The 121896-nt window shown below is 52.6% G+C and overlaps 1 protein-coding gene, 1 long non-coding RNA gene and 1 other non-coding gene across 9 annotated transcripts; 1 reads left to right on the forward strand and 2 right to left on the reverse strand.

The window, feature by feature from the left end:
• Positions 1–16394: 16394 nt before the first annotated feature.
• On the reverse strand, positions 16395–16467 carry TRNAA-AGC (transfer RNA alanine (anticodon AGC)). The gene has a single exon. It is a non-coding gene; the product is annotated as a tRNA-Ala (tRNA).
• Positions 16468–46534: 30067 nt separating this feature from the next.
• On the reverse strand, positions 46535–121203 carry SMAD6 (SMAD family member 6). 7 transcript variants are annotated; one of them, XM_074366277.1, is made up of 5 exons: positions 119091–121203; positions 111587–111643; positions 107977–108042; positions 74941–75019; positions 46535–47535 (listed from the first exon to the last, which is right to left on the reverse strand). In XM_074366277.1, the coding sequence occupies exons 1-5, from the start codon at positions 119914–119916 to the stop codon at positions 46845–46847; spliced, it is 1719 nt and encodes a 572-aa protein (XP_074222378.1). In that variant the 5' UTR covers positions 119917–121203; the 3' UTR covers positions 46535–46844. The 7 variants fall into 7 exon arrangements, with proteins under 7 accessions (XP_074222378.1, XP_074222377.1, XP_074222380.1 ...); XM_074366276.1 differs by having other exon boundaries at positions 107965–108042; XM_074366279.1 differs by lacking the exon at positions 74941–75019 and adding an exon at positions 59310–59375 and having other exon boundaries at positions 46928–47535; positions 119091–121201.
• Positions 54449–59985, forward strand: LOC141577987 (uncharacterized). Its single transcript, XR_012507733.1, has 2 exons — positions 54449–54753; positions 59330–59985. It is a non-coding gene; the product is annotated as an uncharacterized LOC141577987 (long non-coding RNA).
• Positions 121204–121896: the final 693 nt, after the last annotated feature.

Raw genomic sequence — 121896 nt, forward strand, 5'->3', positions numbered from 1 at the left:
TAGCCAGCCTCGGGGGTCCTGGGTTGAGACTCAGTGCCAAAGGGCTGGAGACCTGAGACCAGGAGTCTCCAACCTGATGAAGGAGGCACAGGCCCCGCCCTAGGGAAGATACTGTACCCTGGAAAGTCAGAAGAAACCTTTGCCAAGCCCAAGAGTGTTCTGAAGCATTTCTGAAGTCAGCCCTCACAGCGTCCTAGGCATGGTTCAGGTGAGCAGGTATGGGCTGCAGGCACTGCCAGGGAAATTGTCCCCCCGTGGCAGTGGCCCTGCCCCCCGAGAATGCGTGGGGACACTGGGCTCCCAGTTTAACAGCACAGGGAGTAGGTAGGATCTGGGGTTGGGGCTGCCCGTTCTGTGCTGACCAACTTGAATGAGGCCCTTATGCACATTAGACGGTGGGAACTGGAGACCCCGGGCCTCAGGTGAGTCCCAGCTCTGCTTCTCCTCATCGTGTGAACCAGGGCAGGCCTCTGCCTCCTCTGGAGATTGGGCTAGAGGCCCTCTAGGGCCTCCCAGGGAGAAGAGCCCCAAGGGACAGTCCCCATCCAAGGGCCAGTGTGTCCAGTGGGAGAAGGTCAGGGCTGCCTCCCCTCCCCCGGGGAGAGGAATCTCTCTCTGGCTCTGCTTGGAGTGTCGTGGAGGGTGGGGACCTGCATCTGAGGGCCCAGGAGCTGCCTTTCCCCGATGCAGGGACCCCAACCCCCACCCCACAGCTTCACGAGGGTGTCTGACTTATAAAGGAAGGACCTGGGTTCTGGGTGGCGGGGCTTCAAGTGTGGCCTCCTGCCCTCTCCAGCCTGCAGCAGCCCGCATGGCCCGCCCCCTCCTCCACCACACACACACACACACACACACTCACAAACGTAAGCAGATAGCAAGATTCTCCAGAGAAAGCCTTGAAGACCCCAGGTTCACCCAGCAACGGAGTGGCAGAGCCCCACCCCCACCTCACATTGGCCCAGATCCAAAATGCCCCCAGGATCAACTGGCTGGGCACAGCTGTACCTCCTCCCTTGGCACTCCCTCCCCTGGTGTCCACATCCCTGCCAGAGCAATTCTTTCTCATTACATTCATTTATTCTTCCCTCAAACATTTACTGTTGCCCATCTGTGCCTGGCACCGGGGGCCCCAGAGAGGAATGAGATAGTCCCAGCCCGGTTCCCGCCCTGGAGGAACTTACAGTCCTGTGGGGCTAGACTGACAGAGCGCACTGGAGGGGAGTGACAAGGGTGGTGAGAAAACAGAACCGGCTGTGAGAGAGGACGTGGAGGGGACATGAGGTCCGGGAGGGGAGGCCGTTCTGAGGAAGTGGCATTGAAGCTGACACCTGGAGGCAGGTGAGAGGGGAGAGACGGTTCCCGCACTCGTCCTGGGCTGGGTCACATTCACCTGTGGAATCTCCCTCTGGCTTCCCCCACCTCACACCCAGAACAGGGCCAGTGGATTCAAACCAAATTCACGCCGGTTGAAAACAGGACCAGACTGTGATATTTCCACTGGAAGACAGGGAAGGAGTGGCTCAAATGGGGTGGGGGTAGGGGAGAATCCTAGATTGTGACCCCAAGGTAGGAAGGGCTGAGGGGCTGGGGTTCACCCTGCACAGTACCTGAGGACTTCCCCCATTAATATTATAAATGCACTGCCTCTTCAGAGCAGGAGGAACACATCTCCCCAGCCTCTGTGCAGCCGGGGCCCTGCCCCATGGGTGTAAGGGAAAAGTCTGGCTGGCCCCCCCAAGCCTTCAGCCTCTCACTCTCCCGTCCATCCATGACCTTGCCTGGCTCTGCTGCAGACTTCCTGTGGGGCCTCGGGGATGTCACTCCCCTCTCTGGGATTGGGACAGTGACTTAGGGACACGGTGGAAGAGTGGAGGAGGTACAGCTGCCCCCAGCCAGTTGATCCTGGGGGCATTTTGGATGTGGGCCAATGAGAGGTGGGGGTGGGGCTCTGCCACTCCATTGCTGGGTGAACCTGGGGGCTTCAAGGCTTTCTCTGGAGAATCTTGCTATCTGCAGAGTGGGGATGCTCTCAATGCCATTTTACAAGCCCCAGGCCGGAAAGCCGAGTGCTTCCCACTCCAGGGTCTCCACTGCACACCAGGTCTGGGGACCTGAGTCCCAGAAAGTTATCATATTTAATGATAAAGACGATCATCTTCCCCTCATAAAGCAAAGCAAAAGGGAAGAAAAAGACCCAGTCCCTGTCCATCCCTCCATTCCAATAGCACAACGTCATCTGATCCCAGCTGATCTTGCTCCATGGCAGGACGTGGGTGCTGGAGGGCACTCCATGTCCCTCGGAGTGGCACTGGGGAAGCAGGAAATGTGCCCAAGTGCCGATTCTGAGACAGGAACGACCGTGTTCTCCATCTCACTGACTCTTCGCCAGCTCTCTAGGAAGTACCCTTTTTCTTTTGATTTTTATTGAAATATACATAGCACGGCGCACACGCATCTCAGATTGTTCATGGAGCTCAAGGTCCATGCACTTTTACACGTGTATAAACCTGTGTGACAACCAGATCAAGACATAAAATGGTTCCAGCATACCAGAAGTTTCCCTCAAGCCCCCTCCCAGTCAACATCCCCCGTGGATTACCACTATCTCAGCCTCTCTCAGAGTTAGAGATTAGCCTCTATCTAATTCCATAGATTAACTTTACCTGTTCTTGAACGCCTGGTTACTAATCGTGTCCCAGGCTCCTTTAACTTAACAACCTGCCACAATCATCCATCTACCAGCCATTCTCTGTTGACGTTGTTGTGTATTATTCCATTGCACGGCGATACCATAATTCATTTAACTATTCTGCTGATGGACCTCAGACCTGATTTCGTTCGGGGCAATTGTGACCACCCCCAGGATCACCCCGCACCTGCCTTCCGGACATGTGCATTCATCTCTCTCAGTTACATCGCCAAAGAGCGCAGGCGCTGCGACAGAGGGTGGGCGCACGCTTACCTTTCACAGCTATTTCCAGGAGGTATGTTTAGCCCCATTTTACAGACATAGAGGCCAAGGCCCAGAGAGTTTGAATAGCTCACCAAGCTCACACGGTTCCTAGGTAGTGGAGCCTGGTCTGGAATCTAGATTCGTTTTAATCTCACTTTCTAGAACGGGTGAAGTGGGCGTTAAGGTGGAGGGAGCCAAAAGAGAGGGGCAGCTCCGCGATCGGCTTCTGGGATGACCAGGCCACCTTGAGAGAGCATAGCGCCCCTCCCAGGCAGACACAGAAGAAGTGTGGCAACTCAGTGCCGTAAGGAAGACGCACAGTCTGGCCCCTTAATTCTCCGGTCTCATCTCCTCTCTCTCCCCCCAACTCAGTGCAGCCACATTGCCTTCCCTGCTACACCCTGACAATGCCTGCCAGGTTCCCACCTGCCAGCCTTTCTATCTTCATCTCCCACTTTCAGGACTGCTCGGGCCTCAACACCCACGTGCCCCACCTCCTACCCCCCACCCCCCTCATCAGTGAAGCCTCTGCTTAATTTCCCAATGGAAACGAACACCCACCACCACCCGCTGTCCCCGCGCCTTTTTACCTCCGTGTGACCTAATATTTTGTGCACATTTGTTTATTGCCTGTCCCCCACCCTAGAACGTGACCCTCAGCGGGCCAGGCCACATAGTCTTGTGCGGCTTCACCTTCAACACATGAAACAGTGCCTGGTACCTGATAGGACAGGCCCTCCAGAAATACTTGTTGAATGAATGAATGAATGAAAAGCAACCCCTTGGAGCAGCAGGTGGCAGAAGTTGCAGGGCAGGAGGAGCTTTTGGTGCCAGACCTGGCTGCTATGTCCAAGTTCTGAGATAAAGCTCCCGCGGGCCAGGGACGGCATCTGCCATTGGGCGGGGTGAGGTGGTGCCCAGCTGACCATGGTGGCCTCCAGGCACTGCTGCAACTCAGTCATCCCAGCCAGACTTCGATGGAGCCAAATGGACAAGGGCTCCGGTGGGCATCCGGGTACCTGCTGGGCTGGCCCTTCAGGACAGGGGGAATTTTAGGATTCCTGGGTAAGGAGAGGGAGCCAATAGACACAGATCTCCCCAAATGACTCTTGCCTTGAAAGATCTTAGAGATTATCATCCAAACAGATGGGTCTAGGAATGATCTGAGGGGTCCAGGAAGGTTCCCACCTCCCTTCACCCCTGCCTGGAATTCTTCATTCCCCGGTACAACTTGCTGGTCTAGGAAGCTTTTGCTGATCCACCTTATAACCCTGGGCCTCAGTTTCTTCCTTCTGTAAAATGGGTAGAATCTGGCCCCATGAAGTACAATGAAGAAACAGCCTGAGATCAAAGGTTTGCTGGCATGAATTTTCACACTCCAGGACTGCTGTGTGTTCTCTGGCAAAGTCCTGCTCTCTCTGGGCTTCAGATTCCCATGTTTCCAATGAGGGAGACTGGCAGAACTATCTCCAAAGACTGAAATCCTCCCTCAGGTTTTTTCCCAAGGAAGGACAAGTTTATCCAGGGATACAGGGAGAGGGAGCCGAGGCAAGAGGGTGATGACATAAAATGTGAACTTGGCCAGTGTCATAGCTTCGCCCTGCCCTGGGTGTCCCGGAGATGTCCTCTCTGAATCCCACTGAATGCCTGGATGGGCCCTGGACAGTCTGGGCAGGTGGCTGGGAGAGCTGTGTTCTTCTGCTTCTCTCTGTAAACAGGGCTCTGAGTGCCAGAGGGTGACCAGCACAAGACCACAGCTAGGAACTGTCTCCGAGAGCTTGCCCAAGCGGCTCACAACTCTACCACTTGTCTCCCCATCACCACCAAGACAGGGAACAGGTTAGCCCACTTTTCACTCCAAGTCAGAGAGAGACCCAGTTTTTCAGATGAAGAAAACTGAGGTCTTCCCAAGGATCCCACAGATCATCCATCTGAGCACATACGTCTGCCCAAGTCTGGGTCTGTTCCATGTCAGTGTTACCTCACCGACCTCCCACACAAGCCTGTAAGGAACATGCCGTTATTCTCCCTACTTGACAGATGGATGAACTACCACTCAGAGAGGTTAAGTGACTTGTGTGAGGTCACACAGCTAGTGAGTAGCAGGGCCAGGATTTAAAACCAGGTCTGTCTGACTTCCTTGCTGAGGACTGAGGGAGGAAAGGGAGTGATTTTGTGCTTCGGGAGCCCAGGAGCCTGAGAGAGCAAGAGGTGGGCAGGGGGCACCAGGGCCCTTACACCTGCTGTTTGCTTTATCCAAAAAGCCTCCCCCTAGATATTTGTCTCGCTCACTCCCACACTGCACTCAGCCCTCAGCTCAAAGGGCACTTTACCACAAAGACTTTCCTTCTAGGACCACTGAGTCTAAGGAGGACAACTGCTCCCCCTCTCCTTACCCCTTTATTTTTCTCCATAACAGCTCTCACCATCTGACGCACTACCTTATCTGATGTGAATAGTTGTTTGTTTGCTTGTTGTTTGTGGCCCCTGAGAATGTAAGATTTTGTCCGTTTTATTCATGACTGTAATCCCAAAGCCCATCACAGCACCTGGCATAAAGTAGGTGTTCAAACCATATAGGCTGAGAGAAGGCAGGAGAGACAGAGTGCCCTTCGCCTTAATAAGAGAAGGAAAATGGAGTGAGCATCTGTTATCTGCTAGGCACAGAGGAGAGGATGGACCTGTGCACATCTCAGTCATCCCTAGCTGTTAGCCCATTTCACGGTTGGGGGAACTGAGGCTCCCTCCAGCATCAAGGGGCCCATGGGTGGACGGCGCGTGGCAGATGAAGCAGTCCATCAGGGTGGGGACGCGCGACCCCACCGGCCTGGCTCCAAGCCCAGTGCCCCTTGCAAGCGAGGGGCGGGGCCCAGAAAGGGGAAGGGGTGCCAAAGCCCCCCCCCCCCCCCCGGCGCTCGCTGCGCGCTCTGGGCGGTGCTGTGTGGCCGCAGGGCCCTGGCCTCGCGCCGGGGCCGCACCCTGGGCCGAGCCGCCCGAATTCCTCCCCGGCCCGCCCCCGCGCCCGGCGCCTCCCGCCGCCCCCGCCACCCCAGCGCAGCACGCCCACCCCCCACCCACCCCCACCCCCCGCCGGCGCCGCCCACCGCCCCCCGCCCCTTCCCTCCCGCTCCCCCCCCGCCGGGCAGCGGGTGGCGGGGACGATCCAGCCCGGCCGGGGCGCTCGTGCCCCCCAGGCTCCCCCGGGCCCCCAGACTCGGGGCGCCCGCAGGCCCCGCGGGTCAGCGGGAACCGGCAATTTCCCGGCCGCCCGCCCCGCCGCCCGCTCTGTACTTAGGCTGATGACGGGTTCCCGCGGCCCCGGTGGCGGGGCGGGCGGCGGGTTCAGGGCGGGCGAAGCCGGCCCAGCCGGTCCCGTGCTCGGCTCTCAGGCGGCCGCCGGGCCTGTGTCATCCACCAGGAATTTCTGTTTTCCCCTCCGCGGGGCTGGAAGAAAAAACAATAATTAGGTCACTGGGCAGGCGGCAGAGAGGGTGTGGGACAGGCCAGTGGCGCCCTGTTGGGCCGGGAAAGGGTCTGGGAGGACGATGGGGACGAAGAGGCCCCCGCAGTGCTCCTGCCTCCTTCCTGCCCTCCCCAGGATGCTGGCTGATGGAGGCAAAACATCCCTGACCATCGCCACCGTTCCCTCACGGACCCATTCGTTCCATGAGCATTTTCTGGGCACCTCTTTGTGCGCCAAATTCTGTGCTACGCTCTGGGGACAGAGCGTTGGACAAAAGAGAAGGAACTTGGTAGAAAAGACAAAAGAGATGGACTTGGTAGAAAAGACCCATAAGCAGCCACGAAAAAATAAAGTCATCCCTCCCGTGGCGGGGCTGGGGGGGATTGGCTCCAGGACCCCCACCCCATACCCAAATCCAGGGGTGCTCGAGTCCCTTATATAAAATGGGGTAGTATTTACATATGACATATGCACATCCTCCAGTATAATTAAATCATCTCTAGCCAGATGACTTATAATACCTACTACAAAACCATGTAAATGCCAGGTAAACAGTTGTAAATACAATGTAAATCATTACTAAGTGAGCAGCAAATTCAAGTTTTGCTTCTTAGAACTTTCTGGATTTTTTTTCCCCTTCTCCACAAATATTTTCGATCCTGGGTTGGTTGAATCCCAGATGAAGATGCCATGGATAGAGGGAGGGCTGGCTGTATAGTGGGAAGACCACTGCACAGGACAGAAGAAGGGGGTGGTAGTTAGGGAAGGCTTCCTTGGAGAAGTGGCACTAGCTCAGAGGCCTGAATGAGGACTGGCCAGGCCAAGAGAAGAGGGAGGCAGGAAAGGGGGGTGGGGGGTGGGTGGAAGGAACAGCGTGTGCAAACACTTGGAGGTAAGAGGCATTAAAAGTACACTTGAGAAGTGTCAATGAAGTTTTAATTCTGAATACGATACTGATAAAAAAAAAAAAAAAAGACACCCATTTTTGGTCCCGTAAATCCCCTAAATACAAGCCAGCTACTTTCTCTGGTGCTCATCTGAAGATAGAGCCACCTGTTTCTATGCTGGAGGAAAACTGTCTTGGACTTAGCTCACTGAGAGGTACGAGGTCTGGATACTGTATCTGTGGGCATTTCAAGGGATTTTCAAGGGCCATTTGGGCTTAACACATTTCTCATCTCTTACTCCGACCTTAGGTCAAGTCCTTGGGAAAGACAGGAGGCCAGAGCAACTCTCTCTGGCTGTGTAGTTCAAATCATGAGTGATAAGACAAGGGAGGTGGACAGGACTGGAGCAAAAAGGGTCTTAAGTACCAGGGTAGGGATTTTAGATTTTATCTCAAGGGAAATAGCGATGGTTTAAAGCACGGTGGGAGGGGACAGGATCAGATTTCTGAAAACTTACAGCTGGTAACACCCACCTGTTATTTAACTCCTGTTATGTGTACATGGCTAAGTGTTTTACACACGTCATCTCACTAAGCTTGATATGAAACTTACGAGAGTGTTCTTTAGCCCCATTTTGTAGAAGAGGAAACAGGCTAGGGAGGTCATTTGCCCCAGGTCACCTGCTAAGAAGGGACAAAACCAGAACTGAAACATGCTAGGTCCTCTTCTGAGAGCTGTAGGAAGAAAGACGGAGATTCTGGCCCTACTCTCAAGTGTTAGAGCAGGCAGGTAGCTAGATGTGAGCAGAGAAAGGGCGACAGGGGCAAATGGCAGAAAACCATACATTTTGTGAACAAGAGGGGTCCTTGACAGACCAAGAAAAACAGGATCCTCTGGACTGATAAGCCATACCTTCTGGGCTGTAAGTGTCCTGCAGGCAGAAGGGTGGGACAGGACAGGAATCCCCACCATCCGAATGTAACCTTTCAATCATGATGACCTCTGTCCAAATGTAACCTTTTGCTTATGATACCCCCATCCGAATGTAACCTTTTGTTCATCATGACCTCATCCAACTTCCCGATCAAGACTAAATAAGGAGGAAAAATCCCTCCTCCCTACCTGGCAAGGTGGAGCTGGGATGGAGATTAGGAAAGACAACCCCAAGCCCCTCCCTGCCAATGAATATTCTGCCCGTTCACTTTTACACCCATGTAACAAGCTTGCCAAGGACACTCGGACCACCACCCACCAGGGTCTGCCCGCTCTTTCCTTGAGAGCATACTGTCTGTCCCTTACTAAATCCTTGCTTTGCTTTCTTGACCTCCATGTCTTGTCTCTGAACTCTTTCTGCAACAACACAAGAACCTCTCACCCACAACACAAGGAGCCTGTTGTCTGCTGGGGGACACGTGCATGGGATGTATTAGTCAGAGCCATGATGGAATGGAGTTTATTTCTCTCTCCTGTGATAACCCAGGGGTAGATTGTCCAGGGATGGAACGGCACGCCTACTCCATGAGCTTGTCCGGCCCCCCGGGCCCCTTCCACCTTGTTGCTCTGCCATCTTGATATGTCCAAGTTGGCTCCCCTCCACATCCACATTCTGCGCAGAGGGAAGAGGAGGGAGGGGGCACGTTCTGTCTCCTTAGGGAACATCACTGCTACATCTTCATCTGTACCTGTAACTGCAGCTGTATCTGTATTCAAATCCACAGCCACTTAATAAATCTGTATGTGTATGTATAGATACACCAGTTACCCAGTATCCAAAGCATCAGCTTTAAAGATAGAAGCTTTAGTGCCGAAAAGGTAAAATACAATGATGGATAAAGCCAGCCCCTAGTGGCAAAACATAGAAACAGAAAACATTCCAGCAGAGAGAATTATTGTACTTCCTACTGGCCTCCTGTTGGTGGTTTCCTTAACAAAAATATTTCTGCATATAATACTTGATTTACCTGAAGAAAGTAAAATATTTTTGATATGGTTATGAGTAAAAGAAATTAATTTTTTTCAAAAGTGTTACCATATAAAATTGTGGAATATCATACGTATCTGTGGGTTTTCTGGGTCAGCAAATAATTGTAAAGATGAACAAGACAGGGCACTGCCCTCTGTGGTTCTTTCAACCACATCCCACTCCCTCAAAGGAGATGGTACCTAGATAGGCATTCGGGGACTCGGCAAACTGCCCTTAGTCTGTGCTTTGGGGGAACATTGAGAGAGTGATTTCGGAGATAGGTAGTTGAGAGCCCTTGTTCTCAAAATGTGGTCCTCCACCAGCCGCATCAGTACCACCTGGAACCTGTTAGAAAGGCAGGTTCTCAGGCGTACAGAATCAGAACCCCGGCAGGTAGGGCCCAGCTGCTATCTGCTTTCACAAGCCCTCCAGATGACTCTGATGCAAACTGAAGTTTGGGAACCACTGGTCTAGGGCTAAGAGTTGGAAAACCTTGGTTCTGGTCATGGACACAGCAGTCCCAGGCTCTGTGACCTTGTGCATGTCGGTTTCTGTGGGTCAGGAGCTGGGCAGAGCCTAGCTGGCCCTCTGCCCTGTGGTCTCTCACAGGCTGCAGTCATCTGCGCTCAACGGCGGATGGCTCTGTGTCCAGGCTCACTCACGTGTGCTTGCTGTCAGGACTCGGTGCCTCATGGGTGGCTGGACTGCAGACCTCAGTGCCTCGCTGGTCCCACTGGCTGCTGGCTGGGGCCCTACTGCATGGGCAGCTCACAACATGGCAGCTGGCTTCACTCAGAGGGAGCAAAAGCGTGCCCCAGATGAAAGGCATGGGCTTTCTGTAACCTAATATCAGAAGTGACATTCCATTGCTTCGCTGTAGTGTTTGTCAGAAACAGTCGCTGGGTCTAGCCCGCACTGAAGGAGAGGGGCTCACATGGATGCCAGGAGGCAGGGGCCATCTTAGAAGCCCCTCCCACATCTGCAATGTCTTGTTCCAAGCAAATCCTGAGGTGAGGGAACTCCACATGGAGGAGATCCTGCGAGAGGCCAGAGAAATGTGCCTGGTAAAGGGGGGTTCCCGACACAAGGTCCCGAGTGCCTGCCCACCCTGATTCTTATCTTCACTGCAGGGCCTGTGTGATGTTGGGGGATATTTGCAGCCAGCAGGAGCTGCATTCCAGGGCTGGGTACTTAACATTCCAGAGGAGCTGTCAGCTAATTATTGCCTTGCTGGTCCCAGCCCTGGACCACCCGGCTCCCCTGAGCTCCCATGGCGTGGCCAGAGGACTCTGGTGGTTTTGTTCTTGGGTTACATTGAGAGAGGCCCAGAGATGGGCCAGACTTAACCAGGGTCACACAGCAATGAGTCAGCAGCAACAACGGGCCTTTTTTACCCACAGGTTGTAGGCCAGAGGCAGATGCAGCAGGAGTCTTGGGGCTGAGCGTCCTTGGGGGCGGGGTGGACTAAAGCAGACCTCAGGAAAGTGACTGTTTCTCTGAGCCTTCTTTTCCACTAGGCCTTGTCCTTGGGCCTCAGCCTGTTTTAAGAAGAATCCTGCTAAATCATTTCAGTGAGAACCCCTCACCTTCATACCTGATCGGCCTGGTTGGTCTGCCTTCAGCAAGAATCCTGTTAAGTTGGTTTAGTAAGAATCACCCTTACCCGTGATGTCCCCTCATGGCAATTTTGCATCCACCGGCCCCTCGTACTGCTTGTCATCTGTAAATCCCCGGCTGTCTTTGCTGAATCCAGAATTGAGCCTAATTTCTCCCTGCTGTCGATGGCTGGGACGTCTATCGCAATAGTCCCGAGAAAAGCCGTCCTGACTTACTGTTTTACCCGTTTACTACAATATATACAGTCTAGCCCCTTCCCCGTGCAGGGGGTCCCAGGAGGCACGACATTGCTGCTGCTCCTTGGGTAGTGAAAGGGGACTGCGGGCTCGGGGTGGGCCATTTTTTGTCCCAACACAGGAACCAGCAAAGGGCTAGGGCAGCAGAGTCTGAGAAAGGCCAGCGGGGCCAGAATTCTCTAGACGCCCTTCCCGCCTTCTCCTGCTCTCATCCTTGGGCCCTCTCAGCCCGGAGGCCTTCGGAGCAAACACTGAGGGCTGAGGGAGCAAGACGGGGAGCGAGAGGCCTCTGACAGGGGGTCAGGGGAGCACTGGGTGGGGCCCTGACGGCCGAGGAGGACGACTCCGCACGTGAAAATGGAGGCAGGGTCTTTCCAGTGACGTGGGTGGCGTGAGGAGCTGCAGGGCCCAGAGGATGGGACATCACGTTAGTGAGAGATGCCTGTGGCGCTGAGGATTCTGGGAGGCTGCCGCACCCTTCTGCAGCCACGGGCTCAAGGTCAGGGTCCTCCAGCAAGAGCCGCAGGCAGGCAGCCCAGGCTCTTCGTCCTCCCAGGGGCAATGCTCACCTGCTTCTCCCCTCTTTTCTCAGCACCCCACTCCTGGGATTCCCTTAACCTTCCCCCAGAGAGTGGGCACTCTGTTACAAATCTAAATCATGTAACTTGTTAAATAGGTTTATATGTAAAAGGCACAAACTCAAAAACTCACTCCCTCCCTATCTCCCTGACCCCCAGTTCCCGTCTCCTGAAGCAATCTTTGCTAGAACAAATAGATGTGCTTTTTTCTTACACAAAGAGTCAGTAGCCCCCTGCACTCACTTACTGTGTATCTTTGATTATTCCAGAGCAGTCTGAATCATTCTCTTGCATAGTTTTCTATTATATGAATATACCAATGTGTATTTAACTGGTCTCTAAAATGACAGCAGATTCGTACGGGCACCTAAGCTTTGGGCCACAAACACAGGTAGGATGTCTGCTAGGGCTCAGGCACCTGGTACATCCTAGAGATACAGGGGAGGTGGCAACCTGGTCCATGCAAATTGGAGCTTCCAGTCTCGGGCGGCAGACTGAGAGGGCATCACCGAGTAGCGTTAGCAGCCAAGGGCCATTCCAGGAAAGCATGCTTCTTCCTTGGGCTGGGGGAGAGGTAGGTACATTGGATTTTTACTGACAGGGAAAGGGGAGGATGGCTTTCTAGGCTAGGGAGAACCATGTGAGCAAACTGGAGGAGAGGGGACGGCCTATGAGTGTCTGTGTAATGAATGAGGATCCAGGGCATGTGGCATGGAAGTGGAATGAGGCTGTTTGGAGATGCGTCTGAGGAAGCCTTGAATCTCAGGGAGATGGCTGTGGCCTGATTCCTGCTGTTCTTCCAGAACTTTCCCTGCGGTCACCTCCTCTGGGAAAGAGGGCTCCGGGGAGGGGGTGGAAGGAAAAAGCACCTCTCAAGAGGAGAGAGGCCAGAGGCGGCTCTAGGCCAGAGGGAGCAGTGGCTCGCCAGGATGGAGATCTGCCCTGTGCCGGACCTTTTCCTTAATTTAATTCAGTTTTGCCACATTATTTCTGAACCATCCGAGAGTCAGCTGCCGACATCATGGCATTCTCCCCTAAGTATTTCAGCAACTATCTCTACAGAATGAGGACATTTCTCTACACCGTCCCTAAACAGCGATGACACTCAGGAAATCTGATGTTGTCATACTGGTTTCTAATGCACCCTCTGTATGCAGATCTGCCCGGTTGCCTCAGTGGTGCCCTTTGTGGCTCCCCTATCCTTCTCAGGATCCAACAAGGATCATCTTTTGCATCTCCCTTAATCTGCAATAGTTCTCCAGACTTTTTCTTTTTTTATTCCTTCTATGCCATTGGCGTCTTTTGAAAAGTCCAAGCCAGGTGTACTTGGAGCACATCACGCTATTTGATTTTTTTTTTAAGTGGGAGGTAATTAGGTTTTTATTTATTTAGTTTTGATGGAGGCACTGGGGGTTGAACCCAGGACCTCTAGGCAGGCTCTCCACCACTGAGCTGTACCCGCCTCCTCACGCTATTTGATTTATCTGATGTTTCCTCAAGACCAGATCTACCGTCAGGGTTTCCAGCAGGCTGCTTGGTGCTGTGTGCTTTCCCGGGTGGGTCTGCCCCGGGACTAGTGGGATTCCATTTGATCCCCGCGTGGGACCCACCAGGGTTTTCCATTGTAGTAAGTTAGGCTCGTAATGTTCACCTCCTTTTCATTTTGAATCTCAGAGGGGTCAAGTGTCCTGTCTCACACACACACACACACACACACACACACACACACACACACACACAGCTAGGATGAGGGAAGGCTAGGATGTGAACTCCATTCTTACTCTTAAACACTTCACTATGCTGCCTCTCCACAAGTAACACACAATGATGATAGACAAATTAGAAAACACAGAAAAGCTGAAAGAAAAAAGAAGAAATCCTCTGGGATTCCATTGCCTGAATATCACTTCTGTTAACTTTTTTGTTGTATATCTTTCTAAATTTCTCCCCATGTGAAGACACACATCTAAATACATATTTATCTTCACAAAACTAGGATCGTTTTGTTGTCTTATAAATGAAAAGCTGTTCTTTTCATTTAAGATGATACAGCCTGAGTGGGGAAGGCACAGGGCCACATTTAGCATCTGTTCTCCCTGTCACTCCTTCAAGGCTGACCCAGAAGTGTCAGAAGTGGCCTGAAGGACTGAGGGTGGCTCCCAGGCCACGTGGCTACAGGGACCCTAAGAGGACAGCAGGTGGATGGTCAGGAGCACAGGTGCCAGCCCTGGAGTACCCCTCCTTAGCTGGGTCTCTCTCCATTGACCCAAGGTCACAACTCAACCCTCTCTATGCTTCCAGCACCTCCTAGATGTCATGAGAGCAAAACCCAGGCCAAGCTGTCACTGGGTGAGGTGAGCAGGGCCCCACACAGGGTGGGTAGAGACCCGGGCCCTGGTCTCAGCTCTGCCACTGACCACAGAGTGACCTTGGACAAGCCACATTCCTCTGTTTTCTTCCTTCATTCACAAAAATCGTGGCACTGGACCCTGGATCCTTGCCTGCTCTGCACCTAAACAAGGATGCCTTTAAGACATCCACTCCTCTGTTTGCTGCTGGGGTTTGGGAAATACTTCTGGCCATGTTTAGAATTCTTTCTTACTGCTTTATTAGGAAGGGCTGCCAATCAGCATGCAGACTGTCCACTGAGAGGATTACACGGTTTCCCTCCACTATCCATCAGTGCAGTGAGCACTGCTGGTGGAGTCCCAATAGCGACCATCATGGTATCCCCCAGATAAACTCCTAAGGGGCCGTGAAGTCTTACTCTTTGATTTACTGTAGCGCTAACATTTTAGTTAGAATTCTTCTCTTTACATTCACAGTGAAACCAGTCCCAAGTTTCCTTTGAGGTATCCATTCCATAAACTATTAGGCATCTATTAACAAGAATGACATTGATCTCTGTTCATTTGGAAGAATGTCCATTATCTATAGACAGACATAGATATAAAACAGATAACGTGATCCCATTTATTTTGAAAACTATACATTCATAGAATTCAAATGAGCAAATTTTAAAGGTTTTTAAAGAGTGGGGCCAGCTGGTCTCCAGCCGTGGAGAGTCCACCTGTCTGCACACAGCCGTGCCCATCCCTGAGAGCCTTCCCTGAGCCTCCAGGAGCTGCCAGGTCCCCAGCTATTTCCTCCAGGATGCTGTGGCTTCCCACAGCCCAGCCAGTGCTGGGTCTTCTCTCTCTGTCTCTAAGGACAACCACCCACGCAGCCCTGGGGTGGAGGGACAGGGGCCAAGCTTATCCCAGGTGTCAGCTTTGTCCTGCATGACTCTTCAGCAGGAGAACCCAGCCAAGGGCTCCAGAGTCCTGAGATGGGACCAGGACAACATGAGTGTCAGGGAGAACAGAGGAAAGAAGGTCACAGCCACCTGGACCCTGAAAGTCCTCCGAGTGGGTGGCTTAGGTTTGGGGTCTAGGGGAGCACCGTTTTTCTTCCCCAGGCTGGCTGGGCCCGCGAATCACAGGCAGGACTCAGAGCTGTGGCAGGACTTCATGTCAGCATCCTCGGCCAGCCTGTTCCGGGGGCTTGGCCAGGCCCTGGCTGGGCTCCCCAAGGAGGCTACCTCCAGCCCAGTGCTGAAAACTTCAAGCCCAACCAGCTTGGCTCTTTCTCAAGATGTGCAAACCCATTTAATAAAACATAGTCAGATAAGCGCAGAGAATGCACTCTGCACGGGGCACCGCAGCACCCCCAGGCCAGTGCCTTTCAAATGCAACCCCCTCCGGGAGGGAACAAAGACTCCTATTTGGCTTCTAGAATCAACTAGCCTCCACTCCTTCCTGGCAGCTGTGTGACTCTGGGCATGCTGCTTAGCCTCTCTGGGTCTCAGTGTTCTCATCTATCAAGTGGAAATAATGACAATACGTACTTCGCAGAGTCATCATAAGGGTTTAATGAAATGACGCAAGTGAAGCAGCTGGCCCAGTGAGTGGCGGTCATAGAAAAAGAGAGCTCACTGTGCTTTTCTTTTCATCAGGTGGGATTATCTTAGTGGCAGCACAAACTCACCTAAATTAGCTTCAGCAAGAAAAAGAATATATGTCTGGGAGGGGCATGGAAGTTATTGAAAGGAGCCCAGGGTACCTCCTGGAATCCCAGGCTGGGACCCAGTTGGCCTCAGGACAGGGTGCACTCAGGGCTGAGGGCCCTGTGGGTGCCCAGCAGGGCTCCCCTCCTTTTCTCGTGCCGTTCCCTGCCGACCCTTCATCCTGCTCTCACATCCTCCATCCCCACCTCCAGTTAACAGTAGAAAGCAGGGCTGTCAACAGCTCCCTGGCTTCTAGATGTGAAGACAAGCCAGTATTAGCTGAAGTCTTTTGGTTCTGATTCCAAATTCTCCGCAGAAGACATAGATTCAGTGCAGGTCAGGTGCTCACCACCTGGGGAGAATCTGTAAGGCAAATCCCACTGGAAACCTGCAGCCAGTGATAACGGGGAGCAGCTTTTTTTAAAGGAACAACACTAGGCAAAGAAAACAATAGGTATCTCTTGCATGCGCTGGGTCCAGCCCCTCCAACTCAGACCCACGACCCCCATCCCACCTCCATCGCAGAAGCAAAGCAGATGGGCACTGCTTTCTTCTAGGCTGGCTGATTTAAATTTTTTTTTTTAATTTTTATTTTATTTATTTATTTTAGGGTGGGGGGATTAGGTTTGTTTGTTTGTTTGTTTGTTTATAATGGAGGTACTGGGGATTGAACCCAGGACCTCGTGCATGCTAAGCACACGCTCTACCACTGAGCTATACCCTCCCCAAAGCTGGCTGATATTATTGGTTTGCAAAAAAAAGAAAAAAGAAAAAAATTGCCCTCCCTGCCCCTTAATATATACACAGCAAACATCTGTGACTGGGAATGCAGATCACAAGGCCTGCCATCAGCAGCCCTGCCTTTAGGTGTGGGTGCTTAGAGTCTAGTGTATAAAAACACTTTGTTTGAACCGGGTGGGCACACACTCTTCAGTTTGAAACAGGCTGCAGGCCAGCCCCTGAGCCACTTCCACATGGGCCGCCTGCCTCGTCCCTGTGGACCTGTGAGCAGTGAGGCCTGGCTGGGTGAGCATTCACTCTAGCATTTGGCTTTTTGGCCACCCAGCCACCTCTGCCTGAGTCTCCAGGCTCAGGGAATATGGCTTGGGAATAGGGGCTGGGCTGCCAGCCGGAGTCTGCATTCGGAGTTCTGACCCAAGACCTGGGCCTCCTGGAACCAGAGGCTATGAGGGGCTGGGAGGGGAGGGAGGGTGGGGTGCGCAGGTGGTCAAGGGCGGCTCCCCGAGAAGCTAAGGCCCCAGCTGGGCCCTGCAGGCCAGGCAGTCCCACCTCGTTGAAAGCCCAGGCCCGTGGGGGGCCCTTCTTTCAGAAGTGTCCAGAGTACCGGCCATGAGCTCACAGCCCCAGAACTCTTGCAGATGGGAAAACTGAGGCTTCAAGATGCCCAGCATGTCCAAGGCAGGACTGGGGTCCCACGCCAAGACCCCGTGCCGGGTGGATCTCTCACTCTTTGCCTCCAAGCCCAGAGGGGGCTCAGGGCGGGGCCTGTGCTTCCCACTGTCGGTTCCCAGATCCCGGTCCCCATTCTCCTCCAACAGCACTGACTCCTCTGCCCCAGACCTCCACTGCCGGCACATCCATGTGATGTGATCTGCAGGTACTCAGGCTCTCATCCCTCAAGCATCTGGCCTCAGGCCCCATGACTAGCAGGGCAGCGCTCCCCCAGGGCTCCCTAAGTGGCTTAAGAGCCACCTCCTGGCCTTGGTTTATAACATTCCGTGGCCTGGGGGCCCTCTCAGCTGCCCCCTCCAGCTGTCCAGGCCTAGGTCAGAAGCACAAGGAGAGCCCCGGCCCTGCTCCCTGGGGCCCCTCCACTCAGCACCTCCACCTCCTCAGTGACCGCAAGCTCATCAGTGCATCTCGCATCTTGGTTTCCCACATGGATGCGCTGGGTAGGAGGGAGCCTCCAGAGCAACAGGAGAGCGGGGAATAGGATGTGTCTGCCTGGCAAGAAAGCTGGTCTAAAGGCAAGTCCGTGGAGGTAGCCACGTGGAAGTGGTGAATGCCTCAGGAGAGAAAGGGGAAGAGCCTTGAAGACCTCGTAGAGACAACCAGCCGTGTGCTTCACGTACACAGGCCTTTGCACATGCTGTTCCTTCTTTCGGGAACAGCTTTCCTATCATGTCCTCTATGTGGCCAACTTGGCCAGTTATGACCTCTATTATCTGTTCCCCAAATCCTCCTGGGTAATGGGACCCCCAAGTCTTAGCAAGCTGGACACACGACCACCCAGAATAAAGAATATGTTTCTCAGTCTCCCTTGTAGTTACATTGGCCATGGGATGGAGCCTGGACAATGGCTTCTAAGTGCAGTGTAAAACTCCTAAGAGTGTCCTTAAAGAGACATGATTGCTGGAGCTCTCGCAGCCACCTTGCACTGGGACGAGAGTGTGGGCTAGGGGCCAAGCAGGTAGAATGGGAAAACAGGAGGAATCCGGGTGCCTAGCACTGTGGAGCATCCTCTGAACCCTGGGCCTCCACCACCAGATTTCTACTTGAGTCAGAAAGAAGCTACTACCCTGTTTAAGCCACTATTATTTTTGTATTTATGTTTATTTTGTTGTTGTTGTTTTGTGGCGGCAATGATTGCTGCTTTTACTCAGAGCCAAGTGTAAACCTAACTGATAAAGCCAGTAAACTCCTTATCAGTCTTTCAAACCCAGCTCAATTGTCACTTCGCTCAGGAAGACTTCCTAATTCTCAGATGGAATAAACCACTCCCAGACTCGACCATGCTCCTATTTTTATTTTTCTCTCTCTGTATTGCAATTTACGTGTTCAGGCGTCAGCTGTACTTCTCAAGAACCCTGAAATATCAACTCGGAATCCCTGGCACCAGTAATACTAGTGTAAAACAACAGATAATATTTATTGAGTGCTTACAATGAACAGGCACTATTTTAGGAGTTTGTACATATTACCTCATTTAATCCTCATGGGAGTTCTATGAGATAGGCACCAGCATTAACTTCATTTTACAGATGAGAAAACCAAGGCACAGAAAGGTTAAGTAAATTGTCCAAGGTCACACAGCCAGAAATTGGCAGGGCTGGGACTTGAATCCCAGGAATTTGAGCACAAAGTCCAAGTTCTTAGCTTGTCATTCTCGTCATAGGAGCTCCGGTAGCTTGTCATAGGAACGCCTTCAAATGCGATGTAGGGGAACCGCACAACTGCCCTCACTTTCCTCAGAATGAGTGAAACAAGAGGAAGGCTGCTGCCATCGGCCTGGGAACACTGGCAACCAGGGCTCAGGGCTCTGGAGGGGGTGAGAGGTCTCAGGGTCTCACAGAACTCAGACATCCACCAGGCCACCCATTTCAGTTACCTGTGCTGTGTAACAAACCACCCCGTGATTTAGTGGCTTGAAATAACAGTGATTTACTACTTCTCACAGTTCTGTGGGTCAGCCGGGTGGATCCCCTGCTCCACGTGGGTCAGCACGGCGGTGTCCATCTCAGCTGCGCTGAAATGCCCACAAGGTCTCCCTCCCATCCTGTGCCGGTGGGGCGCCTTAGCTCCCCGCCACGTGGCCTTTCTTCCCACACGGTTTCCATCCCGCTCGTGTCTGCCCAAGCTGCTGTGCATGGCAGCTGGCCTCCGAGAGAGAGAAAGCAGGAGCCCCGAGGCCGTTTAAGGCGAGGTCTGGAACTGGCAGAGTCATTTCAGCCATATTCTCTTTGTCCAAGAAAGTCACAGGGCCAGTCAGGACTCAAGGGGGCGGGGGAAGGACGGGTGCTCTTTCTGGAAGGAGCATCCTATGTGTTCAGGTGGGAGAAATTCTTGGCAACCACCTTTGAAGAAGGTGCACCATCCTACCTCACCGGATTTCAGTCTCAGGAGTCCCAGGAGGACGTGGCACCTGGACAGACTGGCGCAGGACAGACAGGATCGCCCTGGGTCATGAATATACAACTGATCTTCCACAATGTCCACCGTCTCCCCTAGCTTGCTGATTTCTCTTCACGAGGCTAAAAATTCTGTCCTGGGTTGGTTGGAGTTTGGTCGGAGGAGAAGGGTCAGGGAACTCAGCCATTCCTATCTGTGACCATGAGAAAAACATTTGATCTCCTCTCAAAGTCTCAGTTTCCTCATTTGTGGGGAAAGGAAGAAGGAAGCCTGCCCTCCTTGGGCACAGAGTTAGGGGAACAGTTGAAGTCTGGGCTCTGCCCAGTTTCCTCATCTGTCAGATGGAGGTAATGATGGCTCCCACCCCACAGGACTGTCCGGGGGAGCCAGCGAGTCCAAGGCGTAGGGCCCTGCCAGGTATGGAGCACGTACTGGCCTTCAGGACGAGTTGGCCTTGTTACGCACTTGTAATATCCTGTCTCTTCCTTCCTGGCTCCTGTTAAGTGTTGTAACTTGGTCCTGATGTATTTGGCTGTTTGTTTCAGGTCTTCCTCCCCCATGTGGAGTGGGGACTCCACGAGGGCAGGCACCACGCTCAGCACTGTACCCCAGCGCAGGAGGCAGAGACCCTGCTTGAGGGGTGCCTGTGGAATGAGTAGCCGCAGGGAATGAAGCGATGGATATAAGGGAGGGCAGGATTTGGCAGGGCTGGAAAACCTTCACTATCGGGCCCGGGGGGGCCTATTCCGTTACCAAGTCCAATCTCTTTCCTTCTACAAATCTTAGGCTTAAGGAGAACCTGCCCCACCCACACCCACAGCCCATGCCAGTGGGTATCCCCTTCTCCTGGGACTTGATCCCCAAGGGCAGCAGCCTGCTCTGCATTCCATTCCTTGATGCCCTGAAGCCCAAGGCCTCTCCCCTGAATGCTGGGAGGATCACATAACCAGACGCACTGACCACTCTCCCCACCCCTCACAGCACCCCTCCACGGCACCCCAACGTGCCTGCTGGTCCCATTTCATAGAGGAGGAAGCTGAGGTTGCTAAGTGACCAAGCAAGTCATCTCCACTGCACAGAAAGGGCCAAGTAGCCAGCCCAGAGCACCCCAGGTGAGTAGGGTGAGCAGAAGCAAAGCCTGGGGACCCAGTGCCCTGCCTGAGCCCTCACCCCTGGAGGGAAAGACCCTCAGGCCGGAAGGACGGGCAGAGATGGTCTCAGCCCTGGGTCCTGCCCTTGGGAGGCCTGATGGCTGAGCACCAGCAGCATTCAAAGAGCCCGCCCCCGACCATCACTTTGGCCAGGAGGTGCTACGCTCACAGCCTGGACCACCCCAACCCCGCGGGGGCAGGCGTCTCAGATATTTTTGCCCATCACAGTGCTGATGGGCAGTTATGATGGTCCCAATAACTTAGAATTGGAAAATGAGGATTTAATTCATGTCATTTAGAAGTAACGGCGCCCCGCCTCTGTGGACCTCTGCTGGTCCCTTTCATGCACATCTTACAGCCCCCCCCACCCCCCACCCAAAGATGAGGCTTAGTGTGTCCACTGGCCAAATGGGAATCTGAGTCTGGAAATATTAAATTATTGGCCCAAAGTTACCCTACTAGGCAGTGGTAGAAGCTGGGGTATCTTAGCTGGCAGTGACTTTGGAACCATTTCCCACTCATTTCTGCAAACTCAGTTGCTCGGTCCATCCCCGAGGAAGTTGGGGGGGGGAGTTCATTCTTTCTCAATGGAATTTTTCTTCTTCAATGATTTGTCTGGCAAACAAAGCTTTCAAAACATGTGCTCACATTGGGGTGGGTGGGAGATATAGGATGGTTCCTTGGTGGATGTCCAGCTCCCATTCTGGGTGCAAGTGTCCCCTCTAAGGGGCCCCGGCCTTTGCTCCATCTTCTGGTATCAGAGAGCCCGCCGCCTCCGGGGTCCTGCCTCCATCCCAGCCCAGCGCGCGGGGCTTGCCCTCCCTGCAGCTCCCAGACACCATCCTAAGTGATCCCCGGAGCCAGCGACCTCCAGCTTGTCTCTCGCTTTCCGAGGCCAGTCGTCTCCCTTCTCCCAGGGAGATCATATGCGCTCGCGTCATGGAGCTGTGGTTTCCACTCCGGGCTCTGAAGCCAAACTCCGTGGAGTTTCAAATATCCCCAAGGCCTCGGAGGAGGAAGGCCGCCGAGCGTGGCCGGGGAGAGGGCTGCATCTGGCCTGCGTTACCCAGTAGCTGCCACTGCCTCAAACCCTGCTGGGGAACCGGACCGGAGCGGGTGGGGACCCTTGGGAGAGGGCTTAGCTCCCTGCCAGCTTCCCTCCAGCCATCCTTTCCCTTCCCTTCAGACCACAGTGCTGAGAAGCCCCTTCCCAATGTGTAGCCCAGATGGCCCATTTCCTGGGGCGGAACCTGAGGTCTGAGGTGGCCGAGGCAGTTTGGGGGCAGGACCATGAGGCATTTGGGGCATCTGAGATGAATCAAGAGTCCTTTCCACTGCCCTACGCCAGATGCTTAAAACCTGGCAAGTCCAGGACAAGGCCTTCTCCCAGGAGAGGGAGACCAGCCCCCAGCCTCCTGGTCTCTCCCTCACGCTGCCTCAAGATGGCACAGGCAGGTGGCTGCTGGAGCCCTGGGGAGGGGAGGAGCAGGACATGGCGTTAAGGATTCACATGACTTGGACACGAGGTGAGGAAAGCACCAGAGCTGCAAGACGGGGTGATTCACAGAGGCATGAGAGTCCCAAGCCTGGTGCAGAATGAGGGGTTCTCAAAACACATGCTTTCTGACCTGCAGAAGCCCCTTTCCTGCCCCAGGCCATCTGCGCAGATCGGGTCCAGCCCATGCTGCCTGAGCTCCTGGCCCAGCCTGGTCCTCTCTTCTGCGGGCCCATGTGTCATCCCACTGGGCTCTCGCAACAGCGCCACTTCAGAGAGGAGGGTGCGGGGCCCCGCCCCCGCCCCCTGAGCACCGACCCTCTGCTGGGTTGAGGGGAGCCTGGCTACCGGCTCCAATTTCTTCTCTCTACTCCTGAGCCCCAGCCAGGGCATGAGGGGCTCTCCCAACTTCAGGGCGTGCTGGCTCTGCTCCCTGGAGTTCCCCAGACCTTTATCCTGCAGCTCCACCCAGGGTCCAGCTGGGCAAGGGGCAGAGAGCAGAGCGGTCGTGACCTGATTTTGTTTGTGTGCTTGTTCTTTGGCCCCTGAGAAGCCTTCAAAACAAAGTTTCATACAAATAAGAAAGAAAGGAGGTGTATTTTTAGAGCTGAGTTTTCTCTTACCTCCCCCTCCACATCCCAACAACCTAATGATCTCATCTTTTCTAAGTACCAAACATTTAAGGCGTGCTAGAAAAATATCAACGATGCTTATGCTTTATCTTCGCTTTCTGGCCAAAAAAAAAAAAAAAGAGAGAGAGAGAGAGAATGAAAGCAAGGAAAGAAGAGAAAGGAAGAGAGGGAAGGAAAAAAAACAAATGAAAACTTTTCCAAACTCATGAGAGCGCAGGTCAGTGAATAGGGGCTCAGAAAATCTTGATCCGCACGGTTCAGATCGCATCTCGGGAGTGCAGAGCGATGGGGTTCCCTGTTCCTCCACAGAATCTTTAAGAAAGTGAAGTCCTCAGGGCACCTAGTCCAGCCCAACATTAATTCCCTAAACCTTTGGCTCTATATTTTGAATGTTTCCCCATTATGCTTCTGAAACAAAATTAGAAATATTGAGAAAACTGGAAAAATCAATTGCCAATATTCCTACCGTCATAGGGCAATGAAACACACGCACACGCTCCCACACACAATCATATATATACAATTCAGTCTATATCTTTTTTTCCCTTTGCTAAAGGGAAACAGACCAACAGACTTGAATTAAAACCCCAGCTCTGGGCACGTGGCTTTAGCCCTCTGAGCCTTGGTTTCCTCCTTGACAAAACGAGGAGACTGGCCATACATTATAATCCCACCTGCCAGGAGCCAGTGGCACCTGCTCCCCGAGGGTGTGACACATCTCCAGGACTAAAAGGGAACCCGAGTTTGAGTCTGCTATGACCAGCAGGGACACAGACTGTTCCTTCTCTCTTACTAGCTCCATGAGCGAGCAGGCATGTTTACTGAGGTCTTAGCCTGGAGCCAGGGAGGGTTTAAATCACTTTCCATGAGATGTTTTATTTCATCCTCAGAGCATCTACCCATGAAGTAGTTCCTGTTACTGCCCTCACTCTGCAGACGAAGAGATGAAATGACTGGTCCAAGGTCACACAGCAGGTGAGCGGTGGGCCTCGCACTGTACCCCAGGTCTGCCAGGCTGCAGGGGCCCAGTTCCCTAAACAACATCTTGGTCTCTTGGGAAACAACCAAAGGCCCATCCAGATGCTGTTCTTTTTGATTCGTTCAGGTGGGTTGTATGTCCCGGTGGGTGGTCTGTCTTGATGAATGCTCCAAGTGAACTTGAGCTGACCATGTACTCTGCTGTTGTTGGATGATGTGCCTATAAATTAGATCAAGTTGGTTGATCAACTACATCCTTCCTGATTTTCTGCCTACTGGATCTGTCCATTCCTGAAAGAGGGGTGTCGAAGTCTCCAAATACGATCATGGGTTTGTCTCTTTCTCCTGGCAGCTCTATCAGTATTTAGGCTCACATACTTTGATGTTCTTTTGTTAGATGTATAGACATGAAGGATTGTTACACTTCGTGGAGAACCCATCCCTTTATTATCAGGTAATGCCCCACTTTATCCACAATCACTTTTCTTGTTTTGAAGTCCGCTGCATCTGACCTTAATGTCGGCACTCCACCTTTCTCTGATTAGAGTTAGCGTGGTAGATCTTTCTCTAGCCCTTTACTTCTAATCTCTCTGTGTCTTTATTTTTAAAGTGGGCTCCTTGTAGACAACAGACAGTTGAGTCCTGTTTTGTTATGCCTCTGCTTGTCTCCGCCTTTTAATTGGTGTATTCACATTGAAGGTAATTACAAATATAGCTGGATTAATATTTACCATGTTTATAATTGTTTTCTATTTGTTGCACTTTTTTCTTTTTTTAAGTTTTCTTTCTCCTGCCTTAATCTGGTTTTACATGATTCTGTTTTATCCCTTCTCTTAGTACATCAGTTAAATTTCCTTTTTTTTAATATAAATTTTTTTCTTTTTTGGTGGTAGGCAGGAGGTAATTAGATTTATTTATTTTTAGAGGCGGTACCAGGAATTGAACCCAGGACCTCGTGCATGCTAAGCATGCACTCTACCACTTGAGCTATACCTCCCCCTCCAACATCAGTTAAATTTCTTTTAAAAAATTTTAAGTGTTTTTTGGGGGGCAGGGGGGTTAATTAGGTTTCTTTCTTTCTTTATTTATTTTAGAGGAGGTACTGGGGATTGAACCCAGGACCCTGTACATGCTAAGTATGTGCTCTACCACTGAGCTATACCCTTCCCCCTTTTTTAGTTTTTGCCCTAGAGTTTTATAATACACATTTACAACTAATCTAAGTCCACTTTCAATAACTCTATATTCATTCATGGTATCTTATAGCAAAGTATTCCCAATTTTCCTTCCCATCCCTTACAACATTGTTGGTATTTGCTTCACTTATCCACATGCTATAATCACCATAGAGACTTCCGGTTTTTTTTTGTTTTTTTTTTTTTTTGCTATCAATTTTACTATTTTTACTTTGAATAGTTATCTACTAGATCAGTCAAGAATAAGAAACAGAAAAGATTTTATGTTCTTTTCATACTCCGTCTCTGAAATTCTGCCTTTCCTTGTGTAGATCCGAGTTCTGACCTGCATAATTTTCCTCTCTTGAAGAACTTCTTTTCACATCCCTTGGAAAGCAGGACCTCTGGTGACAAACTCCCTCAGCTTTTGTTTGTCTGAGAAAGTCATTATTTCTCTTTCACTCCTGAAGTATAATTTTGCTGTATACAGAATTCAGGTTTATGAGGTTTTTATTTTTTCCTTCAATACTTTAAAATTTTCACTCCACTCTCTTCTTCTTTACATGGTTTCTGATGAGAAGCCTGGTGGAATTCTTATCCTTATTCTTCTGCGGGCAAAGCGTATTTTTCCTCTGGCTTCTTTTGGGATTTTATCTTTATCTTTGGTTTTCTGCAATGCTTTGGTATAGATACTTTTGTATTTTGCCTACTCGGTATTCCCTTAGCTCCTTAGATCTGCGGTTTAGTGTCTGTCATTAATTTTGGAAAATTTCCCACCATTATTACTTCAAATATTTCTTCTGCTTTTTCTTCTCTTTCTTCTTCTGGTATTCTCATTACACATATGTTACACCTTTTGTAATTGTCTCACAGTTCTTTTTTTTTTTTTTTTTTTTTTTTTTCCACTTTTTTCTCTTTGCATTTCAGTTCGGGAAGTTTTTAATGGCATATCTCCATGCTCAGTGATTCTTGCCTTGGTCAAGTCTAGTTTACGGATAAGCCCATTAAAGACATTCTTCATTTGATAGAATGTTTTTGATTTCTCGCATTTCCTTTTGATTTTTTTCCTTACAGTTTCTATCTCTCTGTTTACATTACTCATGTGTTCTTGCATGTTATTTACTTTTTCCATTGGAATATTTACCATAGTTATTTTGCATCTTCTATATGTTTAATTCCATACATCTCTGTGATAGCTGAGCCTGGTTCTAACACTTACTTTGGCTTCTCACACCTTTTCTTGTCTTTTAGCATGCCATTTAATTTTTTGTTGAAAGGGAGACATATGTCAGGTTTTAGGAACAGAAGTGATTAGGCTTTTAGTGTGAAACTTTATGTTAATTTGGCTAGGAACTGGTCTGTGTTTAAGGTTTGCCGTAGCTGTAGGCTTCAGTTTTCTAGAATTTCCTTGTTTGTTTCTTCCCTTGTTAACTTCAGGTTTTCCTTTCTAAAAAGAGCCTGTGTCTTGCAGTTTTTTCTGTTGTAACCCCCCATCAGACCTGCTGTAATAGTGATTCAATGCTGGGGAGGGGAAGAATTCTATGTTCTTATCGTTCAATCTCAGATTTGTAGGTGGCCTGAGTCCCTGGGCTGTGACCTTTAGAAGCATAGCTTAGCCCTAATTTTTTTTCTCCCCTTAAATGAGACAGTAAGGCTCCAGGGGGCTGGCGTTGTTTGATTGCCCTGCCCCTAAGTCAGGCAAGGCTCTGGTAGTTTCTCCTGAGGAGTAGCCTTTGTTACGGAAAAGACTCTGGGTGTATTTCAAAGTGCTTATTTCTTCTGCCGCAAACAGAGAGGGTTATTCTCTGATCTTTACCATGTGAACCTGGTAGGGGTCCTGGGGGTGAAACCCATGAATGAATGCTAAGCCTAAGATTGGGCCCCCATTAGGTTCTTTGCCTTTTTTTTTTTTTTTAATATTCTTTTTTTTTCCCATTAGTTTTTAACTTTCAAATCAGTTCACGCTCAGCTTCCAGCAGTTCATAAAAATTACCATTTAATAACAACAACAACAACAATAATAATAATAATAAAAGAGGGAGGGAGGAAAGATTTGGAGGGGTGGATATATTTATAGACTGTGGTGCTGTTTCATGGATGTATACATATGTGCAGACTCATCAAGTTGTAAACATTAAATATACACAACTTTTTGTATGTCAATCCTACCTCAAGACAGCAGTTTTTACCTGACGGTTTAAGTGTCCCTCACAGTCAGTGGCTTTGGTGGCTTCTGCTGTAGGTAAGCTGATCTTGGCTGTGATTCTCTGTATTCACCCATCTCTCCAGATTTCAGAGTGGCAGTTTGCCCTGTGACCTTAATTCTCTGATGGATCTAAAAGTTGTTGGCTTTCCGTTTGGTCAGCTTTCCTTTTTGTGAGGATGGAGAGACAACTTCCAAGCTTTTTATGCAACAGTGCTGAAACCAGAAGTTCCCCCTTCTGGGGTTTTAACACATCTGCCAAAGTCCTGCCTTCCAGTCATGGGACAGAGGGATGGGCAAACTGTGCTGGGGAAGCAACGCCAGGAGCAGCTAACCTCACGATAGGTCCACTTGGAAGACCTTCCCTGCTCCTTGCAAGAGTGAGGCATCACCAAAGGAAACTGAAGTTCCAGGGAAACAGCCATGAACCTCATCCCCGGGACCCATCAGCCTCCCCATTCCTTGGCCAGCTCTGACCTGCTGGATTCCTCTGTCTCCCCGAGGGACCACACTGAGCTGTAGTGGAGGCAGAAGAATGGGGTCATGTGAAGTGAGCGTGGGACTGAGGTCAGGCTGGCCACGCAGACCCACCAAGTACTTCCTCTGTCCTTCACTAACTGTGACCTTGGGTTGGTCACTGCACTTCTGGGGCCTCAGTCCTTTCTATAAGCTCAGAGCATGACAGTACTTTCCTAGTACAATTGTGGCGAGGAAGGAAATGCCTGACACTGAGCCTGGCATATCACAGGCATCATGCAAATCTATTTCCTTCTCCCCACAACAGGAGCCCCTGTCACCTCCGGAATCCAATCCAGTAGTCCAGCCTTGGCACTGATGCCTCACAGGTCAGCACCGCCTTTCCTCCATCCCACCCCAGCCCAAGGGCCAGCCAGAGGAGGTAAAGAACGTGGGCTGAAAGCAAGTAGCTAATGTTAATGGGGGGAGTTACATGCCAGGCACCGTTCTAGTACTTTATGTGTATTCACAGATTTAATCTGCACACAAAAAAAGTATGATCTAGGAACTATTGTTACCCTATTTTACAGAAAAGGAAAATCAAGGCACAGAGAAGTTTACAGTACTCACAGTAAGTGGCACAGCCTGGGTTTTAACCCAGAGCGCACATTCTAGGAAGAGAGGGTAAAGGAGTGAAGATCCTTGACCTTGGGAAGAGAGGACTCGGCAGAAGGGGAGTCTAGGATTCGTTTGGCTGTGGGTTTTAAGGGCTGGAGGCTCCCTCCAGGGCCCTGAGGGGGTGCTTGTGCTAACCTGAGAGCCGGAGCCCCAGTGGAGCTGGGCTGAGGCTGATGCAGATCCTAGATCCTGTTATCCGGTCCCCCTCTGCGGTAGGAAGAGGCCGGGGGATGTACCTGAGTGCACCACCTCATGCTTCTCCAACCTGAATGTGTACACGAACCCTGAGGGATTGTATTAAAATGTAGATTTGGATTCAGCAGGTCTGGGGCAGGGCCCTAGATTCTGAATTTCTAACAGTCTCCTGGGTAATGTTGATGCTGCTAGTCCAGGGACCACACTTGGAGAAACCAGATTCTATAGGACCCTACATCTCAGGCCCGGCTTCTTTCCTCACTCGTTTCTCTCCGTCTGCCTGCCTGATTTCCCGTCTTCCCCTGTTCTGGAGGGAGGTTCTCCCCACTGCCACCTCTTAGGAGGCAGCGCAGCTTCTGAAGGGCATTTAAGAAAAGCTACCCAGGCAAAGGTCAGCCCCCAAAACCAATTAACCAGCACGGGCCACATCTGAATTGGGCCCAGCATCTCCCGTCACCTCCAAGGTCCCAGAACGCTGGCTTCTGGCTGAAAAGCCGCACTTATGTCACCTGTAAAATGGCAAAATGATCACAGAACCTGACCTCACAGGGTGGATGTGGGGATTAAAGGAGTTAGCACGCGGAAAGCGGTTAGCCTGGTAGCTGGCACACGGTAAGTACGACTTACGCACCACCTCTTAATTTTCTAAATAAATAACCCGCAAGTGTGGGTTTGAAGTCGGCTTAATGGCTAAAGAGAAGCGCAGTGGTCATCAAACTTGAGCGTGCATCAGAATCACCTGGCAGGCTTGTTAAAACACAGATCTTTGGACTCCGCCCACCACGGCCCCCTCCACGTTTCTGATTTGCTAGGGCTGGGGCAGATCTCGGGACTCCGCCCACCAGGGCCCCCTCCACGTTTCTGATTTGCTAGGGCTGGGGCAGGGGCTGGGCATTTCTGACCAATCCCAGGTAATGCTGATACTACTGATCCAGAGACCAGTTCTAGAACCTCTGATCCGGGGGATCTCCTGCCCCGCCCCACGAGGAGGAATCTAGAGGCCAGGCTAGAGGTGGCAGCGCCAAGGCAGGTGACACCAGGAGTTAGGAGACTTCCCAGCAGCCTGGGCTCCAAAGACATCAGAGAGGGGCTCGTCTGAGGCTCGAGGCCCCTCCGCAGGCCTCTCCCCTCCAGGCTCAGTCCCTCCTGCCTGGCCCGGCGCCCCGGCCCTCGGAAGGCCCCTCCACCCAGCTTTTGTTTGCATTCCTGGAGATTGCGTCAGCCTGGGCAGCGGGCATGTCTATGCGGGCAGGCCTGGCGCGATCCTGGCCTCCTGGGCAGGAGCTGCAGTGGCCACGCAGGGCCCACTGAGCAGGCCCGGTGACTCACACTTCCTCCCGGATTCCGGGAAATGCTTTCCTCCTGTTGCTGCTGCCGCTGCTTTTTTCTCCTCTTAATGAGAAGTTCTCTGCAGACTTCCATGGCAACCTCAGGATGGGGAGGCAGGGGAAGAAGGTGGACAAATCCATTCCCAAGTGGGGTCTCAAGGATCCCCATCTCGCTCTCACACACACACTCATACTCTTGCCAGCCCCGGCCTGAGCCCCCAACCCACCATGGAGCTTTGGTCCAGGAGGGCCAGTCCCAGAAATGCTTGCTTTTATTAAAAAGGAATGGCCTCACAAAGGCACGACTGTAGGAAAGGTTGTAATTTGCCCAAATAAAACTTAATTTGATCCATGAAATAGCTGTGGTTTATTGTGTAATAGATGTGCTATGTGTTTCGATTTAATAGAAGCCAATATAATAGGGGGCCAGCTGGGGCCTCCAGAGGCCAGCCTCTTTCCCACCACGCACAGTAGGGCCACACAGCCCGCCCGGATGGCGGGACCCTCCACCAGGAGAGGATGGAGAAGGGCTGGCCACAGACTCCTGGCCCAGACCACGGAGGCCCATGGGAGAGACAGCCCAGGGGCAGATGAGTAAGAGTGCTTGAAGGAAAAAAAAAAAAAGGAAAGAAATGAAAACCACCCTTTTTCCAAAGCAAGGCTGCTGTGAGTGTATGAGTCTGAGGAGGGGGTTGTGGGGGCTGAGTCATTTTCCTGTCCCCTGCTGAAGTGGGAGGGCCCCCACTAGGGACTGTGGGAGAAAGATGGATGGGTCTGTCACCTGGAATGTGTAAGGAAGGAACCTCTGGAAATGCCTTTGGGGACGGTCCTCGGGCCTCAGAGCCTTCACGTGCAGGCTCAACATGAAGGCAGTGCAGGCTCGGGGGGACAGAGCCGGGGGTGAGGGGCTCACTCAGGGATGGTGAGGTCATGAGTCCCAGAGATGGTCCACTCAGCACCCCCTGCCCCCAACCTCCCCAGGCAGCCCAGACTGAGACCCAGAGAGGGTAATTGAGCTATATAAGGTCAAACAGCCAGAGAGCAGCTCAGATGGCTCTTGTCCCATAAACCCTCATGACACACTGGAGCTGGGCCAGTGCCAGGGACAGGTCGGGTGGGTTGTCGGGCTGGTCTTACAGATGCCAGGAATGCTGACCAGCTGACAGAGAAGGGTAGAGAAGGGAAAGTGGGGAGGAGTAGAGGGTGTCACATTTGTCAGGCATTCCCTGTGAGCTTGTATTGCTCCAGGCATGTCATGGGCTTTATCTCATTTAATCCTCTCGACAACCCTGTACAGTAGGTATTGGTGGCCCATTTTTCAGATGAGGAAATTGAGGCTGGGGTGGCTTGTCCAAAATCATAGTTACCCCTGGACCCTCTGGTGCCTCCTGTGGGTGGAGACAGTATCCAACGAGGAGCCCTACCCCTTCCCTAGTGCTTTCTGGCTCCTGGGCTCTGACCCTTGGTCCAACTTGCTCCTGATTCCTTCTCCCTAGGGGTGCTTCCCTAAAAAGGCCTTTACTTGTGACCTCGGACGAACCTCTGAGCCTCAGTTTTCTCATTTGTAAGCTGAGAATAATAACACATGCCCCACAAAGGCTGTTCTGGAGATTCAATGAGATACCATATAAAAACCACCTCAGCCAGTGCTTGGCATTCAGGAGGCATGCCTTAAATTCGTCTGTTTCAAACAACTCCCACTGAGAATACCATGAGCCAGGTAAGTGCTGGACATTAGTTTAGGAGGACAACTACCTAGATTTGAATTCCAACTCTGGCATTTGCTTACTGAGTATCTGGGCAGATTATTCCACCTCCCTGAGTCTCAGTTTCAACATCCATTGGACATAACATTGATTATTTCAGAGGGATGATGGGATAATTAAACGAGATGACAGCACATAATAGGTGCTCAGTAAATGATAGTTGTTATTCCATCATCATTATCATCATCACCGTCATCATTATTCTCTTTCTAAACTCTCTTTTGTGGCGTGGCCTCCAGCATGTGGACCCACATGTTTAGTGTGGTAAAGCCCCGTAATCGTGCTTGTGCTGTGTCCCCTCTCCCCCGAAGATTTCTTAGTGTATTTATGACATGGGATTTCTGCACGGAGGCTCCGAGCACCCCAGAAACACATCATATAGGAACCCAGTGACTGAAAGAATTGGAAGCAGTTACCCGGGAAGCATCTGCAGGACATGGTCTTCCGCTCTTCCAAGGAAACATCCCCTCTTTGCCAAACTCACTGTTGGGCAGAGAAGGGTGGGGGGGATGGAACCTCCTTTGTCAGGGTGGGGTCTTCCAGGGACAGCATCTGGGGGGTCTTCTTGAAAGCAAAAAGAGAGGGGAGATGCACCCCGTCACTTCTCGGGGACTGTGGGCATCCTCCTCTCCTCCTCTCCTGCCCTGCAACTCCCCCCTGTGCCTGCCAGACCCCTGAGGGGCCAGGAAGCCCCATTAGAAAGCCACGCTATGGCCTGGTCATCTAAAGCCACAACGTGGGGCTTAAATGAGATCGGAGCCCTGGACACTGTGACTCACCCAAGGTCCCACCATGTGTGTGTCTGTGTGTGTGTGTGTGTGTACACACATTCCCCATTATGTCTTGTTGAGTTCCCTTGCAGGGGTGCTGCTGGGGTCAAGATGGGCAGTTAAGCCTGGACATGCTCTCCACAAATGTGAGGTTCATTTATTATCATTTAATACGGTCAAACTCCAATTAAGCAGAACACTGGCAGATACAAATATTTAACTAAGACTGAACACCAAATCCCTTCTGGTTCAATGTTTATTGTAGAGAGTCATTTTTATAATTATAATTTATAATAAAATTTAATATAATAGAATAATGATAACGAATGCTCACTGTAGAAAATTTGACAACTGTGGGAAAGTATTAAAAAAGAATGCCAAAACCACCTCTAACTCCACAGTCCAGAAATATTCACTGGTTACATTTTGCATACATGTATATGCATTAATATTCCAATACTGGTAAGTATGTGTGTAGTCAGCACTTCGTATGTACCAGGGACTGAGTTCGGTGCTTACTGCATTATCTGTGTGTATATGTAAATGAAGTATTTTACATATAAAATGAAGTATTTTACATATATGCCTTTATTGCATTTGGCCTTATATCATAACTTTTCCAAATAATTGAAAATATTCTAAAACATGACATTTTTCTTTATAAAAATAACACCAGGTAAATAGTTTGGAAAAACAGAAAGTGGAAAGAAAAATCACCCCATGACCTCCCCTTCCTCCCCTTCTCCCAGGCGTAATTGCCATCAATTAAACACACTTTTTGAAGGCTGCATAATATTCTGCCACCTAGCCGTGCCACCATTTCTGCAATTCCTTATTATTGGACATTTAGGCTGTTTTAGAACTTTTGCTGTCATAAAAAGCGACTTTCTCAGGAACGATCCCCAGAGGCAGAACTACCAGAACAGAGGGCATAAACATTGTTAAGGCCTTTGATCCTTACTAAGAAACTGATTTCCTGAAAGCCGCCTGGGTCTGAAGGCCCATCAGCATAGAAGGCAATAACATCTCTCTTTCTATCTTATTTATTTCACGTCCCCTCAGCCCCATTGAGCACTACATTTTTTTTTTTTTAATCCAGTCTGGCCAGAGGTAAGTGCGAAATAATACCTAGCTGCTTTAACTGAGATTTTGTTTTCTAACGAGGTTGAACATACCCTTAGTCACTTCCTCGTAAACATAAACAATCACGTTTTGTCCTTTCGTTAATTTTCTTTTCACGTCCGCTGCCCAGTTTTTCTTTCAGGGTTCTTAGATTTTTTTTTTCTTTTTAATTTGCAAGTGCTCTTTACATATTTGTTATTATTTTAATTCTAGCTATGGGCTGGCTGGATGTACAGAAGTTTCCAATTTTAAGCATACAAACATATACATCTTTTTCTTTATAATTTCTTCCATTACTGCTGTGCTTAGAGAGGCCCTTCCCAACCAGAGATCAAAATCATGAACATTTTATTCTAGTTATTTCATGGTTTCATTGTTTTCACATTTTGCAGCCTCATCCATCTGGAATTTATTCTGCTCTATAGTGTGAGGTGGAGATGTAGCCATTCTCTCTCCTCCCCACTGCCCTCCTCCAGCTCCCGGGTTTCCCCAGCACCTCTCATTAAGCAAACCTTCCATTCCAGGGGACTTTGTGAAGTGCAGCAGCCCCGGGCACTGTGCCGTCACCACCTGATGACACCCCAGGTCCTCCAGCAATACCTTTCACTTACACACACCAGGCACCAGGGCCCTCTGTCCCCGCGCTGGGGACACAGAAACCAACATAGCACCGTTGCCACCCTCAAGCAGCTTCCAAGCTAGAAAGAAAGTAGACCGATCAACAGAGAAGGAAGGGCGTCTGGGTGCTCTGTGGGTCTCAGTGGACAGGGTTTACCTGGGCCAGGTGAAGGGATGGTCGTTAAGGGATGGGGACCCCAAGGAACAGGCAGCTGAGCTGAGGCGTTGAGGAGTGAACATGTTAAAGGACACAAAGGCAGCCAACAAACAGAGGACCCCAGGGACCTGGGTGGATGAAGACAATTCTCACCATGCCATTAGCACCACGCCCATGTATCTCCGAACACATACTTTGAATATTCATAAGGTTACTACTTTAAATGAAAGGAAAGTTTAACAATGAAGCACTGGAGTGAGGGAAGGGCATCGAGGAAGAGGGAACAGCATAAGCGAAGGCTTAGAGTCACAAATCAGTTTGGCCTATTGCGGGAACATTGTTGGTTCAGCCTCGGGAGGGTGAGGGCTGCAGACCAAGGACGGCCTTATATGCCCCATAAGGGGCCTGGACTTTGATGCGCAGCCAGCAGATGACTTTATGCAGGAGCATGACTTGCCAAGGCTGCGTTTTTAGAATGCTCCATCTGGCCGCTGTGTAGCGAGACCACAAGGAACTCCTGGAGGCCTGGGGAGGGACCCATCACAAGGCAGCTGTGAGATGTCCCAGAAAGATCACAATGTGCCCAGAGCCACGGTGGTTTGGGGCTGCCCCTTCCTGCCTGGAAGGCTGTCCTTGAAGAAGCTCAGCCTGTGCACACCTGGCCTCCCGTCACTCAGGATGCTACCCAAGAGGGAGGATCCGGGGCCCCCTCTGCCCAGGCCCCAGCCTCAGCGTGCTTGGCTTCTCTCGAGGTGAAAGTCAAGGGTATAAAAACCAAGGAGCCCAAAGGTCACCAGATTCTGAAGCAAGAACGATCTCAGTCCAGCCCTTACCACCGCTGAGACCTTAAGCAAATTACTGAGCATCTCATTCTGCCGTATCTGTAAAATGGGACAGCCACATCTGTAACATGCGTTCGTGTGAGAGTCCGGCGTGAGTTGTCCATTAGATAATGTATGTATGTTCCCTGCACGTGGCAGGGGCTCAGTGTATGTCCGTTTGATACCACTGCCTGAAAAAGGGTGTGTTTTAAAAGAAGAGTCCAGAAAAGGCCCTGCTTAACCCAAAGGAATGTCCAGGATTTCAGGCACAGGAAGGCAGGCGGCATTGCAGCCGACAAACAACAGCTTATAAAAGGACGCTGGCCCGGGCTCTGTGTCTGACCGGCCCTGTCCCCTCTGCTTTCTTTCCATCCCAGGCCTTCTCTCCAGTCTTTATTCTCTCCAAGGTCACGTCTCAGACGACATCAACGTTCCCATAGGTACCAAAGCACTTTCCTGCTCTTGGGTTCATTTGTTCCTTGCAGTCAACTCTGTTGAAACAGGTCTTAGACCCATTTCACAGATGAAGAAATGGAGACCCTCCCAATATAGGGAAGAGGGGGTAGGGAGCCCACTGGCTGCTCCATGTTCCCCTTCTCGGCCTCCTTAGCATCCCAGCTACAGTGTCCAGAGCCAGGGCACAGGCTGAGAGACATGAGATGCTCTGGCCAGGGTCTGTGAGGCACAAGAAAGAATCCCAGCACCTTGGATGAGGGAAAGCTCGTGAGCACAGGAACGGGAGTCAGAGAGACCTGCTTCCAACCCAGCACCACCACTTGGCTGTGTGACCTTTAGGCAATCACTTGACCTCTCAGAGCTTTTGCTTCTCATCCACAAATCAGGTATCATCCCACAGATGTGAAGCATCGCTCTGAGCATGAAACGAGAGAGCAGGTGTATTATTCTTTCTGAGTAACACACTACCTTGTTTTTAGAGAGACTGCCTCCCCATACTGGGCAGTCCAACCTGCCCTGTTTGTCAACACCACCAGTTAGATGGCGTCAATCAGCCTCGCCAGATGCCTGAGCAACGGGAGTGAGGTGGGGCAGCCATCCAGCGGTGCTGGCAGGTGTTCTGCGTGGGAGGTGGGGGAGGTGGGGCTATCTCACGTGTTTCTCATACCTTTCCGGTGTAGGTGGAAGGTTAAGGGAAATGGCGATCAGATCATGGTCAGAGGTGTCTGGCAAGGGGTGGCTAACCACGCAGTCAGTGAATGTAAGGCACACGTGCCAGTGTGAGAGGGGTGCCTGGGGCACTGTCCACTGTGAGGAAGACGCTCATGTCTCAGGCTTTCCCTTCCCAGGGGCCCGGTTGTTTCTCTTCCTCCACCATCACGGAAGCTGTGTGTTCTCTCCCAGTGCCTGTAATTTCATCTTTTTCCCAGTCATCCGCTACTGGTACCCAGACCTTTCTCCCCGAAGGGCCAGGTACACAAGTGACAGGGCATTTTAATAAAATTTAACCATTTGAACCCCCTTTTGGTCAGACTACCAAACACAGGTTGCAGTAACTAGGCTGGCCGTTTAGGGAAATTAAGAAGTACGCTCACAGGCATGGTTAGGGCGGACTCGCTGTTTTCAGCCTTTTCATCCTGGTCATTACCCAGGAGGTGGCCCAGAGTGGAGGACCCCTTTCAGGGGACGGCGACAGTCAATGACCAAACTGCCCTACTCAGGTGTATGGACCAAGAGGAGTCAGGGTTGGGAACGTTGACTGGACAAGACCATCCCTGTGGACGGCAGGGATCAGGGAAGGTCACAAACACCTTGACCACCAGCCCACTGTGGAGTGCCTTCACTGTGGACTGCAAATGGTCCCGAAATCAGAAAACATGACCCTGGTCAGTTTCAGGGGCCATGACGTCATGGCTGGAATCGGCTGATCAGACTGGCATAACCCATAAATGTGTCGACAGCAGGAAGGCACCCACCCAGAGCCCCAAGACTGGGTCAAAGGGCCGAGGCAGTCATTCCACCATAAGCAGGCAGGGACCATGCCCACTGTGAGACAGCCAGGTCAGTTTTGGGCAAAAGTCGCAGCATGGTGTGAAGTGTAGAAACACGGCATCCTTTGCTTTCACAGGTCTCTGAGCGTAGCCACGTCTGCTAGGATGGCAGGTCCAGGCAGCAATGGGGACAGGCTGGCCAGGGCAGGCACGCCAGTCAGTCCCATCAGAGAACAGACCCTTCCCGTGGGTCTGCATCTGCAGTTGTGACCCACGGAGTTCAATCAGCAGCCTCAACTTGTCCCCACAGTTTGTGACCCCCATAGAGGGATGTCCTTAATCTGCAGCTTTCCAAGCAGCAGATGAAACAGCCAGGTCATCGGCTACATCCAAGAGACAGTAAAAACATAACAAGTTCCATCGAGGGGAGTGTTGGCTGTGGCTGCAAGAGAGGCATGAGTTCTGCCCACTGAGCAGAGTTACATGCCTGTTTTTGGTCTGCAGAGCTGGCATTGAGGTAGAGTAGTTGCAGCTGTCTGGTGGACACCTTGAACAAACCCAACCTGCAGCCATAAGAGCTCTAATACTAGTCTGATCTTCACCTATGGTTTCCTCTTTGAGTTTGTCTGGCTTGGGGAGATTTCCCAGACAAAGGTCAAAATTCCGTCACAGCAGCCAGGACCCACTTAAAGACCTCTGATTGTCGTGTCTGCATGGATCTAAAGTTGGTACGACAGACTGCGTGAGGGGCTGAGTCATCACTGGTCCCTAGCGAGTATCATGTGTCCCACCCTCTTGTCTCCTTGGACCAGCTCTAAGGTCTGAGGATTCCTCCGGCGTCTGCCCACAGCAGCATGAACTGCCTCTGTTTCTCAGTGTAAGTGCCCATTTCCCTAACTGCTATCTGAAAGGCAGCAGCACCTCAGCCCACGCAGGAGCAATCCTAGAGGTGGTTGGTTTCAGCGGGGAGGAAATGAGGCTGAATGATGAGGACATCTCACCACCCGCAGGAGAGTTACCCACAACCAGGGCACCATTTTGACAGCTGTCTTTGAATGTACTTCCTAGTACTCAGCCTGCAACCACCACCTCCCCAATTCTTCCTCCTTAAAAGGCAATAAAGTAGAGGGCCATTTATTGCCCACATGGCCATACAATTTGGTCAATATATTCGCTACTGATTTCCATGAACTTCCCTCAAAATCAATATTCATTGCCTTGGGAGGCCCTCCTCTTTCTTCTTCGAGAAAACCATGTCTCTGCCAGTATCTCATTCTCATCACTGTCAGGAACTCGGAAGGATCTGAGATTTCACCCTATTTATAAGACAAGAAGTTAGGTTGCCCCGTTTCCTGGATGCAGGCAGAAGACACAAGACTTCTGGGTCAGAGACAACAGACTTCTACGACTCATGGCCCAGCTGGCGGCATGAGCATTAGGTCTGCTTTGGTCTTCTTTTGGTGCAAAGAGAGGCAAGGGACTCCTGCACACTCAGTAGGGTGCGTTATAGGAGAGGAATCCTGAGCTTGGGGAACCCAAAGCTTCTATGACGGGCAGTAAACATGCCTGCCCCTTGCACCAGAGGGAGACCCGATCTCTGCCTTCCAAGGCTGCTGGCTGTTGTATATCCTTGAAGAGAGTCTAGAGCAGAGGACGTCAGTGCCTTTGCTTCCAAGGCTTTCAGAGCAACCCATGGAGGATTATCTCCCAAGACTACAAGCTTTCTCACTTGGCCCTTTGTGGAAGAGGACATCAGCCTCATTTTACATATGAGAAAACCATGGCCCGGAGGGAACATGAGAAAAGTCCAAGTTCACAGAGATCGGACAATGGTGGAGCCAGGGTTCAAACCTACATCCACAGACTTTCACTTCTCTCCAAAGCCGGCCCCTCCGTCTTCAGCAGCAGCAACTCAGGCTTAAGGCTGGATGGAGAGGGTGGCGAAATCTCTGTTCAGACACAGTTTTCAGCGGCTCCGTGGCTCTTCTCTCCCCAGCCATGGCAAATTCAAGAACAGAGTCACCTCAAAGGCCTTTGGCTTCTCCTGGTCACTTGGGAGGCCACCCTCGAAGTCTAGAAACTGTCGCAGAAGATTCTGATGACTTCGCCTGCTTGGGCTGGGGCCAGGCCCAGCCGGCGCCCTCCCCTCGCGGAGCACCCCTGGGGATCTCCAGCCTCAGACTCAGACAGAACGGGATCCAAATATGCAGACTGACAATTGCTCAATTTTAGAAACTTGTGTGGCTTGAGCTGGTTCCTCTTCCCTGCGAGCTGGGGCAGGGACACCCCTCAGCAGAGCCAGGCCTGGCAGCCCCCCTGGCTGTGGGCCTGGATGGGGCCAAGGGGCCCCAAGGGTCAGACCTCAGCCCCCTGGAGCCCCAGAGCGAAGAGAGCCCAGGAGCCAGCCAAGGCCTGTCACCAAGGCGCCACTCGGTTTTCTGGGGATCTGATGTGGTTTTCGACGGTTATTGACATTATATTTTGGGCAGCACAAAGCAGGGGATTCTTCAAGTGTCAAAATAGTTGTCGTCAGGGCCAGAAACGGCAACCATCCTCACTCCCTGGGTGGACAAGGAAAGGGAAGAGGAGGCAGGGCTAGGGGTGGGGTCACCATTTCTAAAGGGTCTGCTTCCAACACACATGCTTAGAGAGCACCAAAAGGCTGCCCATTTTAGACAATTTAAGGAACTTGGCTAACATTTTATGGCCTATGGAGGAGACGTCTGTCCCCTCCCCTACAAGAACTCGTGAATTGACGTGTTTCCATTATAAACGTTAAGGAAAGCACATCTCGGACAGCACACTTGTAGGCAGTGGTGTTTATGTGTGTGTTTTTCTAGGCATTCCTGAAACTCCATTTTGTTCATTGCTCAATGAAGAGAAATAGAAAGCGAAACTATTACAAAGAAACGTTTCTAATTAATTTGCTGGTTCAAACAAAGCTGACCCCAAAAAGCCGGCAATAAACATAGTATTTTAAAAATTCAACACATGCTAAATGTTACTATGCTCAGGCCCGATTGTAACTGCTTCACAAATATAAGCCCATTTAATTTCATCGTCTAACCATCCTAGGAGGTATCCAGTCTAAAGAGAGGAAACGGAGGCTCAGAGACCTTAAGTAACTTCCCCAAGGTCACTTAGCTGGAGGCAGGGCTGGACTTGGAGCCCCCAGAGTTGCCTCTAAAGCTTGTGTGCTCCGCAGTCATGGAAAGTCAAGTTCAGAAGTGCTGCCATCACTTAGCAGGGTTGGGGAGTAGGAGCACGGGAGCTGAAACCAGGGAGATCTGGGTGGGAATCCTTGATCTGATATTTACAAGCTGTGTGATCTTGGGCAACTTGCTTAACTTCCCTGAGCCTCATCTCTAAAACAGGGAGAAGAATTAAATGAGATGCTACAAAGTGCCTAGTAGACAAGTTCCTCAGTAAATGATGACTGTTATTATTATTGCTAAACAAAGTAAGAGTTCTGTTATTAGCAACTGTCCCAGCTCCTCTCAGCAGCTCTAATATGAAAGTCCACCCTAGCTGCCTCTCTTGGGACATAAGACTTGGGGGTGAGAAGTGGGGGCTCTCCAGAGCCCCTGGGCCCCCACCAGAAGGCACCATCAGGCCATCTGGCTTAGCCCTTTCATTTTTGAGAGGGAATTAAAGCCCTGTAAAGGAGGGGAATCTCCTAGCATCACTCAGCCAGGTCTCCCATGCCGCCCCCAGGGAGTCCAAGGAGGTCACATTAAAAACCATCTGTGCCCTCTGTTCAGCCCATGAGCTCCCGGTCTCAACACTCAGAAATTCTAGGCATTTCATCTCCACTCCACTAGCCTCACTGTGACCTGAGTTGAAAACAGTAAGGCTGTGAAGCTGTTCCAGCCTCCATCCCTAGTGATGGTCAGCCTGGACAGGACACCCCCTTCCCCAGCACCATCCACCAACCCCTTGACCAGGCCAGGGGGACACACAACTTCCTCAGGGTTATCCAGGCCGCCGGAAGTCAGCCAAGTCCTCAAAATCCCCAGGGAAAAGAATTTTAAAACTTTGTCTTCACTTGGCTTTTATTAAAAAGTATAGGGCTATCTTGTAATAACCTATAACGGAAAAGAATCTGCAAAAGCGTATGTAAATATATATGTATACGTATAACTGAATCACTTTGCTGTACACCTGAAACTAACACATTGTAACTCAACTGCACCTCAATAAAAATTTTAAAAAGAATATTATGAAAAAGCATAGAGAATGAAAATGTACTTCAAGCCACAGAACTGTACACTGAAAAATGGTTAAAATGGTAAATCTTATGTTATATATATTTTACCCCCACGACAAAAGCATAGAGGATGAAAAAGTTTTAGGGACGGATGGTGGTGACGATTGTACAATGCCAATGTACTTAATGTCACTGACTTGTCCACTAAAAAATAGCCAAATTAGTCAATTTTATGCTATGTATAATTTGTTTTTACCACGATTAAAAACAAACAAAACCAAAAAAATGATCTGCACCCCTACCCTTCTTGCCTCTTCACTGCTTTGCTCAGGCTGATGCTGGCTTCACAGAAGCCTTTGTAGCATCTCTGAGAGGTCAGCTCTGGAAGGAGCCCCAAGTCATGGGTTTGGCCCTCACTGGCCACTGCCTTGCTGTGTGACCTTGGTTAGCACCCTGACCTCTCTGAGCCTCAGTTCCCTGACAGTGATGAATTAGATGTCCTCTAATTCCTTCCCAACTTAGATGTTCTCTGAGTTTGTGTTCTAAACCATCAGAGGGACACTCTCTCTCCCAAACCAAGAACTCTGGCTACCACACCCCCAAAAGAGTAGAAAAGGCTGTAGGACAGGAACCTGAAGAACCTGGGCCTGAGGTTAGGGGAGGGGGTGAGGGTCCTTAGGGCCCTGTAAGGAAAAGCCGGCTGGGGTTGTCATGGAGAAGCATGATAATAATAAACACCCTCTTCCTCCAGCCCTGCTGGATGCCCGCTTATTCCTTTAGAGTTTATAAAACACGCCCACATCCATTACCTCCATGACACTTTAATCCTACAAATATCCAGGGAGCCCATCCTCTGTGCCCGGCACAGGGACCTAGGACATCTCTGGCTTCTAGGAGATTCCCATGGAGGAGAGATGGGGCAGCGGTGTGGTCAGATCTTGGATTGGGCAGGTGGGGGCCTAGTCAGGAGTGGGGGACAGTTTCGGCAAAGGCTTAGAGGGGAGAGAGAGAGAGGGAGGTCTGGAGTGTGGTATCTGAAGGGGTTTGGCCAGGTAGAGTCGGGGCAGGGCCAGATCTTCTCAGAGGTAGTTCTTTATCCTGAGAGCACATTAAAAACCATCTGTGACCTCAGAGAGGTCACTGTCACGTGCAGATTTGGGTGCAGTCCATGATTTGATTCTGGGTGAAGAGTGGATTGGAGGGGGCAGGAGAGGGGAGGAGGCCCAGTTAAGAGGCCACAGCAGCTGTCAGGCGGAGACCCTGGCATCTCCGACTCCAGATGCCCCAGTGGCTCACTGACCCTACTTTCTTACTGGGGAAACTGAGGCTCACACAGGCCAGGTGATGGCCCCAAGCCAACAGCGAAGTAAGGGATATGGATTTGAGTCCTCGTATTTGCCGAGACGTCAACTCAAGTTTTTCTCACCAACCAGATCTACCTTCCAGGCCCCAAAATAATACTAGGGAGCGCTTGCTGAGAGCTTACCACATGCCAGTTTGCGAGCGCCTAACATGCATTCATACATTTAATCCTCCTGCCAACCCTAGGACAGAAATACTCACTATTATTCCGATGAGGAAACTGAAGCACAGAGAGGTTAAGTAACTTGCCTCAGATCACATACGGATTACAACAAGGCAGCTAGCTGCAGCCAGGAGCAGCTGGAACTAAGTTGCTTGAAATGTGTGTGTAGGATGGGGGCTTCCAGGCCAGGTGGAGGGAGGCAATGGGGGCGTTCCCAGCGGTGAACAGAGGTGTGTGCACGCCCTCCAGAGCACTGAGGGAGCCTGCGCCTGGACACAGAGGAAGCAGCTGGGCCAGGCGTCCTGAGACATGAACTTGCTGTGTGACCTTGGGCTATTCCTACCCCTCTCTGGGCCTCGGGTTTTCTCACCTGAAGTGAGAACACATGATCTCCAGGCACCACCCCCTTTCCCAGCTCTGCTTCTCTCAGTCCTAGATCAGCCCCCCCACCCCAGACACCCCCAGAGACTAAGGCAGGGAAGGGACTGGATGGGGGTGGGCTGCGAAACGGAGAGGAAGGGGCAATGAGGGACTCACCCCTCTCCAAAGACCTAGTCAAGAGCAGGAAATCCGTTCCCCCCACCCCCACTCCACGCCTGGACTTGGGTTTGGGGGCAGTAAGCCCCGCCCACCTCGCTTCCCAGGGCCTGCAGGGACCGGGCTCCCACCACACTCTCCAAGGACCGGCCCTTGTTTAGAAAGTGTCTTCTTTGGGGCCTGAGTCACCAGATCCCTGGGTGGTCTGGGGGAAACCACAGAGTCACTGCCAGCACCACAACTGGGAAACAGGGGAGGATGGCAGGTCCTGCTGCCACTGATGACCTCAGCAACTCAGCCTGTTCTTTCTGGGACTTGGTTTCCCCACGTGAACTCAGGGGCTAGACCTGGAGTCTCAGACCCCCATGACGAAAGGCAGCCACAGGGCCTCTCTCTGACACTCGAGGCTACCCGAGGACCCCAGGGAGTTACTCAGCCTCAGGACAGGGCAGGCCTGGGCCAAGATTGCTTCGAGGTTGAGGCCCTTGGGCCTCCAGAGTTCAGCCCTTCCGGCTCACAGATGGTCCCCGAGGGGCAGGCCCACTCCAGCAAAGCTGAACGCAGCCAGCACACAAGAGGGCCCCCAGCTGACATCGGAGACAGAGGCTTGGTCCTTCCCCCAGGGAGCTTAGGCAAATCACAGCAATCGTGTGAGCAGCCACTTCTCCAACTGGAAGAGGGGAGTAGCCGAGAGCACCCCATCAGAGGTTCTTGTGAAGATCAGAGATGCACAAAAGTCGCTTCTTGGGTAGCAAGGACTCACCAACCATGAGTTAGCGTTAGTAGTCACCGAGTTGGAAAGAAGACAAAAGTAGTGACTCCTAGTCCATCCTCACACAGCACAGCCCAGCCCAGCTCAGCTGACTGCTCCCCAGGAGGACCAAGGCCTGGACAGGGGACAGCAGAGGGGGTGGGGCCTCCCAGGAGGCTTGGGCCCGAGGGTGGTGGAGTAGAATGAAAGGGTCTGGGCTGGCCAGCCCTAGAGGCTTGAGGCTTAACTCAAGAGAGAACCAATGTCATCTGCTTGAGTGGGCCCCTCTTTGAGAATCTGGGAGATGGGGAGAGGCTGTCATGGTTTGACCCACATCCAGTAGACCCCGTGGTGGGAGGAAGGAAGCCTGGGTCATATCTGAGCATCCGTGATTACAGGCTTGAGGTAAGCACATCCCTGCCCTGGGCCTCAGTTTCCTCATCTATAAAATGGGAGTGTCAATCCTTGTCCCTCTTGCTCCTTGATGAAGCGGGATTGTGATCACCCCTTCCACATCCAGAGATTAGGGGTGACTGGCTGCTCCCTCTGAGGGCAAGAAGTCCCTCTCAGAAGATTGGCATCAGTGGTCATAGTGTCCTGGAGAGCCAGGATGGGTTCAGGGCCCAGCTGACCAACTCCTACCTGCAGCCTGGCCCTCCTTCTGGGAAGCCTCTAGAAGTTTCCTAAAGCCCAGCTCTGATCACCTCCCTGACCCATTCGGACACCAGCCCACCCCCACATGGCAGCTCCTCATCTTGACACCGAGGGCCCCTCGGCCTCCCTTTCCAGCCCCAGCCATGTATTAATAACAGCTGATATGCACTGATGAGGGGTCAGGTATTGTGGGATGTGCTTAATTCTCCCAATCTGCACTCACTTGAGGTGGGAACAATTGTGTCCCCATCTTACAGATGATAATACTGAGGCACATGGAGAAGTCCCTGCAGTCACTCTGTAAGTGGCAGAGCCAGGATCTGAACCCGGGCAACCCGGCTCCAGAGTGCCTGAGCCCAGGATGCCTCCCACTCTGACCGACCGCACACCAAGAATACACCAGGGAGGCAAGCATCCCCAGCTAGCATCTTCAAGACAGGGCTTCAGTGTGGGGTGCCTTGCTGTGTCCAGCAGTCAGCAGTGGCCAGCCGAGAGGCACCAGTGTGCCTTGGTTATGGGGACAGGATTAGCAGGAGTGGTGAAAGGGTCTCTTGGCAAATAACTTCCGGAAACAAAGTAGTGTAGTTCTTGGACGTTTTGGTGGCCCTGATTCCTACCTCCTGGCAACGACACTCTTGTGCAGCCCCTCCCACACTGCAACAAGAATGGTTTGTGTGATCGGTAGAATACAGCGGCGCGACACCTCCCCAAAAAAGTTACGAAAGATGGCAGCTTCACTCCTGGGCTCTCTTTCGGATCAGTTGCCCTGGGGAAAGCCACGTCACAAGTAGCCCCGTGGAGGCCTACGTGGCGAGGAACTGAGGCCTCCAGCCAACAGCCACGTGAGTGAGCTTGGAAGTGGGTCCTGCAGCCTCTGATGACTGCAGCCCTGGCCGACAGCTTGACTGCAGCCTCATGAGACCCTGAACCAGAATCACCCAGCCAAGCTGCTCCTGCATTCCTGAACACAGAAACTGTGTGATAATAAATGTTGGTTGTTTCAAGCTGCCAAGTTTTAGGATAATTTATTTTGCAGCGATAGATAATACATGGGACTTTTCAGAGCATTTAATAGGCTAATGTAAATCTCCCAAGAAAGAAGATATACAATGTAGCATTCCCCTTAGCTATTTGGCCAACAAGGCCTTCTTTTTTGAGTTTTCTCAAGAGTGAAAACTGATTTAATGTGGCTCCGGTCCTACAATTAGATGTAACTTCTAACTTTGATCTGTGTCATGAGCTAGTCATTTACCCTTCCAGGACCTCAACTTTCCCCTTTTATAGAGTAGAAAGAAACCACCTGCCTTTGCATAAATCATGACTACAGCCCCAGACAGGCAGGTTCTGAGCGGTTTGGTGGGGGGATGGGAGGGTAGACTCCCTAGGTCCTAAAGGGGGTTTCACCCTGGGGCTCAGGTAGGTGGGTCCAAGACCCACCATCTCAGTCTTTCTTCCTCAGGCCATTTCCCCAAAGTGGTGAGAATCAGTGTCTTCTTCTAGCTCAGAGGTGGGAGGCGTGACCTGAGTCATCTCCATCAGACTGAGAGCTCCCCCAGGCCAAAGCATGAGCCCCCCCACTGATGATGGCGAGACCTTACCCGGGATGGCCCTCCCTCCTCCCCCTGAATCCTGTCCCTCTTTATCCGGTAAAAGACTGAAACCAAGTTTCAGGATGCCTGATGGGTCAAAAACCCACTGAAGAGCCCTGCACACCCGTCTTTGTTAAAAAGAAGACAGTTAAAAAAAAAAAAAAAAACTATATTGCGAATACTTTATTATCAACGTGTGACTGGTATTAGCTTTTTGTCTGGGCCATTAATATTTCAGAAACCATACACCAAACCCAGGCTTTTCCACCTAGCTCTGCTGTATCATTTTCTTAAAAAAAAAAAAAAAAAAAAAAAGAGGAAGGAAGAAAAGAAAGAAAATATATCTGTATTATAAGCCAAAGTGCGTCTTTCTTGTTTTGTCCATATACACACATTGCACCATACATAAATAATTACATTGTAAAAATGACTCCATAATTACAAGTATAATATATATTTCCATATAATATATAAAACTTTATATTAAATCTAGGTAGATGATATCTGGGGGGGGGGGTCGTCCGGGGGGAGGGGCTGCGTCTCTGGGCCCTAAGCCCCAGCGGCGGCGCGGCGGCGCGCGGCGGGGCGCGGCGGGGCGCGGCGGGGCGCGGGGCGGGCGGCGGGGCGCTATCTGTGGTTGTTCAGGAGGATCTCGAGCCAGCAGGGGCAGGAGGTGATGAACTGCCGGGAGTAGCAGGGCCCCCAGCCCTTGGCGAAGCTGATGCGGACGCTGTTGGGGTCGTAGGGGCCGTCGGCGGCGTCGGGCTCGGGCCCGTGCTGGAGCAGGCCGGAGCGCTCGAAGTCGAACACCTTGATGGAGTAGCCGGGGGGCACCTTGCGGACCACCAGGGCGCGGCCGCCGGGCGCGTCCAGCGTCGGGGAGTTGACGAAGATGGGGTGCTCGCCGCGGTTGTAGGCCCACACGCCGTCGGGCTCCTTGCTGAGCAGGATGCCGAAGCCGATCTTGCTGCGCGTGCGCCGCACCGACTCGCTGCGCTGCTCCAGGTTGAGCTGGCCCAGGCAGAAGCCGCTGCCCTGAGGTAGGTCGTAGAAGATGCTGACGGCCTGGTCGTACACCGCGTAGAGGCGGCCCACACGTGTCCGGTGCTCCCAGTAGGCCACGCTGCACCAGTGACTCGGCTTGGTGGCATCCGGAGACATGCTGGCGTCTGCGGGGCGAAGCACAGGGCACGGGGATGTTAATTCCGGGTGGGGAGGCGTCGGCCTGGCTGCTGAGGGGGTGGGTGGGGTTTCCAGTACTCAGCACCCACCGCTTGCCGGTTTGTCCTCAAATTTAATACACAGGGGCGCCCCCCACCCCCAGACACACACGAAGGACCTACAGAGAAGGCAAGGCACCTACTGTGCGCCAGATGTTGTAGGTACACACACACACACACACACACACAACACACGCCAGTAGGACGTGCACCCACACATCCAAAGGAGGGAGGAACGCTGAGCCCCTCCACCGTTCCAGGTGCTGTGCCCTGCACTTCTCCGTCTACAGGGGACTCACTGGGTCCTCCCACAGCTCTGAGGAGGCCACCTTCTCATTTTACAGGTGAAGATCCAAGGCTTGGCAGACACCAGCAGCCTGCCCAAAGCCACACAGTCAGTGAGGGGCACCAACCAGGATTTGCACCGGGTCAGTCCAAGCCTCAACTTGAACTATTCGGGGGCCTAAATCACCCCATAGAGGGGACTCAGGGCGGGGTAGAGTCAGGAACACGGCCTCCTCGATCTGTTCCAGCCCGGAATCGTGGTCTCAGCCTCAGCCTTGAGCATTTTGCGGAGTCTCCCAGTAACCCCCAACCCCGGGTCTTCGAGTTTCCTCTGTTGGCAGGAAGTGCAGGTTTCCACCAGAACCACAGCACCCACTGTGAGACAGAGAAGCTGAGGGCCTCTAAGCGCTAAAGGAAATCGCTCCTCAAGGGCTGCAGGTCGCCAGCCCTCACAGGGGTGTGCGGCTCCTCTCTGGGCCTCAGTTTCCCCAGACAGCCAAGAGGAATGTCTGGAATGATGCCTGGAATCCCTTCTCACTCCAGCTCGGGGCAGCTCTGCCTGTCTGTGTGAATGTAAGAGTTTTCTGAGCGCAGACCTAAACCACACAGAAGCCGGGGCCTGTCTTGAAGGGCAGCCCCCTCCTCACTGCCCTTTTGTGTGTGGCCGGCTCTCAGGATCTGCAGGGTTTTGACATCTGGCCTCTCCTTTGAGCTCTCGGCTCTGAGAAGCAGGTGGGCACCCATGACTGCCCAGCGGGGTGATGGGTTCCCACACAGGCTGGGCTGGGACTTTTGCAGAGGGAGGAGGTCTGCTGGAGGCCAGATGAGGACCTGCCAGAGGCCCTTAATGGCGCGGCTTCTCCAAGTGAAACTGATCAAAGTCCAGTCAAACCCAAGGGAGAAAGCACTGCTGACAACTTCATGCAGGAGCTTGGGTGAGGTCAGCTCTGTCTGCCTTCAGCCCAGCCCCGTCTGGAAGCCCCAGGGCCGCAGGGTGACAGGGCCCCTGACGTCCTCTTAGGGCTGGCCCTCCTAGCCCCTGGCAGGAAACTGTCCTCCTGAGGGGCCTCGGCACAGCCCCAGAGGGCATGCTCCTCACCCTCTGCCTGGCATTAAGGTCCCAGCCACAGGTCCCCAGCCCCTCTCTGCCCCCACCCCCACTAAGGACGTATCATTCTGTCTCACAGTCCCCATCCAGGCCCCTCATGGTTCCAACTGATGTTCTGGGCAGGGGGTTGGAAAGAGGCCCTGCTCTCTGCCCTCAGCTGACTTCCTCCTTAGCCAGCAGGCAAAGAGACAGCTCTAGCCCTCGGTGGCTGACGCAGGTGCGGACACTAAGCCAGTCCCAGCAGGTGGGCAGCCAGGAACACCCCAAACCATTGCCCCCTTCTTCACCCATCCCTCCGGCACTGGCCTGAGCGTTCCCAAGAGCTAGGAGAGCACCACCATCCCATCCCTGGCCATGAAACTGCAGCACCAACCTTCTCCCCCAGCAACAAGAATTCCATGAGTGCCGTGGGCACAGAGAGGTGGGGAAACAATGACGCTGTGCCCGAAGAACGTTCAGTGACGAGATGGGCAACAGGCATCCCGGGGTGCCTTCCATGAGCTGGGTGCCTTCTTTATACCAGCCCTGGTCCACCTCTGTTATCACCCCATTTCACAGAAGTGGAAACTGAGGCCCAGGGAGGTGCTATATGGGTCGAGGGTACACACTAGTGAGTGCTGGAGCCTCACTCGCGAGGGGAGCCCTCCTCCACACTCCCTGCAGGCTCCCCATGAAACCCATGTACCAAGCAAGTCTCCCAGTCTGTTAGGCCTCAGTTTCCCTCTCTGTAACCATGGCTGCTCTCATGGTGTTTACCCACCAGCTTCCTGAAGACACAGTCTTACTGAGGGGGGGATTCCTGCTACTCCCCCCTTCAGATAAGGCTCAGAGAGGGGCGCCCTAGTCTGAAGGTGGCAGCTCTGTCCCAGGGTGTAGCCACTCCATTGTTAAAAGGCAGAGAGGCAGTTTAACAGTCAGGGAGTGTGGGGTAATTGGACTGAGGGGGTGGGGCACTTCCTCTCTCCCAGCTCCTAAAGCTTTTAATTCAAGGCCAAGTGTGCCTTCCTGTCCCCCTCCGAGTCTCAGTACCTCCCACCCCAGCCCCGCCAAATGCCCTCCCATCCTCTCCTCCCACCTCATCAAGATCTGTGTCCTGGCCTTGCCCCAGGGCTCCTCACGGGGATGGTACCCTGTGCCCTAGGGTTCAGCCTACCCCAACTGTCTGGCTCAGGGACGCTTCCCTGGGCCAGGCCTCACCTCCCACAGCCTCTTTGGTTGAGCACACTGGGTAACACCTCATCAGGCCTGGGCTGCAGGCCAAGTCGTCCAAATTCCAGGAGATAGACTGCCGCCTCTGAGAAGCCCTCTCTGACCTCTCCGTCCCGTGCACCTAGAGCCTTAAATGCAGCCCCTCCCTTGGCCTGAGCAGGTGTCTGTGCTGTTGGTCAGTGCCCCTGGCTGGCCTCGACTCTCATGTAGGAAGGGGTGGGTCTCAATCCTCTCTGCATCTGTCCCAAGTCTGCATATACCCCTTGGGTGCACTTGGAACATGCTACAAGGGGAGGAGGAAGGAAATAAAATACACCCCAAGTGTCGGCACACTGCCCTCACCCCTACCTGCCATGGGAATCCTGCCCAGTAGGTGGGGCCGATGGCCTCAGGCCCAGGGGGACACTGGGCAAGGACCAGTGTCTCAGGTCTGGTCCGGAGAGAGCAAGCCAGCAGGTGAGGCCATCACCAGGCTCGGGGGCTCCCCATCCCCAGCTAGCTCTTGGGGTCTCGGGGCTCCAGAGGCTGAGGGTCCCCTCTGGCATCATCTCGTCCAGGGAGCCCCAATGCTTTGGGCTTTCACAGACCAACCAATACACTGTTTCACGGAAGGGCTGGGAACATCACAGGGTTACCACGGTTTTATTTTGTCACGTACAGATTTACTAAAAACCCCACGACCGTCTCCTGTCACTACACAAAAGAAAGTATAATCTGATACTAACAAAAGACGTAGGACCTAAGTCAGAAATTTAAAGTTCATACATTTAGATTTTAAGAAATTTTCTTTTCTTTCACTGTGGGCTAATGACAACTTAGTCCCGAGACTGGCCTGTGGGAACCACCAAGTGAGTCCCATGTTCTTGTGCCCCAAAGATGGCACCCGGGGGTCCAGGGTACCTCGCCTAAGGACACACAGCACTGGGTGGCAGAACTGAAGACCCCAGAATTCTGATCTAATGCATGTCACATGATCCAAAAGCTTTCCGAGTGAGACAGACCTAAGCTCTCACCACTGACTGGATGTGTGGCCATGAATGAGCCACTCGGTGTCCCCAAGCCTCAGTCTCCCCATTTGTAAAATGGACAACTCCGGCAGCAGATCGGTTGGGAGCAGAGAGAAGTTGCTGTTTATTCGTCCCAGCGCTGGCCTAACCCTTCCGGGGCCAGGGCTCTTTAGGGGTGTCGGGGGTCATGACCTAGGGGCATCACCATGGGAGGTGACAGTAGGGCAGTAGATAGCAATGCCCTTTGTAACCTGTAAAGGACTTTACACATGTTAAGTTTTAGCTCCCAGCGAGGTACCTGAGGGGCAGAGACGTGCTCTGTAAGAAAAGGAGTGAGGGATGAAGCAGTGAGTAACTGTGTGGAACAAAGATGGGTGCTCCTGGGACTCTGTACGCACACACCCACACACACGTATTCAGACCTTATGCCATATGTTCAACACCAGCTGACATGCTCTCTGGGAGCGAGAAGGCAGGTGCCCCCAAACCCAGGGTCCCGTCCCCCCTCCACTTCCCACAGACGCAGAGCCCCACTCCACCCACCACGCCTCTCGTCGTCTGCAGCCTGGGCTGCCCCTCAGGGTGCAAGGGAACCGTCTCTTGCAGAGGATCTTTTTCTTCTCGTGGCTCCAAGGCTGCGGTCCCGCCATCAGCCTAATTAGGAACCAGCTCCTTAATTGCAAATAAATACCAGGGAGTCAGACCCGAGTGAACAACATCAAAGATGACCGCGCTCTGACCGAAACTCCTGCTCACTACCCCCTGCTCAGGGCCTGGCCTAGTTCCCAGCCAGACTCTGGGTCCCGGCGGGGAGGGTTCCGGGGGGAGGGGGAGAGGGAGAGGGGGGGCGCGGTCTGGTGCGATGGCTGGGGTCGTCGATCTGGCAGGGCAGCGCCAGGCTGGGGCTCAGGAGTCCTGCAGCCAGGTGTCCTGCCTCCTGGCCCTGACCAGGCAGGTTAGCTCCCTTCTCCTGGCCTCAGTCTTCCCATCTGAACAATGGGTTCTACGTTTCTGTGATTTCGTGAATGTTGTCATCACCCTAACTTGGAAAGCAGCTCAGAAGCCCATTAACAGGAGGATGGATGTTATGGACTGAATGTTTGTGCCCCTCCAAATTCACATGTTGGAAATCCTAACCCCCAGTGTGACAGAAGGTAGGATCTTTGGGAGGTGATTGTTCATGAGGCTAGAACCCTCATGAATGGGATCAGTGCCTTTTAAAAGAGACCCCAGAGAGCTCCCTCACCCACATGAAGACAGCAAGAACTCAGCCATCTATGAACCAGGAAATGGCTCTCACTACCAGCTCCAGGGGCACCTTGATCTTGGACTTCCCAGCCTCCAGAACTGTGAGAAATAGATGCATTATTTAAGCCACCCAATTTATGGTATCGTTGTTACAGCAGCCCAGACTGTGACAACGGATAAACAAAAATAAAGTGCATCTATACGGCAGAACACAACTCACCAATAAAAGGAAAACTACTGAAATACACAACAATGTGGGTGGATCTCAGATGCACTGTGCTGAGCGAAAGAAAATGTGCTGTTTGTTTCCGTTTATATGAAATTCTTGAGTAGACGAAACTAACCTATGGTGACAGAAATCAGAGCAGAGATACTCCTCTGGGGAGCAGGGGTGATGGAGAAGGCGCTTTTATAAGGGAACTTTCCGGGGTGCTGGAAACATCTGTTATCTTGACTGGTACAATAGGAACTCGGGTTGTCACTAGAGAGCTGTGTGTGTTTCATTGTAGGTAGGATGCCTTGAAAGAATTACAATGAAGAAAGTTGGACGTGCACTGTGAGGCCAGCCCTCCGTGGCTGTCCTGGAGTGGCCCCAGCAGCGCTCCGAAGCAGCGCAGGGGACAGCCCCTGCGTTTCCACCCTGGCCTGGCCTCCTGGGGACACCCACATTCCTGCCACCAGAGGGTGGTGGATGGCTGCGGTGGGCAGGAGACGGCTGGCCCGCCAGTGGGTCCTCTCCCCTGCACTGGAGCTGGCCCCTCCAATGGCTGGCATTCCTTCCTCGTGGTCTCTCTGCCCAGGGAGGGTGCTGTGAACCCAACGTGTAATTTTGTGGGGGTGCTGGGGCACCAAGGGGGCCAACTGCAGCCTGAGGGAGGCGGGGAGAGCTGAAATCCTAAGAAAAGCCTTTAGCTTCTTCGAATCAGCAGTTTTCTGTCAAAACAAAGGGCAGGAACGTTCCTTTGTGCTCTCCCGTGGGCTGCACGCTCCCAAAGCCTGCGTGCACGCAAGGCAGCTTGTTTTCTTTGTGATTCCCCCCTTTCCAGTGGGCCAGACTGCCTTGGACTCATCCATCCTGGGAGGCGAACCAGAGATGCGCCCAAATTCAAGTCTCCCACCCCTTAGACTTGAAGGAAGGTCGACGTAAGGCTCAGAGAGTCTGCATGAGCTGGATCGCTCGTCCTCCTCCAAGTTCAAAGCTCTGGCTGCTGCTTCACACTGCCTTGGGCCGCAGCAGCCTCTGCCTCTCCTGGGGCTGGGTGGAAAGGGCTGGCTCAGCCACACCTCAGTGAGCAATGAAGCAGCAGCAGACCCCACTGAGAGCTGGGAAGGGAGACTCGGAGACTCAGAGGCCCAGAGAAGTTAAGTGACTCGCCCAGGGTCACCCAGCAAGTTGGTGGCAGAGCCAGAGAGGGGCCGAGGGCTGGCTTTTCCGATCCCCTTCGCACAGGGCCCCGCTGGGGCCTCCTGCCCTCCTGGAAAACGCCTTTCTTCTGTCCCATGTCATGCCTGTGGCTTTAAGTTCCCGTCCAACCGGCAGCTTTTTCATCTGCGGCTCCCAGGCCTGGGAGTAATTATGTAGCCCTGCATCTGGTTAACCTAACACCCCTTTAAAAGCCTTGTTTGCCCATTAGATAAGTAGTTTTTGTTATCAAACTTAAGGGGGAAAAAGAAGTTTCCACTTAACCTTCCTTTGTCATTTTAAGCTGCAGAAATGGCTTCAGGTTTTGCAGCAAGTCCAGAGATGCAGCATTAATTAGAGGCTCCTTTTTTTTTCTTTGTCAAGAGAGGGGGAGACTAGTCCTTTATCCACTGGGCTCCGGCAGTAAAAGCAGAGAAGGAATGTACACAGGGCCATGTTAATGGTCAACAGCTTAGAACGAGCCTCTCCGCTGAACTCTTTCCAAAAGCAGGGCCCAGCTGACAGGAGTTTCCTCTTATTCGCTCCCACCCGCCCCTCCCCACCCCCACCTCAGCTCCAGCACCTTTGGCCCCTAGAGGAAGCCAGGCTTCCAAGAGGAAGTTCCTAATCGGTCATTACATCACGGGCGGTCTGGCCACCGCCGCCGCCGCCTGTACTGGGTCCACCTAGGGGCCCTTTCAGCCGCTGATCTCTGGGGCCAAGGGCTGTGTTTTGCCACCACCCTCTGGACAGTTGACCAGCCGCTCTGCTTGGGGGGTGGTTTACCCCCTAAGAAGCGGGAGTACCAAGGAAGAATGACAGCGAGGGGAGGAGGGAGGCCAGGAAACGCGCAGTCCATGTGGCCAGAAGTCACGATTCTGCAGATGCAAAAACTGAGGCCCAAAGAGGTAAAGTAACTTGCCAAGGTTACCGGGGGGAATTAGCAATAGGGCTGCTCGGACCAGTTGGGTTTCTCCTGCAAGGGGCTGGATTAGGAAAGCGCATGGGAGGAAAAAAAAGAGAAAGAAAGCGCATGGGCCAGAGCAAAGCTGGCTGCCTACACGTGCATGTCAGCTCTGCCGCTCGCCAGCTGTGAAATCTTAGGCAAGTGACTTCAATCTCCTGGGCCTCAGTCTCCTAATCTGTAAAATGGAGATGCAGTCAGAGTTTATTGCCTCGAGCTGTTGGGAGTAATTTCAAGTGCATCAAATAATGCCCAATTCAAAACTAAGCACTCAGTAAGTAACTTACTGGGTTTTTTTTTAAACTAATATTATTATCATCATCCAGTCTTATCTCTGTTATTTGTATAAATTATTTAATAGATTGACTCAGCCTGTATAGTTCATAAGGGTATTCATGTTAGTATTCGCATTCATATCAGAATTAGAATTATATCTGCAAAGATAAAATGTGCCAACAGAGTTGAGACTTGAGGGGAAATCGTACTAAGAGGAATATTAGTAGAACTAGTAGTAATATTAATAAAATAAACCAGCCAGTCGTATTGATATACCAGCCAACACTTAATGAACCTTCACCAAATTCCAGGCAGAGGATGAAGCACTTAATTTTTAGATTTTTTATTGACGTATAGTTGATTTACAATGTTGTGGCAGATTCCAGTCTACAGTGTACTGATCCAGTTATATAAATATATTCTTTTTCATTATTACAAATTATTGGATATAGTTCTGTGCTACAGTACAACCTTGTTATCTATTTTATATACTGTAATTTGTATCTGCTAATCCCAAACTCCTAATTTATCCCTTCCTTACCCTTTCCCCTTTGGTAACCATAAGTTTGTTTTCTACGTCTGTGAGTCTATTTCTGTTTCGTAAATAAATTTATTTGTATCATTTTTTTAGACCCCACATGTAAGTGATATCATATGACATTTGTCTTTGACTTACTTCACTTAGTATGATAGTCTCTAGGTCCAACCACGTTGCTCAAATGGTAGGACTTCATTCTTTTTTATGGCTGAGTAGTATTCCACTGTAGAAATATCTACACCACAGCGTCTTTATGCAATCATCTGTTGATGGGTATTTAGGCTGCTAGTATAAAGCACTTTAAATGCACGATCTCAATTGTTCATCCTTTTGGTGATTCCCACTTAAGGAGAGCTAAGTCCTGAAAGTCAGGTAGTGTGTCCACAGTCCTCAGCTAGGAAGTGCAAAGCTGGGAGTCAAGCTCACATCTCTCTAGAGACAGGGACTTTGCATTACTCTCTCAGGGTTGCAACCTATAGGCTGGACGTTAAAAGGGGCCCTGGGATGTGGCAATGTGGGGACCACTGCTCCAACACATGCTGCCCACCTTCGGGGAAGGCAGTGGGTTTTCAAAAACCATGCCTATAACAGCTACCTATGGCCCTATGCAGCCCTGCAAATGCACACACTTTTATAGCTATATATATATATATATATATATATATATATATATAGCTTCTTCCATGCACTCTCACCACCACAACACACAGTATTTTCTAAATGCCCTGCAAATAACGGAGGGTGATTCTGGGAAAGGGCTGTTCACCCTGCCTGAGTCCCCAGAGGATGGGAGGTGCAGGATGCTCAGTGCTCTTCACCCAGTCTGCCTCTCCACCATCCCAAGTCCAGGAGGGAGAATTAAATAACTCCATTCTCAGAGGACACACCCCAAGTCAGAGAGGCCACACAGCAACGCAGTGTGGGAATCCTCACCGGATGGCCTGACTCGGAACCACTTTCTGTCTGCCCTTCGTGCTGCCTCATCTGCTCCCTGTGCTCTCTGGGGGAGTCCCTGGGGCCCCAACCCCAGAGGGGTTTAGAGGGAGGGGAGTATAAGGAGTCAGTGGCCGCCCAGCTGGGTCATAAGCAACCTTCTCCAGGGAGAGGCCTGCTGGGCCCCGCAGGAAGGACTTTCTTTCGGCCTTGGCGCCCTGACCCTGGTCTGCTTGGCCCCACGTCTCCAGTGGAACAAAGTGGAGGCCCGGGCTGAGGTGGGTAAGGTTTCCATCCTTTTATCTCGTGCAGGATTCAGACCAGTCCTGAAAAAATGAGCTCCTCTTGCAATCCTGACATAAAACAAGCTTTTACCGGGGGCCCTGATGTGCAGGCGTGCTCAGGGTCTCCCCCACAGGCTGCTTCCCCAGCACCTACCAGGATGTACTCCTCCAGTGGGCAAGGGCCCCCGCTTCCATCAGCATCTTTCTTGCCCTGCAGCCCCGGCAAGATTGTTCCAGGTCCCCTGGGCCCAGGGGCACTGGCTTTTCTCCCCAGGCCTCAGTGCCCTGTAGTCCAAGCTCCCTTCTTAAAAACACCTTGCAGGCAGCTACAGCTTCTGAGAGCCACACTGAGGCCACTGCATTGATCTCCACCAGCCCTGATCATTCAGACTGTACCCCAGAGGCACTGGGGTGCCCTGCCTAGCCCGACCCGACCCCCGTAAAGGAAGCCCCAACAACCATAAAAGATGAAACTTCAAAGAGGCAGGGCGGGGAAACCACTCAGATCTCTGGCAGGGAACCGAGTGCGGGTGGGAGAATTCTGGTTCCCTGCGCCCTGGAGGGAAGGATCGTGAAAAGTGTCTGTCTGCGAGGGGAGGGGAGAGCTGGCTTATAAGCAGCTTATAAAATCAGTCCGCATTTTCAAGAGGGAACCAGTTTCTGCAACAAAAGACTCTGAACTTTGCTCCCATTTCAAGTCCTCTTTTGTTTTATCACAAAGTCAGGCTCTGAGTTAAGTTTGTTTGTTTTCGTCCTCAGAGACCCCCTGGGGTGGGAAAGCACGGCTTTTCATGCTGCCCCTGGAAAGATTCTAAAACAACGCTGTTTGTGCAAGATCTTGCAGCTGGGTACCTGGGTCCCGAGGAAAGAGGCCCCCCACATCCTCCCCGCCTGCAGGTCTGCACCGCTGAGGGCTGAACTGAATTCACGTGTGAACCAGGCCCCCGGGCTGCTCCACGGGGTTCCTGTCTTAGCCCGGGTTTTCTCACCTTAGGCTTCAAGTGCCAAAGTTCGCTGATTCAATTCAACTTCCCTGTTGAATCTGAGACCCCAGAGAACAAAATCGGCCCTTTGGGGGTCAGACGGGGACAGCCCAGGCGTGCGTCAGAGGGGCAGGGAAGCTGGTCTGCGGCAGCTGGCGGGGTGCTTCGAGGGAGCCCACGTGCAGGCACAGTCCTGCCCTGCAGGCTCCCAGAGCTGGGGGAACTCGGGGTACCTCCATTTCTCTTTTACTTCCAAATACAATCTGAGTTTTATTGGCAAACCTCCTGCCTCAGACTTTCTACTTGGACACAGTGTAAAGCCATAAAAGCCCAGTACCTTACAATTGCCCTCCACCAGCCTGTCTCATCACCTCTCGGGAAGAAACTCACACCGGCGCAGAAATATCCTAGGGGGTAACCAGGTGAGGCCCCCATAGCCCAGGCCCCTCAAATCCTTGCCCTCACCACCCCCTGCTATTGGGATCCCATAGCTCCCTGTGACTTGAACACCCCACTCTGTATGTACTTTGTCCATCCCACTCTCTCTTGATCTAGAAAATTCCCTCAGACCCCAGGCAGCAGAGAGGTCAACTGGTGCAGATCCCAACAGCTGGATTACTGTGGGCAGGTGATTCTATCTCTGAGTGCTGGGACCAGCTACCTAATTTGGGGGGTGCCCAGTGCAAAGTGCCCAGTGCAAAATGCAGGGCCCCTTGTTCAAAAGGTCCTGGGTTCAATCCCCAGTACCTCTATTAAAAAAGAAAAAAAGAAAAAAAAAAGGATAATCGATTTACAATGTTGTGTTAGTTTCAGGTGTACAGCACAGTGGTCCAGTTTTATGTATATATATACCTTTTCATGTTCTTTTTCATTACAGGTTTTACAAGGTATTGAATATAGTTCCCTGTGCTATAAGTAGGCCCCTGTTGTTTATCTACTTTATCTATAGCAGCTTGTCTCTGCAAGGATGGCCTTAGAGATGATCACACTAAGTGAAGTCAGTCAGAAAAAGAATGACAGATACCATATGATATCACTTATATGGGGAATCTTAAAAAAAAGACACAAGTGAACTTATTCAGGATTTCAATGGTGAAAGAAGAGCATTAAATTGAGCGGAGGCCCCTTCTGCGCGGGGACCCTGGGTGGGGCACAGGCTGGACACCCATGAAGCCGGCGTAACTCACTGGAAGGCGTGGGTGGGGTGGGGGTGGGGTGGGGTGGGGGTGGGGGTCACAACGGGCCTAACAACAGTAACTGGCACTTGATGAATACACATTTCCTTCCCCATCCCCCAAAGTCTGTCAGACCCTTACCCAACCATCAAGACCCTGACGTCACCTCCTTTAAAAAGCCTTCCTCAGTCCCTGGGTCTGACTCACAGGGCCCCTCCTCTGTGGCACTCTTTGATGCTGTCACCAAGAGGGCATGTGTCTCCACCGCACCCACCTGCGAGCAGGCTGACCTGGGATGAGGCGTCACTCACCTCTGCCCCTCCTCCTCCAGGGCCCGGCACCACACTGGCTGACGAGGGTGCTCTCAACAGCAGGACCTGAATGGAATTTCATATTCGAGAGCTGGGAGGGCACTTGGGAAATCATCGGGCTTTCCCCACGTGTGAAAAAGACGCAGCAGAACTGTTCCCACCGAACAGATGACACTACTGAGGCTCAGAGGCCAGGACACCGACAGGGAGAAGTGGCATCCTGCATCCCTGCTGGCTGACCCTCAGGATGTAGCCCGGCCAGTGGAATGCCAGACGAGCTTGCTACGTGCCAGGCCTGTTTCAGTGGCTTAAAAAAAAAATTGCCTAAAGCCCAGACTCATCTCATCTGGCACTGGGAGTGGGTTTAATGTCTCAGGCTTGCTAAGTCTATGAAGGTGAACAGAACAGGGAAGAGCCAAAAACAGGGTGGGGAGCTGGTTTTTCTTATTTGCAAACTTCTCAAAAATAAGCCTCATCTAGCACCAGCCTGTTGTTATTTACTAACGAGTCAGTGTCATGTGAGCTTTGCAAGTCAAATACACCTGCCTTATTTACGTTAAAGACGCTCTTTGGGATTAAACTCCCCCAAATCAAGGTCCCAGGGCTGGGGGCATTCAATTGAAAAGTAATCCTTGCATTAAATCCTTCCCTTTAAAATAACCTTTTGTAACACAAAGGTACATAATCCACGCCTCTTTTGTGAATGCAGAGTCCTACGTACTGGATTTTCTTAAAGTGAGGGTTGCCTGGATCATTCTTACTCATTTCTGGAACAAACAGGAGGGCTTTTATAATAAGCAAAAGGCTAATATTGACTGGAGAGATCATTAAGCATAAATACTCATATTTGCTGTAAAGGACACAGTAACATGAGATTTAAACGTTCCCTGCAAAAATGCTGCAAAATGACCTAGGGCTTGGCAGCGGCTCACCCTTGTGAACCGGTCCCCTGTTCGTGGCTGCGCTACTGTGCGCGGCTGAAGCTAGTACACACAGTCCATGCTCAAGCTCCAAGCTGCCTGCAAAGGGGTGGCTTGTTTGATCTGGAGCAGCAGGTGGGGAGGAGAGAGGGGGCCAGGCAGTCCACCCATCCCATCAGGTTGGCAGGTAGACACAGCCCCACAGACTTGCGCCCCATGCCTCAAGCCCAAGATCAAGACCGGTTTCCAAAGCAAAAGGAGGCCAAGCTTGGTTCCCACCGCCCCTGTAGCCCACGCCAAGAAGGAGACTCCACCCCCATCCAAGGTGACCTTGGGATGCTGTTTCTAACTGTGGAGGGTGGGGGGTCTTCCAATTCTCCCAGCCCATTCATAAATGACCCCGTTTCAGGTTATGGAACATAAAAAAGCTCAGAGAGGCGGGGTGACTGCCCACAGGACTAACCAGAAGGCAGGATCAGGACTCATCCACGTCTGCTGAGGCCAAAGGTACTCCTTCCCACTGTCCCTGCCTCCTGCCAAGCGTCTTGGGAAAGCCAGCTGCCAGTTCAGTAATGGCTTCCTATTTCTCAAAGTAATTCTTTAGCCCCTGTCTGGATACACGCTGCACAACTCAAGTCAGTGCAGCAGTAACGCAGGAGAGTTCATCACAACTGTCAACTGTGCTTTCTGTTTGGTCTTCTGTTCCCAAGGCTGACTGTTCAGCTGAGAGGGGCATGAGGTTTATGTGCCACGATCCAACCCATAATCCTTAGCGTCTTCCAGGAAAGACAAGGGGCCCCGGGGAGACATGTGGGCTCAGCCCCACCGACGGCAAGACCCAAGTGCCTTCTAGAAGGCTCCGGATGGCTGTTTGCAGCCACAGGGACCTGTGTGGATATGGGGAGGGAGGAGTGCCTTCCCCGAATCACGGGGAAGCTTGAAGGGGCTCTTGGGGCAGGAAGTTAAATTATCAGTCGTGTCTCCCTTAGCAAGCAGCACACACCTGGCACGCATGGGCCCAGCAAACACTAGCAGAGCTCTGCTAAGTGGTGATTCTGCCATGACTGAGGCCTCACCTCCAGTCATTGTATGGGAATCCAGCTACTCCTGGGCGCTGTCTGTCCACACACCCCCATCTCATTTAACACTGAGAGCAATCCTGGGAGGTGAGTAGATCTTATAGAGGAGGAAATGGAGGCTCGGGGAGGTTAAGCCCTCTGCCCCAGGTCACACAGCCAATTAGCCAGAATTTGAACCCAGGGCAGCCGGACTCCACCCCCCCCCCTTCTTTCCACCCCTCTTTGCAGCGTGTGATGGGGGTAGGGGGGCACTCAACTTATAGCCTATACTGGTTCCATCAGGCAGTCAGCGCAGTCTCTCTCCCTGCCGTCTCCCACGGGTGTGACACCTCCTCCACCGAGGCTGGCGCCTGCCCTGCTGTCCCCTCCCCTTTCCCCGTGGGCACAAATGGCCCTGCAGGCTGCCAGCGTCTGCATTCCTGGAGCACATGCCCAAGTTGGGCCCACTAAGGAGGATCCGAAGTAATTCAGCCCATAAATCATGGCCATTGTGAATTTCCCTTTTAGCCACAGGCAAAGTCAAACTTTTCCTTCCCCCACGGTAGTTAACCACTCTTGGTTCACTGTATCTCCCGCGGCTCCGCCTGGCCGGGGGCCAGCACTCAATTATTAATTAATCTGGGAGGTGCAGGTTGCATTCTTGGCCACCTAACCACTTCCTCCTCGGTCAGGAACTCACAGGCCAGGCCCTTTGAGTTACATCAAGCATCTCACAACATCCCAGCCCTATCTTGTGGCCATAGCTGCAAGAAAGGACACTTAAAACCAGAGTTAAAAATAACAGCAGAAACCCCAAACACCCAGGAGTCTCCTTTCCCAACTCCATCCCACAGCGCCAACCCAACCTGTGTGCAACCATCACTGTCAAAGCCCGGCATGCCTCAGTTTCTCATCTGTGAAATGGGGCTACGCTCACCCAACATGCAAGCTGCTGTGTGTGTGTGCGTAGGAAGGGGGTAGCTAGTGAGCCCTCCCCTATGAGAATTCTCACTACCCAGAGAGACACCAAAACAGAGCTAAGAGGCAATCGAGAGGCTGGGCTGGGGAAGGCCTGTTTCTAATTTCACCTGCTCGCTTTATCCTCACTGGATGAAGAAAAATGATCGACAGCTGGGTAAGCACAGGGCCGGAGAGGCTGCAGTTTAGTTTAGGTTTAGTGAAGTGGCTCAGGTGATTTTGGGGTCACCTGTGTCCTCTGATAGAGAAGGAAATGGAGGCTCAGGGAGGTTAAGCCCTCTACCCCAGGTCACACAGCCAATTAGTCAGAATTTGAACCCAGGGCAGCCGGACTCCACACCTCCTCTTCCTTCCATTGCTTTTTGCAGCGTGTGACCCGGGGGGCACTCAACTTCTAGCCTATACTGGTTCCACCAGGCAGTCAGCAAAGAGGACACACTTGCGAGCCCCTCTTTGTCTGGGTCAAGTCTTCGGGAAGGCTCTGCAGACACAAGGAGTGTGCAGGGCAACAGAACCAGGTGATCAGGCTTGGTGTGAAACGTAGCCCCATATGACAGGGAGATCCAACTGTGAAATCAGAGCACAGCTCTCCTGAGATCAGTGCTGCACCCCTGGGCCAAGTAGGACCGTTAAGTCCTTTTCTTTTTTTTTTTTTTTTTTTTTTCGTTTGGGTAGGGGAGGTAATTAGGTTCATTTATTTAGTTAGTTTAATGGGGATTGAACCCAGGACCTCGTGCATGCTAAGCATGTGCTCTAACCACTGGGCTATACCCTCCCCTGTTAATTCCTGATTGGAGGCAACGTGGGAGTGCTGATGTCAATCAAGGGTGAGCTGTAAGATAGGTGAAGTACAGAACGACAGAGGGAACTTATCAGGTCCTAAGAAGGGATAAATATTTGTGGGTTGCTGGAAATTGCCATCAGGAATCCTTTGGTCACCTCCTCTCCTCCATCCTCCACTGGCCCCGTACACGCCCCACAGTATGTCAGCCCCACCTGCAGAGTCTCAGTCAAGCTCTGGGGACTTCACACATTAGGGTACAGTTTAGGAAAGCTCTTTGAAAGCTCATGCTTTATCTATGCTCCATAACCTGTCTGCTTTTGATCAGATAAGGCAAACGATTTGTCCCCCCGTGTCTTCCTGTAACACTGACACTCTGGGGAGGAAGGGACACTTTTGGCTTTCCTCACCCTAAGCACTGAGGCTCTTGGATAAAGCATGCATACTGCTGAGATAAATTATTGTGCACATACATGAAGTACCGTGAATTAGGACCCATAAATCCAGAGCTTGCAATAATTCCGAAAGCAGCTGGGTTGAAGTTTAAAAAAAAGTTTTGATAAACAAATGCAAAATATAAATAAGGTTCAGGAGGACTGTTTATGCTACTAGCATTGTATAAACAACGGGAATACCAATTACAAATCGCTTATCTGTTCACTAAAGCAGATCTCCGAATGACCTCTAACAGGAAACGTTATCCGGTTAGCATCGTGTATTTGAAAATCACAAAACTGGGTTTCTAGACAGTAACCTTGCCAATCACCCATCACCTGATCGCCTGAGTTGGTGAGGAGTCCTGAGTTGTCCGTGCTTCCTTTCTGTGCATCTGGGGGGGAAAGCCATTTCGACGGCTGCACCTCCAGCACCACCAGGTCCTCCTGTGGCCACCCAGGAAAGAGTGGTGGCCCTTGGCTCTGGCAAGCCATCGTGCCACCCAGTTATCTCCATGCCCATCTGAAAGAAGCGGCGTTTCCTAAGGCGTTTGGCCAGGGGACCCAGCCAACTGGGGCGTTTCCACGGGAGAGCAGGTGGGGAGGGGCCCCACCCCATATGGAAACCTTTCAGGCGTCACCTGCAGTCGGGGAACCCCGGTTGTTTATGGCTCCTTGGTGACTTCCACATGAGCCAGGCCCCCTGTTCTCTCCCTAGGAGGAAGCACATTTCGGCTCTGGCGGGGTCACTAATGTGTTCTGAGAATCAGACCAGATGAGGGGACCACGGACTCCACGTAGGGAGGATGCGGTGGCAGGAAGAGGCCTGGACAAGGCTGGGAAGCCGTCATGCTGAGAGGGTGTGTTGGTCCTGGCCCGAGAGGACAGACTGCGAGGCCCCAGAGAGGCGGGCAGAGGGCCAAGCTGGAAATACCAAAGGCTGCTCCAGCTCGAGGAGATGGCCCTGCCAAGTCGGGGAGGCGGCACTGACAGGGGAATGGCAGGTTCCGGCCGGGTGGGTCCCCAAGGCCACCGAGTCAGGAGCAACCGCCTATGTCTCTGGGCACGTGGGGGCTGGAGCTGTGCCAGGGAGACCCAGAGCCGACAGCCTCCCCAGGGTGCCTCTGTCCTGGCACTACCCTGTAGCCCGCCAGCCTAAGGACACCAGAGGAAGGCAGAGCCCCTCCAAGTGGCACTGACTGTGGGCGACAAGTCAGACCCAGCCTGCCGAAGGCCGAAAGATGGTTCTTTTCCCTCCACCTTCTGTCTCCTAGTTCTGGAGTTGCTCGGCAGACCACTACCCTGTGGCTACTGCCCTCTGCGCATCCCAGACATCTTCTGGAACTCCAAGACCTTGAGAGCACCCACTGGGTGATGGAACCAGCCTCAGAGGTGCTCCCGAGGCTGGCAGGGGCCTCTCTGCTGTGTCTTGTGGGGGAAGATTCATCTGGTGGGGCAGGAAAGCCAGGTGTACTGGCAATGCTTTTTCTCCCTTCCAATCCCTTTGCACCCTCCCTGCCTTGGGCTTCAAAAATTGCCATCAGGTAAGAGAAACAAAAACAGATGCTGGGGCTTGCCTCACGCATGTGTCCTGCCCACAGAGGGACGTCCTGCCACAGCGTCATGGGTTCTGAAGTTGACCTGCAGTTTGACCAGAAAGATCTTCTTGGAATCTGGGTACCCACTTGGTTTAACCCTCTCCCTCCTCATGGCCTTTACTGTAAAACAGGCAGGCAGACCCATGCCTTTCTTTTACTTTTCTTGTTGTTGTTGTTAGTGGAGGTACTGGGGATCGAACCCAGGACCTTGGGCATGCTAAGCACGCGCTCTACCACTGAGCTATACCCACCCTGGGACTCGCTTATTTCTAAAGACCCACCAAGAACCACAGGTCCGTCACACCAGCGTCTGGCCATCTCTACCTCCCCCGACAGAGCGCCCCCTCCTGACCGCGCCTGGCCAGCCACGAGAGCCTCCCTGCCCAGGCCTGGAACATGCGGAGCCCCACCCTGAAAACCCTGAAAGCAAATTCCCTGAGGGGAAAGAGTGGGTAGGATGTTTTCAAGAACCACTCATTGTGGGTTTGGGGTCCAGCCAACACAAGTGCCAATGAGAGGCAAGAAGAGCATGTGCTTGGGAGGCGGGGCTCCTCTCTCACGCTCGCTAAATGCCTACTGTGTGCAAGGGCACACCAACCCGGGCCGCCTGGAAGAACGCATAATTCTGTGGCGAGGGATGTTCCGGAGGCTGAAGTGGGGAGAGGATAGTGGCGGTGTCGAAGGAAATCAGACAGGCTCTTGTTTCTGTAAACACCATTCCTTCTGGTCAGTTCCAAGTTATTCAGTGGGCTATACACACATTTTTCCCCCCTCAAACCAAAATAGCCCTAAGACTTCCAGCCTGAGGGGAATAAAAGAAACAGTGTAAACATTCTTTGCAGCTGGCCTATAGGAGGCAAGTGCTCTCCCGGGCCAGTCACTAACTGCAAGCCTGCAGAAAAATCCCACTCCCGGGGAGCTCGGAGGGGCATTTCCCTGCTCCCGATTCAAAATGGAACCTGTCACTTGGGGAATCCACCCGCCAACCCCAGGGGGTGATGTGACTGTCTCAAGAGTTGAGGCTGAGGGAGGAAGGGGCATGCCACTCTTGGATTGGTGGAAATTCAGAAAATTACAGGGTGCCGGGGACATTCTGTCCAACAGCAACATCGTGCTTATTTCAAAGAGAAGCTTGGAGGAGGTCAGGGGAATCCAAGGGATTCTTGGGGGACCGCTCAATGTCAGAGTTAGAGCTCATGCAGCCCCACTGCCTCCCTTTACAGAAGAGGAAACTGAGTCTCAGAGAGCAGAAATCACTTGCCGGAGGTCAGGCAGCAGGGCTGGGCCTCACAGCGAGGGCTCCTGTCTCTCAACGAATGACTTGGTCCTCAATACCACTGGGCTCAAGGAACAAATAATCCTCATGAGTCTGGCCAACATGAATTATTTTTGCAAAAGGGTCTGTTTGTTTGTTCTTGTGGGTAGCAGGGAGAGAGTCCTTCCTCGCACGGCTGTCAGAACAACTCCCCGCCTCTGCCTGAGAAGGGACCCGCCCCGGCTGGCCGGCACCACCACAGACTCTCAGGCAAAGGATGTGCGTTGCAAAAATGGGGCAAAGTTTCCTATTCTGAAGATAACATTGTAAGACACAGGAAGTCTCCGAGCAGAGCCTGCATTTCCAGAAGGTCTCTGCACACCCATTTGCAACCACTTCCATTATACAGGGTTCCTAGAGGTTCGGGGCCAGGGGATGAGGAGGGAGGCGTGGGGACAGTGCTGGGAGGGGGCAGCAGCTGCAGCCCCGGGAAGAGTCCAGAGAGGGCTTTCCAGGCCCCCAAGGCTCACTGGGCCTCCCTGCAACGCAGACCATTCTGTGAAGCCTGGCTTCCTCAACCAAAAAATAAAAGGGTTAAGAGAGCCATGTTTCCCCTACTTTGGGCCCTTGTGTCCAGATTCCCAGGCCCCGCCCCTGGAGATTCTGATTCATGGGTCCTGGGTGGAGCCCAGGAATCTATGTTTTTCACAAGATTTAAGAGGCCCCTTTTCTGGCTGGTATGTCACGATCCCATGAGCGGAGGGTTCAACTGCGTGGCACAGTGGTGAGGGAGCTGGCTTCCTCGAGGGAGGGATGACGGGCAGGAAGGAGACCAAACTAGATCGACTTCCTAGCATAGGACGGACGTGGCGGTCCCAGCGCCAGGCCGGGGGACCAGCAGGGAAGGCGACACTCTGGAGCCACCGCGGATGGCCCTGACTCAGTGCGTCTGGATGTGTTGGAGGTCAGGCCCTGGGGACAGCATGCATCTCCTCGTAGGAGTCGGCATCAAGGATCTCAGTTCAAATCCCAGCTCTGCCACTTCCTAGCTGTGTGTCAGGGACAAATGGCCTCAGCCTCTCTGGACCCCCGATTCCCCATCTGTGAAGTGGGATCAAGGGCACCCAGGACGAGGGGGAACCACCGCACCAACAGCTGACATGTCCTGCCAGCTGGCTACGTGCCGGAGTGTGCCACCTAGTTCCCACAAGCCTGGGGGTAAATATTGTTAGTTGTCCATTTGACAGACAAGGAGGAAACTGAGGCCTCCTGACCGATCGATCCCAGGTCACCAACTGGTGAAGGGTGGTTCCGGGCTTCACAAACATGCAGTCTGACCTCTCCACTGCGGCGGGGTGCACAGCAGGCAGGGAGGCTCTCTCTCCACAGGTGCCCCCTTCCATGCACGGGCACTGCCCAGACCCACAGTGCTGGTCTCCTGGGGTATCAGGGGTCCGGATACACCTCCGCCCTCAGAGCTCCAAGCCAGGGGAAGAGAGGATAGGACCACAAAGAGCATCATAAATGAGGGGCAGCAGGGAGAAGGCTGGACCACCAAACCCAGCTTCCACCCAGCAGGGGAGGATGCTGAGTGGGAAGATGGGGCAGTGGGAGGGATGGGGAGGGAAAGCGGTGCTCCAGGGCTGGGCAAAGTCTAGGTGGAAACAGTCTCCCGAGGCCAGATCACAGAACACGGAAGGGCTCGCGGAGGAAGGAGAGTCTGCAAGGACTGGCTAGGCTGAGCCCTCGTGGCATGCTGCGGGAGCCCTCGTGGCATGCTGCGGGCACAGGGAGCCACGCAGAGGTGGTCGGCAAAGAGGGTCAGGACCCGGCCAGTTCTCCCCCATTTCATGGGTGTACATCCCACACCCCACATACCAAGGCTCATTCAGGGCAGGGACCCGCCTACAACTGGGCGTGGCTAATGCTGGGGGACAGGTGGACTTTACAAGTGGGAACTCAGACTGTATGCAGCACCTTCTAATTCCTCTTTATTTGTCAAGCCCATTTAGAGATCAGACTGACTATTCGAGTTAAAAAAAATCCAAGGAGTGAGCAAGGACCTGGCAGAGCACACTGGGACAAGCACCTGTAGGATACACACATATACGTCCCAACACGCTTGCAGTGCGGTTCGTAATTCTCCCTATTTCTCTCTCCTGGATCTGCCAACTTCTGAAAGCTCTGTTATAAAGTCCCATTCTTCTGTGAGTTTGTTAAATTCCCTTTTTTATTTCTATCTTTGATTTAGAGATTTCAAAGCTATGTCGTTAAGTGTATAGAGACTCTTGATCGTTCTGTCCTGTCTTCCTGACCATCTTAGCTTTGATCTATGCCAGGGGTCAGCAAAAGCCAAACCTTGCCCACCGCTTGCTCTGGTAACTAAAAATTTACTGGAACACAGTCACCTGCGTTGTGTTACGTATCGTCTGTGGATGCCACAAGGGCAGTGCTGAGCAGTGGGAGAGAGACTGAACAACCTGCAAAGCTGAAAATGTTTATCTGGCCCTTTATGGAAAGTCTGCCAACCCTTGATCTTTGTAAAATTCACTTCTTTGTTCCTTTTAATGCTCTTTTGCTTGGAACTATGTTACCTCATATTAATACCGCTGTCCTTGCCTTCGCTTTGTTTAGCACTGACTCAGTATGTCTTTTCTCCCCCATTCTCTATAGTTTCAACCTTCCTGTAGGATTCTGTTTAGGAGTGTCTCTCCTGGAAATCCAGCATAGAGCTGGATTTTTAAAAACACAGTCTGAGAGCTTTTGTGACACTTACTGTCACTAGCGTTCGGACTTGCCGCGTCATTGTATATATGCATTTTAACCTACCATGTCTTGATACTTTTTTCATCCTGCCAAGTTTAAGAGTAGTTAATTCTCAGGACGAAAGCGGGATGGGGAAGAAACGGAGACGACGGCTTTATCAGTACATTTTGAACATTATATAAAGAGGCCACAACTACATTGCTTGCGTGATGACACGTGACTTTATATTTAGTAATAAAAAGGAGCGTGTTAAAGAACCAAGGGTCATGAATATACAGGGATCCGTGTGATGAGTTCTTCAGGCAACGAAAGTTCCAGTCACACTTTCCTTCCCACCGCCTCCACCCGTAGACACACGCAAGACAACAACTTGATAGCAATGGGGTTTACGGAACGTGGAGTCGGCTTCGAGGAGGGTCCCTGGCCCTCTCAGTCAGCCTCATCAGAGATCGGCCCCTCAGGGCTGCGGAAAACTGCTCCCTGAGGTCCCTGGTGTGCCAGGCGGCCGTCCCTCCCTCCTGGCCCCAGCCGAGCGACCTCCACGTCTGCAGAGGGCCTGATCCCCGGTGCCCCGGCCCATCGCGCTCTGCCCGCCCGCCCGCCCGAGGCTCTGTTGTCCTGCCAGCATTTCCTTCGCAGCTCAGTGGACATTCCGGCATCCAGGGCGTGTGTGAGGAATGCGGCGCTCGGGGCAAGCCCAGCCCGGCGCCCTCCAGCCCTGAACCGCTGCCCCCGCGCTCCTGCCCTGCCAGCCCCACCTCCACAATTTCCATCAGCCTGGATGCTGAAGCCAGGCAAGCCCTCGGAGAGGCTGGGGGCGAGGCCACGAAAGGGCCGGGATCAGGATGCACCAGCCCCTGACCTGGGGAGTCAGGGAGAGACCCATCCTCGGTGGCTGGACCACACCTCGGGAACCATCAGGGATGACGCCCTGGGTTCAGGCGCTGCCCCTGGCAAGTCCCCTGCTGTCTCTGGGCCAGTGCCCTGCCTAGCAAAATAATCTGCCCACTCTGTCCTGCGTCCACATGAGTCCCTGTCATTCTGGGTGACTCCACATTAAGGAAAGGGTGGCTGTTGGAGGTCCCCAGTTGAAAACGGAGGAGCATGTCCTGCTACGTACGCCTGAGGTGGATCCTGGGCACCCACAGACACCAGGTTCACTCGCCTGTCACATCCCTCCACCTGCGTCCTCCCGTGGGGATCGGAGTTGCCGGTGTGCGAGAATGTAATTTTAAAAAAAGCGTTCCCTGGACACCTGCTGGGCTTCATGCCAGACCTTCCCACACCGCCCTCCTCCTTTAGATCCTTACAACCGTATAGGAGACAAGGACTATCACCTACACTGTACAGATGGGGAAACTGAGGCTCGGGGAGAGGAAGCAATTTACCCAGGTCACAGAACCCAGTCAAGAAGCAGAAGCCTTTCCTTACAACCCCAAGTCTCAGGACTCTTGTGGGTTTGTAGCTGTCCCAGGTAGATATGAAGCAAAACTTCCTCCCAATACATGAGGGTCAAACCCAAAGCTCCCCGAGGGGGAAGGAGAAAGGTCTCCCTCTTCCTAGGGGGAAGAATCAGTCAAAATAGCCGCAAGGCAAGAACCCCCTCCGCCCCACTCTCACCTCTGTCCAGAGGACCCTGCTTACGCCTCAAGCCACTATGCTCGGAATTTGCTGTGTGACTTAAAGCAAGTCACTTCCCTACTCTGAGCCTCTATTCCTTCAAAACAAGGGGGCTGGACTATAAGAAACTCTGGGGTCCCTTCAGTCCAGTTCTGTCCATTACTAAACCTGATAGAGTCTCCTCTGGAAGATTCTGCTGTGTACGGGACCCCTCCCCTTTGTGGGCATGTGGGATGGAGGGGAGGGCAGACAGAGCAATGGAAAACAAGTACTTTCAAGGGACGGGAGTAAACACCACTGTTGGCATGGTGGGGCCGGTGGAGTTGCTGAACCAGAATCCTGAAACCGTTAAAAATAGGAAAAGAAACGGTACAGTTCACATATTTTGCAAAGCTAAGTTAAATCAACATCTGCAAAAAATATCCCCGTTAAACGGAATAGCAGGATTTCATTAAGTAAATTGCAAGTTGGCAAAAATTCTGAAAGAAAGGGGAAAAGCCACGGGCTGGCCTGTAATTTAAACCTTATTTTAACTGTGACAGCATGACTGCAAAGGGCTCCATTTCCAAACGAAAGGAAAAAAATAAAATAAAACCTGAAAAAAAAATTTCTTTTTTTTTTTTGAAAAGGGCCTCCTGCACTCCCAGGCACACCCCTCCCCCTAGCTTCCACGGACCCACAATATTTTCAGTAATTATAATGTTACCTAGTTTTCCCATGGATGTAACAAATGAGGGACAGAGAGAAGGGGGAGGTGTAGGGAAGACGGAGGAAAAAGTGAGCACACAGACAAAGTCACCATTGTCACCTCTAATTAGGTTTTTTTTTACCAAAATGGCTTGAAGCACAGAACTCTGGGAATCTTTCCCTTCCTCCAGGAGGCCTTTCTGTTTAACCCCACTGTGGGCTCCCCTGGCTGGAAGCCCCATGCAGAGGTAGGGGCCAAGCCCAGCCCTGTCCAGGGAGGGGGAGATGACTGCCAGGCCCCCACTGAGATGGCCCTGCCACTCACCCAGCCCCTCACTGCGGGCAGGCTCCTCCTTCCCTGAGCCTCAGTTTTTCACCCCTATAATGGGGTGATAACCACAGCTGCCCTGGCCGGGCTAGTGCTGGGAGATCAGCGGTGAGCCCCTTGCGAACCACAGAGTACCCACGAAGCCCAGGGACGCACCGTGGGCTCTTCCACCTGGAGCCCAGGTAGGGCCACTACTGCAGGGAAGCAGATGACTGCAGTGAGATTTCACGGACTGGCAGGCAATCACAAACAGAGCTTTTCATACGCAGGATCCTGCCCTACACCCTGTATGCAGCAGCCCATCCTCCCCCTTTGGGGTTCCCTGGGGCATCACCCAAGGATGACCTTAACATAATAACAGTCTCAGCATAAGAGACTTGAGCAGGAAGGAATCACCTACTTGGTTCTTAAAATTTGTCTTCTTATTTAGCAGTGGAATAGCCACCACCCTCTCTCCCCCATATAGAATCTAACTGTCAATCCCAGGGTCTAAAATATGTGAATGTACAGCTGCCCCCTCCCTCATGCTTTGGAGCAGCTCCTGAAAGACTCTGAAAACCACAGATCCAGGCTGGCTCCTCTCCTCTCCCGGTACAAAAGGGGGAACTGACGCCCAGCAATGGTCATCAGTGACCGTGGTTTGTGGATTTCAGGGAACATGGGGACTCTGGAAAGTGCGGCCCTGCTTGCATGTGATGGCATCTGTGAATCCACAAGGGTCTGCCTGGCACCTTCCTGTGAGCAAACAGGAATTTCTGTCAGCTCCCCAGCCTGGGGGTGACCACTCAACAGGAAGGTGACTCCCAGAGCTGGGCCATGACCCTCATAGTCCTAAGGAGCTTTTGAAGAGTAAGAACAGCACTGGAACCAATAAAGAGACAGCTCCTTTCCGTGCACATCTGATCGGCTGCCAGTTTCCAGAAAATCCAAAGACAGAGTGAATGAATGTGCCGTTCTTTTAGGCCCAGAGAGGGAAAGGGGCTTGCCTAAGGTCACACAGCAAAAAACAGCAGAGGGGTACTAGGGACAAGAATAAAACAGCCTATCCCTCAAATGAACTTAAATATAAAACAGAAACAGACTCATAGACATAGAATACAAACCTGTGGTTGCCAAGGGGGAGGGGGGGTGGGAAGGGACAGACTGGGAGTTCAAAGTCAAATTTGTAGATACTGACAGGTATATATAGAATAGATAAACGAGACTATACTGTACAGCACAGGGAAATATATACAAGATTTTGTGGTAGCTCACAATGAGAAAGAATGTGACAATGAATATATGTATGTTCATGTATCACTGAAAAATTGTGCTCTACACTGGAAATTTACACAACATTGTAAACTGACTATAACTCAATAAAATAAAATTAGAAAAAAAAACCCCAAAAGCCAGCCTATCCCAACTAAAGTCTTACCTCCTTAGTGAGGTGAGACACATTGCATGAGACACATTGCACCCCCAAACCACAGAGCCTTCCCCTGTTCCCCCCTCCCCACTGCTGCCTCTGCAGGAAGCCACAGGGCCCCATCTTGTCCTCTGCACTGTTGTCTCAGATTAACTTTTAACCCCATATTGTTACCTTAAGTTGACGTGTACCTTTCCTCTGAGCCTCAGGGAACCTACCTGTAAAATGGGGATTATAATTAACTATACCCTCTCCACCCACAATTGTTATAAGGATTACAGGTTATAAGAACACTCTGTAAAATGCCCAGTGCTGTGCTGAACAGCTAGTAGGCACTTACTATAATGCCCAGCACGGAAGACACCCACCTGGTCACCTCATCGCTGAAGGACAGAAAATAAAATGGGCACATGCATTTACTGAGCTCCTACCAGCTCCTACTGGTACTCCTACCAGGTACCATCGGCTGTACATCACCCGAGGGAGCTGGGTGATCTGCGCATGCTCGTGTGCTGGTGGGAGATTCAGGGAAGAAGTGGGTGTGAATCCCTGCTTAGTGCAAACTGCAGCCAAGTCTCCCAGCAGCGCAGTGAGGACCTACCTACTCCACAGTCAGTGTCACCTGAAACCCCCAGCAAACTCTGACCTTTTTGCAAGTTTGAGTTTGAGCTTGATCCCTGCCTTAATTTAAGGAGCGCATGAGCAAGAGGCCACTCAGTAAGAGTGACTGAGCGAGTCCAGAGAACACGAGAGAGTCAGATGGGGAGACAGGAGGGATGAAAGATGTCCCCTTGTCTCTGAGGACCAGATAACAATATCGCCCATTCATGGGGCATCTCCTCCCTGTGTGTTATTAACTCAGCCCCCTGAGGTAGGGCTACCATTACCCCTGCTTTTACAGAGGACGAATGAGCTCATGACCACCCACGGTGAGCGTGGTGGGGCTGACATTTGACCCCAGAGCCTGAAACTCCAGAGCATCCCACAAGCTGCCATTAGCGCCCTCCGGTGGGGAAGGCGGGCAGTGCCAGGAAGCTGGGTGAGGGAACGGAGCCCCAGCGTCACCCGGCTGGGGCGCTTTCCCCCAGCAAGACCCTGTCCCCACAAATCTCCGACGGAGTAATGAAGCCCTTGTAGCAAGAGGAGAAAAAGATTCTAAGAGAAAAAGATCTCAAGTTTGTGAGGCTCTTTGGGGTCGGGGGCCCGAGCTGTGTAAGGCGGGGAGCACGTAAAGGATTCCGCCAGCCATCTCGGCGTGGCAGAGGGCCACAGGGTCCACCACGGCCACCCCTCGCCAGGGATCACCAGGAGCTCTGGCCCAGCCCCTAATACAGTGTGCCCTTATGCAAGTCCCTCCCCTTCTCAGAGCCTCGGCCAGTCCATCTGTGCAATGAAATCTTGAGCTGAGTGACCCCTGATGTTCCAGGCCCACAAGCCAGGACCCTTAAAAAGGCCACCTAGAGATTTGGGAGGGGAGCAGGCATGCCGAGGCCACCCTGGCCGCACCTGCCTGGCCCTGGTGCAGGTCGGAGGCCTCCCCAGGGAGCCGAGGCAGGAAGAGGGCAGAGGTGGAGAGATGGTGCCTGGGGGGCAGTACTGAGGGATCTGGGAACAGGGAGGAGCCCCTGGGGCCCCCTGGAGATGGCTGACTCACAGAAGGCCCAACTCTGCCCAGATCCCACAGCTGGGATGATACACGGGCAGGGCAGGGGACGAGGCTGCTGGTACTGAGGTGGGCACCGGGATGGCCACTCCCACCCTGCGCACACTGTCTTACAGGACTACTCAGCCTCATCACCTTTTGCAGATCTCAAATCCTGAAAGCCGTGGGAAGGTCTGATCAGGCCTCCGGGCCTTTGTGGCAGTGGCACAGGAGGCTGTGGAGAGGTGGAAGGAAGACAAGGGCTTTAAACCCACTCCATGCAACCCCAAACAAACGATCTCCCCTCTCTGGGGCCCAATGACCTCATTGGCAAAATGGCAATAATTAAACAACCTTTCCAGGTGCTCGTCGTGAGAAGTCAACAAGTCAGTACACAGCACACGTGGTACCTGTTTGGCAAACACTACTGCCATCCCCCTACACCTTCTCCCTGGAGTGTCCCTCACTGTCCCCAGCCCAGGGCTAAATGTCACCTCCTCCGTGAAGCCTTCCCACACTCACCTAGGCAACCCCTGCTGGGATCCCAGAGCAATCTGTTCAGGTTTTTATAATAAAGATTTCTGTTTGTAAATTTTTAATTAGGTATCTGCTTCCCATTGAGGGAAGAGGCCAGAGCTGGTGGGGTGAACTCAAAGCACAAAGGTGATGTGACTTCCCGCAGTGACGCAGCAAGCCAGAGCCAGGGCTAGAGGTGACCTTGAACCCTTCTGAGCACTGGCCTGGGGCTCTCTCCGCAGAAGCCCTCCCCCAATAAGGTCTGTGATCTGTCAGAAAGTGGGGAGGGTACCTCACAGCCAAGGCTTCGGGCACTGTCCCTGGCCGTCCTGACCCACTAGAGTCTGAGTATGGCAGAAAGACCATGCCCTGGGAGTCTCCAGGGCCCAGCAAGCTTCCCAGGCCTCAATTACTCCAGCTTGAAAATGGGTGATGCCTGTTTGCCCCTCAATGGGTTTCCTAAAGAGCAAGTGAAAAGCTGGGTGGTAAACCACTTTTTTTTTAAAGGCACCATGAAATGTAAGGGATTTTTATTATGTTTATAAGCAACTATAATAAAACATACTTTACATAGCAGCTTCCTACGGAAGGAGGAGGAAGAAAGCACACTGGCCAGCCAGGACCTGGCTTCAGTTCTGGTCGTCAATAAGTCACTGTGACTCGGGGAAGTCAGTGGTGTCTCTGGGACTGTTTCCTCTTCCCAACAAAACAAAAGTTTGGGCTGGCTGACCGCCAAAGCCCCTCCGGCACCAACATCCCGCTCCGTGCCCAGCACGGTCAAGGTGCTGAGGACGCAGCGTGCACAGATCAGGAGCTAAATACCCCGATGCAAGGATCTGCTCAAGACTGGTGAGTGCCGCAGCCAGGGCACACGGCTGGCCTCTCTCCTCCTCGCTCCCAGGCTGGCTCTGTGATTTGCTTTGACCTTGTCACGCGCCAGTCATGTCAGGAAAGCAGCATGGCCCAGGGGCTCAGGAGACCCGGGCTTCGATCTACGAGCCTCAGTTTCCTATTTTGAGAGAGGCAGCAACAGATCCCTTCCCGCCGACCACAGGATGGCCTGTGGGCGTGGGCGGAGGGACGCACTATCAGCCTGTAAGGGATGGGAGCGGGGTTGACCATTTCTTGAGCATCTTTGTGCCAGGCAGCAGGCTGAGCCCTGCATCTGGGTACCACTTACGGCTCACAGGCAGCCGGCAAGGTCGAGGTCACAGCCCAGTCAAGGGCTACCGACTGGGCCTGTCTTCTGATTCTGGAGTGAGATGGTCTGAGCCCTTGACGCAGAGCTTTGCTCACCCACCATCATCCTCTGACCCCTGCAGAACAGAACTCAACAATGTGCAAAGCACTCTCACCCAGACAAGCACACACACACGGCCCATCTCAGTGCTTGCCCTCCAGAGCGCAGGGGCCCGTCAGGCTCTCCTTCGCTGAGAACAAACTACGGCTCCAGGAAGCCGAGACAGGGTCTCAGGGCCACCGTCAGCCTGGGTCATGGAGGGAGCCCAACAAAGACTGGGTGAATGAATTGCACGAACACCCCCGCTGGGGCTCTGCCCACATCCCCACAGCCCGCACCAATTCTGGACGTGGCCCAGCTTCCAAACGCCAGCACCTGCTCTTGCCCAGGGACATGCCCTGGCTGTGGGGGCTTGCTCTGCGAGAGCTGGGAAGTACCAGGAATGAACCCCCTAGGAGTGACGGGTTAGTACCCCAGCTCCCTCGCCCCTCGAAGGGGCAGGGGGAACTCTGAGGTGAGCTCCGTATTGTTTCCCAAAGTCCCCAGCAGGATTCCACTCCAAGTGCCCCAGAGGTCACTGGCTTCATATAATGCTCCCTGCGCTGGCCTCCTGCCTTCCCTTCCCCACTGTTTCCTGGGCAACCCCCTGCCCCCAATAAATCGGGCACTCAAATTTCTGTCTCAGGGTATGCTTCCGGGAACCCCCAAAGTAAGAAAACCTTGCGTTGGCACCAAACTAATCGTAGGGATGGGAGCCATTCCCAAGCTCAAGTTCCTAGAGAGACGGGAAGTGCTGTGAGAACTGCGGCTGGGTCTTGCCTGCTTTGCAACCCAGCACCAGGCAGACTGGGCTCCCAGGAGGGGCCGGTAAATGGAGCAAAACGAACATGAGGTGGCTCACTCACTGAGTGGTCACATGGAATACTCGTCCTTGTCCCGGAGAGTCCCCTGTCTAGCTGGGAGATGAGACGTAAAACAGTTCACAGAAAGAGAGAGGAATCTGGTAGCAGGGGGTTTTTTTCCAGGCATCTGGATAAAGGTTATGGGTCTTACTGAATTTTGGCTCTTCTGTCTTAGTGTGAAAACAGATTACAAGCTCCTCAAAGTCAGGGTTGAGGGGAGCCCCTCTGCGTCCCCCATAGCAACTCAGCTATGTGCCCCGGACACGAAAGAAATCAAAAAAGGGCCACTGGTTAATCTCCGAGGAAAGGCCAGGAGCCCTGGCCACAGCGTACATTTGACTGGGTGCCCGTGTGTGCTTCCCAGGTGTACACATTAACCTTGAACGACAGCAACTGGCCAGGTTTGGAAGCTGTGCTGCAGGCCCGTGATCTCCCCTTTCTCTCTTGGACGCCAAACCCAGCCTGGCAGGGCAGCTTCACCATCCCGGCATCTCAGAATCATTGTCCGCACACAAGAGACTGAGCTCCAGGACATCACCTGGGGTCAGGCCTCCAGCAGGTATCAGCCCAGCCCACCTCCTGCAATTAAAATCGAGAAGCCTCTAGACCCCAGAGGATTCAGTGAGGCAGTGCGCAGCCCCAGGACCACGTGGTCACTCTGTCCCCGCCCTCTGGTTTGCTACACCGGGAAGGGCCCCCAGGAGCTCCGACTCTGGCAAGTTTTAACCAGGAAGACACGACATGAGCACCTGGGGAACCCACTGAATCAGACTGGGCACCAGGCACGGGCACTGTGACAAAGGTCCCTCTGTAAACAGAGGGGAGACTGAGTCTCCAGGAGGGACGGTGACTGACCCACGGCTTCAAAGCGCACACCAAATCCGGGCAAATAAAGCTTTTGGAAAAACACATCCCATAACAGGCCTCTCCCTATAGCTTCACAAGGAAACTCCCAGCCAGTCTCCTTTTCCTGATGATCTCCAGCGGGCTAGAGAGAGTGAGGGCGCAGCAGGGAAGGGGAAAAACCCGGGGAGGGGCAGCCGTGTGACCCCTCCCCCCAAGGAGCCTCGCCATCTAATGAAGGGAAAGCGAGAGACCCAGGTGGCAGTTCAAACGCTCACGTTTTAAAGATGAAAGTACACGATTCAATTAAATGTTTAAGTGGTGTTTTCTCATACTAAATCACTGAATCGTTTGTGCATTCCTTAAATTTCTCAGGGCACTGTTCATTTTTATTTATTGTTGTAACCCAATGCCCTTAGCTGCGTGAATGGTGCTATTCGAAGGAAACTTGTTTTGCAACGGGGAAGGTTGTCCCTGGTCTCTTAAAAGGTTCATTATGTGCCTGGTAACTCCGTTCTATTAATAATCCCGGACTATATAGGCAGGGCTGACTTTCCATTTAGCATTATATTTTCCACAACTCTGTAAACAGCTCCTCCACACAAATCCTTTTGATATTCAATTCCTCCCTGGTTTTTTTCCTAACCACTCTTCTCTCTGGGCCTACTCCTTATAAAAAATTTAAAAAAAAAGATGGAAAGAAAGAAATCACCAAGTTCACATATTTTTCCAATTAAGCCATGCTTGGTGCCAAAATATATGGATCCCACTAATAGCCATAAGTAATCTTAAGGTCTTTTCCCCAAATATTTTGATTATTTTACAAATCCCCCAAGGAATGTGCTCTTAGGGTGATTTATGGAGCCCCGGCAGGATTCATGATTTGGGGAGGGGTCTGGCTGCAGTGGGGCAACTTAGGATATGGGGGGGGTGGCTGTGTGCCCCCCCAAAACACCGCCTTGTGATAGGGCAGAGGCGGGGAAACCAAAGGGCTCTCGGGAAACTTTAGGCCACCGCTGCAGGGGTGAGAAGGGTGAGTTAGTGGTTCCCACACAGGACAGACGGCTGCAGTCAGCCCTCGGAGGAAATGGTGGCTGGACCAGAAGTCGCCACCACAGATAACCCCTGACGTCTGATGATCCCCAAGTCCCCTGCATGTGCCCTGCAGCCCAACCTCTGTCAAGTTTACGCTGCTCATTTTCAACTTTTACTATGTACATATATGACTAAGGGGGAAACCACAGTGTCGAGGGAAAGCTAATCTGGAATTAAGAACTATCTGTGAATAATCTCCAGGTGAAGAAGCAATGCTGGTGGGCAGATGGGGAGGTGGCCATGGCCCAGTGGGATCTGTAAACAGCATCTCCAGCCCCCTGACCATGAGATCCCTCTACCCGCAGAGAACAGCCAAGAAGACGGGGCCAGGGACCCTCAGAGACCAGCTGGGACAGGCAGGCTGGGTCCCCCACAGGGAAGTTGAGGAGTGTGGTCAGAGCTTCCCTCTGACCGAGGGGGCCCCAGTCAAGGACGAACTAGTTAGCAGGGGCAGAGGAGGCTCTCAAGTCAAGGGCAGGTGTGGTGGCAAGGGCCAGGCCTCGGCAGCCAGAGACCCCAGGCCCATCCACACCCCACTGGCATGCCCTCAGCAAACTGTGCAACTTGCCAAGCCCCAGTCTCCCCACCGTCGAGCCAAGCTAAGAAGTTCTGTCTTCCTGGCTGGATCCTCTTGGGGAAGACCAGCTGGATCAGCTGGGTTGTTCTTTGTCAATTGCAAATCAGGCCAGAAGGAATTCTGCATATTAGCACTGTTATACCAATAACTGACATACTAAACGTCCAAATGCATAGCTTAAATACACCCTCCCTTACTTATATTTTAAAACAAGATTAACCCTTCAGAGCCAATGTCTGTGCATCCTGGGATCACCCTCCCAACTCTGAAGAATTCAGTTCTTCACACTTAACTCTGACTCGAATGCCCCATGAAGCCACTCTGGGGGGACCTGCTGCATTCACTTCCACCGTAACGGTCACATTCAGAAGAAAGCCCTCTCTGCACTACCTCCATCCCCCACCATCAAACTGAACCTCATCCTTGACCGGCCGCCTGAGCAGTTTAATGAGCACACCCACCAAGGACAACAAAACCGGCCACAGCTCTAAGTGGTCCAGCCTCAGGCTGACAAAACTCAAGATACAAGAGCGTCGGCGGTCACCATCTCAGTCACCCACACAGCCAAGAGGATGTCCCCAAATGATGTTTTCCCTGAGCGTGCGAATGATTTTTCATAAGCAGGTATGCACAGATCCCAGCCCGCAGCCACCCCCCCGCCACACCACCAACACCAGGAACCCCCTGCCCCAGCACAAGTCCAGAGAGGAACTCGGAGCCTCTGTGTCAGCAGCAGGAACAATAGGCTGAAGTCAGGGTCCTTGAGGATGTGGAACAAAGAGCTGGCTCGCCGGGAAGGGAGACCTTTAACTTCCAGAAACCACACACGTCCCATCCCACACGTTGTCCCACATACCGGGAGAGCCCCAGCGTTACGTGGCCTTTTGAAGATTCCCAGGTTTGTTAAGGCCAGAGAACTCCCAGGCTTGCAAACACACAATAGGACAAGAGTCACCAACACTGCAGAGCAGCTGGAGGCCCTTCCTCTCGGCGTGTGTCCTGAAACCTCTCACCTGTCTGAGGCCCCAGAGGGTGTGGGCAGGGCAGAGGCCAGTGAGACCGGTGCCAGCCTGCCCTGTCTCCCCCAGCCCCCAGCACCTCCAGCTGATTCACGGGGAGCCTCGCTTGGCCTCTTATCAGGGCCCGACAGCCAGGCACCAGCACACATCCCCACTGGCCGCACCTTCCGCCCAGAGCAGGCCTTTGTCTCTGGCTCCAAACTGGCTGAGGGAAGTGGGGCGCAAGGGAGGGGTGGGGGTGCCAGCAGGCCCCAGAGACATGACAAGGGGCCTCCCCACTTGATGTCATGTGATCCTCACCTAGTGACAGAGAAGCAGAGGTGGAAAGGCACTCAAGAGATCATCCACTCGCTCTGTGAATGAGCGAGTTGAGGCCCAGAGAGGGAATGGGACTTGTCTGAGGTCACACAGCAAGCTGGAGGCAGAGGCTGGGCTGGAACCCCAGCTTCCCCAGCCTGACTCCCTGTCCCATGCTAGGCTGCTGATACACCACATGCCCTGAGCAGGGGGCTTCACTTTTCTGGTGCTTAGTGACCCCACCAACAAAATGGATTCAGCATTCAGTCCCTGAAGATACAAGTTCAAGATGGGAAAGTGTTTTGCCAAAGTAAAAGTGCCCCCTGGAGTAGGAAGCCCTTCTCTTAGCTGGAGCAAAGGGGAAATTCAGGGAAAGGAGTGGAGGGGACAGGACAGGAGGGAGAAGGGAGCCACCAGGAGCTGTTTTACTGTGGGGCACAGGAAGGGAGATGGTGGGGCATGGGGGAGTCAAGTTGAGGGGCAGAAGGCATGCCAGCCCAGGACGCAAAAGAGGGGCCTCCTGGGTTGGAGGGGTGGGGCTCGAGGGCCAGGGGCTGGAGCTCCGGATTTTAAAAGCAGGATATTTGGCTGGGGCCTCTTCTCTCTTAAATAAACAATCCACAACCTTATTCAAAACAGAGGGGTACCTTGGGGGAAGGGCCATCACCTTACTTCCATATCCTCTCCCCAGGGGAGTGCCACCAGCTACCTCCAGGGCCCTGCGGAAGGATGAGGTGGGAGACAGTGGCAGAGACCAGGGTTGGACAGCAGCTGCCCTCCATCCAGAGGTCATCAGGGGGATCCCCATCTTGCTGGATGTGTGGGGCCAGAGTCTTGCCAACTGACACCTCCCCGCCCCTATCCTGACCATGGGCTCCCAGATTCCTGGCCTGAGAGCCATAAGGGGGCCCCCGGGAACAAAGTCTAGTCCCTTAAGAAACTGAGGCTCAGTGCGGCAACCACGCCGGTCACACAGGAGCCAGGGCATGAAACTGGCACCCAGATTCCCTGTCCAGTGCCTTTCAGCACCTACGGGAGGTGTGGGGGGTGTCCAAGCAGCATGACGGTTCACCCATCTTCTTGCAGAGACCTGGACCACTCCTCGCTCCACGTTCTTGGATTCGCTTGTCCCACAGGGCCTTCGTTCACCTGGCCAGTGTTTATGGAGCACGGACACGGTTCTAGGCTTGGGGTGTAGCCGGCTGTGAACAAGACTCAAACCCTACTTCAAAGAGCTCACATCAGCTTCTGCTGCTAACAAGCTGCTTTTTGTTGTTTGACAAACATTCACTGCAGGTCTAGTCCCCGCGAGCCCCAAACCAGACGCCAGGACGGCCAAGGTGCCGTGGTGGCCCTGCCCTGAGCCTGAACTTGTCACACGCCCTGGGCTCACGCTCCCGTGGCCTTTCAGGTGGCCATCATCTTCCCTGTCCAGGTGGATGCGAAGCCGCGTGAGACAGGGACCAGGTCTCAGCTCTTCTCTCTGCTCCCAAATGGTCTGGCCCGAGGCAGAGCATCCACTCAAAACCTGGGAGTGGACTATTTACCAAATGCCTCCCTTCCTCTGGCAGGAAGTCGCTCCCAGCACGGTGGTTTTGTTTTGTTTTTTTTTTTCCAACTCTTTCTGGGCTCGTGGTTTGGAAATAGCAAAGGGTTGTGAGTTACAAGATCCGGGCCCTCTCCTCCACGGCTGCTGGGAGAGAAAACGGATACAGCCTTTCCGGAGAGCACTCTGACCTTAAATGTGCATGGCCTTTGACCTAATATTCCCACTTCTAGGAATTTATCCTAAGGAACCAGCCAGTGATGCAAACAAAGACATACGCGTGAGGATGCTCGCCAGGAGGCAATGTTCATGATAGTTATAAAAAAAATTTTTTTTTTAAATCACTGCAACAACCTAAATGTCCAGGCCCTGGGGGACTGGTCAGTAAATACGGCACATTCATGAAATGGAATGCTAAGCACACCTTAAAAAACACACAGAATATATGTTGAATTAAGGAGATGTTCTCAATATTGCTAAGAGCAAAACAGGGCACTACAAACAGCTGTATATACTTTTTACAGCCCCTTCTTTTCATCTGGAAATACGTATATACGTGTGTATAGCAGATTTCTACTTCCCAGGTTTTGCTAAGAAAGATGATGACAAGAAAATTAATATTCCAAGCTAGTTAAATAATAATAATGATTTTCTGTCAGGGTGGTAAAGTTAAGGGTAATTTGCTTTCTCTTTGTGCTTTTCTTGTTTTCTAAATGTTCTGCATTAATCATGCGTTAGTTTAAAAAAAAGAAAAAAAGGAAATGCTATTGGGGCGTGGCTTGCCCCCTCCCCCACCACTAATATGCCATCTGATGTCTGTGGGAGCCTCCTTTGCTCAGCTGTCTGAGGAGGACATCAGTGACACTGACTGCTAGGAAGACAATACCTGCGCCAGTGTTGGCATACACCATCCAATTCCACACCCACAAAAGCCCTTTCAGATGGATACCCACTTTGCAGGTGCACAAACTGACTCCATGCCAGCCCAGAGGCCTCTGCTTACCATCCAAGCCGCACTGCCAGCCACCCCAAGAGAACTCAGGCCACGTCAACCTTGCAGGATTGTTTGGGAGCAGGGGGTTGGGTGGGAAGCTAAGAGAAATCTGCCCCACCGTGGAGCCACCAAGCCTTCCAAGAATGCAAACTCTCAGCTGCTAGCCTCTCACTGCACACTGCAGGGGACTCTCAGAATCTCACAGGAACAGGCCCTGCAGGGTCTCTGGCTGGTGGGTGCGTCCATGCATTCGCTCAGCCTTCCCTGGGCAGCTGCCACAGCCGGGGCAGGAGTGACTCATGGAAGGGCAGAGCACAGTTATGTCCTGATGTGGAAACTGAGGCCCACAGAGGGAAAAGTCACACAGTCAGGGTGTGGCCCTACCACATGCTGACCACGGAGGGCCAGCCGCTCTAGAATGCAGGACCTCCAGGTCGGGGGGCTGGGGGCAATCTCCAGGGAAAAGAATTTCAGGGCTGAGGATTCAGGTGAGAACTCAGTATACGCACCCACCCAAAGCCAGAAGCAGAGCCTGGGCTGGGGCCAGAGAGCCGAGTGGGCAGTCCCGAGCAAAGGCCACATGTGCCAATCCCACTGGCTTCCTTAAGTAAGGCTGGGGGCTCCGGAAGGGATGCGACTGTGAACAGGGTCAGAGACACCAGGGGTGACCTGAGAACCACCAGCTGCATCAGGAAGGGGCACAGAGCCAGGGGGCCACCCCTTTCCCGGGGGGAGGGTCAGCCAGCAAGAGCATCATGGCCAAGTCCCATCCTTGGGACTACCAATTACTGCCCAGGAGGCCGGCTGGACACCCTGTGGGGCCCTGAGACCACAGACAGTGGGGCCGCAGAGGACCCTGTGCACCGCCTCACTGCCTGGGGAGACCCTTGTGGTGGCAGGGGCGGGGGCGTCGGGGGGGAGCTGCCTAAGATCACCAGACACGCCCTCAGCCAGGGCGAAGCCTCTTGTGCCAGCTGCAGGGGGCTAAGGGCACATGGGGAGCGAACTCATCCCTTTCACTGACAAGGTAGGAGCTAAAGTAACTGCCCTCCTCCAGGTTCTGTGAGGCTCACAAAGGTGGGGGAATCTCCAGGTGCCCCAAGTTGCTTGGAGGGGAATTCTCGGAGGGTGCGATATTGGCAGGACTACAAGGAACAGTGCCCCAGCCCCTGGGTCTGGAGCAGGGGTACCTGATCAGGACAGCAAGAGGACACCGATCCCCACCAGGAGTGGGCGGAGAAAGAGGACGGCCATCCGTGGGGTGGGAGGAGCCTCATGGACCATCACTGTGTATCCATCTGGGCTGTGAGCCCAAAGCTGCCCAAGTTGCCCCCAAAACCCCAGGCCAGAGGTTAAAGGGTCACCAGATCTGAGTAAATGACTGCTCAGCAGCTTGCAGGCTGTGGGTACACTGGACAGTGATGGGGAGAGGCCCTCTGCTCCCCTGGAAAATTGTGGGGAAACAGGACTGCTTCTCCCCGAGTCTGGCCTCCTCCCCTCAGAGACTCCCTCATCTTAATTCATGGAGGTCCTGAGCACCTGATTCTCTTAGCAGGGAACTCGAGCAGGGTGCAGCCTGACCTCCTGGTACCCAAGGGTTCAAATCAACGCCTCAGGACCTAGCAGGAGTCCCAGAGGGACGGGTGGCACTGGGGTCTCTAGGGGCATTTGTTCAAAGTGTGCATTCCTTCTGGAATTCCCTAGTGGTGATGGGTGCACAACATTGAGAATACAGCAAGAACCAGTTAACTGTACACTTTAAAATGGTGAATTTCATGTTATGTGAATTTAATCTCAATTTTAAAAACTGCCCCCACTGCTAGACCCTACCCTGGAGCTCCTCAGTCAGGAGGCCCAGGCCTGAGAGTCTGCATTTAGCAGTACTGTGGGTGATGGTGGTTCCCGGGCGGGGCTGGAAACACTCAACTCTGGGACCCTGGTTTCCATGTGAGGCTAGGTCTGAAAGTCACACTCTTGCCATCAATCTCCTCCCTCATTTTACAGATGGAGAAACTGAGGCTCGAAGCGGGGGAAAAAAAAAAAAAGGGACCCAAAGTTCTTACAAGATCCTTTCCTGTCTGACTGCCCCACACAGAGTTCACGGGGCAAAGGCATCCACCCCCTCCCCACCTGGACCCAAAGGAACCAGAAGACCAGAGGAGAGAGCGATTTTTTTAAATTATTATTATTGTTATTTTTTAAATACGAATTATTTCCAGCCGGAAGGCAGAGGGATGAGGGCCACTGGAGGCCTCTGGCCGCCGGCACCCAGCCAGCCTCATAAATGTCTGGCAGCTGGAGGGAGACTCAGCTCATTGCTATCGAAATGAGCTCGTTACTGCTAATTTCCCTGGCTCACCAACTGATGTATCCAGTGTGTTCCTGAATCTCCAAAGACGTTTCCTACGCCACCCTCACGGGATCTGCCAAGAGTCACCAAGTGGAGGCGGAACTTCAGGGTGGCCTCAGTTTCCCCAACCAGAGTGTGGGCAGAAGAAAAGGAGTTCATTCAACCGTAGCTGAGTCAAGCATAGTTGGGGTCAAACGTTCCCCACTGCGCGGTTCACTCCTGTGGGTGATCGGGGAGATGGCAGGGCAGTACAACCTTGCGGTGACACTCAGAATAACCCCCACCCTTATCAGGCACCCAGCAGCCTCCTGGACAGCACAAGACACCTGGCATATATTATCTCTTTTCGTTTACACAGCAATCAAACAAACTGGACATTATTACCACTCTCGTTTACAGACAAGATTCAGAGAGGTTAAGAAACTTGCCCCAAAGCACACAGCTAGTGAACAGTAAGGCCTTCCTCTAAAGCCAGGACTTTGCGAGGCAAGTTATAATAGAGGCCAAACGTGGCAGGGGCAATGCCCACGCTGTGGGCACACACAACCTAGGCGTATGTGCAAAGGCTCCTCCTTCCTGGGAGCTGACAGAGGAGGGCAGACACCCACTGGACACCCCAAGCCGGGCTGGCCAGAGAAGGCTTCCGAGAAGGTAACCTGCAAAGGCCACGCCATGTGCACCCAGGGCTGCGGAGCTCCAAGGAAGGGGTCATTAACGCTCGCAGAGCTGGGTGTCCACCTCCCTGGGCCAGGCCCAGACAGGGAGCAACACAGCCCAGAGAAGTGCTCAGGGAAGGATCAAGAAGCACTGCCCGCCCTGTGAGCAGGCCAGGTGTCCAGCTGCCGAGCCCTGGGAGAGCCATAGGCTGGAATAGGATGCAGCCATCAAAAACACTGTTTACGCAGAGTGGTAACGGCGCGGGGAAATATTTACGTAATGCGGAGGGGGAAAGGCGGAATACAAAGCTGTATTTTTTAACAGAAAAAAACATTTAAACAGAATAAGCCAAAAACGTTCCCAGTGGCTATCTCTGCAGGGAAGAATGATCTCTTTGCATTTTTCTATGCTTTCCACATTTTCTAGAGCGAGCCATGTGCTTCTTTGAAAAACAAAAGCAAACAGGTGTGTTTTAAGCGAACCAAAAGGATGCCGCTGCCGAACCCCCAGACAAGGATGAGGGAGCTGCACGGGGAGACGCAACCTGAGTGAGGCTCTCTTCTCCAGGAGGTCCTGGGGTGACAATCCGATGCCCCAGGGAAGATGGACACATAATCCCGCGGGTTCACTGGCCACCTCTAGGGTCCTGAAGGCTGATGGGTTAAGCAATCTGCACCTGGGTTCCCTATGCCACCAGGCGAGGGCCTTAGCTCCCCACAGGTGATACAGGACCAAGAGATGGACGCCTGAGAATGCGCCGCATGGACTCAAAAGATGCTGCACAAATGTTCCCGGAGTCTACCGTCCACGACTTTGCTCCAAAAACAAGGTGCCCCACAAGCCCTGAAGCCCCGGGGCTACACCTTCTGCATTTCAGCCCCTCTATCTGAACCTGCGCTCTGGCCCCAGACGTAGTCAGCACTCCCACACTCAGCCCGCCACTTGGAGGGGGCGATCAGGAGGACTGCTCCCTCAATAAAGCAGGGTTGTTCATAACCACATGGATGCCTGGGGGCTGCCATGTGGAAAAGTAGTCCTAAGCTGACCTTAGGCGAGGAGGGCAGGGAGGGAACACTGTCTTCTTTGCCACGGCAGCGTGACAAAAACCCACTGGTGAGACAAGATACTCAAGGACAGAGAGGAAACGGAGCATGGCAATTGCATAAGGGAGGTTTCTCTTTTTTCTATTTCTGAACTCCCTGTTAATCGCCATACTCGTTTCATGCACCCCCCCCCCCCAATTTTCATGGCAATGGCATGAACAGATATATTTATAAGAGTGGCCCGTGTACACAATCATCCGGTGTCCCATTCGAAGCCTGAGACCAGCAATGCCCTCCCCACCACACACACATTTCAGCTGTGCCCTCACCACTCTCTTGTGTCCAACCTTCCTTAGCATCTTGGTCCTATCTGTCCCACAAGAAAGAGCTCCCTACAGGCCAGGGGCTGTTTCATTTATCTGTGTCCCCAGCCAGTGATGCGAAAACAGCCTCTCAGTGTATATTTTCAACAGAATTTAACACCAGGCTTTAAAAAGCCATTCTCCTTTTGCGAGATGAAGAGAGTCTGTGGCTGGCTGGTGACTGAGCCCAACAACGTGAATGTATTTGATGCCACTGAATGGGACACTGAAAAAATGATGAAAGTGGTAAATTTTATATTATGTGTATTTTGCAACAATTTTTTAAAAAGCCTTTTTTTTAAATGCCAAAAAGAACAAGGGTCTTAGGGCTCCCTCTCCCAGCGGGGTCCTGGCCCCCCTTCCTCCCCAGCTCCTCTGCCTCCCACTGGGCCGTGGCCCATCTCTAAAGGGGGGCAGCTGCGCTCCTCACTTCCGTGTTTACCCGGAGTGGAGTTCTGGGAAGCGGAGGCTCAGCCCAGGCTGGCTGGGGCCCGGCTCCAAGGCTCCGGGTTTGCCATAGGGGCCTTTTTCCACCTACCCAGGTCCAGAGCTGGCACTGCATGACTTCCTGGCTCACTTGCATTTTTTTTTTTCCTCTCTCAAGTCATTTAAACCTGTTTACCTTTGGGCTACAGAGGGCCTAGGCTCCAGGCAAACGAACTTCAGTGCCAGCCACGAGGAGTGGCAAGAAAAGGGTACCCTCCTAGGGACAATGGGGTGAGAAGGGAAGATGGGACTCCCCCCCAATTCCCTCAACAAAATCCTCCCTTCTCCCTCCTATTCAATGCCCATTTACCAAGTGCCTCCCCGTGCCAGGCACCGCCCTCGGACACGGAGAAGCATCGAGCTAGCAGTGAAAGGGACTGGCAGACCCCTTGCTGGTCCCTGCTAAGACGTGAACTGCTATCACTGAGTCTATGCCATGAGTCGATGGAGGATGGGGTGACCGGCTCTGCTGTGGGGGCCAGGGCAGGCTCCAGAGAGGAGGTGGCATGTGCTGGACCTTGGGAAGGAAGAGTTGGCCCAGTGGATAAAAACCTCCTGGCAGAGCACTCCAAGAAGAGGGAGCAGCGAAAGTTCGGGGGCTGTGAGAGAGCCTGGCGTGCTGGCAGCTCGGGGTAGGGCCTGTGTGCCAGGCTGGACTTCCGCCTGCTGGTGGCAGGGAGCCGTGGGAGGACGCCGAACTGGGGAGGCGATGAATGGGGCCCAGGCTCCCTGCCTCTCCCCAGCACATTCCCCGGCCCAAGCCAGGGCAGGGGCTCTGTGGACTTTCAGGTACCAGAGGGTTCCCTCTTGGTCTCTGGTGTATTCCCTTCCACATTCATGATCAATGAAACTGAATGGCCTGGGCTTCAGCATTTTTCAAAGCTGCCAGATGATTCTAATAGACTCTGCTGTCAGGCAATGCCTTGTTGAAGCAAGATACTGCCCCCCAAAACCTTTTGTTAGTGCTGGACCCATCTGAGTTGGAAAACATAAGCTTTGGTGTCAGCCCCATTCATCTGTATGAATCTTAGGTCCACCACTTACAAGTTATGTGCCCTAGGGAGGGCTGTCAGGTAAAATACAAGATGCCTGGTTAAAACATGAGTTTCAGATGAACCACAAATAACTTCAGTGTAAGTATATCCCAAATCAACATCTCCATTGGTCACCCAGGTGAAAAAAGGCAGCGAGACACTCGGCCTAAAGCCAGTACTCAGTGGGTGAAAGTTACTTTCTTCTTCCTTTCCTCTCAGAACCCGGTCTCAGTAGAGATCTTCTTTTCCCGATGAAAAATGTCAAGCATACAGCAAAAGTAGGAAGAACAGTAACAGTAAACTCCTGTGTGCCCACGGAGTGGATGCTGTTACACGCCCCGCCCAGCATCCCTCCGTCCCCAGCTACTGGGAGGTGCGGGCTGCTAATGGTTCACAGATGCCCCTTCCTGGGAGAACTGTCCTGGGGCAGGCGATTAGAGTCCCCCTCCCAGAGTGCGTGAGCGCACGCCCGCCCACAGCCAGTGACTAACGGACATGGGAACAAAAGGCTGATCCCTCGCTTCAAGGTGTGACCAACTCCGAGGTGCAGTTCCCGTTCCAGAGCTCCCCGCGGGTCAGGCTGAGGCTGGACTCCAGCTGCGCCCACATCTTTGCTGCCCTCACTGGCTTCTCCCGAGAACATGCCCCCCCCCCCCCCCCCGTCAGCTGCATGCGTCCCAGTCCTCATCTCAGGCTCTGTTTCTCAGACCTCAGACTAGACTGACTCTCACTCGGATTCAACAATTATTAAGATTGCTTCATTCAGGCCCTTTTATTTAATTATTTGCATGTTTGTTTTGGCTAAAGTAGCGCCTATCATTTCCCCCTACATCTTTCATTATGCATCTCTAAAAAAATGTGAGCAGCTAAGGTTTTGACTTCCTTCCCTGCTTTCCCTCCCAAAGGGAGAAGGCTCTTGTGGGGAAAAGAGTCATAGTTTCCAGCGGTGCCAAGGGACAGAGACCAGAGGCCAACCAGGCGGGCACCAGGCCATCTACTCTGGCTCCAGCCCAGCCCTGGACTATGGCGTGGCTTTGGTGGCCAGCAGGCCTTGGTCACCCCAGGTCCCACCTCTTTTGTGTGGATCAAGAGCTCTGGGACAGTGTCCCAGCATCCTCTTGGGGACGCTGCCAGGGTTTAAGTGTCTCTCTATTCTTAAAGAAGGGTATGGCACGGAAAGGCCAACCCAGCCGTGGCTACCCGCTGGCCGAAGTCCCCACCCGGCTTTCTGCCTGGACCCTGGGCAGTCCCACCAACCAGGAGGCCCAGCGGCAAGGGTCCACCCTCTTCCACACCGAGGAGCCTGCTTCAACGGGAGGTAGCATGGATGCGGGAAAAGGCACACCAGCTTTCTTTTTAAAATCGTGATGAAAGACACAGTAAAAGTTAACCATTTTAACCATTTTCAAATGTACAGTTCAGTGGCATTAAGGACACTCACAACACTGTGCAGCCAGCCACCACCACTATCTAGTTCTAGAACTTTCTCATCACCCCGACGGAAACCTTGTGCCCATCAGCAGCCCCTCCCCACAGGCCAGCTTCTGAGCTCAGAGAAAACTTGGGTTTGGGTCACAGCTCCTTCACTGGCTCCCTGTGTGACCCTGAACCTCAGTTTCTTCATCTGTAAAATGGGATAAGAGCTCAAAGGTGCCATGAAAACCAAAGCTAATGGGTATCGAATGCTGAGCTGCTCCTGGCTCTTTTAAATGCAGGCTGGGCTGGGGTCTCTGTGGCTGGGGATGCTCTTTCCCCCCTTCCCCTCTCCTCCCAGCTTGTACCCTTTCAGTCCCGGGGCTGTCTGCAGTGGCTAAGGAAAGAGGAGGCTGCTTCCCTCTCCCAGAGGCAGAGCAACTGGAACGAGGACTAAAGGGTTCCAGTGTTTTCCCTTAGCCATGCCCAGACCCGGTTCCAAACCAAAGAGTTACAAAGGCCTTTAAACTCCACACTCGGGGCGAGGTCAGCCAAAACCCGCATTTCCAAGCACGGTGCTTTCATACTTTGAAAACAGCCAAACGTGAACTGGCCACTTCTGAGGGTCACAGCTCCCGGCGGCCTCTTGGCTGCTGGCACTGATGGCCGCCTCGCCAGCCTCTCCCTCCCTCCCAGCTGTGGAGTCACCGCCCAGTCACCAATGTGGGGCTGTCTTTCCCGCGTCCAAATCAGGGCTGAGGGCCTGAGTTTGGGAAGAGGAGACCTGTCCTCTCATTAGCTCCTGTGCAACCCCGGGCAAGTCCCCTGCCCTCTCGGGTCTGTGAAGTAAGGAGAGGGTTCCCTGAGGGAGGGATTCAGCTCTCTTCCAAATCTCCCTGCCTGTGGTTTATGCGAACAAACATCAGGCTCAGAGCTGGAAGGGATCTCACCAGGTCATCTGACCCAGTTCTCTCCACTGCCTTCCATTTTACAGACAGGAAACTGACAACCGAAGCCTGGGGTGACTCGCCCAAAATGTCATATCTGTCTTGGTAGGATAAACTCATACTTGACTATCTTAGGGACTATCATGGGCAGAGGTGATGTTCCCAAAAGTCCAGGAGCAAAAAATTCTCCACTTTGCAACTCTTCCTCTGAAACATGACACCCAGCACCCAGCACCAAGCACCATAGCCATTAAAATCCTATGCAGACCACGTCAATGTATAAAAATTAGACACTAGTGAAAAATAATTGGGAAATGTTTTACAAGAAACATGGAGTACATTGGTGTAAATTTAACAATAATGTACAAGATCTATGGCTTGAAAACTACAAAACACTAACGAGACAAATCAAAGACCTAAATATATGGAGAGATATACCATATTCATTGATTGGAAGACTCCATATTGCCTAGATGTCAGTTCTGCCCAAGCTGATCTATAGATTTGATGCAGTCCCAATCAAAATCCCAGAAGGATTTCATAATAATCATTAGCTGATTCTAAAATTAGTATGAAAATGCAAATGCTTGGAATAACCAAAACAACTTTGGAAAAGAAGGAAGTGGAGGACTCACGCTACCCAATTTCAAACCTTACGATGAAGCTACAATAATCAAGACAGTGCAGCACTGGTAAAAGGACAGACACAGACAATGAAACCGAATAGGGTCCAGAAAGAGAACACGTATAAATGATCAACTGATTTTTGACAAAGGGGCCAACATAATCTGAAAAAGAAAGGGTAATCTATTCAACAAACAGTACTGGAAAAATTTTACCTCCCTAGGCAAAATGAAGAAAAAAAAGAAAGAAACTTGACCCTTATCTCACACCTTGTACAAAAATTAACTCAAAATGGGTTCTAAAACTAACTGTAAAACCGAAAACTATAAAACTTCTAAAAGAAAACACAGGAGAAATCTTTGTGACCTTGGGTCTGGCAGAGTTCTTCGTATGCACAAAAAGCATGAAAAAATTGAATGATAAGTTGGACTTCAGCAAAATTTAAAACTTCTGTTCTTCAAAAGACTCCATTATGAAAAGAAAAAGACAAGCCACAGACTGGAAGAAAACATTTACGAAACGCATATCCCTTAAAGGGCTGATAACCAGATTATATAAAAACTCTCAAGACTCAATAGGAAAGCAATCAACCTAATATAAAAAATGTACGGGGGCGGGAGGGACTAGCTCAGTGGTAGAGTACGTGCCTAGCATGCACGAGGTCCTGGGTTCAATCCCCAGTACCTCCATTAAAAATAAGTAAATAAGTAAACTTAATTACCTCCCTCTACCAAAAAATAAATTTAATAAAAATAAAGTGATATTATTTTTTTTAAAAAGTGCAAAGATCAGAACAGACACTTCACTGAAAAGATGGCAAGTAAGCGCATGATAAGATGCTCAGTATCAGTAATCATTAGGAAAATGTGAATTAAAACCACAATAAGATACCACTACACATCTATTAGAGTAACTCAAAACTAAGCCAACCATACTAAGGGCTGGTGAGGATATGGAGTAACTGGAACTCTCATATGCTGCATGGCAAAATGGTACAAACTTTGGAAAGTAGTTGGCAATTTTTTATAAAGTCAAGCATACCTTTAACGATACAACCAACAGTCTTACCCCTAGGTATTTACCCAAGTGGAGTGAAAACTTAAGTTTATACAAAAACCTGAACACAAAAGCTTAAATAGCCAAAAACACCGCAGATAACCCAGATGTCCAACCATGCAACACAGTTGAATCTCAAAGGATTATTCTGAGTTAGAGAAAAAGGTACAAAAGGCTACTTGCTGTATGACTACATTCGTAGGGTGTTCTGGAAAAGGTAAAATCAGAGAGAGAAAAATCACATGGGTGGTTGCCAGTAGCCCAGGAGGAGGGGTAAGCGGGGGGGGGGGGGGGGGGGGCACAAAGGGGCACCAAGGAACTTTTGGAGGTGATGGAAATGTTCTGTATCTTGAATATATGATAACGCTACGGAACTGTCAAAATTCATAGAACAGGACACTGTCAAAAAGCTTTACTGGGTATAGATTGTATCTTAATAAATCAACCCAAGCAGCCTCAAGAGAGCTTGTCTTGCTTCTACAAACAGTCTAATAGAATGTGGGGGTTATTCTGGCCCAGAGCAGTAAAGTAACTTGTCCAAGGACACAGGCTCTGGGGTCAGGTGGATTTGTGTTCGAATCCCAGCTCTGCTACTTATTAGCTTGTTGCCCCCAGACAAACTGCTTCCCCTCTCTGAGCCTCAGTATTCTCATCTGGAAAATGGAGGCCAAGTCCTAATCGAGCCTACATGACTAGGACTGACTGAGCTTAAGGAATAAGAGACACAGGATAGTACCTGCCACGTGTTCTGCGGTACTCAAATTTTAGCCATTATAATTACTTCTCCTACTGCTGTTGTCATTCTTACTGTCAAAGAGCCAAGGCTGAGTGACAGGGAATGACTTCAATCCATGTCTTCCTGCAGGAGGTGGGCAATGCCAGACACCAGGACCAGCAGTTTCCCTAGCCGGCAGAGGCAAGCCCAGACTCTGCCCAGAAGGCATTCACAGCCTGGCTGAGGACAGCAGGTAAGCTGAGTGCAAAATCAACCCACGGCCAGGGAGTGGTACAGAGGTGAAAACTACTGGAAGTTCTGAAAAGAGAGAAGCCTTCTGGAAACATGTAATCCCTGAAGGCTTCCTGGAAAAGGAAGGCTTTTACTGAACCTCAAAGGATCAATCAGATATAATTAAATCAAAGGAAAGGTGCTATCAAGAAGGGGGAGAACCAGAAAATTCCTCTACCCCTACCTTCTCCCTCAACCACCCCTAGCAAAACCCAGCAGGCAGCCCACAGCCTCGGCATTTCCTCCCAAGGAACAGGCCTGGGCCAAGGGGAGGTGCAGGCATGACAGCAGAAAGTCCGGGTACCATGCGTCAGCCAGGTACCCACATGTGTCCCCACATCTGGGCAGGAGGGTCGGTTGGAGGGCTGCCCTGGGATGCTAGGTTTTCATTCCCCACCTCCTTTTTTTTTTCCAGGGACCTGAATTTGGGTTTGTCTGGGGAGTGTTTTCTTAAGCCCAAGTGTTTTTCCTGCGGCCCAGGCCCGCCCCCTCCTGCCCCTCCTGGCCTGAGTCTGGAGCTCCGGGCCAGTGGAGGCTGCCTGGCGGGGCCGCGGGCCGCCTTTGATGCGTGCCCCTCTCCAGACTTCAATGTCGCTGTGTGCACGGCCCCTTTAATAAGTTATTTCCGTGGAAAACCCTGGTAACTCGGTCGTGAATCAAGCCTATAAACACCTCCAACCCATCAAAGCACCCAAGAAAGGGAGGGGGTGGGCAAGCGGGGAAAATCTCTTACGGTAACTCACACACTGCTCCCTCAGAAGGGCCCGGCGGCCCTGATGTCAGAGGCCCCGCTGGGCCCCGGCCAGCCCACCAAAAAAGCGACAGGTCCCCCGAAGTCCAGGCATCCATAGCCCCCCAAGGACACTGCTTGTTTGTGTGTCCCCGGACGAGGCGAGAGTCCCAACCCGACGCCCGCAAGATTTACAGCCCGGGGAAGCAAACCCGGCCGGCTGCTCCCGGGGTACAGGAATGTAATGTTTTGGCTACCGGTGAAAGGCCCAGTTTATTGGAAACACACTTCTTTTCCAATGTTTGGTTTCCTTTCACTCTTTTCTCCTTTTTGTTTTTCCCAGAGTGCACTGCCCAGGGCCTTCAGAAAGGATATGGAGCTAAAATCCTGCCTGGGAGGGGAAGCAGGGAAGTGGGGAATGGGACCTGAACTCATCCGAGGGGCGGGCTGAGCGCCACCTCCGTGTGGGCAGAGACCCACGCATGCCCTGCGGAGACCCCAGGTATGGACCATGCTCTGTCCCCTGGGAGCTGTGGAGCCAGGGACAGGCACCGCCGCTTTCTGGTCTCATCTGTGCCATGTGTGGGATGAACCAAAGGCTCCTAGAAGTGCTTCTGCCTGACGGCTGTGGTCTTGGACGACAGTCTAGCAGAGCAGGGAAGAAAGCTGACCACTTGTCTGACGTAGAACTCAGCGAGCCCACCCCCAGGTATATACCCGAGAGAAGCGTGACCTTGTGTCCACAGAAAGGCTTGCCTGAGAATTCTGATTAGTAACATCATGGGTACAAGCCGGAAACTGGGAACTGCCCAAGTGCCCATCAGGAGTGAAACGGAGACACGAGGCCAGGAGAACCATGGTGGTGCCCATGGACTATTACCCAGCAATGAATGAGCAATCACAGGTGCTCACAACAGTATGGGTGAGCCCCAAACTTCGTCATGTTAAAGAAGAGGCCACAAGATTGGCAGCTGCCAAAGGTGGGGGCAGGGGACAATGGTTGAAGGGGGTCAAAAGGTACAAATTTCCCATTCTAAGTAAGTCCTGGAGACTTAACGTACAGCATGGTGACTATAGTTAAGGATGCAGTATTGTATATTTGAAGGTTCCTAAGAATAGATCTTAAAAGTTCTCATTACAAGAAAAAAAAAAAACATTTACCACTCTGTGAGGTGATGGATGTTAACTAAATTTATGTGGTAATCATTTCACAATACATACATATATTATGTTGTACACATAAACCTCATACAATGTTCTGTTTAAATTATATTGGAAGGAAGGAAGGGAAGGAAAGAAAGAAGGAAGGAAGGAAGGAAGGAAGGAAGGAAGGAAGGAAGGAAGGAAAGAAAGAAAGAAAGAAAGAAAGAAAGAAAGAAAGAAAGAAAGAAAGAAAGAAAGAAAGAAAGAAAGAAAGAAAAGAAAGAAAGAAAGAAAGAAAGAAAGAAAGAAAGAAAGAAAGAAAGAAAGAAACCCACAGTGTATGTTTCCATTTTGAAGCAGCAGCTTCAAAAACAGGAAAACTAGCCTATGATGTTCCAAGTCAGGACAGAGCCTGTTCCCTAAAGCAACAGTCAATCCACCGATCAATCCAAAGTGTTTCCAGGATGTGCAGCCGTGGCCCACCATAGAGGAATGTTTGGCCCTCCCGGAGTGGCATTCAAGGCCCTCCCCATGGGCCTCACTTCTCACTGCCCTGCCAGGATCCTTCCCTTCCCAGAACAAGCATCTTCACATTGTCTTGCCTCTGGCCAGCATTCCTCTGGGCCTGGGTTGCCCTTTCCCCCTCAGTCTGGTGACACCCCTCTGCCTCCTTCACCCAGCCCCACTCCCAGCATGCCTTGCAGCCACCCTGGGGCTGCCTCCCAGCCCCCACTGTTCGTTTAGGAAACAGAATTTACCCTGCCTCTCTAGGAAGTGATTTTCCCCTCAATCTTTCCAATCAGATCCTAAGGTTCCCGAGAAGGCCCTACCTTGGGTTTCTGCTTCACATAATCCTATCCCGCATGCTAATACCGAGTTACCAATCCATTTAATTACCACTGACAGAAAACTCAATGTACACCAGATACTAGGCCACCTACGATACATATGGGAACTCCACGGGGTCCATGAGGTCCCAAGCCCACTTGTCAGAAGTGGAGTGAAGTGAGGCTACAAAAGGGAGGCCACGTGATTTAAACCGCAGGTCTGCTGGCCCCAAAGCCTGGGATTTTCAGCCCAGCCCTCTTGGGTCCCCAAGCATCCTGTCATCCAAACCCCTCACACCACATCCTACTCCAAGGTCTAGAAGCAGGCTGGGCAGCACTGAGCGTCTCATTTTATAATTCAGTAAAGCTGTTCAGACCCAAAGGAGGCATCAGGGCAACAAGGAGGGACTCGGGGCTCAGATGGGGCTGCCCCAGCTTTCTTGAGCAACCACAGAAAGCCCACTTTCCTGCAGAAGATGAAGACGGCAACATCCCCGCAGAGGCGCTGGTCCAACGCTCGCCTTTAGCTGAGTGTCTTTGAGCATCGCTTTAACCACCTCCCAGACTCAGATTTCTCCCCTGAAAACTGGAGGTCCCAACACCCACTTAAACAGGTTGTGTCGAGAATCAAATGTGCAGGCCTTCTGGTGACCTTCAGAGGGAGGGTCAGACATGACCTCACTGGCGCTCTCCCACCACTAACCAGAGACACAAAGGGCAGCTGGTGGGACCAGAGCCGGGCAGCCCACATGCAGAACAGGCTGCTTTAAGATGTCATGGGTGCCCACCCTCAGGAGTGACTGAGTACAGGCTGGGGGCCTAGATATAGACAAGGCTCGTGCCTCGACGCAAAGATGGCCCAGACTCTCTAGGTTCCTTCTAGGTCCGTCTAGATCTGGGCTCTTAGCCTTGGCTGCATATTAGAGAATCACCTGGGGAGTTTTTAAAACTCTGATGTCCAGTCCCTCCCCAACCATTTCTGAACTGGGGTCTGAGCTTTTTTTATTTTAGTTTTTAATAGACTTTATTCTTTAAGAGCAGTTTCAGGTTCACAACAGAATTGAGCAGAAAATACAGAGTTCCACTAGCCCTCCCCATCCACACATATGCACTCCCCTACCCTCAACATCCCTCATCAGTGTGGCGTCTTTGGTACAACTGATGAACCAACATGGGCACGTTATTATCAACCAAAGTCCACAGTTTACATTAGGGTTCACTCTTGATGCTGTACATTCTATAGGTTTTGACAAATGCATAATGGCATGTGGCCACCACTACAGTATCATACAGAATAATTTCATTGCCCTAAAAATCCTTTGTGCTCCATCTATTCATTCCTCCCTCCTGGGGTCTGAACTTCTTTAAAACTCCTCTGTTGGCTCTAATGTGCAAAGAGGGTTGGGAATCAATGAGTGAGATCAGCTGACCCATTTTACAGATGGAGAAGCCGAGTGGAAGCGCTCTGATTCCACCAAGAGGTGTTGGACAGAGCCAGGACTAGAACCTGGGTCTCCTAGCCCCGAGGCCAGGTGTGGCACTACCTTTAGACTCAGAGGAAGGCCCTGGGGCTCTGTCTGACCTTTGCCCTGTGAGGAAGAGGGCAGGCAGCTAAAACACAGCTGAGCAGCCACATTGGAGGAGATGGGGTCTGCCTCCCCAAGCGCCTGTGCTCCCCAGACTCAAAGAGGCTAGAGCCGGAGCCAGAGCCAGAGCCAGGGGGTACTGCACTCTGCCCCCATCCCTCTCCCAAAACGCCCCACTCACTACATCTGCCCATCAAAGCCCCCCCACCAGCCACAAGCGGCTTCCCAGGGCTGCTCAGGGGTCCTGGAGCTCCCAGCCTGGCCCTGCCCGGCCCTTCCCCTCCTGACTTCAGGCTGGCTGATGACTGTGTGCTGGAGCCCACCTCCCCACCTTCTCCCCATCTCTGGCCCAGAAGGCCTGGCAGCCCGGCTCCCCCCTGCTCTGTCCAGAGCTGGCGCTGCCCTGGACGACTCAGAGAGTAAGACGGCTTCCAGGCTCCTGTCTCCGAGCTCCCCCTCTCCTTTTAAAGATCAATGAAAGCCTGGGCGATGATTCACCTTGCAGTCTGGGGCAGAGCTTCTGATGTCCGCTGCAGACACGAGACCTCTGTTTTTCCAAACCCAGAGAGACGTCTACTACAGGGTGAGGGTGGCGTCCCTCCCTTGTGGCAGGGTGGCCCTGGCTTTGCAGAAATGCCACCTCTCTGGGCCTTACCCTCTCAGGCTGGGGGTGCTGGGCCCCAGCTTGCGGGGAGGAAGGTGGGGAGGCATGGGAAAAGGGCCTGTGAACACGAGGAATTCTTTCCACACAGGGCAACTGGAAAAGCGATGCTTCTCGGCTTCCCTTGGGGCCATGGGCCACGGAGAGAGAATGTTTCATATAAAAACATCTGACAAAGTACCTTCAGGATGTATTTTCTGCATCAAAGAAGGAGCTCTTGGCAGCAGGCGCTCTACCCTGACAAGGAAACTTTTGAGCGTGGCTCCCAATTGTTACAGACACCCAGGGAAGCGTGCCAGTGGGGACAGGAGGATGGTGAGCCATGGGGCCCAGCAGACAGATGGCTGTGATTAGGCTGGATGAAACCAAGTGCATTTTCTGGAATTTCAGGTCTCCTCAGAAAACCTGCTGTTTCTCCCCATCATGTGGGCCACCCGAGGCGGAGTGAGGGACAGGGGCCGTCGGCCTCCAGCTCAGGGGCACACAGCCCTGGACAGCCACAGGACTCCCCCTTGGTCCAGCTGCCTCCCTTCAGAAGCCCACCAGCCCATCATCTCACCGGCCATTCATTAATTCATCCAGCAACCATCCGATGAGCGGAGCCGTCCTGGGGCCTGGTGACTGTTGCTCATGCTGACACTCAGGTACCCAGGAAAACCGAAGCTCCAGATGCGCAAGAACCACATGAATCCTGTATCTTCCAGGGGGCAGAGAGGGTACCACACCAGACCCCGGGGAGCCCAACAGGGGCCAGTCTGCCTGGGTTCTGATCCGAGTTCCACTGCTTTCTAGCTGGGCGGAAGGAAGTTACTTAACCTGAGCCCCAGGGACTCCTCCTTTAAATTTGGCTAATAAAAGTGGCTACCTCCTAGACTACTGGGACGATTTACAAACAAAAACGCTTAGCATAGCACTCAGAGTGCCTGGCACAGGGCTCTGTGTTAGCTGTGATTATTAAATGCATTATGATCTTTCTGTCTTTATTTTTATGTGTTCTCTCTGTTTTCTAGATCTCTTTGTCAGGCAAAAATTCATTCATTCATTCATTCATTTACTCCACAATGACCTTCAGCTACTGGCAAAGCCCTGTGCTGGATGCCAGACAAGGTCCAGAGCCCCTCAAGTACCAAGTATGTCCCAAAGTTCCCCAGGCCCCACTGACCACCATCTTTCTGTTCTAGCTCATTCCTCCAGATTCAGGACATCTCTGTATTCACCTTAACCCATTTCCCCATCTCTCACATATTATCTATCCTTCTAGCCACAGACAAAACCCAGAACGCACGGTACTACTGCATACCTCTCTGCTTCTACACAAGCTACTCTTTCTTACAGGCTGTCTGTACCCCGTTATCCTCCTGGTGAACTCCTAGTCACCCTACAAAACCCAACTCAGAATCACTTTCTCCTTGAAGCTTTTCCTGAACACCTCATTCCCACAACAGAGTCTCCTGCTCTTGTTTCTGTGCTGATGCCAAGCCTTGCCCACGTCTCCACAGCACTTGGGACAATCGTTCACCATGGTTTACCTGCTGTCTACCTCTCCTTCCAGAGCAGCAGCTCCTGAAGGGGAAGGTCCTAGCTTTCCTCACTTTTTATCATCTGCACTGGCTCGCAGTCAATACATTGACTTGGCACCCCAAAGCCTAGTCAGGAAACACACCAGCCCAGGGGTCCTTTGTCCGGGACCCTGAAGGGTGTAAGAGCTGTGTGACCTCTGACAAATCAGTCACCCTCTCTGGGCCTCGGATTCTTCATGGGTTAAGTATACCCCCACTCCAATCCCCAGGCTTTAGTGCTCTGGGGCGGGGGGAATGATGTCCAGGACATCCTCCACATGGCCTTGTCCCAGGCCTTAGTTTTGCTGTGGGACAATGATGAGAAGCTAAGATGCTGTAGGCCAGAAGCCTCAGCTCTCTGCATACACCCCTCAAGGCCCAGGAGCTGGTACCCTCTGCCTGGAACACATCAGTATCAAGAGGCCCCTGAGATCAATGGCCTAATATCCCCAATATACAGCTGAGCAAACTGAGACAAGAGAGGTGAGGACGTCACAGCACAGAGTAGATGGCAAGGCCAAGCCTGGAACCTGCTCGGGGGCGCTGCTCACCACCCCATGTGCTTCTTGGCAAACCAGGTTGGCCAGACCCCTTCCACAACTACCTGGTCCTCCCAGGATTACTGGGGTCACCTCTGTCACTCCTGCCCTTGACCCCTCACCACCTCTACCCCAGCCCCAACCAACCATCCCAGAAAGAATGGGTCCCTCTGTGAGACACCTGGGAGGTTTTAAAGAGGGAAGAAGGCTTTTTCTTTTCTTTTGTTGGTTAAAGCTAAAACAAAAACAAAGACACAAGGCAGATTTGATGCAAGATCCAAATACTGCTGACTTTGGAACCAGAAGTGAGTGCATCCCCTTCCCCAACCCCCACCCTAAGGACAGGCAAGGAGTCGGCGGCCATTTCTGAATCAGAAAGGGCAAGCTGGCCCTGGTCTGGGAGCTCAGCCGCAACCTGTCCATAGACGTCCAAGCCGGAGCCTGACCCAGGGGGGCAGGAGGGGGCCATATCCAAGGCCACTCTTAACCCACGCAGACTGATCGAGGTTCAAGGCAAATTGTGTCAGGGCACCATCAGCTCCAAACTCCGGGTAAAACATCCTTCTGCTCTCCAAAGCCAATCGAAACCCTCTTTTCAGCTAAAACTCTACTCCCTGCGGTCCTACTCTCTCTTTTAAACCACTCACTCAGCACGGAGCACCCCTAGACCCACAGGCACTGAGCACTGTTATGTGTCAGGACTGAGCACCTGACATGTGACAGGGAAGTTACCTGTCACTGAGGTGCAATCAGTTTGTAAAAATTCAACAAGCTGAACACTTAGCTGTGCACTCTGTACATTATAGTAAAAAGTTTTTAAAAAATATTACCCAGGCCCTGGCCTCCTCATACCTCATCTCCCACCAACTCCAGGTGCTTTGCTTCCCAACCCCTCTAATCTTTGGTTTCTCAATTCAGGCTGTTTTCACATCCCCAGGCCTTTTTGCACCTGATATTCCTTCTACCTGGAAGGCATCTTCCACCACCTAAATCTTATCTCTTTGGCAGACTTCTGTTTGTCCTGTAAAACCCAACTTGGTTATCACCTCCTCCAGGGAGTCTTCCTGGGCTGCCTCTCCACCACAAGAGTCAGTTACTAATCCTTTCTTCCACTTTACTGCCTCTTACACCACTTCTCATTATTACTGTTTGTGTCTTTACCTGTCAGTGAGTACCTGAGGGCAGAGGTGATGTAATTTTTATCTCTGTGCCTCCAGCTCAAGCACAGTGCCTGACACACCTGTAATGGCCACACCTACCACATGTGCACCAGGCCTTGGCTGACTCACCTGGCATCATCTCATTTCATCCTCACCACAAGGTGATATGTTATCAACCACCCCATTTTATAGGTGACTAAACTGAGGGTCAGAGTGGTTAAGTGGCTGCCCCAAAGTCTCACAACTACAAAACGGCAGAGCGGGGACTTGAACCCAGGGTCCACAGCCCATGCTCTCCAGCCAAGCTTGCTACGGAGGCTCAGCTCACAGAGACTGAGCTGAATGAGAACCCTGGTTGGAGAACGAGGAACAGGGCCTCTGAGGAGCGCCGGCTTGCGCCCTGGAATCAGGAAGCAGCAGGAAGAGATGCTGTACTAACTCACTGCTCTCCTAGGTTCTGTGGGCACTGACGATGCACACCAGACAGCACCAGCCCTAAAGGGAACCTCGTCAGGGACCAATGAGAGGACAGGTGGCAAGTGGGTGGGCAACATGGACCCACCTAGGTTGTGACCTGGCTTTACCTGCTTTTGCTTGCTGTGTGTCCCCCAGCCACTCACCAAACCTCTCTGAGCCTCTATTCCCAAACTCTGCTAAGCTACAGAATGCACAAATCCTGGAGACTGATCTGTGCCCTCGAGGAGCTTACAGTCTGGCTGGTAGAGGGAAAACACCCACATCCAGCTAAGGCCCCCAGTTCTCCACATAGTCCTGTGTAGCTCTCTTCCTTCCCTGGGCCTTCTCTTCAAAACGCGGGGCTCGTCCTCACTGATGCAGCTCTAGAGAAACCAGCAGGCTCCAAGGACTCAGATGCTGGTACACATATCCAAGGTCAGACAAAGGGACAGCCTGGTCCCCATGACAAGCAGCTTATACCATGCCTTGCATACAGCAGGTGCTTAATAAAGCACTGGAATAGTTACCCATTAGGATATTAGAGGGGAGTCACTGGCTCCTGAAGAAGCCTGTCGGTGCTCCACTCCCCAGCCCCACAGCACTGGAGTCAGGCAGGACTGGCTTCTAAAGCAACCCACCACTTCAGGCTCTGGTCAACGGCCCAGAGCTCACTCAGCACCCAGCACTCAGCCTGGCCTGGCCGTTCCTTCTTTCATCCAGGGCATAAAGCCCCTTGTGTCATGCTCCTTCTGTTCTTCTAGCCTAGAGCCAAGAGAGCCCAGCCCTCCTCAGAATGGCCATGACCGTGTGACCCCTCATCCTGCAATTTTGTTGAAGTCCTGCCTTTAAATTGCCAAGAAGAGTTGCCTACCAGCCACTCACACCTTAGTATGAATTTAACTAGCTCATCTTGCTTTCCTCCTCAAACTCAACTGAAATCAAGGGAATGGGAAAGGGGTGGAGATGCTGCAGATAGGAAGAGGATGAACCGAAAGGGCTTTAGACAGTCAGGGGGCAGCAGTTAGGCAAGGAAACCAGAGTGTCAAGGATCTCAAGGTACCTCAGAAGGGACTTCTAGGCTTTCAATTTTTCCCAAATCTCACTGAAGACTCCAGGTGTAGGGGTATCTTTACTTAATGGAAGCTCTGAGTTCTTGCCCCTCACAGGGTGACCTTGGTGAGGTCACTTGTCCTCGGGAGCTTTGGTTTTCTTGTTTGTTTAGTGGGGATCACGTAGCGACATGCGGAGCCGACGCAGAGATCGGATGAGAGGGCTCTGCCAAGCATTCAGCAGAGGGCTGAAACAAGACCATCTCCTCTCCTGCTGCCCCCTACCCTGCCCACCGAGGCGTCCTCGACTGCCCCCAGCTGTGGCTCAAAACTCCCCCTACTCCCCATAATGTGGCCTCAACAACAGGACAGGGAAGTGAAGCAGAGACCTTGGAGCTGGATAAAAATAGCTAGCCTCAAGCCAGGTGCTGGGACTGTCATTGTGTGAGACAAACGAGGGCGGTCTCCATCCAGGGGCTGCGGACACCCTGCTCCCGCAACACCGGTCCCAAGATGCTGAGAGGGGCCAGGCGCTCGGAGATGGTGGGCTCCCGGGATGCAGGGAGACAGAGGGGCCTGGGGTGGTCTCTGGGTGTCTGCAAGGGAGGTGGATGAGCACAGAGCCCTGTGCCTCTTGCCAGGCCCCAGCCCTATCCCTGGTCCTGCGATCAGGACAGGCTGCCCGAGGTTCCTTCTGAACACTCCTCTTGCCAGGTGTGGCTCAGGGCAGAGGATGGGATCCTCGCTATGGAACGCGGGACAGGGCCCACGCTATGGAACGCTGGACAGAGCCCTACACAGGCTCCCATCCCAAGCGTGCCAGTTAGTGTGGGAATTTGGGCAGCTGGCTGGGCAATAAGCCTCAGTGTCCTCACCTGCAAAACAGGGGGAATCACATCTGTCTCACCGGGTTGTGGTAAGGAGTCAGTGAGATGGAGAAGTTAGCAAAGTGCTAAGTAGTGAATGTCGGAAAACGTTAAATAAATAAATGTTAGCACCAGCACCAGCATCCTTATCACCTGTCCTTGAGCATCAAACACCTGGCCTGGCCCAACACAGTCCACCTGTCTGTGCCCCTCACCTTTCTGACCTCACGTCCCACCCTGCCGCCCATCTTTGCAGGATGAGTCTTGCCTTCACCATCACTGAGACCCCTCCAGGCCTTCTTCTCACCCTGTAGGGCCTCCCTCCCCAAGCCTGCCCTCCAGGGCAACGGCTACCACAGCCCCAGGTCTGTGCGCTCCCAGGAGGCGGAGGCAGTGCCAACCCATGGGTCCTGAGATTCCCCCACAGCACGAGGAAGCTGGAAGAGCTGAGCAGTGAGCCCCCCAGAGCGGGAGGAGACACGCGTCATCCTTGGGAGGGGCCTGGAGGACCATAAGGGGGAATTCTCTACTCGCCTACCACCTGCAGCTCACACAAATCAACCCCCACAAGGAAATCCCAGACTTCCTCTCCAGTTCCTTCAGCCCCTTGGAATTCTAAACACTGGAGGCCAGATTTTCTCATGAGAGCTGCACAGTCCCCATCCACGGTAAAGGGCCACAGCGGCCCATGCCGAAGATGGACGGAGATCACCAGGTGGGAATCCCAAACAGGCCCACCAGGCCCCAGGGGCAGCCCGAACCAATAGCCTCAGGGTCGCGGAGACCTCCCGGCCTCCAGGGGGCGCTCTCTCCTGGGAACCAGAGGGGCCTCCTGCAAGTGCTCTGGGGTCTGCTCCTTCCAGCCCGAGCCATCCGTCAGGCCAGCCCTGGGGTGACAGATCAGAAGAGACCATGAATCTGTAAGGCACCTCGGCACACGGTTCCCACCAGTAACAAGGCGGAGGGGACGTTGAAAAATTACCCATCTGTCCATACAACCGACGCCAGTGCAATCCATTTAAATTCAATCCGCTCTGAGGGTGGGCAGGGACAGAGAATCATGTAGTCAGAAATACTTTTAAGCCTCTTGCTTCAAAATTATTTGTGGCTCCCATCCACATAGGCCCAGGGGAAAAAGAATGGATTAAAACGTTAACTTCTTGTGTTCATCTGGCTAGGTCTTCCAAAGGAGAGACTTTTTTAACAAGTAGGACCAAAAAGCAGAGATGAAAACAAAGTGGCCCAATCAGAGGGGCCACCAGAGGCCACAAGGGGACAAAGAAGACCTGGACCCCAGTACCAGCTGTACCATGAGCCCCACTGTGCCCCCGACCTGGGCAAGTCACTTCCTGCTCCAATTTCTTGTTTCCCTGTCTACAAAAGAGACATATTCTTGTGATCTCCCGTGGCTGTGATGGAATACGGAATGGATGGGGAAGGGCTCTCTGGCCACAGGAATTGGCCAGACAGCTGAGAGCAGCCAACATCGCGACACCGTTAGAGTCACGGGGAAAAGACAGCACGAATGACAGACAGAACTCCGTGCAAAATAAGTTCATCGGAGGCACATTCAGCTCTTGCAGAGAAGTGGGGGATGAAACAGTGACATAGCGGCAGATGGCTCTGCTACAATGTGACCCTGGGCCCTACCTAGTACAGGATGTGGCCCAAAGTAAACACTCAATAAATAGCTACAATTACTATTGTTGCCATTATGACAGGGGTGTAGGGTCGGGGAAGGACAGTTCAGAAGCAGACAGGGGTCTTCTCACAGAGATCCAGCCAGGCTCAGGAAGCACCTCCAGCCCAAGGGGCTGTCACCACAAGCAACATGGAACCAGGCCACAAGCCCCAGCTGTCCCCACAGTGCACCCCGCCCACCAAGCTCCCAAAGACCTTGACACCTGAGTCCCTCCTGGCCCTCAGTGCCCCCAAGGTCACCACTAACCTCTCATTTCTTAAGGAAAGCGTGATTTAGGTATTCCTCAGAATGTAAGGGGGGAGTCCCTATGGCTAACTCTGAACTGCAGCGGGTGGAGGACCTCTCTGCTTCCCAGCCCAGCATCCACTGCTCAGGGAGGGACAGGAAAACCAGCAGCCTCTGGAAAATTCCTCGCTTGCTAGACCCCTTCCCCGCACTCATTCTACCCACTCCATCTCCCCCTCTTCTAACCCTTTACATCGGTCCTTCCCCAGAGCGGGGACAGAAGGAGAAACCCATGAAGATAAATGTAAACAAACACATCTATTTTGCCGCCACCACCCTGTAGCCGGGAGAAGAGGATCCCTTGTTAAAAATGGGGATGGAGAGTTTTGCTGGGTTTTTAGCATTTCCACATGAGACAACTGGTCACCACGTGATCAACAGGCTCCTGCAAAGTTCTCACCCTGAGGTCTCATTCCTACAGACTGTTCCTAAGCCTCAGGACACCAGTGATGAAGACACTGGCAGTCTTCTCCTTGAGGGGTGGGAGGCCAAGGGAAAAGAAAAGGAGGGGGGCGGTCATCAAAAGGACCTCTGTCAAGCCCCTGCCACCAGCCCCCTCCTGTAAAGTCCAACACAACGGCAGCATGCAAGGAAAAAGAGAAATGCCAACCTGAGAATTCACCTGGAGCCGTGATGAGGGAGTTGGTGGCCTCCGTTTCAGTGTAAGACAATGTGGAATCAGATAGATCTACAGGGGGAAAGAGAAAGAGAACTTAGTCGGCCTGTGGGCTGATCCTCTCTTCTTTCTCATGCATGTCTGTATGTGTGTGTGCGCATGCATATGTACCATGCAAGCACTTGCAAAGGGCGGCGTGCCCCTCACAGCTTTCTGCTGCCACTCCCCATCCCACGATCACACACGACCAGGCCAGCCAACCCTGGAACTCTCCTGGAAAATGCTGACGGCTGCAGCCCTGGCACCTGAAAAAGTTTCAATTGCTCTGACCACAGAAATAACCCAAGTTCAGGGGACCGAGCAAGTAACAACTTGGAGCCTCCTTGGGTAAGGTTAAATTAAGCCCCTAAACAATTCATAGTTGCTGTACTTAATTACAACCATTAAAATTCTTGAAGATGTTCCTTCTTGCTTCCTTCCTCCCTTCCTTCCTTCCTTCCTCCCGCTGGAGCTGGGGAAACTGTTTTAACAAGTTACCAGCCATCCTTACTCTGTCCCGCTTACACCCCTCTAATTAAGGGCTCAAGCATTTGCTCCCAGATTAACTTTTTTCTCTCTCCCCTCCCCTACTCCCTCACATCCAAACCTGCTCACAGAGCAACTTTCAATGCCTGGACTGTGTGACTGTGTGTGTGTGTGTGTGTGTGCGCGCGTGTGTGTTTTAAGGCATTCGTTGTCATTTAAGTAGTTGCAAACATTTCATATGGCATGTGCTATTTTGTTTTCCCCTGTCTGCAGCGCACTTAGATGGGGAAGGGAAAGGCTTCTGCACATTTTATCTTGAACACCGAGCTCCTCGCTGGATAAGCCAATGCCTCGTGGGGCAGGCCGACTTGGAAAGTCTTTCCTGGGCCTGTGCCTCTGCCACCAGCAGTGGGGCGTTGTCCCCGTTAAGGGACAGGTCTGTCCAGGAGTCAGAAGGCATGTTCTTTCTGTGAGGCCTGGAGCATTTTTCATCTTCTCACCCAACACAACCCAGGTCTGGCTCAGCTTGGTCCCACCTGGCTCCAGGAGGGCCGCTCTAAGCCGGGGATTCCTGGGACAAAAACCATCAGCCTAGGCCCTAGCTAGCTAGGATTCCATTCCATCCTGTAGGAATTTTTTCCTTTTACCACATGGCTTGGGGAGTGGGAAGATGAAACATTAACCAATTTGGCCTTTTTCTTTCTTTTTCGTTTTCCACTTGCCAGATGCTGACTGGGGGTTCTGAGTTTTATTTTGTTTTTTGGTCTCATGTGATCAGAGCGGCTTAGAAGTGAACTGACTTTGTGCTTATGAAAAAGTAACAATGCAAGGAAAACAAAATAATACACAAAATAACTCGGACTATTTACCAGGGTATGCAAAAGTTATCTGCTGGTCAAATGCATTTGAAGGCAAGTAAGGAGAGATGGAAAATCTCTTTAAAAATAATAATAATAATAGTGACCTCAAGGCCTGGGTGGGAACTTCTCAAAAGAATTTTGCTTTTAATTCCTAATCTTCCCAAAGTGTTCAGGCCCCGAGTCTTGCTGCCACTAAGTGGCAACATCCCAGGCTAAACCCTGTTTCTTGGTGAACTGCTCTGACCCCCGCTCAGAGCCCTAAGGAGAAACCCCATCCGGAATTTGGAGCCCGGGCTTCGAGTCCCACCTCCACTACCAGTTGGCAAACTCAGGGGTCAACGACTTTGTCTGCAAAGGGCCCCATGGTGAATATTTCCCGCTTTGCGAGCCATATGCTCTCCCCTGCAGCAATGCCCCTTGGCCGCTGTCCTGTGGATGCAGCCACAGCAAACACGGAAATGGGTGAGCGTGGCTGGGTTCCAGCAGAACTTCTTTACAGACACTGAAATTTGAATTTCATATAATTTTAACATGTCACGAAATAGTCTGCTTTTGGGTCTTTTTTTTTTTTTAAATCCATTTTAAAAAAATCCATTCTCAGCTCACAAGCCATGCAAACACAAATGGTGGGCTGTCGTTTGCAGACCCCTGAGCTATAGGACCACCAGCAAGTGTCACTTCCTCCTTCTCCGTCTCGGTTGTCCCATTTATAAAATAACTGGGACACCTGTTGGGTTCCAGATGGTCACTCTGCCCGGCTGGATGGTGTTCTGATTTTTGCGGCTTTATCATGAGCTGACCCACGATTCCTCAGGGCAATGAGGCTTGACATTCAAACTCAGGTGCTACATTTACGAAGAACATTTTTTTTTCTTTTTTCCTCTCTAGTGGAGTTAGGGATCTTCTAAGCACCTAGTGCAATTATGTTAACTTAGAAAATGGGGAGACAGGCCTGGTGGGGAAGGTTGGGGCACTGCTGAGCCGATCAGGGGCTGCTCTGGGCTTCCTCCTCAGCCTTTCTGCTCAGCAGTTGGGACGTCCTTCCTGAGTCCTCATCTATGAAGAGGCAGAGTCCCACCAGATGACTTCCCCAGTTCCCCCAGAGAGCTAAATAAAGCTCCTCCATCCACGGGATGACCATAGTTCAGGAAAAACAATGAGAAAGTTGCCCTCGTGAAGACACTGACTCACACACCGTCATGGGACAGCCTCTGTCCTCCTAGACTGAGGAGGACAAACGACTGCAGGGACCCGGGGGGCACTTTGGACTCCATGGGGGGAGGGGGCTGGAAAGAAAACTGGACTGGATGCCTGAGAGCCTGTGACACTTAGAAGTGACCTCCCAGACGATGCTGACACACGCTACCGGGAAGAGGCCTTTACCAAAAACCAAACAAAACCCACTTTTTGTGGTCACTTGGTGGAATGTGTTAGCATCACTGCCACGCCATCTGACTTCTAAAGCTTGAGTCCCACGGGAACTGCCTGGGCCACAGAGTTGCTCTCCTGGTACTATTAAGGCCACACTGACTCGCCCCCACCACTGAGATTCTCCAGTGAAAGGGCCAGGAGACCCAGGGAACAAGCCATCTCCACTTTTCAAACCACATGCATCTACCCCACGATATGAGCCGCTCATTTAGCCCCTAGGCTTTACAGAAAACACACTCAATGGGACCTGGCGACAAGGACATGACTACCCAGGGGGACCGCCCATGCCAGGGGCTTTGTGTACCAAGACATTTGCTTTCTAAATATTCTGTTGTTTCTGCCCAGGTGAACTTCCGGGCTTAAAAGTGGGGGAAACATACAGCTCCTCTAAACAGCGACTTCCAGCTCAACCTATTTGTCATAGTGCTAGTTATTCCACACTAAAGGAGAACCACTAAGGCTGGGGAGGAAGGGAGAGGGATGGAGGAGACAGAAATACCAACCCACCTCCAACGAGATGCTGAAGTCAAAACCCATTCGTCTCCTACAGGCCCATGTTTAAAGGTCACAGAGAGGTTAATGATGAGCGAGGAATTTCAAGATGTAAATAGCCTGCGCTGAGGCAGGGCCTGCTCTAGCCCAACTCAGGGTGTGTTTGTAAAACTTCACCCCATTTCAAAGGCAGCCAAGCTGGCATTCCCCTTTCCCTCCCTCTCCAGCCCTCTGACACTGAGGTGGGGTGCTGGGGGGTGCTGGGGATGGGTGCACCTCCCCAAGGGTCAGAAGGAGGACACACTTACCCAGTGGCTTGTACTCGTCGCGAGGAGACAGCCGAGAGTAGGGGGGTGGCGGTGATTCTGGAAGACAGGAGACAAACACGTCACTGCTGGGATGCAAGAGTTCACACATCTGGGTTCTAACGTGCTCTGGATGATGGGTTTCTTCAAATAATTAACCCAGCTCCCAGGAAACCAGCACCCCTGCTGCCCACGTCCCCCGGAACAGCACTGCCCACAGGAAGGGCCACAGACTTGGAGTACAGACCTGGGCTCAATCCCTATTCTGTCATCTTTGGCTGTGTGACCTCAGGCAAGTTACTTCACCTCTCTGAGCCTATTTCCTCAAGTCTAAAATGGGAACAATAACCATATGGAACTCCCAGATTTGCCAGGAGGGCAAAAGAAAACAATGTACGTTAAATGCTTAGGGTCACAGAGCTCTTGCTACTGCAGGAAAATACCTCCTCAAACAGCAATAATTATTATTATAATGAGAGAAACACAGGGACAGGGAAAGTCAGAGTCAGGGTGGCCTGCTAAAATACAGGATGGTCAGTTAAATTTGAATTTTGGAAATACATGGCAAACATTTCTACTGTAAGTATGCTCAATGCAATATTTGGGACATACTCATGCTAAAAAATTATGTGCTGTTTATCTGAAATTCAAATTTAACTGGGCTTTCTGTATTTTTATTTGCTAAATTTGGCAACTCCAGTCAGAACTGTGTGTGAGTGCGGAGGCCCACGGAGACATAGAAGCTTGTTTCCAAACGAGCTGCATTAGACCATCTTTCAGGGCGAGGAGGACAGGACTGGTTGGAACCCAGGAAGCCAAACCCAATTTTCTAGATGGCAGACCTTAAATCAGCCACTGCCAGGCTCAGTCTCCCTGTCTGTAAAGAGCAGAGCAGAACACACTACCCTTCCAGCTCAGACCCTCTGTGATTCTTTATCATCTATGGTATTTTTCTTTGGGTTTCCTTTCATTTGCCTAAAATACTCCTCCTTAAAAACATATACTTTGTCTTCAGAAGAATTCCTTAGCCTCTTGCTTTCTGGGAAGTAACAATTTGCTAAACTAAGTAACAATTTGCATGAATGAAATGACCCTTCATTTTCTGTAAATGAAACTAAACACCATCCAATCGCAAACTAAAACAAACTCCCAGTGGTAGTAAAGTGGTAATAACTATTATTAGGCAGGTATCAGGAATGACACAAGGGGTAATAAGTGTTTTTCGCAATTATAATAAGGCACAATTAGTTGGAGGAGCAAGTAGCTTCACCTCTTCCCCACCCCGGCTCTTCCAGCTAGAAATGACTTCAACAAAGTGAAGGCTCTGAGGGCTCGAAACAGGGAATCTTTTGTGGACCAGAGTTAGGGAGCAGGAAAATGAATCACGGAGAAGCCACTGGGAGCGAAGCAAACATTTGCTGAATGCCTACCCTGTGTCCCTCTCTGTGCTGGGGCTCTTCAATTTCCTTCATTGTTTTTCACTCTTTTGGACCTCAGGTACAGAGTAGTTAATTATGCTCACCAGGCACCAACTTTTATTTCATCCTTTCTCAGAAATAAATAAGATGGCCATTATTATTCCCATTTTACAGATGAGAAAACTGAGTTGCTCAGTGTCTCCCCCCCCCCAGCCAATCCTGGTCGAGCGGGGATCTGAGCCCTGGCCTGGCTCTGCTCTCCACCACAGTGAGACAAGCAATCAAGACCCACCTTGTCTTACACCCCTGCATTCCAGCTGGGTCCAGTACATCACATGCACAGAAAGTGTTCGGTAAACATATGCAGACAAAGATCATGGTGATGAGAATGAAGGTAAAGTTGGGGGCATCGGTGGACAAAGAGGACCTGGGGGCCCAAAGGGGTGGCCCAAGGGAGACCTCAAACAAGACTCAACGAGGGGGCCATCTGCCTTCAATAGGAGCCCCCTTATCCACCACCAGCCTTGGAGGGGTTGGAGACCAGACTTGAGTGAGGACCAGACTCCCAGGACAAGAGTCAAAACACAGGTAGGGCTAGAGCTCCATGAGGAAAGAGAATTGAGGCCAGTGCTCCCACTGTACAGAGGAGAAGACTGAGGCCTGAACAGTAGAAGTGACTCCCTCAGGGCCGGACAGGGAGCTGGTGCAGAGCCAGAACCAGGGGCCAGGTCTCCTGACCACCAGCCTCATGCCCTTTCCACGACCCCTGACTTATCAAAAGGCCTGCAACTCCTGTGTCAGGGTTCCTTTTGCAAACATGACTGGCTGAGGCCCAGGCCACACATGGTGGGGAACTCTGGACATCTGCCCCCAGATCTGTCCCCAAAAGTGAAACTTGGCAGCCATGGGCTGTGGTGGCTGGAGTTAAGCCACTGTAATCGACCCCAGCATCTCTTCCAGAGGCTGCTTACCTGGGACCGGAATGGGGGGAGGGGAGGCCCTTAAGATCCCCCCGACAGGAGCCCCCTGCGCCTTGAGTTATGACACCCATCAACCATGGCCACCCCTGGGCTGGGGGGTTCTAGTGCATGAGTGAGACCAAAAGTGAGATCCACAGACTTGAGACGTCACCCCTCAGCCAGTGAGAACGAGCAACGCTTTCAGGAGGGATCTTACGTACCCTCCCCGCCCCCACTCTTCACTCCAGGAAAATGACTTGCACAGAACTGTGTAACAACTGTAGAGACTACAAACTCATCACTAACTTACTCAACTGCTTTTTTAACTGATGGGGCAGCTGGGGTCCAGCCAGGTAAAGGGCCCGCCCAAGGCCACACAGGAAGGGAAGAGACGTCATTCTACTTCAACTAAACAAAGAGGGAGTCCAGATGAGGATCAACACCAAAAAAAACCCTGTTTTTAAAAAAAATAGTTATCATTCACATGCTCTAAGATTGACTTTTAAAGTGCACTGTGCAGTGGTTCATGGAACATTCAGAGTTGTGAGACCAGCACCCCCATCTAATTACAGAATGGTTTCATCACCCCAAAAGAAACCCTGTCCCCATGAGCAGTCAGTCCCTATCCCCCCAGATGCCCACATCCCAGGCAACCACAAATCTACTTTCTATCCCTGGGGATTTGCCTCTCCAGGATATTTCACACAAATGGATGCATATAGCATGAGGCCTTTTGTGCCTGGCTTCCTTTACTCAGCATACTAGTTTCCAGGCTCATCCTTGCTATAGCTCCTATGGTAACTTCTTCCTTGTTTATGGCTGAATGATGGTCCACATTCTGTTTATTCCTCCATCAGCTAATGGACATTCAGGTTGTTCTCACTTTTTGGCTCTTAGGAATAACGTTACTATGAACAATACCAAGCAACCTTTAACTGGTACCCCTCTTTTCACTCTAACACACCACCCCACCATGGATCTGAGCCCCAGGACATTAACTCAGGTGGGACAAACGATCAGAAAAGAAAGTGTAAGCTACCTCCAGGCCCTCTGTCTCCTGCCCTCTTAGAAGCTATCTTAGTACTCGCAAAAGTTGTGTTAATTTCTAAATGACAACTTACATGGTCTAAACTTTAAGGGGAGACCTCTTAGAGCCCCTGGAAAGAAATGATCACAGGCAGGAGGGAGGGAAGGAGGGAGAGGGTGGGGGGGGAGACAGATCAGAAACTCCAGCCCCCTCAGATGTCCAGCCTCAGGCATCAACTTCAGGAATCTCCTCCAATTCCCTTCAGAAGGGAGAGCAGTCAGCCAGGGGCCAAGTGTACCAGAAGGCTAGCGCTCGGCCCAACTCAGCTCAGCCCAGACATGCCTCTGGTCAGCCCCCAGGGGGTACTTAGCCTTCTGGGATCTAGACCCTAGATCTAAAGCCAGAAGAGTTCACAGCCTCTCCCAGTGCCTGGTCAAGTTTCAATTCGAGACATTACCTTCTACTCCCATCTGCACAGCCTAGCATCTTGCTTAGGAAAGATCCACACGCCTTCCTGAGCCTCCCAGTTTCCATCCTCCCAAGGGGTGGTCTCCCGAGTGCCTGTCCTCTCCACCCCCTAGAACCTGAAGGCTCAACCCCAAGCCCTGGGGTGGGAGGCACAGAAAAGAAGCTCCTGGCGCTTTAAGGCCGGCGGAGCCTAATTGCCCAGATTCCCCCGGCAGCCAGATAAACAGCGCGGCCGGCTGGCGCCAGCAAGAGGCAAACTGCACATTATCACCCCTTCCTCACCTCCAAGGAGGAGCTCGGAGGAGCAGGGCGGGCAGGCCGAGGGGCCGCCAAAGGGGCGGGGCGGGGGCTTGGAAGCCCAACTTGAAATTGATCTCATTTCAAAGGGATAATGCCAGGCCAAATAAAAGGAAAACTTTCTAGCCCATTCTAATTCCTATAGTCCTGGCCTGGGAACCCTGTGTTTTCCTAGGCGGCCTCCTTCAGTCATTTAGAAGTTCTCTCTCTAGCTCTGTCTCTCTCTCCCTGGCGCAATTTGGATAATAGTAATCTACTGAATATAATTACAGAAAAAAAAAAGTGGTGAAGCAAAGAGCAGGAGATTTATTCCAAAGTTAATGGATACTTTCAGGAGAAAGGAGCTCTATAAACACAGGTTAGAACTGTGATTAAAGTATTTCTCCACATTTCCGTCCACATAGGCACCGAGCTCAGTGAACTGACAGAAAGACACACAAGAGGGAGGGAGAGCTAAGGCCTGACTCCCACGGGAGCGGGAGGCCCCGGGGCAGAGCTGGGCACAGGGGACCACACTTTCTGAGACAAGCATGGGGGAGAGGGCAGGCCTGTGTCACCTGGAATCTGCACATCAGACCTCCAGGAATTCTGTTTTACATGGGGACTAGCCCCAAAGCAAGCTGAAGGATGGAGCAGGGTTTGCTCCAACCAGCAAGGGACTGAACTGCCGAGAAAAGGGCCTCCTGGCACTAGGGATCCCTGGGGAGGCCAGAGTGCCAGGTGGGTGTCCCTCAGTTGGCCTGCTGGGTGTTCCAACGAGATGCATGCCTGCTCTGTATGTGGGTCTGTCTGCCTGTCTGCCTACCCTGGTGCCCCAGCCCTCTTCCCCCAGAGCCCTGGAAGGAGCGGTCTCCTTATCAGGACGCGCACGGCTGAGCTCCAGCTATGCACCCGCCCAGCTCCGGGAGCCAGGCTGGCGGCCAGGAGGCAGGGGTGGGGTGGGCAGCAAACGGCTCCCCTAGTTCTCAGTCCTGGCGGCCCAAACCATCAGGCAGGGGATGAAGCAAGAGGGTCAACCTAGCGCCTACCCGAAACTCTTCCCAGACCATCAGTCCTCCCAAGTGCCCTCAGGTGGCTTGAATGGGGGACAGGGGGAGCCCTGAGCTACTGAAGAGGCAGAATAAACCCAGCGCCTGCAATAGCGCCTCCTTCTGGGAGGAGCAGAGGAGGCGAATGCCAATGCTTAGTCTAGAATTAGATGTGGAGAATGTTTCTAGAGCCACCCGCACTGACCCACAGGGAGACTCAGTGACGAGGTTACTCCTCCAAGGTCAAGTTGTCGTTACTGGCAGGGCAGAGCCTAGGACCAGGTCTTTGGGTAAGAACCATTCCAGTGCAGTGTGCCCTTTAACTGAAACCTGCCCAAGTCCACCAAACTCAAACCAAGGCCCAAAATGACTTATCCAAGGAGGAGGGGCAGCGGTGGGTCCTCTCTGTTTTCTCCAATTTTTTGTCACCACCCCTTCCCGCCCACACACCTGAGCTTGCCTGGCACCTTGATGCTCAGCCGGCCCTCTCCTCCTCCCCCTCGACACCCACCTCCTCTTATGCATCCATCCTCCAAGGCCGTGTTCCAGGTTAGAGCTATGAGGCTCTGGGCGGTGCTCCTGTTACATGCACACCCCACAGCGCTCTCAGAGTTCATCCCCACTGGCCAGGCCCTTCCTCCCCCATCACTGCCCCATCTCTCCCTCAACCCCCACCCGAAGATTCTGTTTCTCGAGGACACTGATCCTACTCGTATGTCCCCTCTCCCTGCTACAGCACCCAGCATAGTGCCAGGCACAGAGTAAGTGCTCAGCAAACAATTGCTGTCAGACAGATGCGGTGAGAGAGAAAACGCCCGGTGGGGCCCTCTAGGAGAGCAGACGGGGGCCCCACCTATTCTCTCCCACTAGGATAAAGAACTAGGGACAGAGCAACCACAAGTAGGGTTCTCTTCCCCAGAGGCAGGGAGGAGCCAGAGTGGAAGAGGGGAGAAAGCCACTTCCAGGGGAAGCTGTCAGGAAGAGCAACAAGAGGCACAGAGGGCCGGCAGTGAGCCACAGGTCAGGGACAGCCCAAAGCCCCTGAATCAGGCCTGAAGGGACCATGTCTGGAGCAGGGCAGCCAGGTCAGTGCTGCCCCCTCCCCATCCTCCCACCCCTCATCAGTGCTCTCTCTTCAGGAACCATCACTGAGGCATCGTCCTCCCTCTCCAGCCACCACCACCTCAGACACAAACAAGACACCCGGGATAAATCCATGCTCCTAGCCCCATCCTCCCCTTCCACACTGGGAGTCAGAAGACCTGGTGATCAGACCCTCTTATGTGCCCCCAGGCTGGGTGCTGACCCTCTCCTGAGGGGCCAGACTGGAGGCACTGAGAACCTGCCCAGGCCCAATAGCTATAGCCCCCTGGCAGTCCCACCCCTGGGGAACCCCCAGTGCCACCCAAGATGCACATATCCAGAAGATGCTACAGGCTAAAATGCATGATCTCTGCAGTGCAGGGTGGGGTGGGGGGAGTGCGAGCTTCCGGCCTACCAGGAGTCTCCACCTGTCCTCACCTCTGCTTCGGCACCCAGGGCCTACTCAGGTAAGCAGGGCTGGGAAGAGGGTGTGTGTGCAGGAAATCCCAGGAAGAGAACAAAGAAGAGGGGCAGTTCTCAGAGGTAATAAAATACCTGGCCTCTTTGCCTACTCAGACACCTCCAGGACCCTCAATCCTCTGCAAAAGCTGGGCACAGAATTGCAAATGACGACAGAGAGCCCTGGCAGGTGACACCCACGGGATGCCAGCAGCAATCAGGACAAGAAGGTGGCCTCCACTCTGAGAGGGGTTACCCTGCAAAAACTTTGCTCCGAAGTGTAGAAAGGAACAAGTGAGACCATTTACGACACTTTTGACTCTAGCCATGAATTGTCTGCAATTTCACAACTTACATCTGCCTCGATACAACAAAGTATTCCGTAGGTATAGGTACATGCACACAAATGCTAAATGGGCTGGGAGTAGGGGGGTAGCACTCCTGTCTTTGGCTTCTCCTAGACCTGACCGCTCCTTCCACGGTCTAAGAAGTTGGAGCCTGCTTCAGGTGTCTGAAGCTGCACAGAGAAATCTCCCTTCTGGGTCTGCCGGAGCCTTAGGATGAAGTTGCCGTTTGATGTGTGCACCCACATACCCATTCGTCGGCTTTTCTGCCAGGGTAAGGCGCTCTCACGCTTCAGGGGCACCTGGGAGAGCACGCGGGAGAGCACCCGCAGTTCCGCCCGCCCGAGGTGTCCCCAAGAGAGAGAAGCCCAGGGCAGGGGACTGGAGGGGAAGCCCGGGACCCCGCCGGGCGCGGCGCTTTCACCTGGCCCGCAGAGCCGGCTGAAGTGGTAGGGGTTGCAGCACACGGTGGGGCCGTCGGCGGCGGCGGCGAAGCTGTGGCAGCCGCACAGGGGCTTGAGCTCCACGGCGTGCTGCAGGTCGGGCCAGCGGAAGAGGCGGCCGAGCAGCAGCTGCGGCGGCGCGGGCTGGCCGCCCAGGCGGAGGTCAGCGCGCGGCACCAGCACGCAGCCGCCCGGCACGCCGCCGCGGGACTCCACCGCCTCCAACAGCGTGTCCAGCGAGCGCTCCTTGAGCCGCTTCAGCAGCGAGTACGTGACCGTCTTGAGTTCCTGCTCGAGCAGCAGCAGCCGCGAGCGGGCTTCGCGACTCCGCCCGCCGCCCTCCGGCTCCAGGGCCGCCCCGGCCAGAGGGTCGCCGGCGTCCCGGGGCGCGCCGGCGGCGTCCCGCTCGGAGAAGAGACAGCAGGTCACCGTCTCGCAGTCACTTTCGGGCAGCCAGCCCCGGCCTCCAGGCTCCGCCACGTCCAGCGGGGAGCCCCCAGCGCCGGCCCCCGGCTCCGACAAGGGCCTCGGGGGGCCCCCTGCGCGCCGGCGCCTCCCCGCGCCCTGGGCGCCTCGCTGTCCCACCGCGTCCCGGGGCCGCCGCAGGGCTATCGGACGGACCTCGGGGCGGCCGCAGCCTCCGCCTTCTCGTGCCCGCGGGGCCGGCTCAGCTCGGCTGCCCACGCTCCCATCCTCGTCGCCGCCGCCGCCGCCGCCGCCGCCGCTGCCGCCGCCTTCCTCCCGGTCGGGGACCACACGACTTCGCCAAAGTCGCCGCACGAGCCCCGCGCGTTTGGACCTGAACATACGATATCCTTTGGCGCCGGGGGTGGGGGGGGAGGCGGTCTCCGGTTACCGGGGGTCCGTTCCCTCAGCGAGGCGCCGGCTGCACGGGCCGCAGCCCCACATGAAGCTCTGCCGCCGGGCGCCGTGCAGACCACGCACAGCCTGTCGTCGAAGGGGCGCCGCAGGGCTGCAACATGAGGGAGATCGCCGGGGCGGGACGGCGGGGAATGCGCGCACGCTGAGCCGCAGTCCGCGCCCGGCCCGCGGCTACATGGACCCCGGCGGCCGGGCGGCTCAGCAACTCCAGCCCGGGCGCTTTAGAGAGACGGCAGGCGGCGCGCCACCAGAGAGACCCCGCATGGGCCGGCGAGCCTTCAAAAGTTGCGCGGCTGGTCCATGAGCACAAAGCGCTCGCGCCGAACCCCTCAAATGTGTCTAGGAAGCCCTGCCTTTAAAACCCAGGCGCTTCACTACATGGGCTTCTCCTGCAGGATCCGAAAGGCAGGCTTGTTGATACACTTGGCTTCCTTCTTACTCTCTGCAAAAAGAAAAAAGAAAAAAAAAAAGCAAGAAAAAGAAACCCAAAACTAAACCAAAATCCCTGGAATTGCATGCACGGAAGGCCAACTCCGTCTCAGGTCCCAGGCGCTAGATGCACTTGGAGCGAATTTCTCCTGATCGCGGGTGTCAACACATGAGTGGAAACTGTAAAAATCCCAAAGAGCTGCTGGGAATCCTTAATTAAAAATGCAATCCACCGAGGCAGAGGTCGCAGCCCGAGGACGCCCCGGACGCTGCGGCTGCAGAGGTCGCCCCCCTCCCCCCTCCCCAAAAAGTTCCTCCTGGTGGCCCCGCGGTCCCTGCGAGGTCTGGCGAGGCAGCGCCCGGCGGCTCTTTCTCTCGGCTCGGCTCCCTCGCTCGCTCCCCCGCTCTGCTCTCTCTCTCTCTTTTTTGTTCTCCTCAAACGCACACTGAGGGCCCCCGGAGGAGCGCCGCGGAGTCATTGGCTGCCTCCCATCATATGCCAGTCTAGACACTTTGGCGGCTCCGCGGCGCTGATTGTTGCGCAAACAAGGTTTCAAGTTTCTTAACTCTTAAAGGAGAACACGTCCCATTGCAGGGCCCGAGGCTCCAAGGGGCCGGCTCCCGGGGCGGGCCAAGCCCGGGCCCCCGCCCCATGCTCGCCCCGGCACCCCACCCCCGCCATGGGCCTGACAGCGCCCACGGCCCGCTCTCTGGTTCGCGTGCGCCGCGGGCACAGATGCTAGCGAACACACATACACACACAAACCACGGGCGGGCGGCGCGAGGGCTCGGCGGACCCACTGAGACTCGGACGCAAGCGGGGTGCTGTGCCTCTCCTTGGCTTGTGCACAAACTTACAAACACACTGCACTTAGGGGTTGGTACAAACCCCCATTCCAGAGAAAGCTAGTAAAAGTGGGTGTGCGTGTGTGCCTTCCTGGCTTGCGTCTCTTGGGAGCAAGGGGCTGCAGATTTGTTGGGGCACCGGGGTCTTCCATGATAGCACGAGGTTTCCACACCCCCTGCGCAAAGTCAGGGGTCGGTTATCTGAGCCAGCTAGGGGCGTGAGATGCTTCGTGCATGGGGACTCCAGGCTTGCCCGAGGTAGGAAGTTGCAGAGGGTGGGGAATAGGCGGGGAATGCCTTCTCTCGATCGCCAAGTCTCTCTTCCCCGGAGCTAGGCAGGCCGCCAGCAGTCCCGGGCCCCCTCGAGGCCTGGTGATTCCTCCACCCCTTTACCTTTCCCAGTTTATTCTCTGCATCACGAAGAGGGGATATGCATAGGGCTCGTGACTTCACCAACGACATTTCACCAAGGAAATGAGGGTGGGTTAGGGGACTAGGTCCCGCCTGATCCGGGGCGAGATGGTGAGGGCGCGTCGGCAGCAGCCGGCCGCCCGGCACGGGAAGGGTTAAGGCCGCTCTTGCCCCTGGAGCCGGCGCGGCGGGGTACCTCCTCGGGCGCGCTCGCTCGTC

This window comes from Camelus bactrianus, chromosome 6, assembly GCF_048773025.1.
Source record: "Camelus bactrianus isolate YW-2024 breed Bactrian camel chromosome 6, ASM4877302v1, whole genome shotgun sequence".
NCBI lineage: Eukaryota > Metazoa > Chordata > Mammalia > Artiodactyla > Camelidae > Camelus > Camelus bactrianus.

What these genes read in the sequence shown, in the direction of transcription:
- SMAD6 (XM_074366276.1), bottom strand. Translation starts at nt 119,916, where the DNA reads ATGTTCAGGTCCAAACGCGCGGGGCTCGTGCGGCGACTTTGGCGAAGT. An exon ending in CAGCCGGCTCTGCGGGCCAG is followed by an intron (nt 111,644 to 119,090) that starts GTGAAAGCGCCG and finishes CCTGTCTTCCAG; the next exon opens with AATCACCGCCACCCCCCTAC. An exon ending in GGATTTGAGATCTGCAAAAG is followed by an intron (nt 47,536 to 74,940) that starts GTGATGAGGCTG and finishes TTCGCCCCGCAG; the next exon opens with ACGCCAGCATGTCTCCGGAT.